At 41.3% G+C, this 140,524-nt stretch overlaps 6 protein-coding genes and 1 long non-coding RNA gene across 12 annotated transcripts in view; 4 read left to right on the top strand and 3 right to left on the bottom strand.

The window, feature by feature from the left end:
• neto2b (neuropilin (NRP) and tolloid (TLL)-like 2b) overlaps positions 1-1,106 on the bottom strand; it is a 7,083-nt gene extending 5,977 nt beyond the window's left edge. The window contains exon 1 of the mRNA XM_062421489.1: positions 992-1,106. Coding sequence (XP_062277473.1) covers positions 992-1,106 — 115 coding nt within the window. The remainder of the gene's footprint in view (positions 1-991) is intronic.
• Positions 1,107-11,595: 10,489 nt separating this feature from the next.
• On the top strand, positions 11,596-14,390 carry LOC133982199 (uncharacterized). Its single transcript, XM_062421146.1, has 2 exons — positions 11,596-11,668; positions 12,735-14,390. Exon 2 carries the CDS (start codon positions 12,742-12,744, stop codon positions 13,711-13,713), a length of 972 nt encoding a protein of 323 aa, XP_062277130.1. The 5' UTR covers positions 11,596-11,668; positions 12,735-12,741; the 3' UTR covers positions 13,714-14,390.
• Positions 14,391-16,309: 1,919 nt separating this feature from the next.
• terb1 (telomere repeat binding bouquet formation protein 1) lies at positions 16,310-27,129 on the bottom strand (the record flags this gene model as incomplete). Its single annotated transcript, XM_062421490.1, has 18 exons — positions 16,310-16,548; positions 16,652-16,807; positions 19,783-19,859; positions 21,005-21,076; positions 21,471-21,551; positions 22,596-22,832; positions 23,248-23,313; positions 23,682-23,991; positions 24,083-24,225; positions 24,414-24,539; positions 24,725-24,856; positions 24,952-25,104; positions 25,234-25,359; positions 25,681-25,799; positions 25,913-25,973; positions 26,142-26,273; positions 26,728-26,859; positions 27,015-27,129. Coding segments are annotated over 18 exons (2,271 nt in total), but the record flags the coding sequence as incomplete, so codon positions are not given.
• A 2,788-nt stretch (positions 27,130-29,917) lies between these two features.
• On the top strand, positions 29,918-37,086 carry pdp2 (putative pyruvate dehydrogenase phosphatase isoenzyme 2). Its single transcript, XM_062421407.1, has 9 exons — positions 29,918-29,981; positions 30,673-30,793; positions 30,907-31,122; positions 31,356-31,475; positions 31,594-31,880; positions 33,496-33,601; positions 33,688-33,924; positions 34,021-34,320; positions 34,505-37,086. Exons 2-9 carry the CDS (start codon positions 30,713-30,715, stop codon positions 34,778-34,780), a joined length of 1,623 nt encoding a protein of 540 aa, XP_062277391.1. The 5' UTR covers positions 29,918-29,981; positions 30,673-30,712; the 3' UTR covers positions 34,781-37,086.
• Positions 37,087-40,685: 3,599 nt separating this feature from the next.
• LOC133982353 (uncharacterized) lies at positions 40,686-42,169 on the top strand. The gene is made up of 2 exons (XR_009925327.1): positions 40,686-41,018; positions 41,704-42,169. It is a non-coding gene; the product is annotated as an uncharacterized LOC133982353 (long non-coding RNA).
• Positions 42,170-42,859: 690 nt separating this feature from the next.
• Positions 42,860-44,880, top strand: si:dkey-30c15.13 (uncharacterized protein LOC558731 homolog). Its single transcript, XM_062421137.1, has 7 exons — positions 42,860-43,016; positions 43,179-43,331; positions 43,419-43,529; positions 43,613-43,669; positions 43,748-43,858; positions 44,083-44,229; positions 44,515-44,880. The coding sequence occupies exons 2-7, from the start codon at positions 43,179-43,181 to the stop codon at positions 44,566-44,568; spliced, it is 633 nt and encodes a 210-aa protein (XP_062277121.1). The 5' UTR covers positions 42,860-43,016; the 3' UTR covers positions 44,569-44,880.
• A 1,535-nt stretch (positions 44,881-46,415) lies between these two features.
• Positions 46,416-108,438, bottom strand: frmd4a (FERM domain containing 4A). 6 transcript variants are annotated; one of them, XM_062420561.1, is made up of 25 exons: positions 108,036-108,438; positions 83,601-83,666; positions 77,607-77,701; positions 74,998-75,090; positions 70,668-70,752; positions 68,301-68,357; positions 67,567-67,589; positions 65,504-65,587; positions 65,311-65,376; positions 65,137-65,194; positions 64,834-64,920; positions 60,265-60,341; positions 59,212-59,350; positions 58,920-59,061; positions 57,036-57,169; positions 56,810-56,932; positions 55,171-55,402; positions 54,896-54,952; positions 54,556-54,793; positions 54,160-54,318; positions 53,507-53,845; positions 52,824-53,407; positions 51,090-51,192; positions 50,524-50,595; positions 49,889-50,027 (listed from the first exon to the last, which is right to left on the bottom strand). In XM_062420561.1, the coding sequence occupies exons 1-24, from the start codon at positions 108,126-108,128 to the stop codon at positions 50,526-50,528; spliced, it is 3,204 nt and encodes a 1,067-aa protein (XP_062276545.1). In that variant the 5' UTR covers positions 108,129-108,438; the 3' UTR covers positions 49,889-50,027; positions 50,524-50,525. The 6 variants fall into 6 exon arrangements, with proteins under 6 accessions (XP_062276546.1, XP_062276542.1, XP_062276543.1 ...); XM_062420560.1 differs by having other exon boundaries at positions 59,212-59,353; XM_062420562.1 differs by lacking the exon at positions 50,524-50,595 and having other exon boundaries at positions 46,416-50,027; positions 54,160-54,312.
• Positions 108,439-140,524: the final 32,086 nt, after the last annotated feature.

The raw sequence follows: 140,524 nt of genomic DNA on the forward strand, positions 1-140,524 counted from the left end.
TATAAACTCCCGTTAGTCTTGGCCAGCATCTCTCACTCTCTCAGACAAAGTGAAAGCCCCACATCATGCAAATATGGATGATCCCACTCACCTACAAGCATCCTCTCAGCTGGACTCCGTTTTCTGGGCTTTGATTTCAAACTTGACCAACTGTATCTCCTCACAACCGCCGCACATTGAAGTAAATTGTCCGGATTAACGCATGTTAGAACCCCTGATAAATAAAGTCCAACTTTCACCTTTTCATCCTAATCCCATTGGTCAAAATGAGAAAAGCTTCTGTGGGAAAAATGAGCAGTTGAACTTCTGATTCATCCTCACTCTTCTGTCAGGGAATTGAAAAGGGAAAAAAACAGTCAGATGAGCACAATTTTCCAGTGCAAGGACGATGTTCATGCAGAGCTCAAGCCCGCATCAGACAGACTCTTCCTCCTCATTAACGGATCAGTCTGCGGCTGCTCGCGGTTTTAAGATTGAGCTCAATTGGCGCGAGAAGGGGGAAGAGAGGATTGCGCATGTGCATCATCATAACATGAGTAATAAGAAGTAACACGATAATCCTATCATAGCATGTCTGGCATAATGATAAATTAAATTAGGAATTCTCTCTCTTTCACCCAAATTTAATTAGCTGATTGGGCAAGTGTCCAGAAGGCAACACACACACACACACACACACACACACACACACACACACACACACACACACACACACACACACACACACACACACACACACACACACATAATACAACACACGTGCCAAAACACTCATTGGGCATAAAGCAGTCAAAATATGGCATTTCTTTGCATTTCTATGCAGAGCAGAGAGCAGGGCACATCCAACTGTTATCTTTTCTTTGAAGGACCCATGCTGCCTTAAGTCTACATAAAAGCTGACGAGAGCTGTGGAAAGATGAAAATAGAAGCCAAGAGTTGGTGGGATCAGGATGTTCCTTTGATGTGTTTTGATGTGTTGGCTTTTACCAACAGAACATGTCACTGTGTCCACTGGCAGATTTGTGTCTCTTCAGCAGCTGTAATTGCTTTGCAGCCAAAGACATCCTCACTTTGACAGATGATGCCTGGGTGCAAATGAGCGACATATTCCTATATATTCATCCTTTATATATTCTTCTGTCTGTCTTTTGCACTCACACTTGCATGGGCAGGTGCCTCCATACCACAAAACAGCACTCCAAATTTCTCCAAAGCAAACTACCATTAAACAGTAAACAATTTCACATAACTTTAGGGTGATCATCAGATCTTCAGTACAATGAACAAATATTACTCTCTAAATTGCAGTTGTAGTGGAAGTAATAGTGATATGCTCAGTCTGGGTGCAAGGTCTGTATCAACACCAAAGTTACTTGTTATACAGCAGAACATACCCTGCCATGTTTTATTATTACATATTTTATAATTGGATTCGTATTTTTGATGTTTGGACATGTAAGCAGCATTTTAACGTTGTATCTAGTGGACGTGAAGCTAATGTTAATTAGTTTATATACCATCAGGCACTTGATAATCTTTCATATATTATGTAAAATCGTAGTATGACTCTGCTTAATAATCTGTAACTACAGTCATCAGATAACGGTAGTGAAATAAAAAGTACAACATTTGTGTCTGAGATGTAGTGGCAATATAGTACAAAGTAGCAGGAAGAAAAGCAAACACCCAAGTTAAGTATAACTGGTAAATGTAATTAGTTACTTTCCAACCATTTATAAGTGGTAGATTATTAGTGGTACCGTTAATACCTTTATTTCAGTGTGTGTAATTTATGTTGAAAAAATCTAACCTTTTGAGTTATTTTTCTTACAATGATGATGATCCACTTCCTTCCTTGCTTCTTTGTATTTCCTTTTCAACAAAAATAAATGATCCACAAGAAGAACGGCAGCCACAGAACTTCTTAACAGCCAGCAAACCACGAAAACTTCCTATCATAAAGCCCAGGGGCTATATTTTCAAAGTCTCCAGGGCCATCATTATTCAGTAATGACCAATGTTTCTTCTGCAGTAACAGCCCTCGGGGTGAATTAATTCAGCAGGAGATCAACACACTCACCCACACAATATATGCACAATCATAAAGTTGCATCATCTGGGCCCGTGTTTAATGTGACACTATTTCCTTGTGATTGATTATAGAGTGAAAGTGTTGTTTCAGAGATGCATGAATCATTTATTTTCTGCGGTAGGTTCAATTTAGAAGGCTGTTACACCGTCTCATCCTGATCCGTGTGACATTTGAACTGCAGCAAGAAAGTGCAAGTGACTGCTAGCCTCTACGAATGCCAGCTGTTACGCTCATGAACAGATGTCACAGTTGGCTATCCTCTCTATGTCCGTCTGTCTGTCACTCAGTCTCTCAGTCACTCGTAAGCCCTCCTGCAAACTGAGAAACTCATACACGTACACCTTTGTTTACCACACATCAAAGGCATTCAAATCTGCATCTGTTGCTATGGTAACTCAGCCGGTGTCTTGCCTGCTTCTTCTGAGGCAATCGGAGACCTAGAAAGCAGAGGTTTTAGGGGGTTTGACAGAGACGGGGATCAAAGTGGAACAAAAGACAAAATCACCCAAGACTGTCTACCTGTGCTGCTGCTCCCACTGCTGCTTCTACAAGAGGCAACGCGTTTGTGTTATTCTAACCCTATTCCAAAGGAAATAATTTTTTTCTTTGAATCCCCTGTGAGTTACCGTAATGCTGGGAAAGCTGCTGCAACACAGAGGTGTCCTTGAAGTTTTCTATTTGCTTCCACTATGCATATTATTGCAGTCCTAATAATCTTTCCTATAGAAAATGTTTTGCGAAAATCAGTTTTCAATATGCTGCATGTATGCAGACTCTATAACAAATATTGAACAAGCTGATACAAAGAGGTATTTAGTCTATGATATGAATGCAGTGTTCCAAAGAGACTGATGACACTTTGATGTACGTGAAAACTATTTTGCTGTTTTGTTTATACTCAGTCAAATGCAAGTGAAGCTTTATAGGAACCAAACATCATTTCTTTTGGCAAAACAATCTCGTCTCAACTTGATCAAAATTTACGGAACAGCTACTGACCTTGGGGTGAAATTGTTTCAACAAAAGCTATTTTTAAGGTCAAGACTGAACCTTCAGAAAGCCCAGGAGTGAAAATAAAACTGTCACATTTAGTTCAAAAGGAATCAAGTAGTAGTATTTTCCTTTTTTAACTCATGAAAAACGTGCATGCATGTGTAATTCAACTGTGGCTGTACTCCATTGTTTTTTGGTGTGTGATTCTATTATGTTCTTTGCCTTTGTAGCAATAGTAAAGATGCATGGTGACTTCTATGATTGCACCAAAAACCAACTGCCTCTCCAAAATCTCCTACATAACTTAATCCTCATCATTCCTCCATCAGCTGTAGAATTTCATGCATTACATGTAAGGGAAGAGCTGTAATGTGAGGATAAACAGACATTTTCTTGTAATGTCACAACCTTTTTGGCAAAACGGATGCATAACCATCAAAACGAAGGCAGTGACAGAAATGTGGAAATAAAGGAGGATAATGGATCCTACAGTGTTCATTTGCAAGGCCAGGATTGTAATTAGCATTTTGATTGGAGTCTTAACCAGGCATGTGATTGCTCTTATTAGCATGTGCTAAAGGATGAAATTAACATCTTTAATTTGGCAGAGTCCACCTTTGAGTGAGCCAGGTGACACTGCTGGGTGAAATAATTATTTTCTCTCTTCATTCTTTCTGTACTGTTTTTATTTGTGCACATGCAGTGTACATGTGCTTGGCGTATCTTCTATTGAAAATCATTTTGTTTGTCTGAATAATGAGCTTTCAAGAAAAGGGTCGTCTTGAAGGTCAGGGATTACATAGCAGAGTACTTCATAGAGTTCAAAAGTGTTGAGAGGTCCCAGGGGCTCTCTAACTATATCTCCTACCATAGTAATGCACTATGTGGACTTCCTTTGAGTCTGTGCTGCTGTTGCTTGATGTGCTCGCTGCAGTAAAACACAACAGATTGATGAACTTAAAAGAAAAGCACTTTCATCAACTTCAGAGGAAAAGTCATTAAGATACCACCATGAGCCTCTAATTGGCAGGAAATCTCTGTGGATTTGGCCTATTACTGTTGATGAGGAATCACGACTTTAATTGGGTGGCACAAATTACTATGTCCCAGTGATTTCTCATTTACCATCATACTATTTTTTTTGTTTGTTTGTAGTTTTTAGTGTTTTCCACATGACAGATGGTATTACTTTTGCTTGCTCCACTGGAATTGAAATTATGTCACAACTGTAGATTATGTTACAACAAATCACCCTTATGGACAGTCGACTGTCCTAAATCCTACACTCTGATGACAAACTCATGGTTTTCTTGTGTAGCAATAAGTGTCTTTGCTTCAGTGTACCTACAGCATATATTAAATTGCCTTTCCATTCCTTTGTTGTTGTTTCTTACTGTAATATTCTATAATTATTTCTATTTTATACTAAAATTCAATCATCCCTGTGATTCCTTACATTATACTCAGCTTAAGGTTCAAAGCCAGACAACCCCAGGAGTCCCAGACTAAATATAAACACAAATATCCTATTCCTATCATGGAGCAGGAAGAGTGGACACTTAATTACATACTTATCTCTCCAATCTATATGACAACAGATCAAGATTTTACAAAGCTGTAAAAGAAAAGAAATTAAAATAAAAGACCTCCTTAGATAGAAGTCAGGAAATCCACTACAAATCATAAGAACAAACCAAAGCAAAAATCTGGTGTGGGATAATTTTGGTTTGCATATTAAATATACAATATTACATTATTATATATAATACAATTACTGACTACCTATTTCACTTTCACCCCAACCCTGTATGTCTTTACATATGTTATTTGTATCCCCTCTTCTCTGCTTTACAATTTCCATAATCTCTTTATGCTCATCCCAAACCTCCGTGGCATGTTGCATGCAGGCTTTCTGTATTAATTCACATATGGTTTGGTGTGTGTGTGTGTGTGTGTGTGTGTGTGTGTGTGTGTGTGTGTGTGTGTGTGTGTGTGTGTGTGTGTGTGTGTGTGTGTGTGTGTGGTGTCCACTTTAAATCCTCTTATATCATTTCTAGATATCTTATCAAAGTAATGCGACTCAAGCATTAATCCCATCGTCTACCTGAAGTCTTTTGCCTTTTGTAAGATCAAATCTAAACTGCATCCGAAAATGAAAATTATGATGGGAAAGGAACACTTCTTTCCCATTATTGAGGCTAAGTCATCTGGGAATTTATCCCTTGAAGCAGTTTTCCTCATTCTCAAAGATGTGAGGTAAGCCAAGAATAAGGAAAATCTCCACCATGACATAGAACCTATTTTAACATTTCTTTCTAACATTAATTGCCAGTTTAGATACTGACGCCATTTAAACCCATATTTATACTAAAAATTTAAAAAAATAAAATACAGTGCTTTACATTTCTGTTTGGGCTCAAGGACTACAATTCATATTGTCTTTGAACAAGGTTTTGGCGCTGGGAATAATTGGCTCTCATGTGTTTTGTAGTATCAAAGCCAAGTGAGAACTGAAAGACCACTTCAAGGTGGACTGACTTTCTCTTTTACCCAGGTGTCTGACTTTCTGTGGCCAACTCACAGTGATTTGTGGTTTGCATTTCCTGTTTCTACACAACAGAGAACAATAACATCACTGTCTGCGTCTGTGAACATGCAATAATGTGATCCTGGGTAATATGATGAGATGATGTTGTGTCTCTCTGAAACAGATAACATTATCCTTTTCATGACCAGCGGAATATCTTCTTTAAATTCAAACATTCTGTTCATCCTAAATCTTGCTCTCTTGCACCATATGGCCAATCACGACGAGCGTTTCTGGGACGAATGACCAATGGTAATAACCCTTACACAAAGCAGGGTTAAGCCGAGGAAGACAACTAGAAGATTAGTCTGGTTCTCACCAATTAGGCCCTTCAGAACAACATGTGAATAGGAAGCTGTGGATAACAAGAGAGGGTGTGGATTACATTAGGTGAAACGTCCACTCAACATATATCACTTTAAATCCTCAACTATGAATCAAACATGTCCTATTAAAAATGAAAGAATAAAGTTTTTTTTATTCTGACTTCAACATCAAATCCATGTTAACCAAAACTACAGTACTAATGCTTTCATGTCAGTTGGTTTAGCAAACATTTTGGCCGTGTTTGACCCACAAATTCAATGACAAGCTTTAGAAAACAGAAATCTTCTTAGCACAGCCTGATCTGTGGATGTGGCAGCAAGCCTGGAGGAGGATGAGTCCACATTAAGTTATTCAAAGATGTTTTAATGGTTATATTATTTAATAAAGGTTTGAATTAAAGTGACAAAAGCTGATGAGTGATGAGTCATAAAAATATATATTTCATATTTTGGTTTATAGAAGCAAATAATATAAAATGGCTGTTGTTGTCATTCAAATATAACACATATATGATGCAACATTGCAAGATAATTGTCTGAGAGCTTGATATTACACTAAAGGTGTCTGTTTTTACTGGAACCGGTGGTCCAGTAATTAACAAACTGGTAGAAAATGCTGTGGAATGACAAAATGCATGTCTGGAGACATCTGTTTTCAAAAGTAATAATATAGTGAGAGATTTTGAGGATTTTTTTCATTTGACACCCGTTCAGTCTTCTGATTACTTCCTAAAATGCAACAGGCTTGAGAGCTTTAGGGGAAATGACATTGTGCGTGCATCTGGCTGTTAACATGTTCTTTGCCTTGAGATTTTTTTTCACAGTCTTTAATTTAGTCAAATATACAAAGCTGGCCGTTGCAATCAAGGCCTAAGCACTTGTAGGAAGGGGCTTTAGAAACATAATTAAATGGCCTGAGTGAAAGCATACAGCTTTGGATACAGAGTGAGAGATAGTAAGAGTCTGATACATGGTTGTTTTGAACATCAATGACTGAAAGAGGGTGATAAAATGATAGAAAGACAGATGAAAAGAGGGAACAGTGAGAAAAAATGTGTCATGCGACTAGACTAGCAGGGATTATTCACTGTTGTCTAGTAAGAATAAAGCACACAGGGCTGGAAGTCAGTGTCTCACTATATCAACTCATACAGAGGATGTGTTTCAGCAATTAAGGAAAGGTCTAACCAAACTATTATTGTCTGTCCACAGCATGAAGAATAGGAGTAAAAGCAGAGTTGATGATAAACCAGATCTTGACCTTTTCAGTAAATGTTGCTTTATATGCAAGAGATTCAACAAAGCAAGCAATCAAAATATGTGAAGAAAAGCAAGAAATATCAAAATGTCTACTCCTTCCTGTTACTCTAAGGAAGAGTAGCAGGAAGAATACAGGAAGAGTAGTGAATGTGGATGATATGAGACAACAGACAGTCCAGGGTGAGAGATGTGATTTTGGCTGATCAGACTTTGCAACACAGTTTTAATTTCACCACACAACACTGATTAATTCTGTACTCTGTAGTCTCTCTCTCTCTCTCTCTCTCTCTCTCTCTCTCTCTCTCTCTCTCTCTCTCTCTCTCTCTCTCTCTCTCTCTCTCTCTCTCTCTCTCTCTCTCTCTCTCTGTGTGTGTGTGTGTGTGTGTGTCTTTATGTAAGTGTGTCATTATGTCTCACTTCATGCTGTCTGTCTGTGTTTCATGAATCACAAACTCATCCCAACTTCAAAAATGTTGCCGATCATAAAATAAAGTTCATATGTTAATTAAAGATAGGCTCATTTAAATATTGTACTTTTTACATAAGAGCAGTAATTATTAGTTACTTTACATATTCTTCTATATATGCATCTATATCATGGTGTTACCTTCACCAGCTATTATACTAAATTGCAGCATCAATAATACCAAAATTATTATCAAGATAAAATCATTTTAATACAATATAGTAATATAATTCTGTGTATTTTTACTTTTGTTTTTTACTTTATTGATATTAAATATGTAGACCACCTATATCAAATTTTGAATGCAGAACTTATACTTGCAACTGACTACATTTTAATATTTATACTTTAACTTTACTTTCTTCACTTACCTCACAGAACTGGCACAATGTAAAATTAGTTTTAAAGTGCAGATTTTTGAAATAGAAAAAGAAGAGGACGAATGTGGTTTTACTCCTCAAATGTCAAAAAATAAAATACTTTTGCTAAAATATGGGCTGCTTGTACCTTATTATTATTATTATTATTATTATTATGCAATACACTGTTTGTCCACTAAACGGCACTAAAGAGCACTCACCCATGGTCATATGACTGCAACAAACCTATAACCCACCTCTGGTGTTCATGCATGCCATCCGTTGTTTGTGTGTGAAGTAAACTGCAGCTAATTGTGGACAATATAACTATAATGTAGACTTATAGACACGTGTGTACACCTACCACGTGCAAATAAAGCTAGCATGTCAGAGAGGCACCGCGCGCTGCCGTCATGGATGTCTAAGAAACAGGAAACAGAGAAACAAAAGGAGCCGCTGAAGAGCCGCAGAAAGAGGAACGCTGCAAGGTAGCCCACGTTAGAAAGAAAAGTCTGGATTTTATGCTTAATTTAAAGTTTATTAAGTTACCAAGGTTCGCACTTGTATGTTTTCAGGGCTGTTTTCTACTGTATGAACGAGAAAGAGCTGACAGAAGCTGCTGTTTCATATCTGACCAATCGTGCCTGCGAGGATCATGTGACTCTCCATACTAGCCAACAGGTGGCGCTGTTTGCTCTCTTTTCTAACCTTTGAAATGTTCCCATACTGATAAAACTACTTTGAAAGACCCAGCTATTGATGTTACTGACATACTTGGGTCAATACAGAAATTAAATGATACATCTGAAAAATGCAAACAAATATCTAAAAATGTAATGTTAATGTATCATGGGAACATCTAAATACATCTAGATATTAGTGGAAACTTTTGACATCTACATGTATATTTAAAACATCTTGTACACTTTAGTGGTATCTAGCAGAACAGACTTGGCAGAAATGGAATATGATGTTTATAAGTATGTTAGTGTATAATCCCTGAAAATAGGAATCACTTTGTATTGTGTATCTACATCTGGTCCTCTTCCACAGAGCCCACCATGTTATACTGCCATGTTTACTACATTAGCCCAGAACGGACAAACAAAACACTGGCAGTAGAATCCCCGCTAGATGCCACTGAATCCTACACACTGGTCCTTAAAGTATACTTTAATAATAACATCTCACATTTTCCATAGGATCTACGAAAATGCATGTTATTCCTTGTAGCAGTGATCATAACTTGAGTCCTGTCCCCACAGGTTGAAGATAAGACAGGAGACACAACTGTGAAGATGAGGGTGAAAACTGCCGCTTCAAAGACGATTGCAGAGCCGGTGATGGAAGCTTTAGAGGAGGAGTCGTTAGACTGCGTCGATGCTCAGGAGATGACATATGTTTCGGAAACAGACTTGGACATCACAGAGGTGCAAACTGTGCCGTACACTGAGATCCCTCAGCACCAGGGGTCTGAGGGTCAGAGGTCAGAACCAGTTCAGGATCACAGTGGTCCTGTGAATGCTGGACTGCAGGCTGAGAAAGGAGAGACACAAGCACAGACACCTGAAGATGCAGTAGAGGACGATTCCCTTCGGCTTGTGCGGGAAATTTTTTTCACCTAATAATCGAATCTGTTGAATGCCACTGAAATGTTTGCATTTAGCCCTGCAACATTTTTGCACCCAAGGGAACGTTTTATCTTAAAAGGAACTGATGCACAATTTAAGAATTCACATAACAATCAAAGCAATACTAGCTGCAAATCGGAGAACCAAGCCTTTAATTTGAGATGTCTCTGTGATTTGTGATGTGCTGATGCACTGAAATGAGGCGTATGTTCTGGTTTATGTGCAAGTGATGGCATCTAAACCACATTTTGGTGGGACAACTCCATTTAACATGTTACCAAGTGGTATCACAAAGTCTGCGGCCCATTCAGTTACATCTTTTACATCCCACTGTATCACAAATGAAGCAGTTTCTGTTTGATTAAACTGTGCTAGGACACTGAGCTAACATTACATATTTAAAATGTAGTAAATTCCCCTTACACAGTTAATACAGTGTTTTGTGGTCAGACGGATTATATTTGTTCATATGAATGTTTGAGCGGAAGTAATCCAGGACACTTTTGAGGTTGAGTTTAGTAAGTAAAAGCTGATTATTTTGCACTGAATCTGACGCTGCCATTAGTTGTGGTAGTGTTACAGCCTACATCATCACAGAGGTTTGGTGGTTTAACCAGAAGACCAAAATTCAAGCTCATGTGTAGGCAATCACTTTGCTCGCTGAAGTTTTAATGAGCAATTGAGTGGGGTCAGTGAAGCAGCTTCAGGTTAAATCCTTACACTGATATTAATCTGTAAGATCATAGAATATACTCTAATATTTAATTTACTCTGAAGTTATGTTCACTGGACATTGTAGTGAACTTTTGTCACTTTATTTAAAAAGATTGAAGTAGTACTTATTTTTGTGTGCATTCTTTTAATATATCCAAAAAAATAAAATAAATGTTTGTCCTTGAACAAGCAGCATAAAACTGATTGTGTGAACTCCAGCTGTCAGCAATAACTTCCAGCTTTGTACACAGTTTTATTCTCATAAGCACCTGTACACCAGCTGTGCATATTAGAGAAAGCAGGCCATATTTCTGTTTTTTAAGGAGATATTTATTTACTTGGCTGCCACTTTCACAAACCAGTTTGTCTAGATTTAGAGAACACTTGTGCAAAAGCAGATTCAGTTTGTTCCAGCCGATTTAACAACAGAAAGGTACACTAAAATAGAGTCTTATGTAATAATTCTTTGCTTTGACTACTGTTAAGTGAAAACATCTAAATAAAACGTAACAACATTGTTTAGACCCATCGATTCCCAGTCAGAAAATAACCTCCTCCCTTACACAGGCAACAGTGCTGCTGTGATGGCCAGCTGAACCTCTTCACCCACACAGATGTAGAATGAGAGGGACGTGTCTTCCAAGCCTTTCATTGACGAAATTGCCAATATATTCTGTATTTCTGCTTGAAATTCATTCACTTCTGAGTATAGTCATCAAGAATAATCCTTTAATAGTAAGGTTGTCAACTGCTCAACATAACATACTTGTGCTTCATCAATATATCACAGATTTAATATTCAACCAATAGTGGTTGAACATGTTTAAATTATGCACTGATCAACTCTTAAATCACTTGCTTTAAGTGTTTAGTGACCGTTTCAAACAAATTCAGTCATTTCCAAGATGACAATTATTGATCATTTAAAAGCTGCAGTGATGTCAAGTTTGGTTGAATAAAGCAAATCCTAGTTTAATTATGTGTTGTCTCATTTTTTTGTTAACTGAGAGGCAAACAAAGAGACGCAGTCTATTGGGTCCAGGAAGTACAGTTGTCTGGGGTTTAGTGCACGGCGCCGCACATGAACGCGCTCGACGCGCAGCAGCGTCTCCCGCAGAGCTGTGCTCGGCTGCTGCACGCTGCCACACACTGCCACAGACACTTTGACGTGCGGACTTCTCCAGGTCGGGACAGTCTTTAACCGTATCTACTTTCACTGCAACGCAAAAAGTTTCAAAAGGTTGGTAACACATTGGTTCCTGTTATCTATATAAAACTGCAAGTTATAACCTGTGTTGTTTTTACTTCTGTGCACTTTGGACAGTTTTAACAGTTTGTTCAGCACGAGAGGGAGGCGGGGTCCTCTGCTCTGAGTTTCTTTGTTCGATTTGCTTTGACCAGCAATTAATAGTAATTAGCACACTGACACTGTTTAATTTCATTCTAATTGGGTTATTTCTCATGTGATTGTGGGAAAATGCGTCGGGACAGCATGAGATGTGAGTATGTAGAGCGGTGGCAGTCAAGACAAACACAACTGGACTAAGGTGTGGTAGTTTTAGAGTATAATTAGAAAAACAAATACTACAACAACAAAAGGAACCACAAAATATAATTTTCCTTTCAGAAGGGTGTTCTGTCAAGTATTAAGGCTAAGTGGTAGACGCTTTTCCAGTGCGCATGTCTAAACTCTTTATTTGATTTCTCAGGAAATTGAGACATAACAGCGGAATGCAATCCAAAGCAAGCAACCAAACAAATTATTTAATTAATATTTGAGCTCCCGAGAAACATAAACTGTACCGAGACGCTCATCTCCCGAGTCTGTACACACACACACTGTAGCACATGCAGTCCGGGATGAGCTCAAGAGTACACAGTGTACCAAAACACTCAAGCTTGAATATTTTTGGTCAACCAGTTTGGTAAATCTTGAGGACTCAAATAATGTTTCTTTATGTAGCATTTATTGTTACTGTTACCTTGAACATTGCATATTCATGAATTTGGAAGAAAAGCACAATGTGCAATAACTGCAGCAAGAGGAAATTTGTGTAATGTTGAGCTGAGATTACTTAAGTTCACTTTTAACCACTTTTTAACCACTAGAATAGATTTTGCTAAAGTAATATTATAGTAGTATAGTATATATAATAAAATATAGTAATATAATTTAAAATATTCATCTGACATTTGTGTAATCATCCAGATTCAGGAATTTATTTTGAAAATGCAGTTTGATCCCCAGTGAGTAACCTTTCTAAATGTGCAGGCTTTTTTTCTTCTCATTTTGAACTTCTGTACAGGTTTATCATGGGAAACAGGTTCAGCAGAAGGCGGGATGTCCCACTCAACAGTGCTGAAACTGCTGCCACTGCACAGGAGGCTGCAGAGAAGCCAGCGACTACACAACCAGAAGACTCTGGGATGACAGCAACTCAGGAGGCTGTTCAGACAGAAAATCTAGATGTGGTGGTGGGCCAGCCAACTACACCAGTGGCATGTTTACCCACTGAAGAATGTGTGGCAGAGTATAAAGAGGCAGAGGCTCCAGCTGCCCCATCCCCACTGAATGATGCAGAGCCAGAGCCTGAGGCAAAGGAAACCCCAGCCCCAGTTCAACCAGAGCCTCTGGTCTCAGTCAGCACACCCTCACCTCCAGAACCAGAGCCGGTTGCAGAACAACCACCTGTTGCAGAAGCTCAGCTTGCTACAGAACCAGCCCCAGAACCTGTTCAAGAACCAAAGCCAACCTCAAATCCTGAAGCAGGTGTCGAAGCTGTCCCCGAGCCAACCTCAGAGCCAGAACCAGCTCCAGCTGTGACTCTGGAGCAGGAGACAGACCTGCTTACCCAAGAGTCTCTTCCTGAGCTAGTGATATGTCCACCTGCTTTGGTCGACTTGGGTGCCCCTGATGTCACTCCCCAACTTATCGACACTCCTCCAACCCCAGCTCCCATCCCCATTTCAGTCAATACAGATGAGCTCTCAGACATCCCAGCAAGTGAGGAATTCCAAGATGGTACTGAGGCTACTGTGATTTCCACTCTTGAGCCAGAAAAGTCTGAAGAAACATCAGAATCTCTGGAAATGCCGATGGAGGCGGAGGCTGCAGGGAACTTGGAGCAGATTGTGAGTGATGTCAACGAAGAAAGTGTTAGTGGACTCCTAAAGCACTTAGAGCTGACAGGAAATGACCTTGTCACTGACCTCATTCACAGTGATGTCAAGATCCCAGATGACACTCCCATCGTAGACATAAGCACCTCCGCTGAGCTGATGTGAACCCATGGAAGAGGATTCAGAAGTGAATGGATTTTTTTCTGTGAAACGCCCTAAACCCCTTACATGAACGACCTGCGAACATGTCTCCCCCCCCCCCCCCCCTCAACTTCAGTGGCCTTATAAAGGCAACGCTTTGTTTTTGTTCATCTTCATATATTTTTTGGTGGTGCCAAATGAACTCTGGAACAAATTGCTGTCTTGTCAATTTCCACAAAACTACATAGTGATACATTTCTGATTTTTGATACTTATATGCACTCAGTAAGTGTGAGGGTAGGGAGCACAGGGGCTACGAGTGCATTGTTGGACAACGGAGATCTTCCTCATGCAAATTCACCAAACAGAAATTTCTTTAAGAGAAACATACCATTTTAAAAGCCCATACAGAAAAACTGAAGTGTGAAATTTTTAAATGTTCATAATGATCATGAGCAAAGGGGAGAGTCAAAGCTTTTTAAAAATGGATATGTGAGTGTACAGTTAATGCAAAAAGACAGGCAAGGGACAGTAGCAATGCATCTAAAGATGGAGACAGGACATGATTAACACTAGAGCAGGGCAAGTGTCCACTGAACATGTATGTCTCATCATACTCATGTTTGGATTTTACAATATTCCTCTAACAGAAGCAGAGGATCATTTTGATTAGTGGCTTGCTTGTGAAAATAAAAAATATTTCACACGTTATGGTTATGCTGTTTGTTTTGTCTTTTTAACCAGAATAAACATTAGTTAGCATGTGTTGAAGTGTTTTGAAATGTAAATGGGGAAACAGAGATAAGATCAAGATTACAAGTTGGCGTGCTCCTTAACATTTGCTGTGAAACCACAAAGTTACAGATACCATCCCATTTCTTTGAATCTAGATTTGATTAAACTGGCATAAAAATAAATGCAAACCGTGGGTCTGCTAAATGCACACATTAGAGCAATTTGAGCTTTCTCCATTGCAAATCATTTTAAACAACATACCAGACCATGTATGAGACACAGTGTGCATACATGGAAATGATATTCCATGTATGCGAAACACAGCACAGATCATGTAAGAGAGACAGTGCCTTCTCATAGTCTCGTGGGAGAGAGGACGAGAGGGGAGGGGGGAGAGACGAGGCCACATTCTTTCCAGAGGAAGGAGGTTTTCGGGGGGCCTGGGTCAAAAGTCTTCAGTGTGACTATGTTTCAGTCCATGAGAAATCTGCTCCTCACATGCCTCTCCCACCACACACTCCCTGCCCTCACTGCATTGCTATCCTAACATATTGACAATCATAGTCAGTGGATTGGTATGAGAGGCCACTTATGCCTGCCTAAAACTGAACAATTACTATTAACTTTGCCAATTTGACAGGAATACCACCCAATGAAGGGAAGGCTATTCTGCGATGTAATGAAGATGTACAATTGCTCCATTTAACTAGATTTTTCCCCAAAAAAGAGACAATAATCTGTGTCAGAGGATGACTGTGGTGCACCACATGTCTTTTTCCAGTTCCATAATCCATAATCCCATTTAGGTTTGCATCCAGAAAACATTTTGTCTCGTTCAGCCACACCTAACTTTAACAGCCTACGCCTCAGGGCATGGCAAACGGGTAAGTCCCATGGTTTTGGCAACACAGAGATGAGTCCCCCTGGAGTGGGAGAGGCACTCTTTAGACAGTGATCTCAGTCAAACTAGCCTTTGGTCCAGCATACAGTTAGAAGACCGAACTGCTTCATGATGCACATCGAGAATAGATAAGCAGCATGATTTGCACTATTTGTGATTCCTGTCATACCAGAGGCTTTCAGCTCAATAAACAAGACTGCTGGACTTGAGTCCCTCCTCTCCTTGTTGATTTCCTGTCTCTCTATGAACTCTGATGGTCAAAGCAAAAAAACTAAGACAAAAAAACTTTGTGTTTGCTTCTGTGACACCCGTGTGTCAAGGAAGTAACACAAGGGGGGCAGGGATTGTGCATTGTATGCCTTTGTTAGATACTGATAATAGAAAGAGCAACAGAGGGCCCAGCTGGACACAGACTAGGGATGATGCAGTTTGTGGTCTGCGTCTCTGTACATCTCACTTAATGTTTTAGCACATAACTGCTGAACCGGATGTTGCTTCTTCAGAGATTCTTTGGTTAAAGTCACATCTGTTTATACAGGCAAAGCCAGTTTTCAAATGTTTGCAAAGTTTCTAGTATCATCAAAATTGGTGTGCAACAGATTTGATCTGGACTAAGAGAGTGATACAGAATCTTTATAAATGGTTGAGGCTGAGTGCTTTTACTACCATCATTCATTGCAGTGAAATTTGTCAGAAGTACATGTCACAAAAGCAAAACAAATCTGGCAGAATTCATCTTATCACAACTCCAAATATTTTCTGATTTAATCTCCCACAAACATAGTCCCAAGTGGCACTCCCTCCTATGAACAGTGACATTAACTACAATTGTTGTTTGTAGCTAGATCTAAAAAAGTAGAAAATCATATATGTCTGTTTAAAAGTACATGCACAGAGAAGATACCAACACAGAAAGTCAAACCTGTTTTAAGATAGAACAAAAGCAAACAGTAACTGCCAAAAGGACTTATAAGTGCTGCAGAACTATTTTTTAAGACACAGCAAACGTTGTACAAAGGAGTGAATATAAAATAAATACTAAGACTATGACATATTATATGTAAGTTTATGTAATGAATGCTGCATTGGATTAATTAACTATCAATGCAGTGTGGAACTGGGTAGAACGAAGGCCTTTTAGATCATCAAAGCTGTTCATTTATCAGTGGTCCAGGATCTCTGGACCAGGATTATGCACAGCCAGCATCCTGGTCATTAGCTTTCTAGAGGCAAAAAATAAGATGTCAGTCAGACATTTAATTTCAATACAATTTGACAGTCATCATGAGAAAACAACTACCTTATTTCAAGATTTTCTCTTATTACCATGTGCCGCTTGTATTTCTTGGCCAGGTCAACATTGGTGCGTCCAGGGTGGAAGGGGTATGACCACAAGATAGAGTTCCAGGAGAAGCCATATTTCTTCACACCGGACAGCAGGTGATGCAGCTCCTCACGGCTGAAGTCTTTCCGTTTCCTTCGCTAACAACAGTAAGAAGGTAGCAGATTGGACAGTCAGTCAACTTGGTTAGAGAGTTTGCTTAATGGGAGAAACAACAAGTGCATGATGGATGCATGCTGGATATAACTAGAGTACTTGTTCCCACTCTTCTGTGTACAAGCTATCTGACTGCTGCATGACTTGTGCTGAATAACACTCACCAATAAACACAAATGCCACATAGCCAAGTTACTAAGGATCTGCCTATTCCCCCCCCCCCAAGTAAGGACAAGAAAGAATTTTAAAACTGCATACAAGTTTTACAGAGCTGATTCAATCTTGATAGGAAAATGTGTTTGCAAAACATCCACTTTTCATTTAGTTATTCTTGTTCAAAACCATCTACTGCATAGGTCATCTACTGTCATTACATGTACTATTTGTGTGAATGTTAATAGACCATACTGGTGGTTCTGTACATTTAAGCCCATTACCTACAAGTTACATTAAAAGTGCAGTGTGTATGATTTAGTGCAATCTATTCAGTTGGTTGCAATACCCCTCCCGAAAAATAAACCTGAAAGGCCCTTTTTTCTATTTCTTTTTCACTTTTTTCATATTTTTTCTCAAGGTCTCATCGCACGTAACAAAAACACAATGATTTTTAGTTTCAAGTCATTCTACACTAATTAAAACAATGTATATATATGAATATTATATTCAATTTCTTCCAAGTCCGTTCTGCTAGATGCCACTCAATTCTACACACGTAACCTTTAATTAGGGCCCGAGCGGCGACTGCAAGTAGCCTGGCGAAAGCCCTATTGAAATTGTAATGTTTATTATTATTATTATTATTATTATTATTATTATTATTATTATTATTCCGACATTTCGTGCCCCAATTTCGCCCCTTTCCCAAATGCGAAAATGCTTATACTTTTGCACGGACGTCCGGCCTCATCCGAAATTCGATATTTTTGGGTGGTCGCACATGGTCGACGCAGAATGGCGGAATAGCGCCCCCTACAAAGTCCAAAAATGCCCATAGGGAATTTTGCTAACTTTGTCCTATGCTCACAAAATTCGGTACACATATGTATTATACCCACATATGCAAAAAAGCCTCTTGACCTCATGACCTCAACCCAACAGGAAGTCGGCCATTTTGGTTTTGATTTTTCCCGCCTAAAATTAACTCCTCCCACAGCGTTCGCCCGATCAAGTTCAAATTAAGTACGCAACATCTCCAGACCTAGCTGAGCTTAACTTGTGCTCTGCGCATCCGTAGGTCAAAGGGCGTGTCTGCCAGGGCTCAACTAACTTTGGCGTGCTCGCCATGTACATACGAGTGGCTCTCACGTCCACATACTTCATCCAATCAGCTTCAAACTTGCTGGACATGATGATGGCTCCGCCCTGAACGTCCCGATATATTAACTTCCCACGTAACTCATAGCGCCCCCCGGTGGTAACAGGAAGTTAACTAAGATTCATTAAAATTACATACTTTGCCCCATCAACTTCATTCAGAACCAGTTGGTGAAGCTACATTATGAAGACCATCAATTCCTCGCCATGAAAATACGTTTGGCTTTTTGATGGCTTTATTGAACTCGTATCATCATGAAAATTGGTACACAGGTCCAGGGTGCCGACCTCAACGTCTCCATTCGCTCATAGGCGATCTCACTCGTGTCGCCCCCTAGTGGAAACAGGAAGTGCCATATTTTACATCATCATTGTGCGATTTCCACAAAACTTCACATGTGTAATCACTGTCCCACCCTGAACGCAACCGCTTGTGTTTTGTTACACTCTACTGCCCCCTGGTGGATGAACCATCAACCTCTCATAACTCCTTCATGCTTTGTCCAATTCAATCCAAACTTCACATGACTGATGAGTGGCCGCCCTGAACACACCAGACCACACCAGACCACACCAGACCATATGTGTAACTACCTGTGACTGCCCCCTACTGGATGAACGAAACATTGCATTTTTGGCCTCCTTCCAGGTTTTTCTCACTTTCTGCTTCACGCCACAGCCCCGCCATGCCTCAGGCCCCGCGGTGGCATGGGTGAGCGAGGGCCCGCCATCGCCGCTTGCGGCTTTAATTACTTCTAATAATTCTAAAAGGCATGTCAAATAGTTTTAAAATTGATTTTTCAACATCAAAGCAGCAATTGGTTTCAATTAATTTCATTACACTAAGAAAATCAACTTTAAATATGATGTCATGTCATCTAATTTATGTAGTTACATTACTGCTGCATGGTTCAGCTGCTGCACTTTTTCTTTTTCTTTTTATATATTCCAGCTATTGTATTCAAGGACACTCTGAAAACTCAGCTGCTAACCAGCAACTTTTTATAATGCAAGACATTTTAAGACATTCATGTTGTTTTCAGTTCCTGCATAAAGAAATAAATGCTACCAGTTGTTCATTGTAAGAGATTATCTCAAGCCAAGTTTAGTTCACTGTTATATTGCATTGAAAAAAACAAGAAAAAACACTATAATTCTTGAACTTTTTATACCTTAGGTAACGGCTGCATTTGTACTAGCTTGAGGAGATGCAGCACCAAAAACCTACAGCATGTATCAAAAAGCTGTAATTGTATGGCATCCATAGCTCACAAATTATTTTCAAGTTTTGTAAATATATGATCCCACATTCAAATATCTTTTCATTGTGACTTCATTGTTGCTGGGATTTCATAATTTTGCATCAGTGTCAGTGTTTGCAAAGTGCACAGGCACTGATAAGAGGAAGCAGAACTAAATGATTTTCAGAAATTGGGTAATTTGAAACTCATTCTACAGGAACTGATACTCAAATGTCATCGCTACTTATTTTACATTTCCTCCCTTTACTCCTCAAATATTTTTTTAACTCGTTAATGAGCTGCAGTATAGTTTCATAGCATTAATAACCTGTAGGAAAACCTTGCAGGCAATGTAAACATCCATTGATACTTTTTTGACAGAAGACATTATTTCATACTCTTACACTGGAACAAGACTCTCTGCTAGCTTTTAGCTGATCATCTTGTACATGATGTCCATCATTTCTCCCTCGTTTTCTTTCTGTATTTAAAAGAGGATAACAGTCTGAGTTTCTGTGTGACTGTGAAAAATACAGACAGAGGTTTTACATCTCATTCTGTTACCCAAACAGACATCAGCTGACCTCAGATTAAATATACAGTAAGTGAGAGTGAGAAATGTATTCCTCATTAAAGTTAAATTACATCACCTGTCACTGCTAATGCAGCTGCTGTACAAATAAAAAGAACAGAAAGAGAAGAATGACTGATGAAGCAAAGAGGAAGCAAGTCAATAAAATAAAAGGGTCAGCTTTACAGAGGGAAGAAGAAACGAAAACGAAAAAACATCTGTACTGGGCAGAGAAAGAATGAAAATGTCAACAGTGCAGTGGAAGAAAAAATATAGATTGTGGACTTTGAATATTTCACACAAAGCGAGCACTGGAAAATACATTTGGCTGAGAAAAATAAAGACAGAGTAATCTCTCCATGACAGCACATAAAGAAGGTTGATGCTGGACTTCACTGCACAACTGTGCTGTAACACCACTACAGTTTTTTAGGCTACAAAATAGGCAACATTAATCAGAAGAGAAAAAGGAGGTAGATGGCAAATACTACAACATACATATACATTGTGTGTATGTATGTGTGTGTGTGTGTGTGTGTGTGTGTGTGTGTGTGTGCGTGCGTGTGTGTGTATATCTGTAACAAATAGTACATGTACTATAGTGTATGTAATGTAAGTACAGAAAATGCTAAATAACAACATGGAACAGAGTAAAATGTTCTTCCTTTCAACAACGTCACTGCTGTAGCACAAAAGCATTGGTACACACCCTTTCAATCTTTCTCTCTCACTCTCACTCTCACACACACAAACACACACACACTGTGTTACACAGAGTGTGAAACAGCTTAATACAGCTGTGCTGCTCTGAACCAGCTCTGGCCTGCACTGTGAGAACACTGGCGGCAGTTCAACATTCCTTCTGTTCTTTGGTTTGTCTGCTGCCAAGAGCACACTGCCGAGGACAGCTCCCACCACAGGCTCTCAATAATGACATTCTCACACACACACACACACACACACACACACACACACACACACACACACACACACACACACACACACACACACACACACACACTTAAAAGTAATCTACTGTAAATAAGCATATCTACCTTGAGGCGAATGAGGCCTTTTCGGGGGAGCCAAATATCGACCTGAGAGGAGAAGTGATGGTAGCAAGGCTGCTGAATATGCCAAATACGAAAGACAACATCACTAAATGATATGTCGCTGCTGTAACTTTACACACATACCAAATGTCTCCGTTTTAGCTCCTATGCGCAGTGGAGTCAAAGTTATGCCTGTGGTAGTTGGAAGTAAAAGACACCAGAATTACACATTGAGAAATATTGTCAGTATGACAGCACACAGACAGAATTACCATTTAAATCTTGTTTTCAGGAACCCCCTTTTATAATATCACCAGTGATACGGAAAAGACTTGGCTTGCATTGTAATAAAATACAGCATTGCATAATATTGCTTTACGATTTACTGTCGTGTTGTTATGTATAGGCAGACTCATTCTCACTGTCATTTAAAATAAAATTGTGATAAAAAACTGCATAAACACTTTACCTTTGTACTTTTTCCAGTGGTGTACTGGCTGGGAGTTCTTGGCTTGCCCTGTGTCTTTACGCAAGGGAGTCAGACAGGCCTCTTTTACAACAGAGAACAAATCAGAAGTCAAAGACAATACTGTGTATTTCTTACTCAGGTTATTAGAGCAATGAATTTGAAGTAACAGATAATGAAAATAAAATTGTTTTTTTCCATAAAAACTGTTTGGATCAACAGCAACATGCATGACACACATGTACTATCTTAAACTTCTCTCATATCACTACAGAGGATTTTGCATTTATATTGACTGGCAATTTAGTGATGCAAGATTGAGTTCAATCAATCAATCAATCAATATATACTTTATTGTCCCTGAAGGGAAATTTGTCTTGGACTCTGAGTGCTGAGACAGCTGCCGCCATAGTTAAACAGAACAAAGAAAGTAAAAATAAAAGTAAAGTTGCAGGAGTTTACAAATGCAACCTTCAAACGCTTGTTAATCACCATAGGTCATAACACCTATGACATAGCACACAGTGAGTCTTTAATGTAGCCCACACCCTAGTTTAATTATTTGCAAACTACATCTTCCTGCCAATTGCAGTACAGTATACATGCTGCAGTGACTGGTTAGCTATTGCTAGGTTATAGTGAGCCTAGAAACAAAATGTAAAACTTTGAACATATATGTTGCTATTCCTGTATCCACTTTATTTGGTGAGTCCCCAAACCCCTCAGTAGTCTCTTACAGCGATACATAAGGCATTGCAAAATGAGTGAAAATGGGTTAACCAATGTATGACACCCTGCTGATAAAAAGTTTTGAATAATGTATTGTTGTCTTAATACAACATAAAGAGGGCATACATAGAAGCTGACCTGCAGTGACCGGTCAAGTGACACCTGTGCTATGTACAGTAAACCTAATGGTTTTTCTGGGCCTTTTTCTTTGGAAATGGCTTTACTTGGTTTGTTAGTTGTTTTGATATGATATTGAGGTGTGAGTCCATAATCCTGTCAATGCTTTATAAGACTATTGGTATGGCTTGAATGTACTCTTTGACTAATCAGATTGAAAGGCTGGACCTACACCTGTAGATACATTAGAATTTAGTAATTTCAAACACTAAAGCTTAGTACCCCTCCAGTTTTCCCTGCTCCTCTGTGGCTCTGCAGCTGACACTCTCTTAGGTTTTGGGTCTGTCAGCTCTACAGCGTTGTCCTGGTTCTCTCCCCTGAAGAGAAGGTTGCAGTGATGAGTCCTGAAGCGCTCTGTGGCCTCTTGAAGGACCGTGTGCATGTCACAACTGTGATGGCAGGTGCTTAGGAGTGTCGCAAAAGTGCTACTGGTCACCTCTTCAAAAGGTAACACGCAACCTTAAAGGAGAGAAAGAAGACGATTAACTGCATTGAATTAACTTATGAAAACCCACTGATGGCTTTAAACCAATCTAATTAAATGATCCATTAAAGTTTATAAATATAAATACAATCATAATTGTTTGAGTGGCAAAAAAAACTAAATGGGCCAACTTTGGTATAACTCTGGAGCTGTTTTGGAACAAGGGATTAAAACATTTACTATGTTCTCCTTGGAAAATAATTACGGACAAAAGAAGTAACCAAGATTCTCTGGACCCAAACAATCACCAAAGCCAACAGCAAAGAATTCTGGTTTATTTTTCATATTAACTTAATTTCAAATAAAGTTGGAAAGGAGTCACTTCTGTGCTTGTTTGGGCATGTAACACAAAATGAAAAGCATTTCACTGAGGTGGTGGTGTTTACCTACCTGCACAACGAACATGACTGAATGAGTGTTCCTCCACCACTTGACTCATGTCACTGTCCGCTAACTCTGAACATAAAAACATGTAACCTGAGTAAACATGGGTGAAACCACACATCTGCTAAATGCAAAAATTAAAAGCAAAGTCAGTGGTGCTCATAACAGTCTGCTAAAAGCATGAAGCTGTGTCTCTTGCTGCTCTTACTCTCAGTGCCTTTAATTTCTTTTGGTACATTGTGCCTCAGTGGTGCTGGGAGCTTAAATAGTTGACTAATGAAAAAACAAAACAAAAATGAATTATGAAAGCCATCATTTCATTTAAGCTTATCTAAAAAACAAGTAATCAACACTGAAGACCTCTAGTTACCTGTCTGCTGTATGTGACTCTCTGCCTCCCTCTAGTGATCGTACATGGGAAGACTTTAGGGCTCCAGTACCCTTGCACACTGTGCACCTCACATCCCCTCCACTGGTTTCAGCCTTCTCTTCTTGAGCACTTAAATTGGAGCTGATGTTCCTTATTTCACTGTAATTGTCTTTCTTTATCAAGTTTCTGAAAGTTTCAAGTTTAATGTTGTTGTCACCTCCTGGCCCTACATACTTAAGACTGCTGCTCTCTGTACATGCTGTGGGGGCAGTTTTAAACCTCTCCACATGCTGCAGAGTTAGAGGCAAGGCTGGAAGATGAGATGGTTGCTCTAATCTTTCAGTTGAAGTTAGTAAGTCTGTGTCTTCCTGCTCATCCTCCTAAAAAATAAACATAAGCACAATGCAAAAACTAAGTCACAATGCTATGTGCTGATAGGTTCTCAGTCATTTGTGTAACTGCATGTCTCACCTTTGCCTGTCTCTTTTCTAGCAGGTCAATCCTGCGCAGTAACTCTCTGGCTGAGCTCCTGAAGCCTTCCATGTTTGTAAGGGGTTCGACATTGTCAAACTCTCTTTGTCTCGATATCAGAGAAGGCTCTCCCAAGGACATGGCTTCACAGACACAGACAACAGAAATGACGACAGCTCCATACTACACTACTACTATATACCCATGACTAATTCATCATTAATTATCTATTTTGAGGTACTGTAGCTCATGATGATGGGCCAGAATGTATCTAAGTATTGATGTGTTCATGTATTTGCATTATGATAGTGACAACAGTGCTTTGACTTACTGGCCTGTTTGCAGGTCTGTAATATGAATGTGGCAGCCTTCCTAACCTCCTCATTTGTGTCTTCTGTGAGTAAAGTTATGATGAGTGGCAGACCTCCACACTGCACCAACTGGGATTGGTGCTCTTCTGCAAACAAGAAAATACATGCAGTTATGAGAAATGCTTGGATTATAAAAGATGAAGATATAATCTCAGGGACAGAAGACTGCTGAATTACAGCAGCACATGAAACTATGTAGTAAGTGCTTAAAAAGTAAAGTGGGAAACAACAGTAGAAGAAAAAATCTGATATAAACATAGTGCAGTCTTACGTGAGGCCTCTGTGCAGTGGCCTAAGGTGAGCAAAACTGAGGGCCTGTCCTCAGGGTCAAGGTTTGGGCTAGCCAGCAGGGAGAAGAGGTGGGAAACCACACTATACTGAGCCAAACCTGAAGCAAGAGTGGCTACAAAGAATAGATTGCGAATAGAGAGACAGTTTAGTTGTTTAAGTGAACGGTTAATGCGCATGTGTGGCTGTGTTTGTGAGTGCAATACACACAGTTATCGGTGATGCATGCTGAAAGAGTCTTGCATATTGTGACAGAAAGTTGGCAAGACAACAAACTTGTCTCTGTCCCAGAAGCTAGACGAACCAGTACAAGAGTGAGAGTTTCCAAACCCCCGTAGGCAGAAAAACTCTCCTGAACACAGGCTGCAAAAAAACAAGTTGGAAAACGAGTTGAGAATTAAATAAACTGCCTTTCAGTGTAATTTTAGATCATTTAAATAAAACATTGAAAATCATAAGTTTGGCACAAGCAATTACACTTTTTAAACTTACAGTTGTTGGCAACTGTCATTGCTATGAAGGAGCATATGGGTTGAAAAATCTCGGTGCGGGGCAGAGAAATCTGAAGCCAGGTTTGTATTATGGGAAAAGCTGCAACACAGATACGCTGACCCTCCTCTGGAATACAAAAGAAAGACATAAGCAAAACCTTTTTTTACCTGTTTTTCCAGATATACACACACATATACATACAGTATATATATATATAAAATACTGTATTCTTTTATTCAACCCGAAAGTTGTTTTCAGAATGGTATGATCCCAAGTACAAAGTAGGGGTTTCACAACGCAATTTTTTTTTTTACTAATAACCAGGTATCCCCAAGTATCTGTTGGCCAGAGAGAGAGACAGAATATACAGTATTGAGCTGTGTGAATACTGCAGTACTGCAAAGCTTAATTGCTTGGTACAAGGCATAGATACATCAATGTCATTACCATTCTGAGGGTTGTTGACACTTCCACAGAGAGCACTACACACAGATGCCCAGAGTTGGTAGGTTTGAGTAGCATTAGCTGCTCTCAATGTAGCCTCTGTAGAGAGGGGAAAAGTGGTCCTGCAAAAGTATATACTATTAAACTCAGACGTACGTGCTTACATAAGCGAGTTTTTTTTTTTTTAAATCAAAGAGCTCTGCAGAGCCAACACTGGCTTAACATTGCAAAATACCTAAAGAGGTCCAGCAAAATGTCCAGGCAGCCGGTATTTTGGGCTAAAGTCTGTCCTGCTTCTGCAATAGCACAAAGACACAAGGACCACAAAAGTCTGAATCACAAAAGCAAGGTTACACAAAAAACAAAAATAGAAAATGTCATGTAAAGTGACAAAAGCATGCATATAAATTGGACAGCTGATCCTCTAGCTTTAACTCATGTCAGTGGAAGAGCTTTGATCTTACTATTGTTTGCTACCAACACAGACAGCAAATAGACAGAAACTCGCTTCCGTGTCAGTGGTGTGTCCTCTTTCATAAGCCAACCAGCAACTTCGACAAACGTCTCCTTCCTGCACAGAGAATGTTTGCAGTACACTACCAGAAAGAACAAAAGAAAATATGTTAAATATGTAAAACTGTTATTCACCTTAAATTAAATTGCATTTCCATTGTAGTGAAACTATTAACAAATGATTGCACACAGGTTTGTTTTACACGTATCAAGCGAAAAACATGTGCCCCCTCTCAGTTCAAAGACAGCATCCTTTGAAGCCACACTTCACACCTAAATATTTCAAAACAGGTTGACGAAGCTGCCATATGTTTGTCCTTTGCAGCATTTAGTATCCCTATCTATTTATAGTGGCCAAGCTTATACTTGTACTCAGTCTAACCAAACGCAATTTAAATTGTGATCTATGTAAGACTGGACATGTCTCATTTTGGGAAAGGTGCAAATTAATCTTGGCTCATTCACTACACAACTTCTCAAACTGCAGCCTTTGAATACGTTCTGTGTATTGTATCAGGTACACATCATCACACCTACCATTAGCTTCAGCTAAAGTGCCAAGTGTAAAGAGTGCAGTCTCCTTAACGTCTGAATGAACAATGTTGGATTTGGAGAGGTTATACACAAACGTCACGCCTCCCATTTCTCTCAGCAGGTCTGCATTATCCTCTGAAATAATGAAAATTGAATGTGAAAAAATCAAGTCAATGTACTATACTGAATAAGAATGACTATGGAGCTACACTATAGGATGATTCGCGTTTATAGGAGATGGTTATGGGCGGGGACATGGTAAGCCTTTGCCACTGATGGTTAACCATTACCTCTCTTTTCACAGATTGAGTGAATGGTGAGAAGGGCTTGCTTCTGCAGATCAGGGCATTTCATCTGAAACTTCAGGCACTCAAGCAGCAAACTGAGATCTGTTCTTATGTCTGAAAGCAGAATGTATTTAAATCAATAACTTCCTTCCAAATATAAACAACATAAGTAAAAAGTAAGTATCAGTATTACTTACTGTTACGGCTGCTGGTGCTAACTACCGTTTTATCCATTTCACTCTCGTAATGACTCAGTGAAAACTCACTTGGTCTAGGTTACAGTCTGGCTAACTTAATATTATAACATCTCTTGTACCCCACATTTAGCTAATCTAGCAGGATAGTTTTCTAATATCCTAAAGACTGCTATTTTCCCGCTGACTATAAAAATTAGTTAAATATGTAATGTTAATGTTAGCTAGCTTAGCTTAACTGCTCTTTCAAAATACTTTTCGTCAAGTTAGTTTCCGAACAGGAGTGCCTCCCACCTCTCACTGACTCTACAAATGTTCCCTAACAAGATTAGCTGACATTAGCCACTGCAGTTTGTAACTGAGGTCAAGTAAGCCGTCTTTGGCGAAAACCTGGTCAAGCCAGCCGCCACATGGATTTTGATGCGCGTTTTTCGGGTCGTTTTGGTAAAATTTAAACTACTTATGGAAGACAGTAAAAGTAATGGATAGTATTTGTTCAAGTGGTTTACAAGTAATGTCCAGCAGAATAATTTACTGATGGACTTATTATAGTTCTCTATGAATGGCTAATTACTTGTAGAATTAATTATTATATAAAAATGATTGTTCGAAGTACTGATTAGTGATAGTATTTGAAGTAAGCACCCGCAACACATGTACCGTAACAAAACTAAAACGCGCATCTACATCTTGACATTTAATAACCTGAAGTTTATTACACGGGACCGTTGCTGTTGGAAAGTCGGCGCGTTACCATAGAAACAAAGCCGTTGCTGCGTTCAAATCACACTGGGTGACTGGGAAAGCATATATAGGTAAATAGCAATTTGTTGATTGTGTTTTTTTAAGAGTAGACAACTGGCTCACTACATTTGTAAATAATTTTCATACATTTAAATTATCTCCCACTTTTCTTCCTTCTCCCAAAACCGGCGGGACACTGTCATGTAATGTCACACCTCAAGAGGGGCACGCTGTTATTTCTTTTAAAATTATTCATAAATGATTATTATTTTATCAATTGTATTTTACTTTGGAAGAATGTTTGCTCTCAGTCTATCCTGCTTAAAAAATAAACTTAAAAAGAGATTCAAAAGACACATTGATGTGAGTTGTCGTTTTTGTTACGAATGTCCAGAAACTATTTATTTTGGCATAATGGCATTGCCCATTTGTGAAGATATTCTGGCAAAACCTTTTTTTATTGTTGAAAATATTGATGAAAGTTTTAATTTACTTTGGAAGAATGTATTGTTTGGTCTCGTGAAAAATTACAGACAGAAATATAATTTGTACATGATACATCTTATTATTATAATGGCCAAATTCCATATCTATAAACTTACATTTACAGTTAAAAAAAACGTGCTTTATTGCATTTAGCAACGAGATCAAACAATACATTAATTCAATTCAATCCTCCCTAATCCCAAAAACTGTAACAGGTCCGTGTATCATTCGTTCTTTTGATATTCATTTGAGGATCCAAAATTTAAAAAAAAATAAAATGTCTTGTTGAATGTGATACAAAAAATGGAATTTACGCTTTGTTTTTCAGACTTTTGAAATTAGGCTCCGGTCAAATAAGGAAAATTAACAAAAACGGTACCGAATTTGTTTTTTATATTCAAATGTTCCAATTTCCGTGGCCCGGAAATAATTTATTGACATGTTCGGATGAGAACGGGCGCATGCACAGACTCACATTGAACTTAAAAGTTTGCAGGGACGTTTGTTGACGTCCCACTGCGTGGCAATCCCAAAGACTGTTAAAATGAATTAAAGAGAGCTTGAGTTTATGGCAGTTTGTAACGCACTTCTCTCCACAGATAGGCTGAATGTGTGCGCGTAATAATGTTCAGAGCTGGGCAGCGTTTCATCAGAGGCTTTCCCTGAGAACAGCACCGTGAAGAATTTTCACCTGCAATCTGTTCCGTTTTATGGATCTACCCACAAAAGATTTTGCGCTAATCTGCAGCTGAGAGCAACACGCAGATGGCTGTATGTCACAGCTGGCTGCAACTTCATACAGCAGCTGAAATGATAACTAGGCTACATATCCAAACTGAGAAAGAGGCTGTGCGCATTAGGCACTCGGTACAGCAGTAGTAACTTCATTAACACCGGATCGATCAGGATCTGACGGTGATTAATATTCAATGTTCTGCTGCACATCTACAATGATCAGCTGTTACACATAGACTCAGGTTTATACGTGGGTTGAGAACAGCTGAGATGACTGAATGGTTCACAAGGGCTTTCCACATGTCCGAGACCATCGCAGCAGGTTTACAAACAGGCCAAGAAGAAGACAATGAATAACTTCCGGGCCACGGAAATTGGAAAAATTAAATATCAAAAACAAATTCGTCCCTGAGGCCGTTTTGTTAATTTTCCTTATTTGACCTGAGACTAAAAAGTCCGAGAAACAAAGTGTAAGTTCCTTTTTATATCACATTCTTAAACAAATAATGAAATAAGACTTTTTTTTAATTTTTTTTATTTTGGATCCTCAAACGAAATCAAATAAAAATCCAATGACCAAAACATACCCTTTTTTGTCAGTTAAAATTCAGCAGAATACACTATACTCTCTTGTACACTGGGTGGCGGTGTGCACTTTAAAGTTGTCTAAATAGAGAGAAGAAGAAGAAGAATACACTATACTCTCTTGTACACTGGGTGGCGGTATGCACTTTAAAGTTATTTTAGGAGAGAGAAGAAGAAGATATCGCTTCATCCCTTATATTCATGATTCATTCGTACTTCCATTAAGGTTGTATGCATGTGTTTTGTGTCATCTGGGTTCAACATACTTAAGCTCTTTGTCGGTCTGTGTGTTAATATTTAGCTCGGATTTATATTTTTGTGTAACGTTGGTGATTAACATGTTTGTGAAACTACGCAGCTAGCAAGCTAAACGCAACGTAGCTAGTCAGCTAACTAATGTCATCTAACACCACATAAATTACAAATAAATATCGCTTAGTATTGGCTTATACCATGTTTATTATAATGGTAAGCTGGCAGTCAGCCAGCTGACACTAGTAATTTGACAAACTGCACTTTTAATGTTCATAGTGTGCAAGATCAGGTAGCACAGTTGAGTTGAAATTAATAATATATATATACTTTTACTTCACTTCAAATCTGTGCAATAGCAATATCAAACTCCGTTATATTATCACTCAATACCAATATTACTCTTTTACACAATTTTACGATTATTTTATTATATTTGTATTACTAGTTTTTTATTGCTGTTGTACTTATTTATTGTTCTTTATTCTTTTATATTGGCGCTCTTCATTTTTACTGTCCACTTTGCAGCAGCAATAATGCCAATTTCCCCATCATGGGACTAATAAAGGAATATATTATCTTAGCACGTGATTGAATAGCAAGTGTTTTTATAAGAGTCGTGCTGGTATTATAACTGTCACTTCATTTTCTTCCCCTCTGCATAGATATCGGGGTTATTGAGTTGCTCAGCACACTGCCCCTGAAATGTCTGGGCGTTTGTACGCCAGCATCCTCCAAAGAGCTTCAAGCTACACACAGACACTTTCTTCCAGTGCCCAACTCCAGGTTCATCTCCTGATTGTCTTTTCTGCTTAATCCAGACTATTATATTTTTATATTCTGCAGTATTTGTTTTCAGGCAAATCCTAATGTAGTTATAACTCATTTTGTTCTTGCAGTATTCCCATCTGGTAGTATCTCACCCTTTTCAACTGCGACCAGCCCAGCATTGTCACTTCTCATCCTGGGGAACCACCAGAACAGACCAGAGGTGCTGCAGGGGTGAGGAGTCAGGAACTCGATCTCAAAGCGGACGACATCTCTCAACTCGCCAGGATCTAGACTTCCAACTCGGCCAAGTTCAGATCAACAGCATTCTGCGATCTAATGAGCAGGTAATGTATACCACTTTGTCCTTCTTTGGTTTGATATTAAAATAAACAGTAAGCAAAGCATATTTTAAGGTGTATTGTATCTTATAAATCTGATTTTCGTTTAGTATAACCTTGCAGGGTCTACAGAATGTGCTGCAGACCAAGTTGGGCTTGGTTGTTGGCCAGGGGGAAATGCTGGTTACTAGTTGAACAATAGCTGGCTACTACTAAGCATGTTTTCATCTGTGTCTCAGTCTGTGAGTGTGCCAGAGTTTGATGGCAGGGGACTCAGTGCTGTGAGAAAGTTTGAGAGCAACCAACTAGCTGCCAACACTCCTAATGAGGATCGTCGTAGTGCAGCCACCTGCCTACAGGTAAGCATCCTATCTTCTCTCCCTATTTTTCCACCTTACTTCTCGATGTCTCCCTTCCTGTAAAATAAATGTCCTTCTTTTTTTTTTCCAATCCCCAACACACCCGTCACATAAAAAGTCAAAGGGCATGCTCTTTGGAGTGTTTGACGGACATGGGGGCTGGGCGTGTGCCCAGGCTGTTAGTGAGCGGTTACTGTACTACACTGCAATTGCAATGATGCCAAAGCAGGGCCTGGAGGAGCTTGAGATGTGCATGGAGCATGGCAGACCTGTTCCTCCCATCTTGCAGTGGTACAAACACCATGCAGACTTTAACTATCGGGACTCTGCTTCACTCTACATTGACCACCTCAGAGTCTTCTGGCAGGATTTACTGGACAGTGAGGAACATGACGAAGGCATGTGGTATGTACAAAAATATGTGTATTTCTGGCAGACTTAACCAAGTTCTTTGAGTTGTGTTTTTAAAATTCTGAAGAATTTCATCTGGTCTTGTTTTTTTGTTTTTTTCTTATCGTTATTTTCCTTATGTCCTTGCTAGGGATATGCATGAGCCCATTTTTTCATGGTCGACTAGTCGGCGGGTATAGTCGACGACTAATCGAATAGTCGCTGCATGCCGACATTCACAGGGCTGAATAGATGATGCGTCAAAAAAATAACTTTCAATATTCATAATAAACAACAAGCTTTAGGTGATCGTATATATATTTATTTACCCTTCATTTCTTCACAGAAACATGAATTAAGCGAACGTGCTAATAAGCGGTAACACAGAGCTATAGGAACGCTTTGCTCTCACACGCGCTGCATTTATAGTCACACAATTACACACGCAGTCACTCTCTAGTGCACGCTCTTGCTCGTTTACTCCAGATTCCGGGAGATTATGTCTCATTTGCGGGTGTCAGGGAGCCGCTATCAATATGCGGAAGACTCCCGGAACTTCCGGGAGAGTTGGGATGTCTGATGTTGGTGACATTGTCGTGACAATTGCCGGTACTATCTCTGTTAATCCCCATTCATTTATTGCCTCCGTCAAGAAGTTTGCTTCGGTTGCCATGTTGTTGTTGTTTGGTCGAGTGCAGCCTCCAACCCTAACGCCAATCAATCAAAGGTGTTGCTCACTGCGCCCCCACTGGTCAGGGGCTTGAATCGATTCAGAGGATTTAAAATATATTGCAATGCATTGATGAATCGATATTTTCGTAATAATTCGAGTTAAATATGTTTTTTATATAGAAACAACAGCATGTCCACATGTGAAGGTAGGAGACAGAGTCTGTTTACCAGAACACCTGCTGCAGAAAAAACCCTCTTGGCGTGGACAGAGGTGGCACGGGTGGCAACTCTCGATTAAAGTTTTTCAATGGAAAAGAAACAAAAAACAAATAAACGAACACAGCGCAAATGTCGACTTTAATCCTCAGGAACGACTAATCGATTCGGTTTTAATGACCCATCCCTAGTCCTTGCATGTTCACATACATTATAGCAAATTATATAAATGTGAACTGTAACCTAAACTGGTCTTAAGGTAATTGTATTGTATGTAAGGTAACACATATTTTTCAGAAGACATGACGTCAGAATAAAATAGAATAAAACCTCTTTAAAAACAAACCAAAAAATAACCATAACCTTGCTCTCACATATCATTTAACTTCTTATGCTTTTTCAAAGCAGTGAAGCAGGCTGCTGTCAACTTAAAATCAAAGTTGCTGAATGTCTCTGAACAATATTGAATGCCCTTAAGTCTTGTGACTTTACTATTCTATTTGATTTGATTCTGCACACTCATTAAAAAAATATTTTTTAAAATAGAACGGTGTTAACATTTAATCTTAACCTATTTTAATACAATCCAAACTGTGCTTAGAGGGAATTATTTTCACCGGATATCATAACCGAAGAGATAAATATGTCAGACTTTAACAGATTTTCCGGTTATATCAGAATTTACTTATGTAAATAACACATTTTTATTTTACATCCCTCTTTCATTTACCTTCTATTTTAGTCCTCCGGATGCCCTGGACCGTGCTTTTAAACGGCTTGATGCTGATATCTCCTTGGAGGCTCAAGTCCCCCTTTCCAATGACCTGATGAAAAGCACAGCCATCCAGGTGATAATGTCAACCTTCCTTTACTGCTGCTATGGTGTCTTTATACAATACTGTATGTTGATACACATGCATCATTATCTCTTCAGGTTGCGTTTGCCGGTTGCACAGCCTGTGTGGCTCATATTGGCACAGATGGGATCCATATGGCCAATGCTGGCGACTGCCGAGCGGTGCTGGGGGTGCAGGAGGAGGACGGCTCTTGGAGTGCTCTGCCCCTTTCCAAGGATCACAACACACTGAACCAGGCTGAGGTGGAGCGGATCATAGCCCAGCACCCACCCTCAGAGAGAGACACAGTGATCACAGACGAGAGACTTCTTGGGGTGAGATGAGTTCATTGCATAATTCTTAGCAGGCACTGTAAAATGGATACATGTAGAAAATAAGTCACTTGTTCTATCATTGTTTTGTGCCGTCAGGTTTTGATGCCATTGCGTGCGTTTGGAGATGTGAGATTCAAGTGGAGCCGTGAATTGCAGCAGAGCATTTTAAACAGCCTGGAATCTGGAGTGGACCTCGACTCTCTTAACCTGTATCACTACACTCTGCCTAACTATCTTACTCCACCCTACCTTGACGTGGCACCAGATATAACGTATCACAAGCTGAGACCTAAAGACCGCTTTCTGATCCTCGGCACTGATGGGTTGTGGGATGAATTAAGGAGTGAGGATGCTGTACGACTTGTTGGAGAGCACCTTAGTGGGATTCACCTACAGGTTTGTCTGTTGAGGGAAACTGAAATATATTGTTATTCCTTTGTCAGTACACATCTTTTATACAGACCAGACCTCAGTTTCTTCTGTTTTTATCTAATAAACCTCAAGTGTTAACAATAAAGTGGTGCTTTCTAGATATCACATTTGATGTTTAAAACTCCTGTTGTCCTTTGTTTTTCCCCAGGCTCCAGTATCACCATCTGAGAAGCAGCTGAAACTGGGTCAGATGCATGAAGTCTTGCAGAAACGCAGAGCCCGTGCCTCTCCTGTTCGAGACACCAATGCTGCCACACACCTCATCAGACATGCTCTTGGCACAGGGGAGTATGGAGAACTGTGTCAGGAGAGACTGGCGTCTATGCTCGCTCTGCCAGAGGACCTGGCTCGAATGTACAGAGACGATATCACAGCTACTGTGGTGTATCTGAACTCTGACCTGGCCAAACCTCACTATAGCTAACAAAAGCTTATTCACAACTAGGGATGCAGCGATTAAGTGATTTCACTATTAACTGCGCTTTAAAACGTCAGAGTTTTGTAACGGTAAAGGCTCAGCTATTCCAAGTGTTTTTATTCTCACTCTCAGAAAGGGACATTATGCAATGTTCACTAGACAGTTATGTGCATAGTTACAACTGGCAGACTACCTGATGCACCAGCTTAAAATACCATGCTACAACACATTTATTTATGCAAAGTTACAAATGTTTTCATGAGAGTGACTAGCTAGTTAGCAGCTAGTTAGCTAAAGGAGACGAGAAGTGTTCTGGCAGTGGCTGAGGGACTCAACATTGAAGCGTTATGTTCACCAAAACGCTTTAAATCATCAGTGTGCAAGTACTTTGGATACATAAAGAATGGCCAGGGGCTTGTTCAAGATGACAGTCGAATTTGTAAAATTTGCCAAAGAAAAGTCCCTGCTAAAGGATCCAACATCTCAAACCCTACACTGCCATATTTGTACTATACTGCTCAAGTGAAGGAAATACACTATGTAATAGCTAACTAAGAAAATAATTATATTTGTGGCAAGTTACTTAATAAAACACTGAGTTGGCAGGGACTTAAATATAAATGTGTCACTTTCAATCAACAAAGTAGTGGTGAGTTAAGAGTTGAGCTTTCAGTAAAGGGTTGAAACGACAGGGAAATGATCGAGGCAATTTTTCTTGAATCAAAGCTTAATTTAATTCATTTCATTCGCATTATATAACATGCTCTGCTTGTGTTTTACATGGATGGTTATTACTGACGCCCATGCGTCACTCGCTACGTCGCGATTGACACAGAGAGTTATAACTGGAAAGTGCTTGCAGCATCTAGTCGGGGGCGACACGGGGCCATCGGTTTTCTATCGCTTATTTGCACGTCATGTCTTCTTTTTATAATGTCACCGTCTGGATCATGAACCTTGTTGTTCTAGTTAGTGAACTAGCAGCTTCAACCTGCTGAGATCTCACAGTCAGAAGTGGGAGATGAAGAGAAGAGCAGGGAGGTTGACCTCTGGTCTCTACACTTAAAGCCTGAGGCAGGAGGAGCAGGGGAATCTAGTGCACTTCATTTGTACGGTAGCTTAATGATGCAAAAATTCAAATCAGCCAAACTAAAAGTATGTAAGTTCATATATTTGTTTCAGAAGGTACTGAAGTGAAATGCACTAAATGGGTTTAATTTTAATTTTATAAAGGAATGCCCAGGAATAAAACCCAATTGAAATTAATGGCATGCCATTTTGGTGAGGGTTCATTTCTAAACAGTGCAATGCTCCTTTTCCTGCTTTGTTGCAATCATTTACATCCATACATACATTTTAAAAAATCACAACATAAAGAAACAACATTTCCTCAGGCCGCATCTAAAATTTGATTAATTATTAACATAGATTATTTAAAATGCATTTAAAAAAGGCATGGATAACAGTTTATAATAAAAACACTTAAGTTCATTACCTACATTAGTTATATTTTCCCCTGGGGGATCAATACAGTTCATCTTAATTTTCTATTTATGATAATAATTTTATTAAGTATATTTTATGTATTAGAAATCAACTAAAGTGATTACTACAACATCCAATCATAGTTCATTTTTTCATGGTTTACTTATTTTTATTTTTCTTATTCACTTTTAGCCTAAGACTACCTCTGCTACTGCTGCAGTATTCATCTGTAGTATTGTGAAATAAAAACAGATTATAATCGCATCATCTAAATCAATAATCGTTGCATCCCTATTCACAATGCTGGACAGCAGTTCTGTCCAGATCATAGTCAACATCTCTTCCAGTAGCTGTTTTCTGGATATTTTTACAGACATTTGGTGATTATTAAAACCTGTTACAACAAATTTACACTTATTTGTAAATGAAAGGACAGTTTTCAGTATTGCACTTTGTACCGGCTTTTTTATTATTAATTTCACTTCATACAGGTCATATATTCATAATTGTAGGATTTATCAGATTATATGAAGAAGTGGTCTCACTACCAGCAAAAGAGCACATGGTGCAGTGTATTCCTGAGCTGCATGTTAAAAGTGAAATTCATGCACAAGTTGCACACATTCAGTTTGTTCTTTGTCTGCATTTTTGTTTTCATTTTTCTTGCAATATCACATTCATCTGTGGCATCTTTTTCTGTTTACTTAGCAGATTATTTTACTCATGTACACTGTGAAGTATTATTTTAATGTCATGTAAATGTGCTGTCTTTTTTGTGATCATAACATATTTAAACTGGCACTTCACTCACTGGAATAAAGATGCAATTTAACTACAGAGAGGTTATTTTCTTTTGCTCATGTGTTGTAAATTGTGTGTTGGATCAAAAAGTGATTTTAATACACAGATTAGTTGCAACTTTTTAAGACGACTTAGTAAGAAAAGACAATAACATTGAATTTGGCCAAGAGTGTCTGACGCTGTGACGTGGGTCTAAAGCTGTGTGGGAAACAGAGTTTTCAAAATAAACTGGTGTAACTTGTAGTTGCTGAGGGTCATGAGAGCCAATTTGATCCTCAAATGTTGTGTAAACAGTTGGGCGATCCTCAGGGAAATTTTTTTGCCCATTACCGTCTAATTATCTTGTAAACAATTCCAGTGAAGATAATGAATTTTTAAAACAAATTTGATATGTTTCATCTGCATGTCTTTCAGTGTCACCTCTGCCCCCCCCCCAACTCTTCACTGACAAAATAACAACTACTCAGCATCAGTAGTAGTAGTAGTGTAGAGCAGAGTGGAGACACATACTAACTGTAGCTGCAGGCCGTTTAAGAGCAATTACTCATAGAACATGAGTCTGGAAGATGAAGCATTAAAAATCACACAAACTGAGGAACACTGAAGGTGAAAAACTCAACAGGAACATGTGGTAAATGCCAAAAACTTGGCAAACCAGAAAGAAGCAGAAGATCCAGTCTAGAGTGTCAGTCCATTGACAGTAGAGGATAACTCTGTCAGTTTGATTTTTCTTTATTTCTTTTGTGGTGGTACAACTTATTCATTCCTCCACAGTTAGAGAACAATCCTCATTGCTCAGCCAGGAAACAGTATTTGTCTTAGTATAGTGTATTTTTTTCTTCTTAAAAGCATTAGGTGTATGTCTGAAACCCAGTGCAATATACCACACAGTTAAATATTATTTACACTTCAATATGATACAACCGATGTTTGTTCTTCAGTGTTTGGCTGCTCAGGCTGCAGCAGGGATCCAGCCTCACTGCTTAAACAACAAAACCAACTGCTCAAACGCTGAAATCCTAAGAAGCAAACATCTTGAGGTAAATTTAGAAGTCATTTTGTAAGCCTGCTTTATTGATTTAATTTCAAGTAAATATCTGTATTGTCATGACTTATAGATGGGACTCCAGCAGCTCCCTGCTGTTGAGTTTCAACGTGTGTCTGGCAGTTTGAAACGGATGAAGACGGAGTGGGTTATTCCACCTGTTAATTTTCCAGAAAATACCAGGGGTCCTTTTCCAACACTCATAGTGAAGGTAAATACAGCAGTAATAAACAGATGAAAATGGTCTTGATACATTTGTACTAAATGTATTTGATTCCAGCGAGTCAAATATCTTCATTATTGCACTTTAGATTAAATCAAGCAAAGATGAACAGGTGGCAATAATCTACAAGATCACCGGACCGGGGGTGCCCCCTGAGGGTGTTTTTACTGTCGAGCAATGATCTGGAGTGTTGCATGTGACCAAGCCACTGGAAAAGGAGAAAACAGCCAAATACAGCGTAAGTAAAACAAAGAATAATCTCACTTTTGACAGATAATCCCTGTCTCAATCCTTATGCACCATTCAGTTTTATTGGAATACTGTATGTGTGGTGTTTGTTGCTACTGTTGTTGCTGAGAAGAAGGAGGAGGTCAGAGAAGGAGGTAAATGGTAAATGGAGGTAAATACATTTTTACTGGGGTGGCCGAGATGGGACACAAAGCTAGTGCGGGCTGGCCATGGCATAGCGAAGTTTAATACGTATACGTACGCAGCCAACTGCGGTTCGAATCCCTGTCCTTTGCTGCATGTCACATCCCCTCTCTCTCTCCCATGATTTCCTGCCTCGTCACTGTCAAATAAAGGTGTTTATGCTGGTAAAAAAATATATTCTTTAAAAAGTCATTTTTTAAATTCCATTTCCACCTATCACAGTCCTCAAGTATATCTGGTTATTTTAACATGTCTATTTTTAATCAGTAATTATGTTCAGAATAGGGTACACATTTTCTAAGAGCCATTTCTTTGTAGTGGATTAAAGTCCTCATCTCTTCACAAGTTAGATTAGAGTAGTCATCAGCTCCTTTGACCTGTATTGTTACCTGTGTTTGCTTTACTAAATATATATATATATTTTTTTTACACTCACACAATCATACATATGTACATACATACATACGTGTGTGTGTATTTATGTATTATGCACATTTTATTATTGTTCTTCTGTGTTTTACAACCTTTTTAACTATTGTTCTGGTGTAGTGATGTTTCAGACTGTTGTAATTGTATAAGTGGAGTGACAAACAACTTGAATGTGAGCCTACATGGTAAATTCAAACTATCCAAGCATGACTTACCATCCTGTGCAGGGGGAGCTGGCTGCTCTTCATCACTACTGCTGTAGTGCTGCTGACTTGACTGGGCCTTTTCACTGCTGCTTGTAGAAGCTGTGGCTGGCTCTGATTCTTTTCTTTTTTGAAGAAGAAGCTCTTAATATCTCTGCTTCTCTTCATATTCTCTTAATATCCCTGGGGGAAATGTAATTCAATCACTCAATCAGTCAATTCACTTTGAAGTAATAGCTATAACTACAAACGCCAAGCAGGATCATTGTCAGATTGGGTTAGTATCAGTGTGCAAAAATACAGGTGTTCGTGGGGCTCTGGAACCCCTTAAATAACCGCTTTGACTCCATTAAAATGTCAAAAAGAAAGGAGGTGTCAACAATGTGCCTAATTATGTCTATTTATAGGATCTACAAAGTTATATTTTTACATAACTACCACTCTTCCCACTCACTTTTAATAACACAATTAACAGATATTGCATCTCAAGCATTTGTGGCATTTGAATGGAACAAATAAATAAGTCACAGCTTGTTCTGTTATAGCTACTTAAATCTAGACTGTCACACTATATTTCACACACTGGTTGGCCAAAAATATAACATTAGCTCTATTGAACACACACATCTGCAAAAAACACCCTCAGTCTTCAGTCCAGAAAACATCGTTTCATATTTCATGGCAGTATCCAAATAACAATTAAAAAAACAAAACGCTAACGTTAAATGCTTAACTTGGTTGGCAGGCTGCTAAGTTAGCTAGTGTAGTGTAGTTCGTCTTTTAGCTGCTACTTAGTGCTGGATAAAGTTTTCCTACACATTCAGAGGGAAATACGATATAACTAAACATTAAATTACCATACCTCTCAATCAAGTCTTTATCGTTGTTGCATTGTTGACGTTGTCACTGTGACCGTCCTCCTGTTTCACGGACCAGCAGCAGGTGCAGCGCGCTCATCTCATTGGTCAACTGACCTGCATGGCCAAACGTCCGCTGAGCAGAAATCAGTTCTCACAGCCTCAGTACGACCATTACTGTGTTAGTTAAAAATGTAAAACTGGCCCTAAATCAGTTGATCAGCTGTCATCATTGATTGACAGCATTTCTCTTGTTTCTTGTGTCGACGAACTTGACCAACTACCTATCAGATCTGGGGTGGCCACAGGGGTGGCCAATGAGCTTTCAGGGGTGGCCCCGGCCACCCCAGCCCACCCCCAGAATCGCCTTTGACTTATATCGCGCCTTTCTAGTCTTTTCGACCACTCAAAGCGCTTTACACTACAACTCATTCACCCCATTCACACACATTCATACACTGATGGCAGGCAGCTACCACGCAGGGTGCCAACCTGCACATCAGGAGGAAGCTAACCATTCACTCGCATTCATACACCGTTGGCACAGCAACGGGAGCAATTAGGGGTTAAGTCTTGCCCAAAGACACATCGACATGTAGACTGGAGGAGCCGGGAATCGAACCTTCCAATTGGAGGACGACCGCTCTACCTCCTGAGCCACAGCCGCCCCTCTTCTTGAAGATGAACCCAGAGACAACATCTTCTATTACAATGAGGAGGGAGGAGGTGAAGACGAGCAGAAGGGGGTAGAGAGGAGTAGAGATTTAGGGTAATAGACGTAAAATTGTGACATTGTGACATTATGACAACAGGACATCTCTGCTGACAGTCTATGTTGTTTGCTTAAATTGATTTATAGAAGTAGTCTATCTGTCTACACAGGACAGGGATTGAAGTTGTACAATCCTCGCTTTGTTTTACCTGGACTAATTTGACCTCCTATAGGATTTTTTTTTTAAATGCCATGAATGCAAAAGGCCAGAAGTTACTCAACAAGTTACTTACTGTGATTCATAGCAAGGCAGTGGATTAAATTATTTAACAATGTGGGAATTGATTGGTTGGCGATACTGTGTTAGCGATGCATTAAGAATCAGATAAGACAGAAGACAGGGAGGGCAAATCAGGTGAAACACACACAGACGCACGCACTAGCACGCACGCACACACGCAAGCACACACGCACACAAGCACACACACACACACACACACACACACACACACACACACACACACACACACACACACACACACACACATACAGCTGACATGCTGTGGTAATGATTACATTAGATTACCCTGATTACTCTGAAACTTAAACCCAATGAGTAATGCGAAAAGAGACACATTTTTATGATGTTACTCATATAATAATACTTATTTTATATCATATTTGTGTTAGTGTTTGAAATGGTTCATTTTTTAAATCTTTTTATTTATGTATTTATTTGCAGGAATATGACCTGAGTCAACTCCACAGTGGGCTGGATAACCATCCTGCGGTGTAACATGACATTTATAAATTAGCCAAATTTCTGTCTATCTTCCCACAGTTTTGTATGACCTCTTTCTGCTGTGCTTTCTGTTTTTTCAGACTTGGTAGTCGTCATATTTAATTGTATATGTGTCCAAAGCTTACTTTGTGATTGTTTCCATGATGTAATAATAGTATTGCTCATCTTTCCTGCCAAAATGTAATTGCATAAATAAAAGTATACATCATTCTCTCAGTAATGATATTAAGCAACAACTTCAGTCACATAGGTTACTGGAATTCTCAGTTATGCCTAATTCAAAGCTGATTCACATAAATGTTACAGTGGACAGTATGTGGAAAAGTGATTGTTTGGTGTGTAGGTTGCTGGCTGTGCAAATGAGACATTCAATTACAACTGAGAATAAAGGCTACTCTTTCCTTGATCAGCATATAATGTGGAGTTCCTCAAAGCTCAATCTTAGGTCATGTCCTTTTTTCCTATTTGTATTCTCTTACTTGGTCATATTATCTGTAAGTACAGTATCTCTTTCTATTGCTATATAAATAAGATGAGACAAAGATATGATATTCTGTACAGTTTACTGTATCTTTGACAGTCACAGGACTCTGAAGGAATTTCAAAATTATATAAAATACTGGTTGTCACAAGCAGTGTTGCTGTTTAATATGTTTAACATGGTTTTGTAACTGTTTGCTTTTGTTCGTTATATTTTATAATGGGGTTTTTCTTTCATTTATTTTTATTGTCATTTTACATACTTATAAAAGAGTGTGTTAAGGCTGTGTTTCACAAATTAAGTTTGTTTCTCTTGGTAAACTCAATGAAGTTGTGTCATTTTTATATAAACTTTGTGTTTTGGGTCTCATTCCATACAAATGATGGTGTGATGAAGTGTTATGTTTAAAAGATATGGCTTTAGAGAGAGAGAAAGTGAGATTGGGTTATAGAACTAGGAAAGAAAATATAATCTGAACCCAGCTCAAAAATGAAACCAGTGCTCAAATGACATGGTACGCCTTGTCTACAAGCTGATAAGATCTTTTAGTTGTGACCAACATTGTCCATGAATCACTTACTTCAGAGTGGACTTAAACCTTTCACTATCAACCAACTCATGCAAACTTTGACCCCACTGAACTGACTGCACTAAAGAATGACAGCAGCAGTGAGACTGATCTCTAATGTTTTTTATTTTAGTTACATGACATTTTCTTTTGATATGAGGGCCTGTGGATAAATAAGTTAAATCTTTACAACCTGTGGGGAAGGTAAGCAACAAAACTGACATACAGTAGAATAAAATCAAGTATGAAATCTGAGTCAAAGTTATGTGTGTTTGACTGATTTCCACGCAGGAGTAATATATGGATGAGGCTTTTTCAACATCTGGTTTGTTTTCCTACAAGTTACCTTGTTGTCTTTTTCAACAGATGACGGAGAATATGTTTCAGGAGGGTCTATATCAGGTGTATTTTAAGGAGACCCACCCACTGACCACGGCTACCAATAATAAAGCCCTATGCAATGTGAGGATTCATCGTTGGTTCGGCACTGTGGTTAACACCAGACTTTTAGTCACTGGGGTGAGATTCTGCTTTGTTGCATTTGTTCAAACTGTTTGTCGCTTTTTTTTTTGTCTGCCTGGCATCTTACCATATGTTTTCCCTCAGGTGGGGCAGATCCTCAGTGCCTTAGCTTGCATACTAACCACAGTCACTCATGCATGTGTGAGCTACAACTGCGCTGTCTCTATGACAACACCTGTGTGGTCAAGCCTATTTGTGAGTCCATATCAGTAATAGTACAAATCTTTCAGTCATCTCAGGTGTCAAAGTCTGGGTTATAACTGTTTGTTTTGTTACAGTATGTGGCTGCTGGGTGTCTGACAATAGAGGTTCAGAGAAAAGCTAATAAATTAAAGGTAAATGGTTTATGTATTAGTTTCTAATGCAACATTTTTGCTTACATCAGCAACTAATTATGCATTAATTTTGAACAGATCATCACGCTGGTTAGTCTGAACCTCTTTAGTCTACTGTTTGGATTCTCTGCTATTCTGGCCATCAGCCTAATTTCTCAACAACCAGCTGCACTAAACACAAACCAACAGGTAATTCTTCATTTTTATAAATTATATTTACATTAATTTATAAAATAGATATATAATAAAGAGATTCTTTTCTCAAAGGATCCACCCGTATGTACAGACAGTACATTTGTAAGTATTATGAAAAGCTTTATTCAGTGTCTAGTTTTGTATAGTGAATGTGTGCCATAAATTAATACTTTCTTAGCTGTGTGTGAACTGTCCTCCTATTGACTCCTTACCACTAGCGTGCCGGTTCAATTGTTGCGAAGGGGACCTCCATAGCATTCACTGCACTGTGTTTGCTGCTCTCAGTCTACACACTCTTCCTGTCCTGGAGAGGCCTGCGTCGCTACAGTTCTCCCCATATTCAAGCATACAGCCGCATCTCACAGGTAAATATGGCAGGATAGGGGGGTGAACTCAAGTTCACTGTGAACTTGAGTGTTTTGGGCATTTCCATTTCAAAAGATTTCTGGTTTGTATAGTCAGGAATACAGTTAACTGTGTTAGCTGATTTTGGGTGATGATGGATGTTGAAATGTTTTGTGGGGTCTTGCTCTTTAATCACACTTCCAGTGAAATAAATCAGAAATGCCACAATTACATAACATGACATTCAGTGTAATTTGTTGGATTTAATGAGATATGAATGTTTTCTTGCTCTGTTTTCGGCACAGGATCCAGATGACACCAATGAGCCTCTGCTGGAACAGGTGGAATATAGTCTGTGAACCTTAACAACCTGAAATATCCATTTAGAGTCACTGTACTGTATATATCAATTAAAAAATACTTGCGGCCTGGAGTAGAGCCACTCGATGCACTCCTATTTTTGTAAAGTCAGTTACTGTTATTGACCAATGTCTGTATCAACTATTTAAAAAAATCTTTAGGATATCACATGACAAGTGACTCAGTATCACTTCCCCTTTAGGATTCTCAAAAAACTTGAAATTCACTTACTCACACATAATGAAGAAGTATGTCAGCAAATTTTTGTGGTTGATTGTTATATTCTGTTCATTTGACATATTAAAAGTAAACCATTAACAGCGTGGTAATAAACGGTTTCCTTTTTTCCTGCAGTACTGCTCTGTGGTCAACAGTAGATGGTAGCATTTCTTGTGTTTTTTTATGTTGTAGTTCATTCTGAAACCGATCAATCCCCAGTGTTCATGAAACAATAGAGGATTGAATTGTTTCACTTCAGATGCCAAATATAAACATTGTCAGGAGCAGGGAGGCCTCTTATTGTGTGAGAACACGCAAAATTATTGGCAAGTGTGATTTCATGTTCTCTTTTAGTAAGCACACATAGATCTCTTCAATTCTTGTACAGATCCTAATTTTCAGAGCAGATACTTTCATTTAACTAAGTGAACATGTCTACTACCCTTACCTTGGACTAAACCTAATTCTAACCTTGAGTCTAAAACTAAGTCCTGGCCCTAAAACTATCACTTGATGGACCAAACAAAATGTCCTAATGTTGAAAAAATGTCTTCATTCTCAAGGTTTAAAACCAGGCCCCAAGGAGACAGACGTCCAAGAGTGCACTGAATACACATACGGTGAAGGGTGTGGTGTGTATGAGTATTTAAATGATGGAGGATTTCATTAAAAATATAAAGCAAGGTCATACACCACCCCTTAAGCAGGCACACACACACACACACACACACACACACACACACACACACACACACACACACACACACACACACACAAACATGCACAAGTGTAAAAGAAAAAAATCACAGAGGAGTGAGTTTCTCACGGCATGTCTGGCTAACAGCTTCCAGCTGTTGCCTGGTTGGGAGAGCTGCTATGGGAACACAGTGAGTACAAAGACTAACATGTGATTCATTAGTAAACGGACACAGAAGGAGAATGAAAGAAAGCAGGATGACAAGGTTGGGTGTCCTCACAGAAACTGACAACTGATTGCTCTGGTAGAAACCTCTTTTCTATGTGGTAAAGCATCACAATTACTGTGTGTGTGGCTGTGTTCGAAGCCTGTGAAGCTAGTATTTCATGATATATGAGTGTTAAGTTTTAGTAGCTAAGCCCACATCTCCTGCCAGTACACTTGAATGATTCCATGCTGCATTTGCACAATAAGGGAATGTTCAGTTGGCAGCTAACCATATGAAATACAAAATGTATGAAAAAAATAACCTCCTTAAGTGCTTACAGTATGTGCAGCTGTTTAGTGTCTGCAGTTGGTGATGAGTAATATCTTTAATGTTTGGAGTGTATCTTCCTTTTGATTCCACAGGAAATCCACTTCTTCCTTCTTGAGGGGGAGGGGATAAGAGGGAAGTGACTGAGGTCTGGATGTGATGACAAGAGAGTGAGTGTGTCGGAGGAGTGGAAGTGGTGACTACATGCGGGGACTCCCTTTGATAAGGTTGACTGATACGCAGACCTTTCAGCACAATGAAGTGGTGGCATTTGAAGTGAGACACTTGGGAGTGAATACATGACAATTTTTTGTTTTAAAGACAATAGAAAAATAAAAAGACAAAGGCATAATCTTGAGAACATTCATCAATAATTTATTTTTCTTAATCTCAAGATCCACCACAGCATCTCAGGAAAATTCATCATCAGTTTCCAACAACACAGTTTTGAAAAATGTAAAGTTACTATACAAATTTTTTAATAGAAAAAAGAATAAATTAACTGTGGAATTCAGTTTTTTTAATCGAATCCACATTTTTTCTACAACACGTTTAATGTATTGTTACAGTTGAACAAAACTGATAAAATCAAGTTACATGCTCTATTGTCTGGTAGGGGACTGTTTTACAATTAAACTGTCTGTTAAAATAAGCTTCATTTTGCACATCTGGTATTGAATCTATTGATAACCATGAAGAGATGTCTAGATCCTACGTGACAAAGCAGTAACTGGTCATTCTGTAGCACCTGAAGGGGTTGTTACAATGTCAGAACTACAAAACAAACAAAACAATACTGGTTCATATAAAATGGAACATTGTTAAAACAATGAATGTGAATGTCAAAAACCCCACAAAACCACAGTGCCCCGCCGTACATACAGGAAAAGACTGATAAAAGAGTTAGTTCATTTCTCTTGGAGTATTACAAAAACCTCATACACGTCTATGGACGAGAAAATATGGTGTGTTTGGAACTACACAGGGAGGGGATGTCACACTTCATCACATTGGGCTCAGAGGTCAGAAATTTCCATAAGGTCACAAAATGGGACTTTCTGGGAGCAGGGTAACACTATGGACCGAGACATACTAATGTCATAGTTATGCTGAGTTATGTCTTTGGGGTTTTTATTTGTCACTGGATCGGCAGGTCATGCACGAGATTGTGTCTTTAGCACACAGACTATGAGCAAAGACTTTAAGAGAGCAAAGCAAAGTCAAACTTGTACTCTAGTAGGTGACTTGAACACACTATGAGATGGGAGCCAGGGAGCTCCAATCCTGGGTAAAGATTTCTTAAATTTGACTGTGCATGGTTGGATAACTCTTGGCCAGCCAGCCATGCAGGGAGTGGTCTAAACCTTCATACTAAAATTGTCTTAAAAAGTGGCTGATTAGGGCAACTTAAGTCAGTGTATAAAGGGAACACTTTAGAGGATAGGGTAGTTTGCGTACCAGTCCTCCAGTGCCACACAATCATGGTACACCACTTATCCAGACATGATGCTGCTATGAGACTGAACAAAAACATGTCCATTAGTCTCTAACAATGAGATGTGGAGCCTGACATGATATGAGTAAAGTTAACATCTGATGAATTCAGATTTTGTGCAACAAATAAACAGTGATAAACATGAATTCTTAAGTTAGGTGAAGATGAAGGAAAATAGATTTTGCCAAAACATGCAGAGTTCTGCCTCCTTCATACAAAACCAGGTGTGCTTTTCTAACCCTGTTCTGAACATTTGATTGTTGATTGGGGTGTGTGAGAGAAATTCTCTCCATTTTAGAATGTATAAGACATTTTTTCTCTGTTTCAGCTATGGCTTCTTGTCTTTCCTGACAGTTGGGTAGTAATTATTGTCAAGTTGAAATCCATCAGTTTCCATATACTACAAAAAGAGCGCTAACCTATGACACCTTGTTTGTGGTTTTACTTGTGTTTGTCTAGCTAGCCTTTATGCAATTTCATAAAACCCATCATTAAACTATTGAGAGCAGTAAATGAGATCATATGAAGTGTAGGTCCAGCCCTCACAGACACGGTTAATGTTGTGCTTTAAGAACAAAGTACGTCTGAATGATTCCTTCCACCCATGATGCCAAATTATAGGGTCTGTGGACTGTCTTATGGCTACTCTGCTTTGCTGCTGTTTTATACAATGGCTGTAGACGGCGAGGACTTAGAGGTGTCTGTAGCTTGATGAAGTGGCTTTTTCAGTGCTGAATTACAGTATAAATGTGAAGCACCTACATGTTTGGCACGGATAAATTTGTGTGTGCCTGTAAATACAAGTGTTAGGACTTTCACTGTGTGTGTGTGTGTGTGTGTGTGTGTGTGTGTGTGTGTGTGTGTGTATGTGTGTCTGTGTGTATGTATGTGTGTCTGTGTGTGGTCTGGCCAACACTGAGTAAAGTGTTCAGTCTGGATACTCCTGAAATACTAGACAGATGGACAGGGAGACAAGAAATCAGACAGTTAAAAGGGACTGATAGTTACTCAGCATGGGGAGAACTATTACAGAGGTGCGGACAGAGCAGGACAAGGAGAAATATTCCTGACAGAAAAGACAATTTACTATAGACTGAATGGCTTCAATGTCGAACTATAATTGACGCCAACAGCAAATCATGTTTTACTTTCAGGTGAAAAAAAATGAAGTGGTAAAAGCTGAGCTTCTTGTTCCAATATCATAATTACAGCCAAAATGAAATTTTGCAGTAATTGTGACTGGATGTGGCCATGTTAACGTTCACCCCAAGCCCCCCTACACCTGCTCAGGCAGGCTATGCCTCACAATCCACAATGTGGCCAACAGAAACTGTTGTGGATAAAGAAATTCTGTAAAGACCAAAGACATTAAATTAACATGAATGATGAAGTCACTGAAGTAAGCTTAGTGCCAAACCCACTAACCACAACTCTAAATTGTTCCTGTGACGCACTAATGATCCTTTACTCCAAGCATCACAAGGCAGAGAACATGGAAAAATGTCTACTTCTATTCACTCTGTAGATTCAAACCAGTTCATACGCTTTTACAATGTTTGTTATTGCTATAGTCCTCGCCGATATCCCAGATAGTGTCCCATCCTGATATTGTCCCTGTGATTTCCCTCGTATACAGTTGACTGACAGGGACACCAGCCCGGGGAACCTGGTGTGACCAGTCAATCCAGTAGTTGTCTTTGGTTGTGGGTTAAACTGAGATGAGGAATTTGTCATCTAAATATTTGTTGATCCAGATTTTTTGAAAAGTCTGTGTCATTTTCTCTCTTTTTAAAAAAAAATAAATATGCAGGGAGAAATAAACAAATAACAAGATGGGAGTAATGAAATCCAACACAGTTTAGTTGGACATGGAAATTGTTTTTTAAACTGGTGGCTCAAATCCAGCAGGTATCCTCTGATTGGGTGCAATGCACTGGATATAATAAGGTTGGGGACCAAAGGTGAGATTAGAAACAGGTCTTGGAATGGCCGACGTTGGGATGGTTGAGTTTGAGTTGTATGTTTAATATATTTCTGTGCTCTCTCTCCCCGTCACCTTCTCCACCATGTCCAGTTGCGTGTGTGCTGAGGGTGAGTAAAGAAGGGGCTCTGTGGTGCTGCAAGGCAACAGTTCAACAGCTGAGGTGGCATCTCTCAGTCCGTCCTGTGAAAACAGCCCTTGTCAGAGCCCAGCGAGTGTGTCCCTGTCCAGCTTAACTGTGATAGAAGGAGAGTAATAAAGATGTGGTGGGATGGATAGAGGGCAGGACTCAGGAGGAGGGAGGCTCATGTCCAGTCAGGGCAGGGTTTTTTGTAGGGCCTTATGGATGAGGTTGTTGGTTGTCAATGGGTAGTAGTGAGGGACAGTGGAAAGGGCAATGGGACTTTTCTGGGCCCTATAGGAAGGTCTTAGACCAGGGTTCCAGGTTTGGCCTTGTCGTGTCCGTACCACTGCACATCTGCCAGCTCTGAACACAAGGGGCTGTTGAGAAAACAGCTGTCACTGAAAGACCTGAGGAAGACAGGAGACCAGGATCAGTCTGAAAAAGGTACATTTATTCCAAATACTAACATCTATATGATTTCAAGTATTGATCTGCTGATAAGATTTTTTTTTGTTAAAGAATGCTCTCTGTTACAACACATACAGCACAAGGTGAAGTATTTTCATTAGTAAAACCCTCTGTAGGGAATGAGCCACAGTGAAGCCTCACAGTCAGAACACGGAGCAGAGCACATGCAGAGATCAGATACAGATACGGCCAGAGAGGGAATACATGACAGATACCTCCACCATCAACGAGCAAGAAATTATCAACCTTCCCATTGTCATCCCCCCACAGATGTACGTAAATATCTTGCATGTAAATTTGGCACATTGGCTGTCGCATTATATTTTTGCTACCAGGATTTTTTTCTTCTAAAATCTATGTTATGCTGCTGCTGTGTTTTCCCAACAGTTGCACTCTATGTTTAGACCACAGAGAGGCCGAGACCACAGACAGTACCTCTATGCATCAGAGCCGGGCTGAGGGGGAGACTGACAGACGTCCTCAGTAGGAGAGCTGTCTGCTGTGCCTCTAAACCAGGAGAGAGGACACACACACACACACACACACAAGGAAAGGAGGGTTAGTACAGAAAGAGAGAGTAACGTGAAGGAGGTGACAAAATTAGGGTGTGAGAAAATTTTCCGTAAGGATAAGGTGAGAGGAAGAAGAGTGAGGAAACAAGGAACAAAGATGCGGTGAGTTAAACATTAAGATAACAAACAGTAAAATAGGATGAAAAGTCAGGATGAAGATATAATTTGAGTACGAAGAAGGTTTAAAAATAACCCAAAACCACATAAAATCATCCTCTAGGATTAGTTCCACAGTGAAGAAGAACATCAGCCGACACAGATCCAACAGACAGTGAAAGCCTGTGAGCGTGTTACAGTTAGGTTTGGACAAAGATGGACAGGAAAACAGCTGAGGAACCAAGATGCAGTTTGTCCTGAATCAATGTAAATTCATAACCGGCTTCAGAGTTCCTGTCACCCTGTTGCGCTGTGTATTTGTGTGTCTCTTACCCGCTCTGCCAGTTGAGGATGTGCTGTGGGCTACAGGGGGGTGTGGGTGTGGCTGCGTGTTCACTGGAGGGCGTCATACTCCTCTGGCTGTGAGGGGATGCAGCTACGGGGAAAACGGACTGTTAGAGTTACTGAATGAGATACAACATGTGCAGCATGATACAAAAGAGAGACCAAGTAAATAAATGTACACATACAGAGAACAGAGCAAACACATAATAGAAACACAGCAGAGGACACAACAAAGTGAGGAGCAAAGGAATTTCAACTATGCTTCACATATTAGGTTAGGGGGATGTGGCCTTAGTGTCACGGACCATTTGCCTGCCACACAACAGTCACATGCTCCTATAATACACAAGCTTCAGTGGCACAGTAGGCAGAGTGTCAGTCTCATAATCTACAGGTCATGAGTTCAAGCCTCACATCAGACAGTGTCTTTTCCTAGGTATAGGGTGTGTATATATATGTATGCATAAAACTGAAAATACGAAATCAAAATTAAATCTAAAAAGCTCTGTTTGTCTATAGCCCATAGTAAAATAACCAGTCTACCCATTTACGTTATATAGAGACGGGCAAGGGTGAACACCAACATTTACTGAGGAAATGCAGTTTGTCTTTTATTTACATTTTTAAATCAACTTAAAATATAATACAATTTAATAATAAATGCTGAATGACCCTACTGACGTTTTGTTTTTGCTGTTATTGTATCAACCTTTAAAAATACACAAATACAGGTGTAGCTTATGCCTCGTTGGCGCGGTAGGCAGCGCGTCATTCTCATAATCTGAAGGTCGTGAGTTTGAGCCTCACACGGGGCACAACACGGGGCACAACTACAACTACAACTTTGAATCCAAATGTCCAGATATCCACAGACTCACAAAACAACCAGATTTTAATTTTAATGTGAAGGTTTAGTGACATACGATATTGATTTACACAGATTTTGCATAAGCCAGGATTGACATGTTATAGCAGCAGAGATGGGCAAGGGTTGATTTTCACCCAAATAATGAAAGTTCAGTTTGATATATAATGGTCAAAGTCTGAGAGTTCACTTACAAGTCCAGAATGTGGACAGCTGGATTTTGCCATATTCTCTTGTTAATTAGAAATTAACTAATTAAAAATTAAATTTAAATGTTGAATTACTCAGTGAGTTTTCCCAGTTATTGTTAGGAGCTCTGAACACACATAATATTACTAAACCATAAGCTTTGTTGGTGCAGTAGACAGAATATCTGTCACATAATTTAAAGCTTGTGGATTTGACCCTCACATGAGTCAGTAGATTCTGCCAGTTTACATTATTTGATCTTGCAAAGCCTCACACAGTGCAGTATATTTTTCCTGACCAAATCTCTGTTGTTTATTGTAAATGTTAAATTGATTTTGAATTGATTTCAGATTTAAAACAACTGCTGAATCATTATTACAATTCAGTTACTAGTCTTTTCCATTATAGTTCGAGAGCCACTGAAGCCACAAAAAAAAACAGATCATCACAGGCCTCGTTGGCGCAGTATGCAGTGTGTCAGTCTCATAATCTGAAGGTTGTGAGTTCGAGCCTCACACGGGGCAATGTGTTTTTTTTATTGGGACAGTTATTATTAAAACCTCTGAAAAGCTAAATAAACAGGGATATACTTTAATCCAGAACACAGGACTTGCTCTTAATCTTTACTCAGATGAGAATGGGTTCAAAGTTAACTGATGAAGACTCACCTGGTGAGCCCTTGGCGAGTGTTCCTACCCGACTCCCCCGACCATGTCCCAGAGTGCCTTGCTGTGACCCTGTCTCAGAGGAAGTCGATCCTGAATGTGAGTGACTTCTTTCCTTCAGGCTCCCTGACGACCTCTGGTACCAGCATCGCAACTCTTCAGACACAGCTGCCCTCCCCCCTCCTCCGCCTCCACCACCCTCTCGCCCCAATGACGGAGTCCGTACGATCTGGGAGCGGGACGGCGTGAGTCGACCGCTCCCTTCTCCTCCTTCCTCTCCTCCCCAGGCCTCCTTGTACAGTCCCCCGGCCGTGTAGGAGCTAGAGGTCTTGAACTGGGCCTTCACGCTGTAGTGGCCCTCCTGATCGCTCTCCAGGCTTCGCACCACCACCGGGTTGGGGCTGCCCTCCACGTACAGTGGGTACTCTTTGATGCGGTACTGGGAGGAGGGTTGGCTCTGGCTGTGGAGGTAGACTCCATGGTGTCCTCCTCCTATCCCACCTCCACCAGAGCCTCCACCAGAGCCGTTCTTAGCAGCCAGGTTTGGCATGGAGCCAGAGTTAGAGGACCCCAGATGACCTGCAGACCTGGAAATAGAACACATGCATCAACCTTATAGGACTGTTTATTTCTAAACAGAGTTATTACAAAATAAGAAGTGCCTTTTCTTGCCCCTCCACCCTTACCTGTGCCTTTGCCTCTGCCTCTGCCTCGCTTTGGAAGGTGAGTCCTCTCCCAGGGTAGAGTAGTTGGGATTGCTGCCAGGGGCCAGGGGTCCACCAGAGGGGTAGTAATGCTCTGAGCTGCTCTGGCTGGTGCAGGATGAGCAGTCATCCAATGGGTCAGAGCCATTGGAGCTACGTGTTGGGCCCAAGAAGAAGTCAGGGCTGCCCAGTGTGCCCAGGGTGTGTGGGTGTGTGTCGGCATCTGACACCAACAGTTTGCCCTGAGACTCAAGGCTAGAGCTGCGGTTCCTAAAGTGCTGAGCGAGACTGTGCAGACGTGTGGGACTGATGTCCACTGACCTGAAAAATGTTGAATGAGAAGGGCTGAGCTTGAAGAGATCTTCAGTATAAATGGAACTGTAAATCTAATAGCCAAGGGCCCAAGTGATTTTTTATACAAGACAAAACCTACTTGCACTTAGTTTAGATAATGCAAAAAGAGAGAAAGATTGAGGAAACACAGAAGAGGAAGCCCTTTTAGCCCATTCCAGTGGTCATGTACATAGAACCAGAAGTGGGAGCTATTACTGAACATTTCCTCAGCTAATCTGTGATGTTTGCCAAAGTAACACAAGTCTTGAATAACAAGTAAACAACTGATTATAAAGACTGACCTAGTGGAATGTACGTAATGTGGGGTCCTTGTCCTCAGGTCTGGGGTCGACGGCATGCTGGACTGAGAACTCCAGTGAGGAAGGCTCCTGATGGGGCTGTTCTGCAGAGAGTTACTCCCCCCTGCTTCAGCACTGCCGGAGCTTGGGAAACGCCTGTGACTTGACAGAGAGGCAAGTAAGAGCATTATTTAAAATAAATATGATTATTTATACTCCTTTCACATAGGCAATCTATGTATGATGTGCTGTTGATTTTAGTTGTAGAGTTAGATGAATTAGATGAATTTCACTTGAGATGACTAAACAATATTTTAAATGCAAATGTAGTTGTTTAGGTTGTGGGCAGCCTCACACATATACTACACTAAATAATACTTCAGACAAACTCCCTCATACCTGGAGTGAGAGGAGCGTTTCTTGATTTTTTCATAGGGCTCATCCAGTGATGATTCGCTCCACATTTTGGGTTTAATGGGCGATTTATCATAGTCAGAGCGTGTGTAGTGCAGGTGTCTCAGGCCATCCAGGGACTGCGGTGGAGGAGGCCGACTGTGAGATGGTGGCCGAGGGGGGAGGCCCTTGTGAGGTGATCCCACTGGGGAGAAGGTGGGAGTACCTGTAACTTGAGGATCATCTGGAACCAAGAAATGATTGGATTAATTAACACTCTTTGAGTCATTTAATTACCTTTTTATTATGAGGGAGCAGAGTTAATTAAGAAGTTAATATGACTCACCATCATCCAAGACCAGTGCATCAGACAGTGAACTGTCTTCAGAGCCAATATTGGCCTCTATAGGACAAACAAATGGTATAATTACAAAATATTGTTAAAGTTTCAGACTGTCAAAAAGCAACTAATTTGGAACTTGTCAGCTTTACTAGCCAATATGTGGATTTCTATTACTCCTCTAAACAGCATCTGTATGTGGACTCAAACTACAGTTCAAAGAAATAGAGATATGAGGACAAATTGATTTTCCTGTAGCAGTGGTTGGAGTATACTGGTACCTTCAATGATAAGTGACGCCCTCTGCGTAGGCTTCTTGCCAGATCGGACCCGGTACTCATTGATAGAGTTTTCAATTTCCTGGAGCTTCTTCAGTGCGTTCAGATAAGAAGTCTTCCTCTGTTTCTTCAGCTTCTTACTGCTCACATGAGGATCGCTGGCAAGACGCCTGGCTGCTTCCGTAATCTGGGACTGAATGGCAAACTCCCTCTCCAAACGCTCCAGCTCCTCTTCCTGAGATAAGCACACACACACAAACATAAGAGCAAATTCGAAGCAGCACAAGCACAGAAATACCGGCTTTGCTCGCAGTTTTAGAAACAAATACCTACACGTGCAATCCAAAAACAACAAGTGTTTCTTTTGCAGACACATATTCACACTGTAACTCTCCCATGCAACGTATTTGGACAAAGCCTTGCCAGAGAAAACACACTGCGGAAGTCATTTATCTGTGTTGCAGGCAGCTTCACATTTTCTCACCACTGAATATTCTCTATTGAGACACACTGCCCCCCAATAATAACAGCTCTCCATCAATCCATCCTCTCCTCCTTTACATTTCTCTAGGGATGTCTTAAACTTGGTACAAGTTTATTGCATAATATGTGTTTACTGCGCTGTGAAATGTGTATGTGTACACTGCAAAATATAGTATTGCTACTATTATGGTATCGTATAAACTTGTGACTGTGATTATAGACAAGGAAATAAACACATGTCAATCCTGTGACACACACTGTGACAGCCTGCTTGTAATGTGGGCATTCATATATGTGAGAACACACATGATTTCACTTCCCTCTGGAGGGACACAGTCATGATGTATTCACTTGGGTTGACATCTTACTGGGCTACCTCAGTTCTGAGGAATTCCTCTCACTCACAGTTCCTTCACACTACTGCTCAAGGGGCTTCTGTTTCTTTGTGTGAATGAGTTTGAGGAGTTGAGTATAGATTAAGAAACAACTTTCTGCTTGCAAGGCAGTTTAGTGATATTGTGTCCCTGCCTGGATCCTTTTCAAAGCATGCAACCTCAGCAGCACACATCCACATGCGCATGCTTGCACACATACAGGCGCACACACAATCCTACTATCACCACTTCCTGTGGTGAAAATGCTGCCAGACTATTTTTAGAAGTTCTGCTGCTCTGGAAAATCTACCCGTGGCACAAAAAGACAGCAAAAGAAAGATGCAGGACTACTTTCAGAAGGTCCAAGAGGTCTCAGACTGTCTTTTCAGTGTTTCTTTTGCTTACCTAACAAATGAGTATGGCTCAGTTAACTTCTATCAATCATTATCCCATACCATAATGTGGGTATCACAGATGAGGTTTTAAACACTTTATCCTGAACAACCTTTGATCTGTACTGTATGACATAACGACCTTTTAAACACAAATTTTGATCTATAATCTGTTAATAAATGAATCATTAACATTACAGCTGGCTTAGGGTGGATTTACACTATTAATAGACATGAATTGCACTCTGTATGCTGATTACTGCAGCACAGTACCAGACGCAGGTACTCGTTGTATTGTGTATTTATTTCAAACAGTGAAACCACCAGATAACCTTGTGTTTCTATTTCATTGGACAAAGTGCAACGGTGGAGAACTGAGAGCTGGGGCTTCACCTCTCCCTTTGGAAGAATTTTCTGCTCGTCCAGTTTAAATGCGGTACCAATTTTCCTTCTCACTGTGGGTGGTTCCTCTCCTGGATCAAGTGGATATTCCTTGGGAAGTTTTCCTGTCAGCTCCTAGACAAGATTAAAAAGGACAATGGTAAATACAGATAAAAAAGAAGAGCAAGAAAGCACTGTGGTTTTCAAAACTTTTTGCCAAATCTGTGTTTTCTCATACCGCTTCTCTGATACAGATGCTCTTGAGTTCCTCTAGTCTCTGTCTTAGTGTTTCTTCCAGAGCATCCTGCCTGGCCCTCAGTGCTGCCAGCATGTCCTTCTTTGCTGTCTGGGAGCTGTCTGATTCCTGAGAGCCTGGAGGGTCCAGACAACACACAAAGTAAAGAGTCAGGAGCATGTCAGTTTGTGAATGTTTGGAGTCTGGGGTCTTGTTCTTTTGAGGCAGACCGCAGAGGAGAGGGTGAGATTGTGCGTGCACCTGCATGCCTCACAGGATGTTTACAGGGAAGTGAATGGAACGTTTCGATAAGGAAACTGAGTATTAGTGGTGTGTTTGTGTGAGCGTTTCAAGGAAGGGGCAGTTTAGGACAAAGTGTGTGACGCACAATCTCCAAGACCATGAGATGGTGCCAGTCTTGTTTGCAACACGCCTCGTTGAAAACAACACATGCACTTCCCCCCACACACACTTTATGTTGCTCTCTGTTGCACTCTCAGTGGCCTTATGTGTACTCAAACATAGCAACAACAAAAATCAAACCACTTATTTCACTTAACTTTTTATGTTTCTGAACTTTTAGTTTTGAAGGTACACAAAGCATTACTAACCAACTGATCTTACTGCTAAAACACATTCAAATAAGCTGATGTTAAATCTCCACATTTCTGTAGGGGGAAGGGTTTCAAACATCTAGATGTTAGTATAGCCTCACTCATTCAAGGATCATAGATATGTTATCACATTATCAACAGCATATTTATGTTGCTGGACAAAGATGGCCTCCAATCAGCAGTGGATCATGACCACAATGACACAACAACAAGAAGACAAGTGATAAGACAGACAGATAAGACAGAGACACTCTGTTTGATATGTGGTGGAACTAGAGGAGAACAGGGAGGGGAGAAAAGACAGAGATAAAGGGAAAGGAGAGGGGAGATATGTGTATCTATGTTGAGAAAAGGGAGTTAGAGGAAGTAACGGATCAGATCTGGAGTATTAGCTGCAGAGCAATGAAAATTAGGAGAGCATGCAGGACATTTTTGCTGGAAGGCATTCCTGGTTCCTAACAACAGTAATTGATTCAGTAAGGTGAAATATACATAAATAGCTGACCCCACAGTCATGCACAGACACACATTCTTTCTCTCTTCAAAGGCCTTCAAATAACTCTTAAATGATGTTGGCTTGGTCTAGTGCATGTTATTTTATAAGGGAATAACGAAGCAGTAGATAACAAGGTTTCAGTACCTAAGCTTCTCCTGAATCTAATTTAATCTACTCCATTTTCTAGCATGCAACAAACTTTACATGGCTGGGTTTAAAAGGGCAGTTTCCTCTCCATTCTAATTTTGGTTCGTGTAAAAATCTTACTGTCAAACTCATTATTTGTTAAACACAGATAAGCATTGTTTTAAATGCTGTGGTAAACTTGTAAACTGACCTATTGCCCTTTTCATTCTATCACCCACTAAATTTAGAGGCACTAGCCTCTGGAGGATGAGTCTGTGTGACATGGAGGCTGGGTGGGAGTTGTGTTCTATACATGCATAAAGACAGTGGGTGTGGTGCAAGTACAGTATGTGTGTGAGAACATTCAGCACAGAATCAATGGCCTCTCTCCAGAAGCAGCTGTTTCTGTCTGTCCAGTTGTCAATGAACCCCCCCCTGCCGCCATCACCACACATGCAAACACAAAGACTAATGCACACACATATCAATCTTTCTCTCTTCCGGTCATAGTCTCTCTTTTTTCTCTCCCTAAAACACACCCTCTCTTACACACACACACACACACACACACACACACACACACACACACACACACACACACACACACACACACACACACACACACACACACACACACACACGCATACTGACCTGAGGAGAGCAGACTACCACTGCTGCCACTGATAATCTTGCCCTTGCTGCCCATGTTGGCCAGTTTGGAGGTCTTCAGTGTTCCTGTTTCTGTAAGGTCTATTGCGATCTCACTCAAACTCCGTGCTGCATGGATCTTCGACTGGACACACAAAAATGGAAAAGTGTTTGTCAAAGCACATCATTACTGTTGTTGACCATGAATGCTGAGTTTCTATTTAGTATCTCGTACATTTCTAATCATGTCTGTAGTAAGTCAGTTTTAAGTGTGTCTGTGGTGGGACTGACTGACCTTGCTCTGTTTGCGGTCCAGGTAGAACTGGTGTTGGCTGATGGCCATGGCCCAGATGGACTTGATGAGGGCAGGACAGGCGTACCAGGTATGCACAGCAATGCCGCTGTGACCAAACGTCCTTCTTGTCACAGACGCCCTACAGTAGGAGCGGACACAAGGCCTCCTTATATACACTGAATACAAAATATATCTACACATTTACACCAGTGAAAACACTCCCACCACCACTTCTGCTGTTAATAAAATTACTACTGCAGCTGCCACAAAGGAGAAGTATTAAAGTCTTGAGAAAGCAAGGATGATGAGATATTTTTGCAAAGCCACACACGATGTTCCCCAATGTTTACTCATCCTTATTTAAACACACATCTGTAGCTGAGCAACAGACCAGCTCACCCTAATGACAGCTTCCTTTAAAGAAAACACCACTGCTCCCTGTTTCACCCTGTCTGTCTCTTTTTCTCCCACTGCCTCCCTCCCTTGGTCTGTAGAATAACACTCCACGTATATAGCTATGTTAAATAAACACAAGAGAGGTCACTTCCTCCGCAAAACAGCTATCACATAGTCATCTATCCTCATGTGGTCAACTATCCAGAGTTTATCCTGTGCATGTGGCTGCACAAGTGTGCTAATAATCAGCCTATCAATCTGTTTCAGGCTCCAAGGGGAGATCCCCAATATCTTGCTCTATTGCCAAGACAAATGCTGCAACCATTACTGAATTAGATTCCAATCTCTCTTTTCCTGAACTATACTATATGTGGCTTGAATCTTAACACCATTTGCATATGGCTCAGGGGTAATGTACAGTAAAAGCTACTGGAAGGTGTCCATAACTTAGAGAAAATGATATCATTTCCAAAAATTAGCTGGAGAGAATTCAACAGTAATAACATTAAATCCCAAGGGTTATGATAAATTAATCAACTAACCAATGATTTATTCAATATAGTCCCTCTATCACCTTTATCTAAATCACCTCAAATCTGCTTCCAGAAAAGCATTGTAGTAAGTTGACACAAACATAAATTTGTGATATAAATTTACCTCCTGGGGTCATGAACTTCCACTGAAAACTTCTTCTCTCTGAAGTAGAGGTTCTCCAGCTGACGCCATTGGAACACCTGAGGTTTAGGAGAAACAAAACTCTTCAGGGCTGCTCACAGAAAAACACGCTTCACACTAAATCCACACAGCCTTGAGCAAAAACCTCTCTTCTCTTCTCTGTATGTTCCAATTTGTTTTGAAAGGAAACGCAATGGATAAGGAGGACAAGAAAAAAAAAGGAAGGAGAAGCCGATGAAGAGGAGGAGTTGGCAATAGAGGAGGAGAAGGAGGTGGTGGCAGAGCAGAGACCCTGGTCTGAAGCTCTGTGATCAGGTCCAGACCAGGCAGTCTCGTCCACAGCGGATCCCTGCACTAGATGACCTCACGCTGGAGAGACAGTGTGAGAGGGAGGAGGCTTTCTTTCCTCTGTGCAGCTTTTCTTTTTTTCCTTCTCTCCCCTTCTTTTCCGTCCCCTTTATGAACCATCAGCTCCTCTTTAAATGAACCCAAAGCCAGCTGGGCGAGAAAGCTTCCCCCAAGATGTACTCCAAATCATGTGTGTATCTTAAATCCTCCCAAGCGCAGGGGAACAGAACGTTTCTGAGTTGGTGGGTGTTCACCAGCTGTAGGCATGTGTGTGTATGTGTGTTGGCTGGGGAGAAAGTGTGTAAAGTTAAGATTCCTCCTCTCCTGTAGCTTTGCTAGGAGGGTTGAGGAGGGAGGGGGCATTTATGCCTCCCCTTCTCCTGACCCCTCCTCCCTCCCACAGGGACTATGCTTCCTGCTCTGCGCTCTGCGGTTGGGAGGTGTGTGTGAGTATGTGTGTGTAAAAGTGGGGTCAGGGGAGGAGTGATGAAGGGGGAAAGAAGCTTTCTGTGGCCCCAGCAATTGAAGTGCCATTGCTTTGTTTAGTCAGACCTCTGTGCGCACACACACACACACACTCAAAACTCTGAGTCTGTTTCTTGTTATAGAAAGAGTAGAGTGTGGGCTATATTTTAGAGCTGCAACACGAGAGGGCCTGCATCTATCAGCTGGAGCAGACATGAAAACACACACACCCACACACAACCCTCTGACCTACTACTATTAAGGAAAGTAAGACTAAGATGCAAGAACTAACAAACAGGAGAAAAGAAACAATGTATAAGACCCAGCTATGACAGGATGAGGGAGGAAAAGAGCAGAAAGGGAGCGGAGGGAGGAACAGGTCACAGCCCAGGAATTTTAACAGCCTGGGAAAACAATGGACAGAGGGATGAGAGGAAGGAAAGGGTAAGAGGGGGAGAAAAATTATGTAAACACATCCTAATGTATGCATGTATGTACTGTATGTGTGTGTATGCGTGTGTGTGTGTGCAGCAGGATGAGGAAAGAAACTTTGCACTCTTATCAAAACTCTTGCTGTACCGTACAATTTCAATGAAATTTGAAGTGCTAATGTTGCATGGTGCTAAATATAGCGGGCAGTGTAGATAATGAGTGTGTGTGTGTGTGTGTGTGTGTGTTGGCTACATATGGGCCAGAGCTGTGGAGATAAGAGAGGTGTTTGTAACTGTGTTTAGGCACGAGACCACTAAGGCTGTCCTCAGCATCAGCAGGCCAGAACTGATGGAGTTTTCAAAGTAGACTTTGATGTTTCAGGATAAGTTCTACGTGTGCAAGCAGTAGTCAACGAGGTGCAATGAAGCTGCTCTCAAGTTTAAAGTTAGATATTTTTGTTGTGATTTCAAAGAGTGCTCCAGTTACATAATCCCATTGTATTAATCAAAGCTTGGTAGTCTTTGTGACAGACTGAATGGCAGGAATATCTCATAAAACATGCTGACAGATTATTTTCTTGGGAAGTCAGTCAAAGCCAGACAGTGCTTCTGTAATTAGGCTTGTGAGTTGTGTATGTACGTGTGCATCTGCTATAAATCCTCTTCTTTTGACCGTAAAACACAATGGCACAATCACACACAAGCAGAGGAAGTGACTGGTGATTATTCATACACAACTGGGTGCTCATGTGCACAGAACCACGTCCGTCACATAATAATGTCTGTACACCCGAGCTCACATCCATTACAGATGAAAATGTCAAATCTGATAGAGTGTAAAGGCCTTTCTTCAGTGTAGCGGACTCCCTGGAGGTTACAGGAAGAATAGAAAGTTTAAATAGCACAGGCTGCTGTAACTGTAGTGAAGCCAGGTATTATTCTTTTCTAGGAGTGGGCCTAGGAATCTCAAAGACTATTATTTCATCCACATGGGTTGGGTTCTGGTGTGCAACCCCACATCCACCCGTTGTCATGGAGATGCAGATAAACTCTGGGGGCACTTCCTGTTGTTTGTGTTTTGGCTGTGGTGATTTGGAGGGGTGACATTTCTGGAAAGACTAATCAGAACAGGCTGTATATGCGCATTAGCTCTAAATGAAACACAGACAGAAGCTGACTACACTGATTGGATGTGTAGTCTTGTTCCCCTGCAGAACAATGTATTCATATGCAGTGAAATGTATGTGAGATGACATTAAATTATCATCATACTTTGCTGTGTTTGACTGAAACATCTTCAACCACTGAACCATCAGCTTTTTCACTGGCTTGAAAGAGGCTTTTCTATGTCAGCCTTAAGTCAGTCAGTGAGGTAGTCAATCAACACACTGAACCTATAATCTCTGTCTAAATGAGTCAGAACAGACTAACGAGGCACTAGTACGGTGTGTGGTTCAGTTGTAAACCCTGGGTTGTGAGTACTCTGTGTGTCTGCATGTGGTCTGCGGTGAGCAAAGGGGGGGGGAATATTTTAACTTCCCCAAATAAAGATGCAGGGTGTGGTAGATGGTCTGCATTTAGAGACAACGGGATCTCCCCTCATAAAAAGACTAACTAATTAGACACAACTGCCTTCATACACACACATACACACACACCTATTATCCAGCACAACTTGAAGTCACTTAGTCTTTGATTTTTAATTAATAGAGATTGTATTTAAAACATTAACAATCTGTGAAAAAAATGGTTATTGTGTTCTTCCACCGGGTCACTCAGTCACAGTTCTGTAAACTTCAGCAGTGACAAACTAGTCATCACAGTGTGAGTCAGTGGTTACTGGTACTGAACTGTCTGGCTGATATGGCTGATTAAAATAAAGATAACTGGCGTTACTAACATAACATCCCTTTCTCTCTTTTTTTAGTGAGAAGCATGAGACTATGTAGTCTAAGGAGCTTGAGATTCGTGGACTGCATGTCTTGTTATGCAACATCACAATAATGACTAAATCAACAATGACATTTACGTGGTGAGGAGGCCGAGTCTAATTCTTTTGCTGCTTCGCTGTGTGTGTTTATATGTGCTTGTGTGTGGGAGGGGGGTGCGAGGGAGAAAGAAAGGGATAGAGCAAGAAACAGAAATTGAGGGAGAGATTGAAAGAAAGAGAGGGGTTCAGTACTGAAGCTTAACGGACCGATGACTCACACTGACTGTTACTATCGCAGCTGAATGCTTGATAAGTTGCTTGTGTTTGAATGCTATTAACTGTTTCTTCCCTCTGTTTCTCTCTAAAATCCCTTCTCCTTTCTTGTGGCATTTACCTCAGACAAAGCTATGAATTACTTAATGTCATTCTGTCATTCAAGATCTGTACATTGTATGTAGTTAAAAAAACAAAAACAACATGATTTGTAGCCTTTTAGAGGCTTGGTCTTGTGTTGTTTGGTCATGTAACACCTAGGCAGCCACAAGATTAAGTGAAGGTGGTGACAGTCATTTAGACTGGAATGTATGAATCAAGACAGCCACACACACACACACACACACACACACACACACACACACACACACACACACACACACACACACACACACACACACACACACACACACACAGAGCACAACATTAGTGGCAAACAGGAAAGCTGTGGCAGATAGGAAGTAGTCATCAGGATGGTGAGTTCAGAGTTCCTGTGTGTGGGTGTGTGCATTCCTTGGTGTGTGTGTGCGTTTACGAGCACCAGAGTACCGTCCGTGTGCCTTAGTGGTCAGTCAACATGCAAGGATGCTGTTAACCTCATTAATACCGTGTGAGACAAGGCTGAATGCCAGAGATCAAGCCCTAAACATGATGACGGGGTCAGAGGTGAGGTAAGAAAGGATTTCACAGGCAACCCTCTGGATACACTACACTGATTTGGTGGGGGGGCATTCACAGAGAGACTGAAAAAAAGCAGGACAGGATGTAAAACATTCCAAAACTCAATGTCTCGAGACAGTAGTATTGTTAACATTCTTCCCAAACAATAATCTGACTCACTGAATGGAAAAAATGGACAGTGGTGACCATGAAAACAGACAAAAAAAGATAAAAAACATTGAAAAATAAATAGTACACTAAAGAAGAATAGCGTGTTCACAGGGGGGTGACAAATCACTACCGTTTGCAGTTTTGTGAATTATGCCAATTGCAGCTTTTTCTTATTGACTTCATATATCTAGCTTTAGTGAGAGAGGGATTGTGGGCTGTGCAGACGACAGTTAGGTTTGTGGTGGAGAGAGATCAGAGGGAGCATTGTCTCACCTTCCTGGGCTTGACTTTGTCCTGGTGGTCATACTGGAAGATACCTTTATAGCTCAGGCCAAGCCACCAAGGAATCCCCTGCTTGTCCTAAAACAAAATAAAAAAATACCTCAGGAAAAGTTGTGCATGTAGGTGGGATTGACAGAAAGAGAGAGAGAAAGAAAGAAAGAGAGACTGAGACACAGATAGAAAGACAAGTACAAATAGCTTTAAGCTCCACTATATCTCCAAATCCCAAACTGGTCCAGAAATGCATGTGGTGCGTGTGTGTGAAAAGAAAAAAGCAGAGTAGTAAAACTGTACCTTTACAGCATAATAATGTACTCCATATGTGGGCAGAGACTCCACAATGCTCATATAACTGTGAGGAGCAGAAAGACACATTTTATAGAGAACAAAGCCATCCAATATATAGAGAGAGATAGAACACAGCCAACTAAAGAGTGGACAAACATTACCAGATACACTAACACTTACTTTACAATAGCTTGCCCTCTGGACTGCCCACTGAGCTTCTTGTAATGCTCTATGACCCGGTCTTCACTGTGGAAGAGTGGAAATCACAGAATGAAAGAAAGAGTAGTGACATTTACACATTGACACATTGTCAGGAAAAGAAGAAGAGGACAGTCTGAGCAGTGTTCTGGTGTTTGTAAGTAAAGTCTCTCACCAGTAGGCCAGGGATGGGTGCTCCTTTAGGGCCTGGGTAGGCAGAGCAGGCAGTTTTTTCAGGTCAGACCTGGTTGCATCATTACTGGGAGGGAAAAACCACAAGACATGATTAAAACCACTTGCAAGAACCACCATTCTCCTTTGTAGGCCCAACAGTTTCACTGAATAACTGTCTAAGCAATACCACTGAACTTTAGAGAGAGGAACTATTGTAACATTAAGCTCAATGAGTTACAGCAAAACTGAAATTTTCCCACAACGGTCTTAGAAATCGAATATTAAGTTTGGAAAAAGGGGGAAAGGAACCACATTTAGTCAAGAGAGAAAAATGAAAGCTGATGTCTTAAATGCTTTACATTTCAGAGACAGAGTGCTAGCACTGAACATGCAGAGACACTGACAGTAAGAGACAGAAGACCAAGAGACAGAAACAAAAATCTGTAATATGAGAGATAAAAGGAGATAAAAACAGAGATGGGAAAGGAAAAGATAAAGACAAAGACAAAGACAAAGAATAAATGAGAACAGGGGAACCATGGAGGAGCAGGAGAGATTCTGTTTTCAGACCTCCAGTGGCAAAAGGTCTTAATATCTCATCCTAATCCCCTAGCCTCTCTACCGCCTCTGCCAAGCCCCCCAGAGGATTGGGGAAAGCCCTGGAAACATGACAACCTATGAGCTAAAGCCCTGGAAGAGATCCCATGCAGTCTACCCCGCTGTTCTTCAATGTGTGAAAACAGCTGTAATGTCTGGATTGGCTGATCAACATATCCAAGAAACCAAGTCTTCTTCAGGTGTGTGTGGTTATGTCCACAGCTTTTGCACTGCACATGTTTAAAGGGAGGACAGGAATTTTAAGATGAGTGTTCCACGGCACTGTGAAATCATTAAATCATGAATTCAATATTAAAATGTTCTTTTTTTAATTGCTGTAAATGATTCTAGAGTATCAGCTAGTTTCCAGTGCGGTGTTTCAAGGGCATTCATTTACATTTGGCAAAGGACATTTTAAAACTTACTGCTATATTGTTAACTTAACTTTAGAAGATATATATCTCAAGAGGTGAGTGGCAGTAAAATTAGTCATTTTAATGAGTATTTCTTGAGGAGCAGCAGTGAGAGATAAAGTGAAACTTTATATGAAGAGGGGAGCACAGTGTATGGTTACAAGGGCAGGGTCTCCAGAGCTTTTAGGGTGGGAGGTGTGTGTGTGTGTGTAGGAGGAAGGGGTAAGGAAAGGGGGAGGAGAGTGAAAGGAATGTCTCCAGAGTGTGTAACATTCCAGCCCTCTGCAGGATATTCTGTTTATTTACTCCTTTCACTGGTGGAAATGAGGTCAGAGGTAGTGGCTGCTGTAGTCTGTTATCTGTGCTACAACAAAGGATGAGTGGATGAGGGATGGCATACATTTAGGCCAACATCACACAGATGTACATCTGAAGTACCACATGTGGGGCGTAGCTCACGTAAAACACGTACTTGACTGTAAAACTCCATAGCTGCAGAGTTTAGCTTATAGAAGTTTAAAGAATGATACCTATTCTGATATTTATGAACTGGACTTGTCAATAACCAACATTTTTTAAACATTAGATATATTTACACTTGATGGTGAGCTTTTTTAAATGCATATTTCCCCTGGTTTTCTGGAAATGTTTTAAAATAATCTGCCATATATTAGAAAACTGTCATCTCACCTGCTGTCTCTGATCACACACACAACACAAATAAATGTGATTTATCCTTTTCTAATGCACAGACTGAAATGAGTGAATCAAAGTGGAGAAAGAGTTCTAGGAACCAAGCTGTCAGTGATACACCTTGATGATCAGGGGAGCAGAAGAGCAGACAGACCACTGATAACATCTCTATGTGCCTCTGTGTGTGCTCCTCTCCACTAAATCAACATATCACCTGTTCTAAAAAATCCATGATTTTAGTTGAAGATTAGGTTTATCATTCATGTCATAATTACATTGATTTTGCTCAAAGTATCAGTGTGTACCTTTTTACATCACATATAATCATACATATCAATCGTTAAGTTACTAGTGTGCTTACCTGGTGAAATCTCCTTTAGCCTCCTGTAGGACAGAAAAGGGAAAAGAAAAGTAGAGAGAAGAAAGGACATATCAATGTAGGAATATGTGAATGCTGAGCAGTGACCATACAGATGTGTGTTTATGTTGTGTTTGCACAAGAAAGATTAACACAAAAGAAACATTAAACCTCCATCTGGAGTGAAACCTCTGAAGGCCTACCTAGCAGATATCTGATACTGTATATCTGCACCTGCACACAGACACACACACACACAGACAGACAAACCACTCAGCCCAGTCTATGTGTAACATGACCTTGCAGCATCACGGTTAATGGACTGGCCTACTCTGAGAAAGGGAAAGAAAGATAGAGAGAAGAGTAGGAGAGAGAATGCTGGAGTTGAGCTCTGTGTTGTATTAGTACTGACTGACTGCACCTAGAACTAAGCTAGGAGCCAAGACTTTTTCTACCAACAGAGAGAGTTGAGGTTTTTAGGGTTTTAAACTCCATTGCAGATTACTGACAGTTTGATGGCTGTATTAGATAATGTGAGTTTAATCATCGACAATTATGACTGCAGTAGATAATGTGAGTTTAATCATCGTCAATTAGGATCAAAGGCTGGAAGAGAACTGTTTCATTGCCCTGGAGTAACTAGTCTGTTTGGATCCATGTGCTAAATATGGTGGAGAACAGATAACCACACAGACGTCCGTACCCAAACCAACACACGCAAAAACACTGTATCTTACTTGTAGAATAAAGGAAGCCAATTCGAAGACAACATCACTGTCCACTTCAATAAGCTCCTGCAAGAGAAAAGAGAAAAGTGGATATGGGCTATGAATGACACATTCTCCTATGGCTGGCCTCAAGTAAATAACACACACACTGTGCTGATGTTGGGAGTTACAGTGGACCTGCCTCTGATAGTCATCCATTTCACCAAGAAATGTTGGTAAGTCCTTTCATCTCCCTGCTCTCCCCCTCCGTTTTTCCTCTCTCCATTCTCTAATTTCAGTTCAGAGATTAGCAAGGCATACAAGATGGGGGTTGGGAGAGGAGATCTAGGGGTTGGGAACAGGCATGGATGCTCTGGTTACTGATTACTCAGAACATTTCCCAATGTTCCTAACTTCAGGATGAAGGGATTTGGGAAAAGATAGAGAAATGACAGAAAAAAGGGGAGATAGAGAGGGAAGGAGACATGGAGATTTTGGGATGTATTACGTTGTCTGCTTCTTTAAAAACATAATAATTAGTGCTGGGCAATGATCATGTGCATCATCATCATGGCAATGAGGGGGAGAAGGATGAGGGTTGGTGGGCAGTGAGTAGTGGGTCAAGTATGCCAGGAATGTTCCCTTTACGATCCACCTCTTAATTGGTGGGAAGATCAGACAGCCGGGATGAAACACTAGACAGAACAAACCCACCCTGGATGTACCACCCAGTGTGGCTACTAATCGTCACACACTGCATGTTTTTGTACTGTATGTGTTCCCACAGCACAGCGGAAAAGGTTTCTCACTACTTTAACAAAAAATGACTGCAGGAGGTTAACATATAACATGACCTACTACGCTATCTACAGTGCATGGGCAGCATGTTTGCCCAAATAAATGTGTACTAGATTGTGATGTTTCTTCAATCAAATTTTACAGAGATAGCAGTGGGAGCAAACCTGAGACCGTCTGTTTGTGGGACAGTCTCTCCCTCACTGCCTGGTTACACAGTGACCACAATTTAAGTTTCAATGTCTAGCTAATGGATATAACAGTAAGGCAGATGCTTGCATCTTTGGTTTGAACTGCAATCATTTTGTACAATTAAGTTTACATATTATTTTGATTTGCACATTCTTCATATACTTTTGTATTTGACATCATTGAGGAAAGGCACCCATTAATACCACTTGCAAACAGAAACCTGTTTATGATGCACCAAACCTGTTTATGATGCACCAGTCTGAATGTGCATTCAATGTGAGCACTTTTCAATTTCGTTGTACTGGTGACAATGACAATAAAGCTCTATCTATCTATCAACAATGTTTTGACCCAATCAAAACCTGATACCGTGATGATACACTATACATTTCTATATTCACATTAGATAGATTTGGCCCACATAACAATAACTACCACTGTCTGTTCAAAAATGTAACTGATGTGAAATCATCATCATCTGCTACATAGTTTTGAATGGGACATTTGTGCCCCCTTCTGGACACCACAAATAACTGCTTGACATGTGTGTCACTAAACTATACACTAAGCAGGATACATTTAATTACAGGTGTGGCAGGCAAGTAATTTCAAAAGAAATAAGTTGGCTGGAGGCTGGAGGACGTAAAGAGTACTAGGCAGAATGGGAACAATTTGACTGAATCTGCCCTTGCTTTAAACAAACATACAAACGCCCTTGAGCAAGGAAACCAATCCCCAATGGAGGTGCTCAGTATCCAAGATGACTGATGCCTCTAGAAACAGAGTGACTGGCTGCTCTGTATGACTGAAATCACATATGAGTTGGCTCTCTTTGAATGAAATGTTCAGCAGTTGTACAATACAGATCTGTCAGTTGTTATTCCACGTGAGTTTGCTTGTTTGTTTGTTTTTGCCTTTGGACTTTTTTTTTTTAGGTCAGTGTCTAATTAAACACATCACAATTACAACATCCATTTACACAGCTGAAATCAATGTGCTTCAACACTGACAGATGGCAGTAAATGTGTCACATCATTCGCTAGTTTCTGGATTGTGGTGGAGTACATAACATTATGGGTAACAGCTGATACAAATGGCTCACATTTTATGCTTCATCAAATCAGTGTGGAGCACCGAAGTGCAAAGTGGGCCTCTTGTGGCAGCACTTCATTTAGAACCAAAACAGCAGCTAATGAAGTGACCTGCTTCTATCAATATACAGTTGTGTACTCCGCATAACTCCAACATGAAATAAACCCACTGGACACCTCCTTTATTGGCAAAATATGTTCAAAGCCAGAGAAAAACTACACCCAAATCTGTAAAGCATTCCAGAAGAAATACATCATTTCCTTATCTAAAGACAACAGTGTCAGAAATATGCATTATGGCAACAACATTTTAGTTTACCTTGTAGATGATAGACTTGGCATTAAGAAAAAACAGCTCAATGGTGGCATTGTCCTTCAGGTAGGATATGCTCTCTATGTAGAACCTGAAAACACAAAGGAAAATGCATCAACACAGCTGCTACAGCATCAAGGACATTAGGCCACCTTGAATAGTTTAAAGAGGTTTCGCATATATTACTTTAGAAAAATTACACACAAATGACACATGATAACAGAGTCAACATGCATGCTGTGGAAATGTATGCTGAGATGACAGATATTATGTAATGACTAAAGTGACCAGAGGGGGGCACACCATACCAAAGGCTGACCCCATACCAACATCCTTTCACTTTCTCCTAAACCAACTCCCTCTCTCTCTCTCTCAACACTGGCTGGCAAAAATCCATTATTAGTTTTTGAGTGTGCACACATTCCACAATCTGAATGAGCACATGAACACACACACAAGTAGGAATAGCTATCTTAGTGCAGACATTCATTCACATAATGCATTCCCTAGTCCCTAACCTTAACCTTAACAATCACAACTAAATAACAGACCCAAACCCTTACCCTAAACTGAACCTAGAACCATTTCTAACCTTGACCCTAAAACCAAGTTTGAATGCTCAAACAGCCCTTTGAAAGTGTGTCAGGGAGTGACGACCGGCCAAGATGTCTTCACTTTCCTAAAATGTCCTCACTTCCCAGGTCCAAAACTCAAATAGGTTCTCAGAATGATAGCCATACAAGTACAACACACACACACACACACACACACACACACACACACACACACACACACACACACACACACACACACACACACACACACACACACACACACACACACACACACACACACACACACACACACACACACACACTCGGATTGAATGTGCACATGATGCACTTCACACATTGTCTGCCTCTCTGCATCATCAGCAGTGTGTAGTGATTCCACATGCACATACAGTACTGACACACACACACACACACACACACACACACACACACACACACACACACACGCTGCCACATACTGGAGAGAGAAGCACAGTAACCCACTTCTGGCAGAGCAGTGAGCAGGGAACCAACATAATAATGCAGTCTAAATTTAGCTCATGAATGCATGCAGTGCCAGAGGGAAGCTACTATGGTACGCAAGGAAGCTACTCATTGTTTGCTCGTCTGTACATCAAAAAGATCCTATATAGTACACATGCTCTCACAACTCTTTCCCCAAACCCCCGATATAGGCTAATGTGCATAAAACGTGAACAGTACGGTCACTCCCACTCACATCCATACAAATTAAAAAAAAAAAAATCTGTATATGACTTCATATATCCCTGCAAGTGTGTATGATGTGACCTGAGCACCTATGAACACACGTGAATGAATGTGTCGATGTGGGTGTGTATGAGTATGTGTACTGTAGATATTGAGCGAGAGGGATTGTAGGAGGATCAATATTGGAGGGCTTAAATCGTGTTACCCATTGAGCTGCAAGAGAGAATGAGAGGAGCCTAGTCAATATTCAGTGTGAACATTTAATTAAAGTCACACTCTTGATGAGACATAGACGCATTGCCAGCGCAGCAGCAAGCATGCAGAAAGGCACCCACTGATCAGCGGGGGGGTGGGGGTGCAGGGGGTAGACATCTGCCAAGCATTTATTGGGAACACACATCACACCACACATGCATGCTAATACATGACATGCATGCACCTACACAAAAAAACACTCACGCACCCACACAAAAACATCTAATGAAAACATTATGCTCAGATTGATAATGAATTCAGGCCTGACATTTGGGCTGATTGTTGTTCCATTATGGTCCGAAATCTGTGTATGTGTGCCCTATGTTTGTGTGTGTGTTTGTTTGGGTCGGGAGGGGGGGGGTTTCGTCAGTGTGACATTTGGAGAGACTGAAGGAGAAAAGGGGCGAAATTAAACCTCAAAATGGGGTTGGAGTTCACAGTGTGACAGCACCACCACCACATCTTCAAACACCTATTAGTCTTTATAAATAGTAGGGCTTGAACAACGCATCAACGCAAATGATTATGTTGATTATGTAAATATGTCGATTTGAATGGAACGTGTCCATGTGTTGCACTGTTTACATTCAACTGAAATTATGGTGGCTCCTGCTCCCGGGCATGCTGAAAATGTGGCTTTATCCAAAAAAACTCAGCCTTATTGTCAATGGTGTGGGAATACTTTAAACAGAGACCTAATAAAATGCTACTCTACATGCTTTGTAAAACTGAAATGACCTACAACAGCAGCATAACTGCTTCTTTGACCTCACAACGACAAGCAAGCAGCATAAATATTTGGACTACTACACTGAGTTTTATCTGACTGTTGGTTGGTAGCCAGTACCTGGGAGTGGTCGTTGCGTCCCCATTTGTTGTGTTTCAGACATGAACTCAACGAAAACTCCATAGAGCAGATGCTAATGACTAGTTTGCAGTTACATTGTAAGTCAGTGTAAGCAACCATTTGCAGATAAATACTACAAGAGCATTTCTGATTACAATCAGCATGAGCCATTCAAGTAAATCATACGCCACACTGGTTATTAATGGAAGAATATAGTAACAACACCTTTCCTAATAAGGCCTATACTACATAAATCTTAACTTTTGTGATGAATAATAAGGTAGAAGTTAAAGTTTGAAATGGTTCCTTCTTTCATAGATTTACTGTTAAAATATGTCATTAATTTAATATAATAATTGTCTTTTTGTGTCTCAGGAAGAGGAAAAGCTGTGTGCAAGATTTTTTAAATAAACATGATGTCACTTTGCACACACCCTAAATGCTGGGTAATTTTTATTTGTAAAATAAGTATTTTTATGAGAAAATACTTAAATATTAACATAAGAAGTTGTGGTTATTATTAATTGGTAAGTTAATCAATCTATTAATTGACTAATTAGAAAATAATCAACATATTAATCAATAAAAAAGTAATCGTTAGTTGCAGCCTTGGTAACACAGTGGCCCTCACTTTGGCCAGACACACATATACACAGTTGTTTAATATGGTTGTATAACTGGCCTCCAGTAAAGAGATTGTCATCAATTTGATTCAGCTGAAATATTGAAGATGGCCAAAACAGCAGTAATAACAATGAAATGTACTTACCATATTAAGATAGTATCACTGATGCTGGACAATCATATCATTGTTCACTAAATATGGTTAACAATACGTCTATGTGCTAAGAATATGATTTTGCTATACAGTCACCTCATTGTATCATTACTTGAGTTGAGTCCTGTCGTAAATGTCAACCTGGAAATGACTATTAAGTGTCATTGTTTAGCTGAGCTGATGTGCGTCACGTTGCTATGTATGTTGCTAACCAAATCTCAGTCTCTGGGGTGTATATGACATCACTGAGATATGTTGGGAACAGAGAGCATCAGTGGACCCAAAACAAAGCTGGCTTGGCTTTCCCATCTGTGCTCTCTCTAAGGGTGCGTGTGTATGCCTGCATGCGTGAGTTTGATATGGGAGCTGTGCATTGTCATTTGTGGCTACAAAAGATCAGACATTCTCTTCTCAGGTACACACACACACACACACACACACACACACACACACACACACACACACACACACAACTTGCGTGCATACTTCATATTTCTGTCAAATATACATGCATGAATCATAGCTTGTGTGTGAGTCAGGGGTGTTTTTATACATGAGTGGGGCCATTGTATGTGCACGACAAAGGGCTGAGAGAGGAGTTTGGGATGGGAGGGTTATTTCATAATCCTGTCTAACAGGTCATAGTAAGGTGATTTTAACTGAAAAGCTGAGACGTTAATACAGCACCAGCAATAAGAGAACACTGTTAGGGCATGTACTTCATCATAGGTTAAGTCAAATACCACAATATTTTTTGCCCTGTTTAGCATTGCATTGACTAATGAACCTTTTACAAATTTGTCTGCAAGACTTCCCTCCTTATGGAAAAGCATTCTGCATCTTGTTTGGAGTACGACCCTCTGTGGTCGCTGTAAAGCTATTTGATAGGATTTGTATGCAGTACATACTGATGAGGTCTATGAGGCTCATGATTGGCTGAGAGGCCCAATGGCAGGAGTTAAACACTGGGGTCAAAACAATTTCATAGGGGCCTATCATACCTAACCTGGTTAATCTTTTCTTATTACCACATGAATGCATATGCACACACAAACACACAGACACTCTCTCCATCATTCTTTATCACACATTTCACATTCAAACACCATCTTCAATCAGGGACAATGGTATATACAAGTGTGGTGATTAAGTTGATTAAGTTGAAAGACTCACCTGACACAGAAGTAGAGGACAATGGGACCGGACTTCTTGGGGAACTCATGTTCTAAGACCCTGCGGTCCAGCTGCAGCCAGCTGAAATGGCCCCTTATGAGACAAAACAGACAAGCGATCAACACTCCTAATAAGATGTTTGAGCAAAGAATCAGAAAACCACAAATCATACACCAAAACCTTAGCACTGCTAGTGGCCTCCTCATGAAATGCCTCCCCATTTATCTTTTCCTGTTACCATTCATTCCCCTCTGTATTTCCCCTACTCTCCCTCTGACCTTGCTTTTCTCTCTCCCTCTCCAACTGAGAGAACAACTGCATAAACAGGTTGTCACCCTGGTAACCCTGCATGGTCTCCTCAGCAACTGAGCAACATCTCTCTCTGACTCTCCCTCCTCCTGTCTCTGTCTCTCAGTCTTTCTCGCTCTTTTCGCCCCATGGTCTCTTTGACTACTAAGCGGTCAGAGATGAGGCGTCTGCTCTCCCCAGGCACACATAACAAATCTACACATCATAGATTTAGGCCTGGGGGGACTAAGATTGTATGGCTGATGTTGCTTTACTATACTGGCATGGGCTACAGTTTGTGTCACAGTCGTGTAAATGCCATAGAGCAGAGGCTTGACATCAGTAAGTGCATGAGATAAAACAAAAGACAGACACAAAGGCCATGGCGATGTTTGCCTGTATGTAAATCATTTGTATGTTTGCATGACTGGATCTGGACTATCATGCTGTGGTGCTTCTCTCTTTCTAGGTCACCAAACACAATACAACTAATTTGAATGTCATTTTTGCATTTCAAGCAAAGTTCTAATAGAAAGCCTTCTGGCACACAGAGACTTATGATCTTTTGCGAGCCCAGAGCAAGACAATCAAAACCTCATTGTCACATCAAAACCCTTTATAACCAGAGATCTTACATCTGTTCATGGTTCAGTGTGACATTCATGATGGTCATGATTATGTCATTTGGACCAGAATAAAGGCAGCTATGATTGAGACAATCTCTTTATATTTGTGACATAAAGAGAAGTGAAAAAATCGAAATAAAGCTAAATCTAGTACCCATTTCAACACTAAAAAACAAAACACACTTATGCGTATAACAGTTCACAAAAAGCCACATTTTACTGCTAGATTTCAGGAATTATCTTTAAAACTCAAACCATGTACTAGAGAATTCATTATGCTTCTGTACATGCTGCAGCACCATGCTAATGTTAGCTCTGGGCGCTATTTGTCTTTTTAACAGTTTTTTTTGGTGATTTCTTCCTTCATACTGGAAGAGTCACTTGATCTTGGGTGTTCAATAAAAGTTGGTTCATACAATAAACAAACATTTGTTTGCTCAATTTAGAAGTAAAATATACAAAAATACAAAAAACAGGTGTACTGACAGTGACAATACATTTTGAAAGCAACAATATCTACCTTACAAAACAGAAAGCAGCAATAAACTGGAAGTCATTAGGCCTTTTAAGGGTAAATGGAAGACCAACCTGCTACAACAAATAACGCTTAATACTTGGCAGATTATCTTCATCGCAAGTTTTGCCACCTCTGTCTTTTAATCTTCTATGTCTTCAACTTTTGTTCCGCTGTGCTCACCTTTCATGCTCTCATGGTGTCATTATCATTTGTTACAGCAACACAACCAAGCAGTTCTGTGTATTTACAAAACCGACGAAATACATACACATGTGCACATACATTTCACTCTAATGGTGTTTTATTTCAGGTTATTGGCATTGATAAACATGATGCACCTGAACTTTTAGACAGCTGGTCTATTATTACCTTATAGTATAATATCTCCTACATGTTGCTTTAACAACAACATTAATAGAAATATTCATAGATTTAAAACAAGGATGACCAATAGGTATACCAGGATATTTAGAAATTCCAAAGGTATTATTTTCAATAATGTCAAAAATACAGAATCCGAGTAAACCTGGAGTTGACAGGGAGCATTTGAAGGCAGCATGTAATCCCCCATCCGACCACAATGTGGGTTGCAATGGCAGAGTGGCTCTGTCCGCATTTCCGCTTGAAAATATGAGTTATTCGTGTCTCGTTATGTTTGTGGTGAATAAAACTCGCTGGACTTTTCTTTTCTTTTGTTTGAGCTGATATTCATCTTGTGGCCTTCAGTAACCTGACATTTATTCAGCTTTTTCTCAGCTGGTATACTGTATGAATGGGTAGGATACAGTGTTATTTATTTTCTCTCTGTTTTGCGTTGTACCTCTACCTCTACCTAAGCAGCCATATATGTACATTATATGTATTTTCTGCGTAGCTGCGGGTTTGTGAGTCAGGTCGGGTTTAGGTAGTGCGGATTGGCTTTCATAAGGGTGCGGGTATTTAAAAAATCCTGATCTGCACATCACTACTAGACACTACTGTATCACACATGCTATAATGACTCCTTTCGCCAGCAGCTTAGCTTCTATGTTTTTGTTTTTTTTAACTACAAATACTGTCATCTTACCGTATACCACCAGTAAAATATCAGGAAGATATGAAGATATGAAAGTACAGATACAGCCCAAGCCTAATGACCAATTACTATGTAGTTCTCATACTATTTGAGTACTACTTACGTTTCATCTGTATATGCGATTCCAAAGTACTCCTTCTCCTTGAGGTTGAAATGAGAGGCCACCAGGTCCAGTAAGTCCTTAGCCATCAACTTGGGCTGCAAAGAGAGAGGAACATTAGTTTTGTTCTCATTAAGGCTGTATTTATCACTTTCTGTGTTATGTTAGCAGTTTATGCACACTGCAGTTTCACTGGAACAAGTAAATGTGATAGTGTTGTATGTTAATGTATTCTATCAGGTATTGATTTACTGCAATGACTAAGCATTTTGATAAACATGGGGGAAAAGTGGAAAAGAGTGAGAGAGGAAGAGATAAATGAGAGAGAGAGAGCGAAAAAGATGGATGGAGTGTGTGGATGTTGCTGACAGTGCAGGTGCCCTGCCCTTCCCCTCCCTCTCAATCTCCTTTCTGCCTCTGACCCACACCTCTACTGCAGAGTCATGCCTCTGGGCTGAACCACTGTATTGCAGGCAGAGGGCTGCAGCTAACACCAGAGCTCGCTAGCTAGTTCATACACGCAAAACTGTCAAAGTCACATTTTATGTGATGACAACCTCCATTCATCACATCGCTCAGAGCATGCAGCGCATCTTAAAGCGAAGCTGAGGCTAGGGACTGCTGCCATATGCTGCTGGTTTGTGACATCCTGAGCAACAGCACGCCCCACCCTGAGGTTAACCATGGGTGTGCCTCACTGCCTACATACCCTGTTTCATCACACAAATACACACAAATATGCATGATGCACATGTGTGTGCACAAGCACAAATCCCAACATGTAAGCAGCCCCCTCACAACATACAGGAGGAATATATCATCTGATCCGTGTACATGTAAGACAAACACACAGACACACATGATTCACAGATATAGTGCCATAGGGTGACAATTCTTAACAATCTCCCCCTAAGGTCTCGTACTATCTACTCGCAGCACAGCTACAACTTCAGGGAGAGAAGCTACTCAGAGCTATTTAAAGAGAAGGTGATGATGTCATGCACACACACACACATCTCCGATGACCTAGATCTCATATAAGAGCGACGCCTACAGTGATTTTTGCTACACAAAAAGGCTCTGGAGAGAATAGAAGCGACAGAGAAAGCTTGAGGAGAAGCTAATATATAGGCTGATGCGTCACATTTATATATCAGAGGATGACATTAAATAGAGAACAACTGGACTATTGTACTAGCTTATTCTGTCTTTGTCCCTTTGACGTAATCCAATCCTATTGTATTGTTGAATTTTTTCACATGCTACTATGTTAAGCACTATTAAGGTTACCATTAAAACAAAACTTTCAGATGTATATTTTTTTCCCAGTGTCTAAAAATTATAAACTCACCGCTCTCTTAGCAAAGAATGAGACTGAACATGCTAAATCTGTAGTCTTTCTACGGCTACATTAAGTTTAAAATTAAACATGCAATGATTTAGATTAGAGATCTAAAGAAAGGAAAAATAAGGACCTTGTTTAAATCCTGATATGCGTGACTCTGACAAAAATTAGTAGCTCCATCCACACTGGCTCTGTTGTGTCTCCAAACAGGCAGAGCAGCCTTTCACAAGAGCAACACAAAGCCTCTTTGAAGTGCTCAAAATATTTCAGATGTGGAAATTTTAGGTCTGGAACCAGACTATCGTTATAGTATTAGCAGTAATACATGTTTAGGTTCATTGTGAGACACATACAATGATGGTCTCTCATTACCACAAAGCAGTCTACTGCCTTGGCAACAATATCAATTAGACAACATTTATGCTACCACAGCAGAACAAACACTGAGCTAGGGACACGTGGACACACACAGTGAACAGTTGGAAGGATGAAGTAGAGATAAAAACGAGTGCCAGGTACACTATCAAACAATAAAACTAGAAGTGTGTGATGAAGATGAAAAGGAACAGAAAGAGTCCTGTCAGGTTAGGCGGGTAGAGTGTCTTGCCTCTACATTGGATTGAATATATAGGCTGCACTAGATACTATAATTAAGTTTGGTTCCCTTTTCAAGTGATTACTTACCCGTGCCACACATATCCTCACATCCTGACAATACAGCTTATCTGCAAAATGGCAGATACCTAACGGATATTTAATAATGTTTGGGAGATACCTACTGCGATACAGGCAGTGAATGACAGGTAATATTGTAAGTGATATGGCACACGAAACACAGACACACAAATGCACGCACTCACGCACTCTCTCTCACACACACACACACACACACACACACACACACACACACACACACACACACACACACACACACACACACACACACACACACACACACACACACACACACACACACACACACTACACTATGGAGCCATCTATCAGACAGTAAAGCTCTGCTAGCTTAGACAGCATTAGTACTAATAGACATTTAGCCTGTGCCTCCTCAGCAACACAGGTAATTAACAGCATAAGAATTACAGGGATAAGCAAGTGAGGAGGACAATGTTGGACTGGGATGAGGGTTGGGATGAGGGTTGGGATGAGGAGGGGGGGGGTGTAAACCCAATTAATGGCAATGTTACAGATCAATTTATTTTTATTTCCCAGTGATGATCTCAGAATATTTTTTTTACAAAGCTAGCTTCAAGCATCCTCACCACTGTCACCATATTCAAGTTTCCAATGTATCAGCTAGCTAGTACATACTTTATTAGACTAATAAATAACTATTTACTCACAAAGCTTTTACTGCACTTAAAGTAAGATAACAAGTTTAATTGTTGTCAACTTCAGTAACATTGTCTTCATGTTATCTGTTTATCCTCCGCTTCGCTCCGTGTGTGTGGAGGGGCTGAGAAGGCCAGAGAGCAGAGGAGAGGAGAGAAACTAACATGATCGTAAATGCTAGAAAAACGCAGTAGAGACTCTCACACTGAGTTGAAATTAATTAGGGAAATAACATAGATAAAATATTTTGTTTCTTGTGTGGGAGTGTCTGTCTGCGTCAACAGTTTTCAAGGCAACAACACAGAGGTTGACTCATTTCAGAACAGCGCAGAGGCTCCAAAGAGCAAATGATTATTGATTTCCAAATGAACGGATATGTGGCGATATGTTAAAAAAAGATTATTTCGGACTGGCAGGGGTTTTCATTACATTAATGGGGGAAAACACTGGAGGAGATACTAATGCAGACCCACAAGTGACAAACGCACAACAGTAGTTCAGCAGTGACGCAGTTGACTGGCTGGCAGGCAGCCAATCATGGACCAATCTCAGCAAACAGCTAGTCAGGCCCTTGGCGCCTTCAGAACTGTTCAGATTTATGGGACGCTAACTGAATTATCAGTGGCAGTCCAAGGATGGATTGGAAAAGGCTTTTAACCACACACTCCACATTAATTCTATTCACTTTCACAATAGTAAAAATCTGATTTTAATGTCTTATCCAGGTATTTTGTATACAGAGTGATAATTCATATCATCTTACCATCTTAAAATCATAAACTATCCTATAAACATCAAAACTTTGGAAAACAATAGGGAGGAGCAACACTGTTACACAACTTGACCTCAATACTCCATTTGCTGCCCATTAGAATACACCATTTTAGCCTTACGGAGTGATAGCCATGTGGTTGACATCTCTTTTCACTCAGTGGTGTATTTGGTGGTAAGCTTCCATCTTTACAACCTGGTCAATAGTTGTGTTGGCCTCTTGGCACATAGTTCCCTGCCAATGAAGCGCTGCTCCATAAACAAACCACAGAGGACTCACTATCAAAGGTAAGAGGAAGGGGATGAGGAAGAGGAAAATAAATGAACTGCACTTCTGGGATTAAACAGCTGGTCAATGTTACAAGCCAGTGACAGAAATGAGATCCAACCTTTCAGACTCTAGCTGGCTGGTGCGCTTGGTGTGGCAACAGGAACTTAAATGAAAACCTCAACAAGACAGGCTCAACCACAGTGCTGTTAAACGATCGGTGAAGACATGAAATAGCTCCAGTTGAGTGTGTAAAACTGGAGTGGTGCCTTATCAATTAAAAAATAAACAACTATTTGTACTACTTACTCATGACTTCATTCATTCCTTCAAGAAATCCCTTTTTGGAAATGATGGAATGAATGGTTTGACTGCTTCTTAGTTCAGCAGAAAACTAAGAATAACATTGTAATTCTCTGTGGTCTCACTAACGACTCACTGGCCTATTGAACATCTGCTCAGTGGACAGAAAAGATGACAGAGAGCGAGAGAAAAAGAAGGAGACACAGCAGTATCCTGATTTATATGACAGTGGTGGTTTGTTAATATCATCTCCTCTTCCGGCATTTTGTCACCCTTTCTCCCTTGCTAATACCATTGCCAAAATGTAAAAAATTCCATTTGCTAACACTGTGTATACAATGTGATAAACAGAACAATCAATCATCACTACTCTTCAAGTTCTTGTAAAACTATTTACATGAATCAATCACCTTTAGCTTCACAATCCAAGCTAAAGTAACTAAATATGAACTATCTTGTAGAATACACTAACATTGCTGACATGTGTTTCTCCAGCTATCTTCTTGTTGATTTCCTTGTTATTTCCTTTCCTTTATGATAGGAGGAGAGGATGAATGGATGAGGATAACAGGAGCTGCTGCTGTTGTATTTGGAGATAAAGAGGCAGGTAAAGAGAACAAGCGCAAAATGGCTGAGAGAGAAAAGAAGATATAGAGTTTTAAGAGTGGAAAGTGAGAAGAGATGGGAAGTGGGAGTAGAAGAAGTACCAATTTGAAAGAGAGGATCAGTTCTGGCAGAGTAATCAAATCAGAAAGTCAGCAGACCTATCCTTGGCTCTCCCCTCCATTTTCTCCTCTCTATTCCCATCTCTTCAGTGTCATCTCCTGTCTCTCCATTTAGGGCTTTCCTGAGCTCTCATCTCACTTTTCTTTCAACCTGCTGACTTTCTGCGCCAATCTTTCTATTCTGCCCTTGCTCCTTTTCTCTTTATTCAGGGGCAATTACCTTCTTTTGTCTTTCCCTCTTTCTAGTGGAAACTGGGTAACAGTTAGACCCGATTTAGGAGGAACGGAAAGAGCTTCAAATAAAAATACCTCAGTCCATGTGACCAAACCATAAGAGAGCCAAAGGCATGACAAATGTGAATGTCATCAACAATCAATAAAGAAGGTTAAGGTAGAAAGAGAGCCATAAACAAGTGCCCCAACAAAAGTTACTGTGTAGAAAGGGCTGCAAAATGCATCAAAAAAGAAAAAAGAAAACACTATCTGATGTAGCCTAATACCGGCTTTGAAAATAAATCCTCTCCTGTAAAATGTTAAATCCTGATTTTACAAGACGTGTTTACCTGGAGTAAAGCAGACCAGAGCAGATCTAGTAGCAAACAGCTTGCTCAAAACAGTATGGGCATTAGAGTAAATGGCAAAAGACAGAGAGAAGGGTTTGTTGATGAGGGTTCTGCTGCTGTCTTTGGTCATTACTGCAGAAAAAGGCCTGCTGGGAGGATGACAGACTGAAAAGTGGGAAGAGTGGATGCGTTGTTTTTCCAAGAAATTTGGAGGATAAGATGCAGCATTGTCAATTACACATTGAATGATAGACAGAACAATAGCCAGACAGACAGTTTTGGCGGTGGGTCTGGGCTTGATTACTGAGGCATTCTGGGAGGGCAGGAGAGATAGGGGGGGAGGGGGAAGAAAGATCAGTGGAGCATGAATTTAGGGTTTCTGTTTAGGACATCATTAGTACTGAACTCAGTGTCAGTATGCATAGCTTCTACAGACAGAAAAAAACAGGACAGGGCCCCGTCTGTGTGTGTCTGTGTGTGCGTAGAGATCAGGTGAGCGCCAAGAAAGAGCAAAGTCACCCACTGCTGACCACATTTCGCTTGGTCAGCAGTAATTGAGTCCCTCAGGGCGGCAGACATCACCTCTCCCTCGCTCTAAGGAAAGGAGTCTGCAAAGGCAGTAGAAGAAAGAAAGATGGAGGAGGAGAAAAAGAAGAAGAAGAAGAGACTCACCTGCACAAGGAGCTCCAATTTCCTGTCGTCCAGGAGATGGACCTGACATCGCCTCCCCTCTGTCATCTGAGAAACAGAAAAAAACAAAAAACAAAGGATGTTTGTTAATATTCTTACTCAATTAATATTATATATTTTAATATAATTTTAATACATGGCTATAGGTTGTAGGTAGATTTTGCATGGGTATCCACAACTTATTAACCAACTTATTTTTCTATCAAATCCAACAAGACCATGATGCGTCACCACATATATTAGTATGTGAGCCATGTGCTATGAGTGAGCAAATGTGTGTAGTGTCTGACTGAAGCTCTCCTTTGTCTTAACAAGGTTAGCTGAGCTTACTGGACACAATGGGCCAATAGAGACAACGTCCTGCTCTCTTCCTCGCAGACATTTTTGGCATTCCTCTTTGAGCAGGAAAGCCATTATCCATTGGTGGACTATAGTGACCACAATGAGTGAAGCTGCCTAATGACATTGTTCACTCAAGAGTTTGTCAGTCTTGTTGATACAATGTTTGCTGGATAGAGCTGCAAAAATACTGATAATATCCGTCTGCCAAATTCAGGTGTAAACACTGAAGCAGGTGCAATTGATGGGACAGTCAACTTTGTGAGGCCAAACAATCCACATGATAGGCTAAGCCAAGTCAATTTGTTCCAAACCTGTCTGAAAGTTTGCTGCAGCACAATGAAATTCTAAGGAATTGAAACTTCACCAGAGAAATGAAGCCAGACATTTCAAGACAGAGGTACAAACTGTGCCAAAGTGTTCAGTGTGTAAGTCCATGTTTGTGTGTGTGTGTGTGTGTGTGTGTGTGTGTATCCTGGGGTTTTCAGCACATGTGGAGTTTCTCTTCAATTTAACAGGAAGCGTGGACCCTGAGGAACACAAACACCCTCTGGCTCCTCCCACACTTCCCTCACATCTGGGAGAAGGGGAGGGGGAGCAGAGGGAAGGGGGTGATGTGTGCGTGTATGTGTGTGGGTGTGTGGAGGGGTGGGGTTAGGAAATGTTGGAGAAGAAGGAGAGTGGGGGAGAATCATCATCATTGTCAAGCATTCAATGAAAACTCCTTGCAAAACATAGATGCCATAAACATGAGCACAAGCATAACCGGTTTGTAACCCTTAGCCACAAGGATCATATTGGCCACCTGAGGCTGTTGCAATGTGGTAAGGGTGTGTCCACGACGTGAGTGTTACATATACCTATACTTTCTCACCACCCGTGCCAGCTTGCATTGAAGTGGCAGGTTGGAGGTGAGAGTTTAGCAAAGAGCTGAAGACACCAGAGAAAGATAGGGAGAGCAGTGGCAGGGCTGTGTCTCTCTCTGCTGAATGACTTATGGTGTTTTTGAGTGTTTTGAGTGTATGTGTGTGTGGCTTTTATACACTTTGAAGGGTTCGGGTTTACCCTCCCACTCGCCATTGATCTCCTGTGGTTTGAGGGTTTAGATTGGGTGCACCTGTGCACACAGTGAGCGACACATATACACACACACACACACACACACACACACACACACACTCACCCTACCATTTTCCAACGTTGCCTTTTGTTTTCATCTGCAACCCCTCTGCCTTGGAGTTACCTTTCTTCTTCAAAACCTTCCATGTTTCAAGTGATTTTATTTATTACACGAGTAATGGGTAGTAGCTCAGTTATTCATCACTAGATTACCAAGTAATCCTGCAACACCCATGTCATCTCGATCAAACGTTGGTGCAAGACTATAATATTTTCAAAAAAACATCTTACACACATCTTATCTGCTCTACACTGCAATGCAGACAGTATACACTCACACACATACACACACTCTCACTGGCTCATTGCTTGAGGCACCTGGGAATAGTACAAACCTTAACATCAAGGTAACACATCACTGCCTGGAGGCTAAAAATAGACAGCTCAATCTGGCAGGGACAGACACTTATTGGTTTTAGTCATAAAATTCACTTTGTGGTATTGGACACATGCTACTGAGTTTCTATCCACCATGAAACCAAATGTCATAAAGTTTCTATGAATAGCTTGCTGTCATTAAATACGACTGAAAAAAGGGGCATATTTCAACTTAATGTATTGTTGCTGCACTGTGAGACTGTTTAGCCAGAGCATGCACACTATCTACAGAGAGATTAATCTTTCTTTCTCTGCACATGTCTCTGACCTCTGATGTATGTTGTAAACATTACATGACAATGTACCTGATAGAGACATGAGACAAAGCACACGTTGTACTAAGTAACCAACATAACCTTATCCTGGTGTGTGATTCATTTAGGCTATGTGATCCACTAGCATTTCTGACCCATTACTAGTCAGATTTGAATTGGCCAACCTACATCTTCAGGTCTGACTCACTGGCAACAAACGGTCAAATTTAAAAGACAGAGAGAGAGAGAGATAGAGATGAAAATGAAGAATGAAAGCCTAGTCTTTTGTATAAAAGCTATTCTGCTCACAGTGTTTCATTATTTCGCTGAAAGTGACACCAGATTACAGAGGCGCACACAGACAAGACAGCTGACAGTGATGCTTGGCCAGCGCATGAGACAGCAGCGCTATCATTATAGTTAGTTGTTACCTTAAAAGCAAACGCTCCTTGCGAGGCTCCTACACAAAAACCGGCTCCAGGAGGGAGAGAGAAGAAAAGAAGAATCCCGAATTATTAATCCCAGAAAGAAACGAGTCGTGTCACCGCCAGAAAATCATCAAAAAACACCCCTTTTCCCGGCCGGCCTAGGGGAGGAGGCACATCAGCATCCATGTTAGTGACCATTAGTTAACGTTAGTTACAAGCGACGCAGCTCGGTGTGTACTCCCGGTATCTTTAACGTTACGGCGCCGTTATATCTCACACGCTCGCCATTCAAGCTAAGGATACATCTAGGAGCTAATTAACGGCGACCTCACAGCGTTTTCCAATGCTTTGCTTCCTTCTCATCCCTCCTTCCAAAAGGAAACAGCTTCTCACGGGGCTAGTCCCAGTCGACCGACCCCCCCTCCCCTCTCGCTACCGGCACCGTGCACAAACGGTGTGAACGTGCGGATAGCAGGAGAACGTACCACCGGTCAGCAACCGGGGGGGACGACCGGAAGAAAACGGCTCACGATGTAACGTATTCAGGACTGTCCTCACTTGCCAGCTATGTTTCTCTCTGTCATCCGAGTTGCTTCGAAAAACACGAGAATAATGGAGGCAAGATGTGGGGGCGGGGAGAGGAGGAGATGAGGGGAAATTTTCTGCAGCGGCTCACAGCCATGAAAAACTGCAGACCTCTCACTCTCTCTGCTCTCTCTCTCTCTCTCTTTCTCTCTCTCTCACTCTCTCTATGTGTGTGTGTGTGTGTGTGTGTGTGTGTGTGTGTATGTGTATGTGTGTTTACAAACCCAAACACACATTTATGTCTGCTCTGCACAGCACACCAATACTCCAATACCAAACATGTGATAAATAATGATGATCAGTGACCAGTATACCTACTATCTGTTATCAGCTGTAATTCAAAGACTGCACTTATTTGTAGGGGAAGGCTAAAAGCCCTTGAACGACACTATCCTCATATGACTTTGATAAGAGCTATAGTCTACATTTATAGCCCATACCAGGGGTATTTTGATCAAGATTTAGCAACAGTTAGATGGTTACATATTCTGCAAATAAACAATATAAAGAGATGCAGTTGGATCTTTACTTCCCTTGGTTTGGTCTCTCTCTCTCTCTCTCTCTCTCTCTCCCTCTCTCCCTCTCTCTCTCTCTCTCTCTCTCTCTCTCTCTCTCTCTCTCTCTCTCTCTCTCTCTCTCTCTCTCTCTCTCTCCCTTCAGATTGTCACTTCCTGTCTGCCTTAAACACAAATCTCCTTGCTCAGGTTTGCCTTGCTTGAATTATTTCTGGCTTTCAGTCCGCTGCAGCCGTTAGACTGTCTTTCTTCTTTTTTTGCATGACCTAAATTGGGCACTTGTGTTCACCTTACACTGCTGGAGCAGCAGCCGTTGAAACCACAAGCTGCTAACATAACAAAAATCAGTCCAGTTTTTTTTGGTACCATAAATAGATACTAATGTGTGGTGTGACGGCAGGGCTAAGCCTATACCTACTGTCAATAAAGTCTCTGAATGATTTGGCAAGTGTAGGCTAGTCTGTTTTCTATTATTGTATTACAACATGAGTAATCCTCATGTTATGGAAACAGTGTGAGGCCACATGTAGCACATGTACAGTTTGCCTACATGTATTACACTTTCAGGAAAATTCATCTGAGATGTCGGCATCATAGGGATACTTGACCATTTGTCATTTGAATATTAACACAGCTCATCTGGGAAGTAGCTTCACTAAACCCTCTGTCATGAATACAGTCCGCCTGAGCCAAATGCAGATGCACCACATTTGAACTACGACAGTAAGGCAATGCATAATCTTAAATTTGCAGAACTCACCAGAAATGCTCTCTTCCCAGACATTAAGCAACACAAAGATGCAGTTAAATTTAATGTGTTTGGCTTGAATAGCTGCCACCATAGCTTATGCTGCGAGCCTAAGATTCAGCTTAGTTTGCTGAATGTAGAAGGTCACATGAAAAATAAGGAGGTGTATCCTTTCCCTTTTCCTGCTGAATTTTTCTGTTTCTGGATATTTTTGGCCTGTCCCAGACACCGGAAACTGGCCTGTCCAACTTAAACATCTCCAGATGACTCTTTCTTTGGCTCTAATACACAAACCCGTCCCTCCTTCTCTTTCTCCGGTCAAATACATATCTGTCTTTATTGGTTGCTTCCTCAGTTTGCTATCACAAGGGCCCTGTTGTTTGACCAATACAGGATGGGTGGGTGGGTGGGTGGGTGGGGGTGGGGGGGACTGACATAGACAGAAGAGCAGAGCAGAAAAAATATTGTAGAAGGAAGATAAGGAAGATCCTGAACACTTGAACTACAAGAGTGACAAGAGGGCTGATTGAAAGAATAAGACAGAGAGGAAAAGGAAGGAAGATAGGAAGCAAAGCAGGAAGGAACAATAACAAACAGCTGTGATTTAGTAGATCGCTCTGCTCATTGCTCAAGCCCTTTAACTTTAATGCACGTTAACCTTTCAGCAACCTACAAAGAGTGTTTCCAAAAAGGTGAAAAACACTTGTAGGTGTGACACATCTGGGCCCTGACAGGGCCTTGTAATGGAGCCAGTGGGCTTCTATTCTGGGCTGAGGTGTGGTCGTAATGAGGTGCTGATCTGGTGTGTTTCTATGGGATAGGAGTCTAAAGGGGAAAGATCTGGATGGACGAGGTGGGCTTACCGGCGGTGGGTATTAAGAGTCAGGTTTTAGGGTCGAGCAGGGGAACAAGGTTGATGGTCTGTGCTGGAGAAGGTAACCTATATTGGTGGAATGTGATATAAACAGCACTGAATGTTAATTGAAGCAAGATGATGAATCTCTTTAACCTGGACTCTATGACGCTGCGGTAGGCAGCCTAGACTGACACGCATGCTCCGTGCTCTCACCCTCCATCTGACTTCGTCTGCGTCTTCCCCATATTTATGGAGACTAAACAAACACACACTCTTAAACATGTCACTTTGAGCGCAAGCATGGTCTGACACAGGCAGTCCTTTGATGATTTATGATGCTGAGATCATTATAGCTGAATTGGCTTTATGACTCGTCTTCAGTTTTAATGTAACAGTGTCTGTATATGGTGCAGATTAGATTACAACACAAGATTCAGCTAAACATACTGCAGCTCTCAATACTCTAGTTACAGTTCAATGGCTTATTGAAAACCTGATGAAAAATAAATAATAAAAATCAGGGCCAGATCCCGTCTTCTTCTCCATCTATTTCTGCATGTAGAGTGAAAGTGAGCAGGGAGGGTCATGGAAAGGGAGTTAGGAATGTCTAGAGAAACGACTGACCGGGAGAGATCTGTTGTTTGTTCAAGTGTGTGTGTGTGTGTGTATGCGTGTATTTTTGTGTGTGTCTGGCAACTCCACCCTCCTGCCCGTGAGTGACTTTGGGACTGAAATGTGGTTCCAGTTAGGGCGTTTTTTAAAATCAGAAACACACTGGCACTTCAAACAAACTGCAGATATTTCTGTAGCCAACTCTTCTTTGTTCTCATTTGACTACAAAGCTCCATTCCCAGACTTTACCAGAACCTTTTCTCTTTTTTTCTTCTTCCAGGAGATGTTTTCTCACATTATTTCTAAAATTATAACTTTGACTAAAACTGAAAGATGGAGATGCTTATGAATTCTAAATACCACATACTGTAGGCCCCGTCTTTCTGGTGAAAGTGCTGTAAGGTGTTTTAGTATGCACAATGAAGACATCAAATATCATACTTTACAGCACATTCTGCATGGTTCAAATTTTAGTTGTGCTGAATTCACACAAATCCAATCTCTGCCTTTGAATCTAAAGTTTAACTTTGCTGCCATATGCACCCAGAGGGAATCTTCATGCATCAATCCCCAGTGAATTGTAAAGATACAGACATCATGATGAAAAGTCGCCGAAGAGGAGCAAAAGTTGCCTTTTTACATTTTACATATTCACCCTTTTCCCTATATCTTCTTATATTTAAATGGGTATGCATGTAACAGCAGTGGCAACAAGGCTTGTGCAGAATATTACTTTTTTGTATTGCTACAGTAAATTTCAATGTGCCTTGTAGTCAAAACACTTAACAACCTCACCTTGCTCTTGGTACATTCCTGCTAGTCTGAAATTCTTTTCCTCGCTCTTGTTGTTGTTTGGTACTACAAGGTCACATTCTCTAATTGTGCTGCTTTCTTCATCCTAAAGTTGTCTTTTTTTAATGCCTATCATAACTATGTAATTAAATTGTATTGTAAATTGAATCACTTACTTAGCTGACAACTATAGTAACACATCAGTGCAAATGTCTGAGCGACTAATTTCATGTCCACATCATCCTTCTTTTTACTTCCATTGTTTCCTTTCTTTTGCTCCCTTTATGCACAACATCCTCTTTTTTTCACTGTTCTTTTCTGTCACTTACACTGACTATGTGGCGGAAAAAAACTGGGTCACATAGATGTACAAATATGCACTATGTATTCATATAGGGCCTGAAGTTATATTTAATACACAAAGCTCTAAAACAGGACTGCAGCAAATTACTCCCTTGATGGCATCTGGGCAAATGAAAGCCTTCCATGGGTGCAGTGCGATGATACTGCGCCACAGTGTGTCAGTATGAGAGCAAGTCACCACTTGCCACTTTGGTTAATGTGCAACAATTAGAATGTACTTGATGCTAACCCAGTTTTTATCATGCTTTTTGTATGAGATGAGCTGTATTCAGAAAAAAGATGATTCCATTTTTCACCCTCTTTTACTTCACTTATTCTGGTTAGCTTTGCCCTTTACTGACACGGGTTAGACATTCCTTGAATTCCAGTCCAAAGGGAGCACTTGGTTGATAAAGCAGTTGTGTGTGCCTGTCTATGTGTGTAACTCTGCCATATTGTACATCTGTACTGTACTGTACATGTTCTGTGTTTCGGATGAAATGTATCTGAGGTGATTCAGTAATTAAAATAGCTTCTGAGGAAAGACAGAGGGCACAGCGATACGGAGCAAGAGGGGGAGCTCGTACACTGACAGAGAAGAGCAGAGAGGTCTGTGATAAATTGGTACGTGTGATGCCATGTCTTCAGGACTTTTATCTCAATGAAACACAGTCTTAGTGATCATGGGGGTTGATATGCAAGGATCTGAGTTGTCAGTGTGTACGTGTGTGTGCGTGTATATGCGTGCGTGCGTGTGTGTTTGAGACTCATTCACAGGGGAAGGATCTTTTACCCCTACACCTTCTCTCTTCATTTATAATTTACATTGCGAGAAATCACTGTAGACCCGAGTCACCCTGTGTTCACTGATGCTACCGGCAATGCATGCAGAGAGACGGTGTGACGTACTATCTGGTATACACTATACAGTATGTGCGCTTTCTTGTAGTCTGCCTGTAAACTCACTGAACCTTGTTGATTGATGAATCTGCTGGTTTTTCTGTCTCTCTTACAGTTTCTCATAAACACATAAACAAACACACGGACAGTGCTTGTGGCCTACACTCAAGGGCACTTTGGACTGCAGAGAGGTTGAACTCTAGTGGCCTCTTTCCCCTGTCCTGTGACTGGGTAGAATACCAAACACTCTAATCTTTTAGCATGCTGAATATTAAACAGCCCTGTCTGCGATATCCTGTGTATTTGTGTGTGTGTGTGTGTGTGTGTGTGTGTGTGTGTGTGTGTGTGTGTGTGTGTGTGTGTGTGTGTGTGTGTGTGTGTGTGTGTGTGTGTGTGTGTGTATGTGTGCCACAGTACTAATGTATTCTACTGGCCTATTAAACATGTACCCTGAGACACAACAGCAGGAGAGAGGAGAAAAGGTTTTGGTTAAAAAGCGCCCAAATCCTCTCTGTTCTTTTTTTGCTAATTCTGCCCTTGTGTATTGTGTGTGTGTGTGTGTGTGTGTGTGTGTGTGTGTGTGTGTGTGTGTGTGTGTGTTTGTGTGTCCTTCAGGGTCCCCAAAGACTCTCCAGGCTAATTAGGGAGACAGCCAGAGAACGACATCATTCAAGACACCGTCCTTTACAGGAGCTTGGCGAGCTCCCATCCACATAAAAACTCTTAAGGTTTAAGTACTTTTTTAACTGAGTGGCACTGGCACAACCTGCACTGTCACACATACACACACATGCAGACACATATACACAAGCACATACACATAAATGTTTGACCAGCTTCACTCCCCTCACTCTCCAACCTAAGACGCAAACAAAAGTTGTCATGACAACTTTCTAGGAGATCTAGCTGTCTCCGCCATGCAAACTCAGGCAGAAATGTAGGGCACTAAGAGGAGGGAGCAGTGTAAGCCAGAGCTAAGACACTATAACAGGCAAGGGTATGACCCCAGGATATATACATAAAGTAAAAAGGCTTGCAATAAAGATTTTCCCTCACAAACGGATTAATTCCAGCTGATAACAGTATCGTGATCCCTGGATGGCAGAGATGAGGGAATCCTTCACTCTACAAAGTCAAGAGATACTCGTAAATTTACAAAGACAGACGCCTATACAACCCTCCTCACCACCTTCTCATCATAACTCCCACAGCTAACCCTCAAGACATAATGATGTAACAGGGTTTAAGGACAGGTATATAGAAAAAGAGAAACAAAAATTCACGCTTCCACTGTGAAGGCAGCTAGGCAGGGAATTCACAGGGGGGGAAGGGGCTGAAAAGGGTAAAGCAGTCAGGTGGGACAGAAAGTGCGAATACACTGGAGATGAAGTGAGCAGACAAATACGAGGAAACATGATAAACAAAACAGAAGCAATGGAGAGATAAGGGGAGACAGTGTGATCAGGCTGCAGCTGCAGACCTTTCTTTCATCTCCCCCCAGGATCTGGTCTGAAGCATTCTAATGAAAAATAGAGAGGAGTGAAAGAGAGCTATATGTCGCTCCGCAGGCTCTGTCCTGCAGCCTGTCTGTCCTCTGAGCCAGGGTAATGAAAAATGACCCAGCTCATCTGCAGGGAGAGCCCTTTGGCAAGTATGTGTGGTCTGTGTGTGTGTGTGTGTGTGTGTGTGTGTGTGTGTGTGTGTGTGTGTGTGTGTGTGTGTGTGCAACTTTACTTGTCCAAAGGGAATCCCGTCATTGAAAAGGTATTGAATGTCCTCCATTTGGCTATTTCGCCTCCGGGAGAGCCAGAATCTGATGGAAAGCTTTTGCTTGATAAATAAAAACACCTGATCAATCATGTGCACCCAGTTACACATGAGAACTGGGTTCATTTTTTAGCTTTAGTGTTTGTATTATTTGTTAAAACCATGTTCTGTGTGTTGTTGGCCTTTAAAATTATTTTTTCTTTTTAAATCAGGCAACATAGAGTTGTTTAGTTTAATGCAAGCAGGCACACATTGTGTTGTTGTGTGTGTGTAGTCAATTTATACATAATTTAGTCTACAGGTGTACACACTTGAGAGAGACAGAGAAATTTGAAGCAGATGCAGTATTAAAGGCCATATGAATGGATGAGAGACAACATGGAGTGCCCTGGTTTAACTCTCTCTAAATTATGACTCATAGGACTTATTAAGGATAGTATAGTGCCTCCAAAAAGGACTATGGGAAAGTCCACCTTATCTGGATGTGTGTTCATCATATTTGCGACTCCCATTCAGCATTAATGTGACTGATACAGTATGTTGTGCTGTGTCTACAAAGTGTCTTTGTTTGTCATTGTGGTCAGATTTAGGCTCTGAATATTTTACTTCAGCTAAATGATGATATTTCTTTTCTTCTTTAAAGCAACATACGCACAAAACTTTAAACCTTTGTTCGGTAAATACATGTGGACACACTGATAGAGGATATAATATGCATACAAACAGAGGATCTAAGAGTCCCTGAGAGGGATTTCCTCAGATATTCACCAGATTCCCCTGGTAATCCTCCAGGATTACCATTCTATACTGATGCCCTAACCTCTGAACTTAAAACATTATAAACCCTTATATCCCCATCACTAATGCTACAGTTAAACCTATCCCTTCACTCAATAGAGGAGGACCACTTCCAAAAAACCTTATATGACGTCCGCTTTGGCCACTCAGTTGTGGCTCTGGCCACGACTCAGACACACTTAGAGGATTTAGAGGGATACTAGCCAGATTTATCAAGCAGGCCGTTCAACCTTGGCACAATAAAACACCAGCCACATCATACAACCCATGTGTTTTTATCATGTTTAACATGTGGATAGCCTCCAACATGGCAACTGATATCTGGGAAATTGATGATATTTTACAACTACTCTTATGTGAAATCAACTAGAATATGATTTTTTGTGTGTCATGGAACAATAACAGGTGATTTATCTTGTAGTATTGGTGCAAAGCCAAAGTTGAACCTGTTCTCAATGTATCTAATACTTCGACTTAACTCTGAGAATCAGATTAGTCCATAGGATGACTGTATGGTACCCATGTGAGCCTTTGGGCATGTAAGAATCCAAACGCCTGTAATTAATCAAGTGAGCGGCCATTCTATCATGTAGTGTGTCACATTCTCACTTTAGCAGAGAAATGAGATCCTGGCATGACTAAGAAGCTTATGGTGCCCAGTAACTAGTGTAAATGACACACATGGCACATGGACGTGGAAAGGGAGGAGGGGTGTCATGCTTTAGATGTTTAACATGGAAGACTGCAAATTGCCAAGAGACTCATCCAACACATTCATGTCATCAAAATATTAATGACAGATACAATTTTGATGGTGATTTATGATTCATGGAGTCACGACCAAGTTGAAGAATTTAAATTTGTTTCTCATGGTTGAACTGTGATTCTCTACAGGACCTTTTCTCTTAATTTCAGACACCAAAAAGCACTCCCTCCCTTCTTCCCTTCCTCTCTGTTTCACACACATTTACACTCACACACTGGTATTTGATAGACCTGGGAATGGAGCAGTGGAAATGTTTTCCAGACGAACTATGCAAATAAGACCCTCTCCCCAGGGAGACACTGTAAACGGCTTCAACCACCAACAGAATCTACAGAGGGGTGTTTGTGTGAGTCTGTGTGCCTATGCAGGGATATCAAACACAAACATGCCTCTGGCTAGTTGCAAACAAATTAGAGAATTACAAAAAAAAAATAAACAAAGCACTGGAAAAATTTGAAACAGAAACAATGTCCGCTCTGGCCCTCAACCCCTCCTGAATCGCCAAACTTCAATTCGGTTCTGGGAAAAGATTTTCTCACATACAGATCCTGACTTTGGCAATGAGAACAAAGATGGATGCCAGACCGGGATAAGGATCAAAATTCTTCAGTAGGAAGTCACAAGTTCAGCTTCAACCTCTATCCAATAATGACTTGGCTGGAAAACAGGGGGGGAAAAAAGGAATCAGGCTGGGAATTAGTGAGGACACGCAGATTTCCCATTCTGGATATTTGCCTGCTTGTCATGAGTCTATTTATTGACATCTGATTCTGTGGAGTATGAGAACAAATGGATGAAAAATTGAACATGAGAGTCCGGGAGACTTAACAAACTGAACTGCACACTATTGTGTCCTTCTGGCAAACACATTCGACTCCACTTCCAAGAAATCCACTTGCTTTGAAAACACCATGATTTGACTAAGCGCCCGCAGTTTATCACACTGCATACAAAAGAAGTAACAGAACTGACACCAAACTCCTAGACAGAGGGAGGATTGTGTGTCTTGGTTATTTTAGGGTTATGCTGCAGTGTCTCTGCTTCCTATCATACAGGAATGGGACTCGTCAGTGGGAAAGGAACATGATCAGTGACAGAGCTATTCTCACAGGAAACAGGACCAGATGAGTTCAGTGGGAGTAAACTGGCCTGGATTTCATTCCTAAATATGATGCAGTACGAGACTCTAAGCTAACAGAGCAGTGAACTATAATGACTAAGTATGACAGATGTGACATTTTGCAAGATTTTAAATATGTATGAAACTTTTCAGTTGAATTGTGTTGCTAGGAAACAACACAGATCTAAGTTTGTTTGCCGTGTCAGAGAATCAGCTTCCTGTCAGCTGCTGTTATTAGGAAAACACTATAACAGGAAATAAACCCAGTCTATTTATGATGTTTATCTTGTCAAGTCTGAAATCATCTACAGGGATGCTCAACACGCTGAGGATGAGTTTTGCTTCACAACATGTCACTTCACATTTAGCACAAAATGAAGCCTTGTTGCAACTCTAGAGAGTTGTGGGACAGCAGTGATTACAGGTAAACTCTTTCAACTCAGGGGAAGTCCAAACACCTGTGTTTGCTATAGTCATTACACCTGCCTCTTCCTCAGGATATCCTGCCACTGAGATGGGGTGGGATGTTATGGGGGGAGGTTCGCAAGGAGAAAAATGAGAAGCAGAAAGATATCATGTGCACAGCTGAAATCAATGTGAATGGAAAGCAACATGAGAAATGAGAAACAATTACCCAGAGACACTGTCTAACACAGCACAACAGAGCACTGCCCATGTACGCCTGTCGGTGCTAACCCTATTTAAAGGGTCACACCACCAGAGGAAAATGTGTGACTGGAGGCTGTTGAGTCAATATTACTCAGCCCGATGCATGAAAGTGTGAACACGTGGCTGCGTTCTCTCACGAGAGAAATAACAGCACCTCTGCATGAACAAAAATTTCACAAATGCCGGTTACTGTAAAGCTACAGCTCAAACACACAGTGTGCTGCTTCACAGAGCACGCAAAGCACCTTTCGTGTAAAATTATCACCATGACATATGTGTCACACACTGGAGCACTGTAGAATATCTGGGCTGGTGTCCTGATTGAGTATCTAGGACTGCTGGTGACTGGATGGTGACTCATCCAGTCAGAGTTGAAAGGAGAATAGAGAGAGTTAAATAAGAAATGAAGAAGTCATTTAAGTAAGGGGGATAAAACGAAAATAGAATTTCAGAGAGGAAAAACAGACATGGGGGAGCAGATTTAAGTTAGAGAAGTGGAGCGGAGACAAATTTAGAGTGTAGAAAGTAAACAGCTTGATTCAGTATGAAGACACAGTTAAAGTTTTCCCGCTCTTTATCAGTATTAATCTCTCTCTCCATTGTGTGTGTGCCAGTTGTGTGAGGCTGGGTATCTCATTAACAGTAATAGAGGAAGCAGGGCAGAGAGGCAGTGCAGTGAGCCAGGGATATCCCCATCCTGCAGCCTGACACACTGACGCCTCCTTCCCTGCCTCTGTAACTCCCATCACTATTAACTGCTCCACCTTGGATGGTACCACTACATCGGGCCCGGGGGGAGATATTTGTTTGTGGCCCTCAAAGCCCTTTTCAGAGGAAGTTTGGGGAAATGCCAAACGACCTCTGTTTGAGAGGTGTTAGGGTGGACTCTTTCAGACGTTTGTGCTTCTTCAAACCAGCAGGGGGTGTTAAGGATGGGTTTGTTTTGGAGAGGCCTGGTGTAGTATTTCAGTTTCCTCTGATTGTGTTGCTCTCCCTCAGGATGCTTAAACTTAGGAGCCACATGAAAACACGATTGAAGACAAACGCTAGAACAACAATCCAGCTTATTTGCCTCTTGAGAATAAAAAGGGGATTTGGACAAAAAGACAGGAAAAGACATTGTGTGTTTGTGTGTGTGTGTGTGTGTGTGTGTGTGTGTGTGTGTGTGTGTGTGTGTGTGTGTGTGTGTGTGTGTGTGTGTGTGTGTGTGTGTGTGTGTGTGTGTGTAAGAGAGGGTGTGTTTTAGGGATAGAAAAAAGAGAGACTTTTTGCCATCTCACAACAGGCCTGATGAATCTCTCTCTGTGAGCTGTGAGCTTGTTGGGTTTGTTCTGGTAGTGCCAGCTGCATACAGGGCAGGTGAGACGCCCGAGGAATACTAATTGCTCAATGAAAGCCCTGAGCACTGATTCAGATATAGTGCAGCGAATACTGATCTACCATTTTGCTGAATCACAGCTAGACAAACACAAGGCACCAAAGACACAGTCGCTTTTCCTAAAACAAGTCAAAAAAATCAAACCAGTGAAACAGCTCTTTTTCAAACAGACGAAAATATTTAGCGCATTAAAAATCACCAGGGAGTTTGATTAAATATGCAAAGCGATAGAGGCACAGTGCCTATATGTGCTTTTGTGTTGAAGCGTCCCCTTTTCGCCAATGGCCTCCTTACCAGCACCTTAATAATGACCCTGGCAACAGAACTTCCTGTAAAGGCTCTGTATCCGGAGCACAACAACAACAAAAGAACTGTGCAGGTGCAAAAACATAAAACGAAGCAGCTTTTTCAGCCCAACAGATACATCACATGAACCTAAGCAATATGTTATAAAACTGTGTCAACTTGTGTGTCCCATTTCACTACCAGGATCACTGCCACAGCACCTAACCCAGTTCTGTCCTCCATGCTTAATGAAACAAATCAGTCATGTTTAACCCTGCCCCTGGTCCAAGAACGTACCTGGTCTATAGGACATAATCAGTTCACTCTGTGCCTCTCATTCAGTCCCAAGACTTACATAACATAAGTGTGTTACCATTCATTTATAGCTATTGTCATATGCTGGATATCATTCTCCACAGGTGGCACCACATGTACACAGACAATAGGTGGCTGCTGATTTATTCCCTATAACTATCTTTTAGCAGATGTAAATTAATTTAGATTAAATTGTCAATAAATACCCAGTGCAAGGGTGTCTGATTGATGTTTTGTGAGGTGCAGCCTACCTGGTACAGCGGTCTTGAAACACACCTGTGCGTGTGCAATAGATGCAGGGGACCAGGGAGGTTCCTGGCATGCACACGAAGGCGTCGGAGGGCTGTGGAGGTGAGAGTCCACAGAAGACCCTGCCGAGTACAGACCGCATCATCTAGACCTAACAAGACTGCCTCCATTACTGCACCAACAAGTTGAGATGTTTGCGAATGAGATATCCACAGGTATCACATTCGTAAACCTTTATATGCACATCTGAGCCATTACAGGTAAAATCCACAGAGGCCCAGGTAATGAGAAGGGATGATTAGCCTTTATTGTCCTCTTGATTCATCTCTAGAGGTAAGCCAAGCAGCCCTGTGGCTTTCTCCGCTGCTGTCCTGCCTCTGACCTTCTCTGTCCTCTCGGTCTCTCTGGGGTTCAGTAGTCTGATGCCTTCTTCAAGGTCAAACCCTGTGAGTCTTTCTGTCCCCGTCCCACGCAGCTTGTGGTCCCTCCTGACTCGTTCTCGCTCTGTCTCTTCTTCTTCTTCCTCCTCCTCCTCTCTTGCTCGCTCTTTTCTTCTCAATGAAGCAATGCACCCTCTGTCCACTGGTCGCCACAAACACAAACATTCCCACTAAGGAAATGCAGCCAGTCTCTTAGTCTCGCTCTCTGGTAGTTGTTTTTAAAGCGATATGCACTCTCATACTGCAGCTCACATGGTGAGACACCAGTCCAGAGCCAGAGAGAGGGACAGATGAAAGCACTCACTCTCTCTTTCACTGTCTCACTTTTCAAAGAGGGAGGGATGCACTTTCTCAGACACCTGGACAGACTAAACACTGTCTGTATGCATGTCGGTCTGAATCTATGAAGAACACACACTCACACTTGGACATATACATACACAACAATTCATACAGTATGTACACACACCAAATTAGTCATTGGATAGTATAACACTGACATATTACTTTCCATTAACAGCACTGGGATTTTAGCCAGAATGCTTTTAAAAAAGGAGACAATTTTCCTCTGAGCCAGTTTTCCCAGGATGGAGTATTCTGACCTGACCTACAGGAATTCTTGGGTAAAAAAGAAAAATACCAGACCGCCTGCTACTCCAACACAACATCCTTGCACTGAATGTGCAAAGTATGTAAATGTATTTGAGATAAAAATCCCAGTGAAGCTTATCTTACATTTGCTTATAAACACCCATTTGCAACAATGGCCACATGGAGGCAATACAACCCCCACATACAAGCTGTGCCAAACTTACAGTGCCAGTGAGTTTACCCTTGTGATAAACTCTTGGCTTAACAGTATTTTTAAAGAAGATACAGCATACATGATAAATGTTTTCTGTGTTTTTTGTGGTAAGAATAGTCAACTAATCCTGAGATCAAATAAAGTCACTGAACACCTTTTCTACCTCTTATAGACCTGTCTTTGTCTCCTGGATCAAACAGGATTTCTTACATGTCAATTTAAATATTTAAGAAAGGGGAAAAAGCCTAAATGCTCGATAGTTTTACAGAGCTGAACATGTTCAGATTTTCTGCTTTCCTTTCACTTTCCCCAGAAAGCTTTGATCAATATAGGATTCAATAACCTTGTGCAGTACAGTAATTCTCTGCCTTTCTACCAAAGCCAATCTGACTGTGGCCTTTCTGAGCCCACTTTGATTCATAGTAGAGTTATCGATAAAAGGGGTCACTCCTGCTCACTGCTGAGTTGGTCTGGTTTTTTAAAAGATTTTTATGTTTTTTTGCCATTATTTATATAGTAACTGGCATAAAGGCCGACAGGAAACAGGGAGAGAGAGAGGAAGGGGAATGACCTGCAGCATAGGTCTCTGGCCGGATTCGAAGCTGCCCTTATGTGGCGTGCGCTCTAACCACTCGACCACCAGGGCGCTCTGAGTTGGTGTTTGTGTGCAAAGAAAATGCTGTATGATGCACAGACCATTTGTTTGCTATTAATAAAGTACAACACCTTACAGTAGTCATGATATTTTGTATTTTTAGCCTTTCAACAATCTGAAAACACCAGTTATTAATGCTTTAAGAGTGGATTCACCTTCATATTTCCTCAATTTCTCCAGTGAGTGCTACTTTCCACCCTCACAGTGGTGTCTTGAGAAACCCATGAGGAATGTGTGGCATTCCTACAGTGTGAATTTTCTAAAATGAATCAGGGGTTGGCTGTGGATGTTCAACTCTCAGCCACTGTAATTTATGAGGGGTGTAAATATTTGTTATGGTAGAGCAGGGAGGTTAGGTACAACAATGCACCGTTCCCATGATTCCATGTGTGTAATGTCCCGCTGAATCCTGGGAAAGGTCATGTAGGCCCTGTGATGTAAACAGTCAGCACCACAGTGACAGCTGGCTGGCTCGTAATAAGACAGAAAGGAGAAAAAAATGTTTGGGATTTTCCAATCAGCCTTGTCACAGACAGATGGAATTAACAGACAAACTATGAGATAATTATTTCATTCTTTATGCACATATTAATGATGATAAATAAACCTCACTTCTTAAACTGCTGTCCTGACATACTCATGAAATCAGGAGTGAACTGCCACTTTTTCCTCTACACCTCCTCATCTCAGTACTTTCTTCCATCCTCTTACTTTCCCTGTCTCCATCCCTTCTTCTCTCTCCCTCCATCTTTTAACTCTCCCACATATCACTCTCTATCTCTCAGTCTTCCCCATGCTCTCTGATCTTCACTCAGGCGTGTTATACTAGAGTACAAGCAAGTCAGATAGATAGAGAGAGATAGGGAGAGAGAAGGGGGGGAGAGAGGGAGAGCAGTGGAGGGAAATGGGTCACAGACACTATAAATTCACAGGAACATTCTCAGCTGAGGCACTCTGGTGCACAAATTCACTGAAACAGTTGTGTACGAGAGGGCAGAAAGTACATGTGACACGCAGGAAATGTTGCTCAGACTCATACACCTCTTCTCTTCTTTTACTACAATATTTATGCAATGATAAACCTGGTGACTGGACTTTTGCAGGCTTAAATTTCTTATAGAGTCATTTTCAACAGACACACACACACCACTGTCTGCATGATGGAGATTATAAGTGACATAGGTGTATAGACCCGGTCTGAAATTCAATTCTGATCAGTCTAGTTTAATGTGATTGTGTTAGAGGTGTGAGCAAGAAAATCAATAACATAACGTAATGTGGCTCAAGAGAGGGATGAAAGCAGGGAAGTCCTAATGTGTGTGTGTGTGTGTGTGTGTTTGTATATGTGTAGGAGTTTATATACATGCCATGAGCTTTGGTTTCCCCGCTGACATGTGTGCTTGGAATAATTAATGTAAAAATGTAGTTTATTGTGTGTGAGTTCAGTGAAAGCCCCCATGATGACACAAAAACCTTTGAAGTATCGGGACTTGTTATAGTCTTTTAAGTATAGAAGTTGACCTAGTTCATGTGTTACATGCTGTAATATGCTTTACACACACGTGCAGTGAACATTCACATTCACACACACACACACACACACAAATACACTCCCGAGCTAATCATTCTCTCCACTTTGCCTGGCAGATAAATATTAATGAGGATTACTATGTTACTGCGGTACACCCACGGGAAAACAAGAGACTGGAACCGCACCTCTCTCAATCTCTCTCTCTCTTTCTTTCTTTCTAACCCTTTCCCACTCTTTTTCTCTGTCACTCATGCACGCCCACACATACGCCCACACCCACACCCACACACACACACACACACACACACACACAAACTATCTTCAAGAAAGTCTTTACCATATTTTGAAGATTTTACAATACATATTTTTTCTCATTTTCTCCCCAACTCTGCTTTCTATTTCTCTTTTCCTGTCATAGCATGATTCACACACACACACACACACACACGCACATGCACACGCACACACACACACACACGCACGCACACACACACACACACACACACACACACACACACACACACACAACCATGAATAAAAGCCCTTCATATGAGTGAGTCACAGTGCCTCCATTCTCTCTTTGAGTCGTGTTATCTCTGCCTAACAAAGGGCACAGATTGTACTGGGATATTTAAGGAACATTTCGGGGGTCTCCACATCCTGTTTTGGGGGGGAAGATGGAATTTAAGACTCTTTCCCATCAACCCACACTCTTCTTTTCTCTTTTTCTCTGCTCTGTCTCTTCTTCTGTTTTTTTATGTCTGTGTGTGATTAACATGATTCCACACAGACATTTCTTAGAATAGAGGAGCAGAGATAATGAAGAAATCATTCTGAGCTCTGCATGAAGGTGGCAGAGCATGGAAGCGCACGCACGCACGCACACACACACGCACACACACACGCACACACACACACACACACACACACACACACACACACACACACACACACACACACACACACACACACACACACACACACACACACACACACACACACACACACACACACACACACACACATTCATCTACTGGGGATGTTTTGGCAGAGGACAGAGGAGTCCACTCTCACCATAGCTACCCTGCTAGCAAACTGTCTCCATAGAGAAAACACATTATCAGCAGCTCACTGCCTTCAGCCTTCACTCACAGTCAATAGGCGATCATCTCTTCATTGTTTGCTCATGCTCTGTTCTACAGATTTACTTTGAACTCATATACGCAGCTGTGCCGTTTGTCTATAGGTCTGCGGGTTGATTTTGGACAAGGAATAAAAGACAGGGGGAAAAAATCATAGTGGAGAGTGATGAAAGAGACAGGGTAGAGAGGAGGGTGGGAGTCTCCCCTGTGCTCCCCCCTCTCCCTCCCTTGCTCAAAAACATTCTTCCTCCAGAGCTGCCTTGGGGAGAAAAGGGGGGTCCCTTTTCATGCCGAATAGGGTGTGGTGCAAGAGGGGCCTTCAGGAGCCTAGAAGTCTATAGTTCTAACTATTCCCACATCTTTCTTTCTTTCCTACCCTCTTTCCCCTTTCTTTGTCTCTTTAATTGGACTGACTGACCACAGCGTTCTCACCTACAGTATAGTCCTGGGGGCAGGACGAGCTTCCTGGGAATCAATAATGTAGCGAGGCAAAGCAGAACCCTTGGGGCAAAAACTCAATGCTCTAAACTGCATTTTGCTAATAGCTAGATGAACAAAAAATTAAACAGAAACTTATTTCTTTGGTTTCACATATGCATTTCTGTGTTATCCAATTTCAAAGTTGCTTAAATGAATCCTGACACTAATGTCTGCACAATTAGATTAGTTTGATGATAATGGGGCATTGTATCAGCCTGACCCCACTGAATGCCAGAGTCCAGTGCTGACCTTCTCTATGATTGGTGCACGCAAGATGTTAAAGGTAATGAGCATCGATTAGTATTCCCGCCTCACCACTCGACTGGCTTTCAGGCCTATAGTGGTAAATTACAGTCATGCTATTGTCTGTTTGCATTCCTACTCTGCTCATGAATGTGTGTTTTGAATATGTCTGCCAGCCCGTGTGAACTTCTTTTCTTCGACAGTGATCCGCCCCCTCCCACCTTTACCCTTCGCTCCCCTGTGGTGCAACCGACAACAACATGTTTCCTCGGAGAGCAATTTACCCTCCGAAAATCACAAATGTGTTGCGTCTGTTTTGAAACCCCCTGTCCTCACACAGACACAGATAAACACACATATGTCTCGCACTTTCTCGCCCCCTCACCTTCCCTTTGTTTGTTTGTTTTTGTCCTTAATTTCACAGAAAAGGGCTGAGCAGCTTAACATGATAGCTGAATAACAAAGGCAGAAGATAATCCTAATTCAGGCTGCTCATGGAGGTAATCTTAATGGAAAACATCCCCTAAAAAAACTCTATACTGTAAACAGCCAAAGTTTGACTAGGATTATCTATAAACCACTCTATGCTCATAATGATATACTCCTTTCATGTCTTGTCACTTTAATTTTCTCTAAACTGTTATGTAATGAAGCAAACGTGTTAATGTATACAAGGTATTCAAGAGAGACATAATAAGGAGTGACGCATGTCAAGTCTTGAAATGAAGGCCTGATTTTAGATCCATGATAACGAGGAGGAGGAGGAGGAGAAAATGAAGTAAAGAAAACTAGGTGATTCAGAGAGAAAAAGATGAGTATCAAGTTGGTCTCCTCCTCTATTGTTCTGCAGTTAACGAGGCACGTCTTGTTCAGAAGTGTCATTGCTGCTGACCATGAACAAAGATGGCTATGTTCCCTCTGTAGATATTACTCATTTAAGTGTGACAGAAACCCACATTCATCAGAAACCACGGAAAAAGATGTGATACAATTCATCTGCATTAGTAAGTGACAGGGCACAGATGAGAAAGTGGTACATCTCCTCCACTCTGCAATCTGGGAGGCGAAAAGCAATCTGGGGGAACCATATTTAAAATATGGTGTCAACTAGTTATTGAGTGTTAATGGGTTGGGGTTTTGTTTTGTTTTGAGGTAAGCCTTTATCCAGTGGTGAAGAGCACCCACTATCCTCTCCATGTTCACTGGTAAATGCTGAAGGACACAAAAGCTCTTCTTCCAAGTATGCAAAATGCTTTTAACTGGATCTAAGCTCCCAGGAATAAACATCTGCATTGCAACATTCCTCTCAGTCAGCTGCGTGTAGATATAGATTCTCTGTAACATTTTATTTCTATATGCTGTTACTCATCTGTGCAGCTCATTCAGTTACATAAGGCAGGATTATAACGCTGAGTTATCTAACATGACAAGTCAGAGCAGGACAAAGCTGCAGCTGTGTATAGAAGTGAAAGTATTTCGGTGGATCAGTAAGGACACGGGAAGGTAGATTCATAACACAACAGACAGTATAAGGAGTGCCTGGGTTAGATGGCTGAGCTTTGTTCACCTGCCATCACTGAAGAAACAAATCAGACAGTCTGATGATTTCAAAAACCTCTTTATCAATCTCTTGAACAGACTGTTCTGCTCATGTGGTGAAAGATAACTAGTTTGAAAATCGGGTGCATTCTTAAACATTTATGCACACATTCAGTCATTTTTCCAACAAGTATGTAAATCACAACAAGCCTCTTCAGACTGCTTGCACACAGCTGGCTCCAAGAAGGATTGGAGACAGAGAAAGAGAATGCAATCAGGGGATGGAGACCTCCCTCCGCTCCTGTGTGAGAAAATCAGCTTTTCTCCATTAATTAAGGTGATTTGAGTGACTGTGTGTGTGTGTGTGTGTGTGTGTGTGTGTGTGTGTGTGTGTGTGTGTGTGTGTGTGTGTGTGTGTGTGTGTGTGTGTGTGTGTGTGTGTGTGTGTGTTTCAGCCAATCAAGCAGTAGCAATTACTTTTCTAAAAATGACAGTTTCCCTAAATCAAGCACTACAATGACATCCAGATTCTGTCAGACCACAGTTTACCAGCCACTGTAGAAATACAGTTATTTTTTATTATTGATGAATCTGCAGATTATTTTCTCTATTAACTGTTTGGTCTATAAAACATAGTAGAGCGACAAAATCAAAATAACCTAGAGCACGTCTCACTTTGGCTGACCAACAGTCCAACACCCAAAAATATTCAATTTATCATAATGTAAGACCAAGACAAGGAGCGAATTCCCACATTTGGAACCGTCACGTTTGGACTTTTTGGAAGATTACTGACATGATTAATTGATTACTTTTCTTTTCATCACCTAATCTATTTATCGACCAATCATTGCAACTCTACTTTGGATTGTACCTGAAACCAGCAGAACAAATTCTAACATATACTGTCTGAGACTCCAGTTCCTCTCAAGTCTCTCACTTCAGTGCAACCTGACTATAAAAGCTTTCTTTTGCAAAGAAACCAGGTTGTGTTTTATGTATTTCTGTGTAAGGAGATGTAAAAGGTTATAGTTGTTATTTTACCGTTAGTGAAATGAAGTAGGGCTTATTAAAGTGAAAGCTGTTTTCATCCAATATAGCCACACCGTGTAATTTATGATAGCATGTGCGTAGCATGTGTGTGTTTGTGTGCATGACAATATCCTCTGTGTACACGTCCAATCAAAGAGAGAACTACAAAGAGGCCAGCGATTCTCGGAAAAGCTGGTGGCATTTGGAAGGCAGATTCGCTCAAAGAGGCATGTTAATGAAACTGAAGTCACATCACATCAATTGGAAAGACAGAGGGTTTCAAAAGGGAGATGTAAATTCAATGCAATATGATCCTATAAGCACCTCATGATTTTTGGGATAGTAGTTTGGTAGAACTGTAAGCCCAGCTCGCTCATCACCTGCACACACTCTCTACTTAAGTCTGATTCATTTAATACCAGAGCATTTACAACATAAAAGAGAGCTGAATCACAGAATGAATGCAGCGGGGAATCACACAAACACACACACACACACACACACACACACACAAATATGCTCACAGCTGCAAACTTGCGTGCTGCTTTCTGTTCACACACACATACACACATGCAGCTTTCTCGTGCTGTAAACAACTTTGCTCAAGAGCAAAAGAGGTGAATCACCTGGCAGGTTCCAGCCTGTCTTTACTACTGACATGAAGGTCAACTCTGAAACCCACATTCCACGTCTAAGCTTAGCTGGAAACTATTATCTTCAGAGCTCAGCCTACACCCACCAGATTTACACAAACACATAAACACTGAAGCTTTTGATGACACTGACAGGAGCCAGCACAAGAAATAAAGCTGCAAGGCAAGGCTAACGTGTGGCTTTGCTTGATGAAAGGAAACTAACTCATGTCTCGACTCAGTTCAATTGCGCCGACAGTGACAGGCAAACAAGCTGCACTCAAAGGCAGAACTCCCACCGTGAGACTTCCCTACAACCTTGAAAAACTGAGGACGGCAGTGGAATACATTAGCAGTGACAGAGACAGACTGAACAGTGGACGGATTGACAGACTCGGACTGACAGGAGGACAAACACAGAGAAGTATTGTCCACTGTAGAGATTAAAAGCTTTGCTCTTGACTTGCCTTCCACTGACTCCAATCTAATACTGTCCCCTGGATTAGCCAAGAACCTTTTTAAATCCTGTTTACACACACATACACACATAACAGCACAGAGAGACATGGTCACATAGTGGTGCCAAAGTGGGACAAGAGGAGAGAAAGTAGGGAAGAGGAATTAAGTGAAGCTTGTGTCTTACCCTCTCTCCACTATTCCTCCGTAGAGTCCCTACCGGCAGCTTAAGCATCAGCCGGCGGGTTCTCCCGGGTGTCACCGCTCCCTGGACCACCATAGTACGCTCCAGAGTCGTGTGTGTGTCCGTGGGTGTGTGAGCATGTGTGCGAGTGTGTGAGGTGGGTGTCCTCCCCGTCCCGTCCAGCCTGGCAGCCGGATTTCACGCGAGCTCACGCGTGGGTGTGTATGAGAACAGGAATGTGTGATGTTAACGGTGTGTGTGTGTGTGTAGTAGGAGCCCCACGCTGGTCCTATGTTCCTCTTTCTGCCTGTATTTCCCTCTGTGTTAAAGCACTTCCCATTCTGCTCCGCTCCACTCTGCCGCTCACAGGGTTGAATGAGTGTGTGAGAGTCTGTGTGTGAGAGGGAGCGCGCTTTGTCTCTCCTCTCTCTTCCCCAGCAGCTCTGGCAGCTCTGCACCCCCCACCTCCTCCTTTCTCTTCCTCACTTCCTTCAGTCGGGGGCTTAACCAGGTCACTGGATTAATGTGACGTTACGGCTGTTATTAGCATACGCACTTGTGTCACGTGATTTAATAATAATTGTGTGTGAGCATATATACCCCCACCACAGACACACACACACACATACACACACACACACACACACACACACACACACACACACACACACACACACACACACACACACACACACACACACACACACACACACAGCTCTTACAGGGGATCACGTGGGGAACCTCAAAAGGAATATGGGATGTTTTGCCATCTGGTTGGGAGATTATCTTCGAAATCCCACATCCAGCTTTCTCTCTCTGCACTGTCTGGACTAGGACACAAAGGGGGAAAATACACACCATATGAACACACACAAACATGCATCGTTTCAGTTATTATTCACATGCATTCAGATGTTTACAATACTAACTCTTGATTCATCAGAAAAGTGTTCAAATTAGCCAGATTTTGGCCGCCCACAAAGCTGTGACAGTGGCAGACCCTCGCAGAGATCTTTCATCACATTGGATGCAACCCCAGAGAATTGTGGCGGGCAGCAGCCCATTCAGCTGAGTCAGTCTTATATATCCACCACGGTGGTCTTTACATGTCCATTAAAGCTATTGGACTCAGGAGTTACAGCCCTGCCTAGTGACTTACTGTCATATTCTCGTCATCACTCACCGCTGAGCTCTGTTTGCCTTCTGCACATCGATACTCAACTGTCAGCTGATTAACTAAAGTGGATCAACACACATATGCATGCAAACCCATGTGCAGGCACACAGATGTCTGGTTTGCACATATATAACAGTATACACCTTGTGTGGGTTGCGTTGAAGGACTAGATTGTAACCAGTAAGATTTAGCTTTGTGATTGATATGATTTGATGCTGGGTCACTGAGTATGAAATCAGATTAAAACCACCAGTTAAAATGAGCAAACCCTTCCATCCCTCCATATCATTTCTTTATGTGACCCCCCCCCCACGAAGGCTTTAGTGACATGATACTATATGTCACACGTATACAGTCTCTCACACACATACTATGTTAAAGCCCTAAATACAGGAGAAAGTCATCTGCAGTGGTAATCCCCAGTAAGCATTATTTATTCAATACCCTGGCCCACATCAGTGTGTGAGTGACTGTGGCCTACATGAGAAATATCAGAGGGCTATTTATAAATTTAGCTCCAGAGTGCAGACATCCAGGTCTTGAGGATGACAAACTGGAGGAATTGAGAAAAACAAACTCAAAAGACACAACACATTTGTCTCTCTTTTGCGTCACGAATGGTTAGATGTGTTGTGTGATGTTAATTCAGTTTGTGATGACAGAGATTAACTGCCACTGCTGATTCAGGAGACATAACCTCGCTGCTTTCATAGGGATCACATATGACACCTTAACGGGGAGACGACAATACACTCTCCTAATTGAACGGTTTAAGATTGGTTTTGTATTTGTTTGTTCTCTTCTGCAGCTGCATAAACCCCTCCTCCTTTAAAAAACATTTCTTCAAATCCAGTGAGGTGATAAGCCTCTTTTTCTTACTCATCTTGACAGGAGGAAAATAAGTGAAAACAAAATGTTACTATTCTTGCTGCCTTGGGCTACATGCACAATGACCCATTTCAGTCAACAAACATGTGAAAAAATAAAAAAGCAAAATGGTATTTGCACTTGGTAATAAAACATATATGAAATACAAATCTGCATTCACAATAAGACATTAAACTACAAATATCAGGTAAAAAGCTGGGAGATTCTGACACGCCTCGGTGTACCAGATCTTTTCATGCCAGCTGGCCTCAAAATGAACTATCAGCTATTAATACATTTCCCAAAAAAAATCTGCAAAGGAACGACAAAGAAGAAAAATAAAACAAGAAAAGAAAGAGGGAGGATCACTAGAGATGCTAATGGAAGAGGTGCAAACAAAGCGCCTGGACTGTCTGGGTTTTATTTTTACTGTGTGCGTATGTGTTTGTGTGTGGTGTGTGTGTGTGTGTGTGTGTGTGTGTGTGTGTGTGTGTGTGTGTGTGTGTGTGCCTAGTCTTTGTTCGTAGTTGTGATAATAACAAGCAATGGTTCTCAATTGTAGAATCCAGTCTTTCTTATGCATTAATTTACCCTGATAACCCAGCCAGTCTCTGCCCACGGCTGTCTGACTCATCCCTATGGTCCTGCTTCTCACTGTGTTTCTCTGTGTGTGTGTGTGTGGGTGGGTGAGTGTGTTTATAGAAATGCCCTCTAGCTGGACCCCCTCCCATTGAGAGCGGGGAGGGAGGAGGTTGAATGTTTATGTTTCAAGACAACTTACAAAGGGTTGAGTTACAGCACCATTGCTCAGAAAACTCGGTCATCTAGCCTCAATAATACCACCCTGATAGCAGAATTCAATTAGTTTTTAACTGTGTAAGCGAATGCAAGTGTTGTCTCCATTTATCTCATGAGAGTGAGATGAGCAGAAAGCAGGGTCTCTCACCCTTCATCAGGCCAGAACCAATCATAGGGACTTCTCCACAAGGGCGAATCCACTTCTATTATCAACCCCTCAGCAGTGTCTCTGTAAGAGGGCCTGGGAAACACTATTACATGCTCTGAAAGGTAACAGCCAGTGAGATTTTGAGGAAATGGGGACATTAGGTACGTGACTCATTGTGGAAACTGGGGCATATTTGTATTTCGGAGGAGATTTGGTGGAACACGGACAGGTTGTCCTGGTCAAACTGCGTCGCTCAGTGCAACATCTGCTCGACCCGCTGTGAGGTGACTGCGCGTGGGTGTATCTGCTTATTTGTCTCTCAGTATGATTAACATTGCAACCATGGGCAGCAAAGAATGTAGGTAGACTGAACAATCACCCAATCATGCCACCTTTGAATGTGCTCTGTTTACAACCTTGACAAGGTGTGTAGACATTGCTTTGAAAAAAAAACCTGTATCTTTGTCTAAGTGCAGTCCACATACACTGCCATTTTACAGTCATCTATGCCTTAATGGAATTAGAATATATCATTCCAATGGGCCAATCAGCAGTCTATTATGAGAGCAGCGGGCAGACTTGAATGGGCGCTGAATGTGCAATTTGCCCCAGTGAATAGCCAACGAGGCTTCTGAATAATTCACCCAAGCCTGCTGGAAAGGCTCCATGTGTGCTTCGCCAGCTGACATCAGAATCTATCTGTATGTGATCGAAATGGATGGATGAATGATAATAGCTTATTAGTTTATGGTTTATTATGTGCACATAAAAATTGGATCAAGTTCAAGATAATTGTCTTTCCTCTATATATTTGGGTGATTCTGCAGCCAGACCAAAGATTAATGAGCCAAGGAAATGAGATTCATCTGAAGTCTGACTATATTATTCAAATTTGATTCATACTATGGAGGGAATTAATGTATCCCCAGAAATTTGGAAAATGAATCTATATGTTGGAATCCTGACACCCATACACATCATTTTAGGGAAAGGTTGGCAATTTTATACTTTCCTAATTGCCAACAAATCCCATGGAAAGATCCAAACCACCAATGAATTTAACCTGCTAACAAGAGGTCAGTTTTTAAATAATGAAAATGACATAAATGAGCCACAACATAGCACTGGGTGACTTGTTTTTTTCCAGTGAAAGTGGGCAAAAGAGCCAGAACGATAAATGTGAATTAAGCGTCCGTTTGAGCAACATTTGCTGAAATTTCAGCTGTTGGAAATGACTATAACAAGAAGACATATATGTGTGACTTGTATTTAAATATTTACGCCTTAAGTAAGAATGAATGGAGCCCAGTGCTACAGAGCAGGTAGGGGAGTCAAAAAATATTGAGCGCTGGACTCATATTTTTTGCTTTTGGTCTTTTCATGGACAATAAAAAACTACAGAAAAATGTGAACCTAATCCTTTAACAAGAAATAACAGGACGAGCAGGGTCCTGTTGTTCTCTCCAAAGTTACATCTTGGTCCTGAAAAGACATGACACACCGGCCTTATAACGATCAATACCATGACCAGATTAATTCAGACTGGACTACAATTGTTTGGTGGAGATTAAGGCAGAACAAGAGAGAGAAAGAGAGAGAATAGGAATGAGAGAGAGAGAGAGAGAGAGAGAGAGAGAGAGAGAGAGAGAGAGGAGGGGGGTCATCTTGCTATAATTGAACAATTTTGTCACTGGGCAAAGGACACACCCATTACATAACAGAATGACCGCACATAATACACCCAGTCAATAGTCTCTATCTGAATCAACGCATCTACAGTGGCACAGTGAAAAAATAATAGTACACTGGAGAATAGATTGCGTACACACGCATATTGTAAAACACTGTGATACAATTCCTATTGTGGAGAGAGAACAAGCTCTTCGTATCAGTGCGTCACAGTGTTTGTGCTCCTGGCAGGAAGACTGAATGCTCTCAGAGACCACAACCCCTTTGTGGCAGACCAGCTCTCCCAAAGATATGAACTAGTGCTTTATGGCTGCTGGAAAGAGTGGTGCAAACAATCCCATCCAGCTGAGGTCCTCCTCTGTGAGAGCTGACAGAGTAAGACGAGGGGGATGGAGCAGAAAACAAGGGAAGGGAAGAAGAGGAGTTAGAGAGGGAATGATTGGTTGTGCCTCCAGGCCTGCATTACATGTAGGGATATGGGGGGGAGAGGACTAAAGGCGGGTGCGGTAGGGGGTGGGGGGTGTTGTTGGGGTGCATGAGGAGGAGATTCAATTAAACTACACAAGGATTGAATGCATTTTTAATCACAGCGCTTCCTTTCCTGACGTGACTGTCAGCCCTTTGTACAAGACTGCGAGGCATCCTCTGAATAAGGAACTGCCACCCCTCTGTGTCCGCCCCCTCACAGCTCGCACATCACCAGCAGACCAGCAACACAATACACAGCAGCTTTGGCAGGAGCTGATATGATGCTGTTAACTGACATTTTACAGCCAGAAAAAAAAATCCAATCAGCACATACAGATCATGTCACTATATTTCTCATGTCAAAAGGTCTTGTCACTGTGTCTGCGGCAGTGTTGCTATGTACATTGCTATATGAATGAGACCTCTGTGTCACAAATGTCATGGAAAGTAAGCTACAGTAGCGGACATGATTGCTGTTTTTCCTCTTTAAAATGAATAGACAGTCTTTTGTCTTTTGAACGACATTCAATCACTTCTTCTGGCTTTGCTATCTTCAAAATTTCCTGACTTTTGCAGCAAAGTCAAGTGCTGACTTCTGTACTCTCTCACTAGATATTTGAATTTTGAGCTGGCAGGCATGACTTTGCAACCAAGTCATGTGCAGTGAGGAGCTTTAAATCTGTGTTAGAGGCCTTGAATGCAGAAGAAATAAAAGTGTTGACCTGAAAACTACACAGTCTACAAAATGACTCCTCCGCTTCGACTGTAGCTCCCTGCGAGCAATCAAGGCAACAAAATAGTGACCTCCTTTTTCTTGTAGTAAAAGAGGCTGTAAAGGAAGTTCATTCCCTCAGATCCTCTTGGCTTTCTTGAATCATTCATATGTGCTGCTGTGCTAATGAAAATAGCTGTGCGCCCTTGACTGTGGCTGCTCCATTTCTGTTCCAAGCCAATGAACAGCACAGATAGGGCTTCTCTACTAGTTACTCTACTTCATTATTCTAATGACTCTTAATATTTCTAATGACCTCTGTCTCTGCGTACAGCTGAGTTAATTCACAAGACATACACTTACATGTATGTTGACTCACAGTTTCATTGATTCACTCTACTCTGACATTCAGTATAAAACTGACTGTCTGATGCCTGACACACATCTACTGCTGGTAAGCCTTCTCATAAAAGTGTTTAATACCCAACGCATTTATTTGATGGTTCACTGAAATAGGCCTCATCTTAGTTCATGTGTGCAAGTCTTAACATTCATGTGTGTCTGCGTATGTGTGTTAGTGTGTGTGTGTGTGTGTGTGTGTGTGTGTGTGGGTGCGCGTGTGTGTGTGACATACACTACCATATGTGCACACAGTAAGCAACCAGGCTGGAAAAGGGTGCGGGTGATTTGAATATTTCTCATTTAAGTATGCAAAGTGGCCAGATAACCCTCTGTTTTCCAGCCCATACCAGCAATTATAGAAATAAATAAATAAACAGTGTAATTAGGATGCTGAGAGGAAATGTAGAGGAAGCAGGCGTTTTCCTGACTCCCACTTTTTTTTTCATCCCACATGCAGTACAAGAATAATCCAAATCCTGTTCAGGCCATAAACACTAATCTTTATTGCTCAAGTCATAAATCATCTATTGGGTATATGAAAATGTCCAAATCTCCAAAATAGGTTGATAGTCAAGCGTCAAATCTCTGCATATATGAGTTACATCGATGCCCTGCAGCAGTGGAATTGAGTGCTGACAGTGTTCACTGGAAGAACAGTGTATATCTCAGGAAAGGACAGATTACTTTATAACAGATTACTCCCATTGAGAGATGCCTGTGCCTGTAAACAATGTTAAAGGGAAACAGAAGCTTAATGACCAAACTCATTACACCAGCAAGTATATCAAACCAGGGATTCTGATGTCGTATTTACAGTGTGTGTGTGTGTGTCAGTGTGTGTGTGGGTGTGTGTGTTGATGAGGAGGAAGCAGGCAGTGTGTTTGTGTATCGTTGTGTGTGTGTGAATGCTTTGTAAACCACAGGGGCCCAAGTAATCTACCTCTAACCAAGCGTTACGGGCAATAGAAACCTGACTATCACATCCATCACATTTTCCTTCTCTTTTCTCCTTTCATCCCTCATTTCCTTATTCTCAATCCTTACTTCCTGTACTTGGAGATTTCATTCATTCCTAATCAAAAGATTTATGGCTATCTGCAGATAAATATGAAAGCTGCAGACCACAAAAAGCATAAGAAAATTCACTACATAGATTTAATACTTGGATGAAAGCTCCTCACTTGCTGAGTTAACAGTCCCAAAGACTTAAGTCTTAACCAAGTGGGCTATTGAGCGGTGTTGAGTCATGTACGCCATGCAGTCCAGGTTAGATTCCTGGTCAGCCAGTTTATTCCCTAAATCCCCACAGTATCTGCCGTTTAATCAGCACGTTTTTTTTTTTTTCTTCTGTGCTAATTAATGAGAGAGCATCTGGAATGAGACGTGAACATATGTTGGCCTATGGTCTCCAACTGCAATTATGCACTGAAGAGGTCACCGATATGCATGCACAAAGAGAGGGGAGGAATGGTGATGTAAATGTTAGTTAAATGCAATTTAAGGCAGATACGGAAACTTACTGAGATTGAAAACAAAAATGGACAAAGGAAAGATTGGGAGGACTTACAAAAACATCCATCAGCATGTGCTCCAGGGTCACCTCTATGTCCTCGAGTCGAGCTGCAAGAGTCATCGTTCTGCCAATCCAAAAAGTGCCACCAAAGAGAATTTTGACAATGTTTTTCGACAAAAGTGAAGACTCTCAATCAAAATCTGGCTTCATGACCCTTTTCTCCACCATTCTTTTTTATGCTTGATCAAAGGATACTGACAGCTGACTCAAAGGAAGTAGTGAAGCCATGTCAGGTAGTTCTCCAACTTGTCAGTCCACATTAATTCGTTCACCCTGATTTTCCACACAAAACAACCAGTTCCAAATCTAATGAACAAACACGTCACTCCTCTAAATGTGGCGCCGAAAACCGCCTGGATTCCGATAAGCACTCCAACAAGTCTCGTCGGAGTTCTTTGAGCGCTCCGCTGAGCAACCTGTGTTTCCCAATGAGGATTTGTGACAACTAGAGCCTCATAGTTCCCCTCTCCAAATTTGAGTTATGATCGGCAGGAGAGATGAAGACACTGACAACTCCCTGGCAGAGGGCGGGCAGAGAGGGTGGATCTCATAGTTACTGCTAGGATGAACAGAGCAGGAAGAGAGGAGGAGGAAGCATAGGACTTGATGGGGCGCAAATGGTCAGAGAAGCGACTAATTTATGATTAATTCATGCATCTGTTTCTTTTTTTCATATATTTCTATCTCACATTCTCTAAGTTGTTTGAACAGAATATTTCCTCCCTCTTTTCCCCTTTCTCTCTCTCTTTTTCTCCATGCCCTTTCAGGTCCATTTCCACAGTGGACTTCTTTGTGTGGAGGGAGAGCCTGGGGCAACTGATGCCCAGTTCTGGGTGCTCTTGACTGGGGTCATCCTCTCTCACACTGGGCCTCTCATCAATGGCCCTTTGTGGGGGCCTCATTAAGGGCTGGCCCTGGATACTGAGGCTCCCATGGACACACAGGGAAAACAACAGCGGTATGGCCTGGATCTATGACTGGAAGCTTATGTAACAGTGACGGAAAGGGGGTTTAGGGTTGTTGTAGAGGACAGGGCATGTAGGGTAGAGGGCTGATTTGGAAGGAGAGGGGTGGGAGGGAGGATAATGGTGCATGGCAGAGGGTGCAATGATTCCGTGAGGGAGGAAGGAAAGCATAAGAAGGGAAACAGAGGAACGAAGGATGTCACTGGGACGCTTAGTGAATGGAAGGGGGTTGTTTTAGTTTTTCTGGCCAGCGCTGGTGGAATGTATCCCCCATTCTCCCTCAGTGTGTAACAAGACGTGGTTATAGACAGAAAGAAACAGAGAGACTGAGTCAGACAGAGGGGGGGGTAAAAGGGAGGAAGTGAGTTAAGCTGGGCTGGACCAACAAACAGGATATGACTATATAAAGTAATGAGCTGTAAGTAGTGAGACACTGATTACATTTACATACACACAATAAACTTACTCAATGTTACTGAGCGAAATCAAGTAACCACAGGAAGTCGGGAAAATTAACACAGCAGTAATGTAGTTCAGTGATTCCAATCCCCTCAGGGGGGCGCCAAAGATCCACTGGGGGTAATAATAATAATGATAATAATGCATTTTATTTAAAGGCGCCTTTCAAAGCACTCAAGGACACCTTACAAGGCACAAAAACACGACAACAGTACATCAAACCATAAAAATCAGGTAAATTTTAGTGCAAAGATAAAGAAATAAATATGAATGTGACTATAAAGTGCATCAGTGCAACAAATAAGCAAGAACATGATTGCATAGTTAGTGTGAGACAGAGTATGCCACTCTGAATAAGTGAGTTTTCAGGCGGGATTTAAAGGTGGAAACAGGAGAGTTCGGGAGGGTGTGTAGATGTGAATAAGTTCCGAGAGATATGATGGTGCCAGGTTATGAAGGATCTTGTAAGTGAGGAGTAGAATCTTAAAGTCAATGCAGGATTTGATAGGGAGCCAATGAAGTTGCTGCAGGGCAGGAGATGATTGCATAGTTAGTGTGAGACAGAGTATGCCACTCTGAATAAGTGCGTTTTCAGGCGGGATTTAAAGGTGGAAACAGAGTCCGAAGTGCAAATGTCTGGTGGGAGAGAGTTCCAAAGGCGGGGGGCAGATCGGCTGAAAACTCTTGACCCCATGGTAGTTATGTTGGCAGATGGGGCAAAGAGCTGGTTGGCGGAGGAGGATCCGAGAGTTCGGGAGGGTGTGTAGATGTGAATAAGTTCCGAGAGATATGATGGTGCCAGGTTATGAAGGATCTTGTAAGTGAGGAGTAGAATCTTAAAGTCAATGCGGGATTTGATAGGGAGCCAATGAAGTTGCTGCAGGGGAAAGGAGTGATGTGTTCAATAGAGGCGGTCCTGGTAATGATACGGGCGGCCGCGTTCTGTACCAGCTAGAGTTTGTGAAGAGATTTCCGTGGAAGACCAAAGAGGAGAGCGTTACAGTAGTCCAGACGGGATGTGATCAGGGTGTTTACCAGGATAGCGGTGCAGGTTGGTGAAAGTGAGGGACGGAGACGGTTGATGTTCCGTAGATGGAAGTAGGCAGTCCGAGTAACGTTATTGAAGTGGGCTTCGAAAGATAATGTGCTGTCCAGGATAACACCCAGGCTCTTTACCTGATGCGATGTAGGAACAGTGGAATTGTCAATGGACATGGAGAAAGTGTTGAGTGTTGCTAGGGTAGATCTGGTACCAATGAGGAGGACCTCAGTTTTTTCGCCGTTGAGTTTAAGAAAGTTGAGTGAGAGCCATGATTTAATTTCCAGTAAGCAATCCGATAGGGCGATGGGTGGCAGAGTGGAAGAAGGCTTAGTGGAAAGATAGAGTTGGGTATCATCAGCGTAACAATGGAATTGAATGTCAAATTTCCTGAGAATATGACCAAGAGGTAGAGGATAAATAATGAACAGGAGGGGGCCAAGGACAGAGCCCTGGGGAACACCACTAGAGACTGGGGAGGAGCCGGATCTCAGGTTCTTAAGTTGAACAAACTGTGTGCGGCCAGAGAGATATGATCGGAACCAGGCCAGAGGGATGATTCCAATGGAGGATAACCTTTCCAGGAGGATTTCATGGGAGACAGTGTCAAAAGCTGCGCTCAGGTCGAGGAGAACCAGAATGGAGAGAAGTCCAGAGTCAGATGCCATCAGGAGGTCATTGGTGATTTTCACTAGTGCTGTCTCGGTGCTGTGAAGGGGACGGAAGCCAGACTGAAATTGTTCGTAGAGTTTATTGTCGGATAGGTGGGTGTGGAGCTGGGATGCAACAGTTCTTTCCAGAATTTTGGAGAGGAATGGCAGGTTTGAGATGGGTCGGAAGTTGTTCATATCATTCGGATCAGTGCCAGGTTTCTTGAGTGTTGGTGTTATTGCAGCAGTCTTTAGTGATGCTGGGACAACACCAGAGGTCAGTGAGGAATGAATGATGTCGGTTATTAACGCGGATAGGGCAGGCAGGCAGATTTTTACCAGGTGGGTAGGTAGGGGGTCTAACTGGCAGGTAGATGGCTTGGATTTATGAATGAGACCAGTTATTTCAGAGACAGTTGGCAGTGTAAAGCTGGCGAGCGGAGAGCTGAAGGACGAAGTAGGCCAAGAGTGCGGAGAGGATGCAGAGTTATTTGAAGCAGTCAGTGTCTGGTGGGTATTCTCAATTTTGGCATTGAAGAAGGTCATGAAGGCATCACACTTTGCGACTGTGAGTAAGTGAGATGGCAGAGCGTCAGGAGGTTTCAGAAGCCTTCAGAAGGTTGCGAAGCCCTCTTGATTTTAAGGGGTGTAATAATTTTAATGTGTTAAATACATATAGCGAGGATAACGGCTTGTGTAACGTGAACATCCCTCCTGCAGTATACACAGAGGATAGGTAGCAACGTAAACAGGGAGCTGATGGAGAAACGGGAAGCGACAGGGAGAAGACTTCAGGTCTGCGCAATAGAGCAGCAGAGAGACTAACAACATTGGAGAGTTGACACAAGTAAAGTCGTTACATTGCTGCTAGTGCAATAAGAGCTTCATGAGTAAAAAGCCAAGAAGAATCATTTATTATTTTTTTTTTATCAGTGCAATCATTAAATAGGTCATAAATGTATTTCTAAAAAAGGTGTAAAAAGCATTTCAACCATTTAGATTTGAATTTTGGAGCTAGGCTTCACAAACTGTGTTTCAAGATTTCTGTGTTGAGGGTTTAGTGGGCGGGTCTGTGATTGGCATAACCCGCCCCTGCTTCTGTAGAGGTATAAATACATTCAGCGCACACTATTACTACAACAGTCTCCAGTTAGCCAGTTAGCTGCCGACCTAGGAGCCGAGTTAGCCGGCGAGCTAGCAGCAGAAAGCTCTCAGAAGTAGCGTCCATGTTTCTGGTAGAGGTGGTGACTTTGATTGACAGGTGACACTTGATAGGGGGCGGAGTTTCAGCGAACTCGACGGGCACTCCCACAGCGTTTGGGAGTAAAGAGGTTGATTTTTACACAACTTTGAAGCATAATTTCATATATTTGGTGATTTTCTTTAATCATTCAAATTTGGCAGGGTGGTTAACAACACACTTTTCTGTGGTATGTCAAACTCAGAACATATATTTATTCTTACTTTACACGGACTAGTGTGATTTGTGCAACAACGAAATTCATGATAGATCATAATGTGAAACAGAAAAATGACAATGGGAATGGTCACTGATCTCAGAGCTGCTGTTGAAACACAAGAGCCAGTAACTGGGAAAACTGCCACTCCTTGCCTTTGATGTTTAATTCTGTCACAGAAATAACGTAATATATATACTCAACTAAAATGTATTTATAAACTACATTTAAAATGGGGTTTAAAAAGAGGCAGTATATCCAATTCTGCATCCAGTCTCTCTGGGATAACATCTGCTATCATCAAAGTTTACAATGATAAAAATATGGGTCTCTCAAGAAAAAGGTTGGGAACCACTGATGTAGTTAATGTAATGTCAGCATTTACATGCAACTGGTCAGTAGTTACATTTCTTTGATAACCCTGGTAATAGTTTGGTATCAGCACTGGTCCTGTGGCTTATTTTTCTGCCAGATCATTTGGATCGACAGCTCAGTCTGCAGTGAGGGATCCTCAGTTTTCCTTCTATGAAAATGTGTCTACATTCGACAAAACAGTTTAATGCTGAACTATAGGCCAAGCTAATGACTGATTTAGACATCTAGAAGCTGTCCTTTTTTTTACTGTCAGACTGTAAATTACATTACTTTGGATACAACAAAGCATATCTTAACATTTCCTGGAAAAACAGTGATACTATCATTACCTGAAGTCTGTATCATGCACATGCTCTCTTGTAAATTTTCCTCTTAAGAGACCTGGTCAAGTATATGCATGGGAAAGAACGTTTTTCAGTAGAAATTTGGCTGTTTTAAGGTTTCCAAGTTACAGCAAAAACCCATCTCACTCTCTTGATTTGTCTCTAGCTTTCTTATTTTCACCTGCTACTTCAGTCTTTTCTGTTCCATCCAGTCTTGCTTTATTTCTCTCATCCATACTCCATCCCTCTCAATCTTATCTCTCCTTGCTGTCATCCTCCTTTCCTCTTCCGAAGCCACACAGACCCAGAGAGACAATGACCTTTGCCCGCTGACCTCTCTTGGGTGTGCGGACTACAGGATCAGCTGCTCATCTGTCCACACATAAACTCAGGAGCATTGGGGTGTGACAGAGTCTTATTGCGCAGTCTGGACTCCATGCACTGACTCTCTCTCACACACACACACACACACACACACACACACACACACACACACACACACACACATACACACACACACACACACACACACACACACACACATACACACACACACACACACACAATAATACACACCACTGGGTGTTGAAAGACAGAGTGCAGAGATCCATCAGTCTTTTGTTGCCCTCAGGAGGCTTGCCTGTCTTCCTGAAGTTGCTCCTAATGCTGCCTGCTGTGAATATGTAACACCCCGCCATTATTAACTAAGAAATATCCTTCTAATTCTCATCTGCATGCCGCTCATGCATTATAAATACCCTCAAGTGAGGGGAAGATGGACAGTATATGGCCTCTAAGAGTTGTGAAGCAGGTGGCATGTGGAGCTTGAATGGAGCTAGGAGTGTAGCGACAGAGAGTATCAGGACCGACACTGATCAGTGAAGAGCTTAGTCTCCAGCAGAGAGGTGACACAGGACAGCATGTCCCAGTGTGATTCCTTCTTTGCAAGGCAAGGGTTAAAACCCAGATTTATGTGTATAATCCAGTGTGTGTGATAGTAAGTGAAGGTAGTGGAATGAATAGTTAGTTGACACACAGAATATCATCTCAAAGGTACACTCACATGTACTTAAAAATGCACATATTAGTGTAAATTACACAAAAGAGGGGTTTTGAACAGCCAAGCTGCTGTTTATTTAAATATACAGGGATCCCCTGGGAATCCTCTTTCACACTGACTCATGTATATGACTGTACACACAGATTTAAAGTATGACTGAATGAAACAAGACTGTTATCTATGTTTATAAACATATAAAAGCATAATGAAATGGCAAAGATTTTGACAAATAATTACTCAGCGATATTTTAAAAATGAGCTACATTTAAACAACCCAAACTAACCAAAACTTCACTACATTTCACAGTACCTGTAAATGAAACATGCTCAGGCAGTCTAAGTCTGATGTATTTTTCCATCTTTCTCCAACGCCGCTATCTTCTTGAAAGTCGACTGTCCCAGTTATCCAGAAAGCATTCAGAACGCCAGATTGTCGGTCCCTACAGCAGCTCAGACTGTGCATCACAAAACTGAACTTAACAAGCGTCTCTTATCCTGATTCATACTAAATGCTTTAAAGACACCTTTGCTCTTTAATTTTTCTCTAATTTTGAGCAGAAGTACAGAGTTTGTGTTTGTGTGTGTGTCTAATAGATCATGACGTCCACCTGGCATGGAAATTAGGGATATGTGCTAATCAAACTGGGCAATCTTCCAAGTGGTTTGAGGCTTGCACACACACTCAAACGCTCTAAAATAGTATCTAGACAGTTGACATGTTGATAAAGCCTCTTAAGCAACTGTTAGCAGCTAACAGTCTAAATGGTTTACTGCCAGTCTTATACACTGGACAAGTAGGTGTTAAAGTCTGCAGGGAATGCAGCACGCTGCACCTCATCTGCTCACATGTCTGGTCAAATGACTGCAAAGGGTGTCATTGATTCAACGTACGTCATGCTTTGAGTTATTAACTGCCTCAAATAATTTCTTTTAAAAATATCTTCACAATGTATGTCTGTTTCTTTATTCTAATATTTTTACCCGTCTCCATTTATGTCTTTTTTTTGTCAGCCTTGAGCGCTGAAGGACAGCAGGTGAAGATGAAAGGGATTCTGCTAAGTCACTCTCTGCAGCTCTTTTAGTAATCTGAATTTTCGCTGTGTCATTCCACACCCCAAATCTGTCATTCCACATTACAGTGATTGCCTCTCTGTTTTTCGTGTGTCTTTGTGGGTACTGGTGTGTGTGTGTGTGTGTGTGTGTGTGTGTGAGAGAGAGGGGAGAGGCAGGTGCACTCAACTTTCTTATGTAATTCTTGCTGCAGGGAAAGTCACCTTGGATTTTTACAGAAAGACACATTCATGACTAACAAGTGCAAAAGTACGTTTAACAAGAAATGACATTTGAATATAGCATTGAATATCTGATACACAGGGGAATCAAGAGGCATTCACAACCAAACATAAACACCTGCCACCTTCTCCCACCTTTTCTAACTTGGTCAGAGCTTTTGTCTCTTTCTTCCCTGTCCTACATACAAGCCTCTCAGCACAGAGTGAGTGTGTTTCTGAGAGGCACTGAGCAGACAGAATGCGACAGAAGCATATTTTAGAGGCTGGTTGTATGAAGGCGATGAATTGAGTCACGCTCCTGCATTTTCTGCCCCAGTAAACTTAGCCCACTTTACCCAGTGCAGAGGAGGCTTCCCAGCCTACATCATGTACAGAAATAGACACAGCTAGACGCGTACATATCTACCGTTAGTGGCCGAGTGGGTAAGAAAACATTGTTTCCTCAACACCAATTTAACAATTAACATTCTAGTAAGCAGGCGTGCTTGTCTGCCGGCAACTCCGCACAACTTTTGTGAATTACTCTAGCATGCAAACAGCTCACTCACATCTACTTAGGATCAAGACGTGCACGTAAGTCTGTATCCCCAAAGTCCACACACGATTAGGAATGTGATTTGTAGCAGCATAAGCATTAAATGTTTGATGATACGGCTACATATTTAATCTTTACATGCCAGATCATGAGGGGAAATGGGTTATACATGATTCTACTCCCAAGGGGGAAAACTGGGATACTGGGAAAAAGGAGAAACATAGGTTAACACATTTTGTGTGTGTGTGTATGAATGTCTTTGTGTTTTACTAATGTTGACAGAGAATCCATTGTGGATCACTGTCCTATATTCTGATAATAAAGATATAAATGGGTGCTTATACTTGATTAATCAATGAATCCTCTAGACTATAAAATGCCAAAAAACTGGAAACGAATTTCCCCAAACCAAAAACCAAAAACTTATTTTTCCAATAAATGCAAAGATATTCAATACACACTGATACCAAACAACATATCCACACATTTGAGAAGCTTTGAGCAGTGAATATTTGGCATTTTGAAATGAAAGTTTTCTTGTATTCTTTACAAGCTTGCCAAACATTTTTCATTCCTCAGACCTTCGCCTTGGACTCATTTGTCTACATGCAGGATGCAGCTGTGCTTATAACCCTTGTAAACCTCTCAGCCCCTCATAACTACACAGCTCTCCTTCTTTATAGACAATGAATCATTATGATTCGTCAGGCATGCAAACCACATACTAACAAAGTATGAGCGCAAACAAAACGCAAAGTACAAAGAGGATGCACCTGTGCACACTATCCCACACACACATGCACACTCATAGTTGTACTTCCTTGTTCTTCTAATGAGCCAACATGACCTACTCATTCTATAAGCCTCAACACACATGCACGTTCTCCCAGGAGCAAAGTAAACCCAAGCCAGACTTTTGTTAGCTCCACCTCTTGCTGCAGGCATGGGACTAATCTGCTTGTTACTGTACAGATGGGCCCCCACACCTCTGACAGGTGCACAGGCTCCACCACTGCCATACAAACCAATGCGGAGCACTGGCCAAACAACACAGGCAGATTGTCTTTGTTAACGTGGAGAAGAGGAAGAGGAGGAGGAGAGCCCCTGGGCTTCAGGGAGAGAGAGAGAGAGACGTAATTTGAGGAGATCATCTTTACCTCCTGACATTACTCGAGGCCATCGCTCTCATCCCATAGGAATGTAAAAGGTATGATCACAGCTTCAGTGTGTGTGCATGTGTTTATGGTTTTACATTTGATAGGTTATAATGATCAGTTATATGTTTTTAGGACAAACATTTAGATTTAATTTGTGTCATATCTGTTGTATCTGTCTCTGTCTCGCTCTATATGTCTTGGACAAATGGATGGAATCGATCCAGAGAGGGAGTGGGGTGACAGAGTGGGGCCAGACTGACCCCATGGGGTCAGGGCCTTCATCGGGGGTCCCCTGCTAGACAGACCAGTCACCCCACCTACCCCCTTCTCTCGCCTTTGTCCTTGCTACACCTCCTCGCCTCCGCCGCAGTCTGAAAAAAAGATGACAGGCAGGGCTTGATCAGTCCCAGGTTTCACTCCAAACCGAGGTCCTGTCCCTTGGTATTTACCACTTATTTACATTCAGCTCCCATTATCTCCATGGGAACAGGGGAGCTGCTGGAGTTACAAAAGGAAAGGGAAGCGGGAAATCGTAGAAGATTGGGCGCATGAAGTACTAGGGGGAGGATTTATTAGGGTGGGAGCATTGGGGGGTAAATCCTATGTAATTGCCCCTCCAGTAGACAGCAGGGGGAATGGGATGGCCACTCTGTCACTGACAAGACTCATAATTATTAATCAAGTGCAGCCTTTAACATATGCTTTCCTCCTTAAATCTCTTTGTCCCTTGCTGTCCTCCCCTTTTTCCATCTCATAATTTTTTCTCTTTCTTGGTTTCACTTGCTATCCTCTTTCTCTTTGTCTTGTCATTCATCGTCTCTGTCTTGGACGGCAGGAGGAGCAGGATGAGGTCATTAATTATAAACATAACAGCTCCCTGGTCACCACACACTCTCCACTCTCCTTCCACCTGGTCCCTTCCATGAGCACTCGTCTCTGAGAAAGCTGTGATGACGGATGAGAGGAACTGTGAAGTTGCCCAATAAAGGTGGCTGTTTATTGGGGCCAAACAGCCAGCATTCACACAGAGCAGCAGAACAGCAGACGACTGTTCGTTAGAGCTGAAGGTCCCTGCTTATTGGCTCCATACATCAGACAGGACAAGGCAAGCAAGAGGCCAGTTGCATCTGAATCTTAAGCAATGTTAGGAACTTTTCTCCACCGGCGCTGACCTTCTTGATGCTCACTGACTAATGTGAAGAGATTCTTCTAACCAGCACTTTATTGGAGGAGCTACAGGACACCACTTTAAACACACCTACTCTTTGGTAGATGCTACTGAGCTGGACATTCAAGTGCTGAGGCTCATGATTTAGGGAAGCCTTGGGCAAGGCAAAGGGAATCCCATCACACAGCGCACTCTGGTGGTGAGAGTGTGAAACACAGCTCACTGGTGAAAGGCTATGAGGAAGAGGTGCACGAAATAACAAAAAACAGCACATGAAAGTAGATACAAGGAAAAGTAAACACAATTTCAGTTTTTAAAAAGTGCCCAAAATATTACCTATACAGATTACCCATACTGATAATGATTACCTGTGCAGTGATCATAAAAAAGCCAGCATATTGCAAAAACAGAAATTAACAAACAAGGACACTTACCAGCTAAGTTGCAACACATCACATCACAGAATTGTATTAGTTCCTCAGGGAAACAACATTCAAGGCCAGTATACAAATATTCACCCAGCCAACTACACCTGATTCAGGACTTGTAGGACAACACTCAGTGTGAGATTGATAGTGTGCTTAATGAAAAGAGTCTGCTTCTTTATTATCTACTTCATATTTATGTATTATTTGGCACTTCCTTAGACCTGCCAAGCCTGTACGAGTGTCGACATGTAGCTTTAAGTATAGTACATGTGAGAAAAACAAGCTCCAGCTACAAGCATTGAAAACAAGTCTTGAGAAATTATCTGATCTGTGTGAAAGTCAAGTCAATGTCAGCACATAAAAATATTGACATTTGTAGAACTGTAATATGTGATAGAAGGAAAATGCATAAGTACACTTTGCACAGCATATAATGCATGAAGCATGTAAAAAAGTGTTGAATGTCAATGTTTAGAAATGCAGTTGTTGTGTTGACATCTGCACATATGTCATTGTAGACATAGCAAACTAAAGCAGTCATTTCCCAAATGAAAACAGAAACCTACACTGACTATATAAACATGCATATTTCAAATCAGGTGTGTTAGACTACTACAGAGTATGCAGCAAACAACAACAGCTGTTGCCGAAAACCAGACACATCCACACACAAACACCTCTAGACACGTATTAATGGCCTTAACTGCGATGGCAGATGCTCACATCTGTTTGGAATAAAACTCACATGAGAGTACAGGCACGCACACATTCGCACACAGGGGTGAGTTATAAATCTGACACACGTCACGTTTAATTGTTCTAACAAGCGGTAATGAGAGCATCGAGGGTCAGCAAGACACTTTAGGATGATGTAAGTATTCCTTTGGGGGGGACGAATGAGCATCAATCTGGCAACCTTGATTTCATATTTGGGTTTAATTCAGTGTAATGGCAGCTGTCTACACATGGGAGAAGGGTGGTAATAGAGTACCTGGCAACCACTGCACAGCGTTTGTAACTAAAGACCTAGATTGGATAAACACACAGCACTACCTCCGGTGCACTTTGACAATAGAGCAAGACAAAGGGAAGAAAAACTTGAGCTTCAAATGATAGAAAATCAAAGGTTTGACTCCCTACTGTACTAACTGAAATCTAGCTAAATAAAATGATTGTGAACACCATCATCCTTTTGGGGAAAATATTTATTTTTAAGACCCAAACAAAAACACTTCTGAATTTGGCTTTTTTTAGAAATAAAGTGCGATGCCAATTTCTTTTGGAAAAAATTATCGCATCCAATCAAGACAAGATAGAAATGCATAACAAAAAATGGGAAAAACTTACTTTTGAATGAAGGTATACTAAGTAGTTACTGTTGATATAATTTTAGTAGTTTCACATCCTTTTTTTTTTTGTTTTTTTTGTTGTTGTTGTTGTTGTGTTTTGTGTGTTTGTCTTCTGTCTGTTTGTGTATTGGTCAGTGTATTGTCGGTTTATACATTGTATATGCCTGTTCCCATTAAAAAAAAAAAATAAAAATTACCCTCAGATGTCAGACACTGGGGTGTCTGGTGGCCTGGTGGTTGAGACACATACCTTGTAGCCGCTGATTAAATTACAGCCTTTATTGCTTGTCATAAAAAAAAAATAAAAATAAATAAATAAAATGACCCCCTATGTGGGCACACATCCTATTTAGAAGCAACCCCCAGGTGACCACCCATCATTAAAAGTGTGCTCCTCACTGCTGCATTTCCCTGAAAAGAACCGATCACTAAAGCCGGATGGGATTGCTAAACTGCCTTTGGTGTCATGGACTATTTCTTCAGAAAATCAAGACTAAAGATTCACCTCCCCCTCTGAGTATAATGTGCCACTCTGAACAGATTTATTCCTTCTTCATCCTGGCATCTTCACCATCAGCATCTCTCATTCTATCGCCCCCTTTTTCCTATCCATCCATTCATCTATCCATCCATTCTTCCAGTCGCTCTGAGCCTGGTATCCTCAGCCTTGCAGTGACAAGCCAACATCAATACAGCTGTCTGGTGGCAGCATATGGGTCCATATGTGGATGTTATGGAGCATGCAAATTGACCAGTGTGCACATCTGTATTTATGTAGGGGAAAGTGTTCGATGGCTTTGTCTCCTTGAGCAGTCATCTTTGTAAATCATGGATTAGACATTAGCATTAGAGCATAAAAATTGCAAATGTGAAATCTGTGCATGCTATTTGCATTGAAGACTTTTTAAACTGAAATGATTGCACTCTGAAAGAACAATTGAACTAGGGCAAAAATGAAATATTTTTTAAAAAGATCTGCAAAATTATAAAGTGTAAACAGCCTCCTCCGACACAGTAAGGTCATAATATATGTGAAGGTCCATGTGATCAACCCTAAATAGGTGCCCCAGCCAACCAGCAGTATTCACCAATGGCTTCCTACTTGCTACTTTGCCAATTATGCTCAAAGGAGCACCGAGCACAGAAGCCAGAAACACCACAGCCAGGGATTAAACTTGTCCCTGTGGCAGTAGTTGGGGAGTGTTTTTCCTTTTCAACACCTGGCGCTCCAGGGTGCGTTTGAAACTGTATAGAGCCAGTATCTCTCACTGAATGTGAATAGGTCAGAGCTGGAACAGCACAGTTGCTGTTGGAGACCAGCAGTGAGTATTACATGTTGTTTTATGAGTGCATTTTTCTGCTGATACAGATGCACTTAGCACCTTAGAGGTTCACAATACATGCTGCTCTGTTCCCTTACCTACAACCGTGCACCTCTCCTGCTTTCTCCCCTCAGGACAGAGTTGACACCAGTCCAGTTCGTGGTCAGCCAATCACATTTGAGGAAACCTGCTACTGACTGCTGCCAGCTTCCTCTCTGCTCATGTAAAAAGGTCACAGTTCAGAGCCCAGGGGAAGACGTATGGGGATGGAGGCAGGATGGCTTAAAAGAGGGGAGAAATGGGCTAGAAATGGTGGGTCTCTGGTGGGGGCAAGGTGAAAATGGTGGAATAAAGAGTGGAGGAAGTGCTTAAGCACATGTGACTGAGTGAGATAAGAGAATAATGAGCGATGGGGGTGAGGGGAAGAAGGACACTCCTATTTCCAGTGTATGCATCTGTATATGTGTATGCGTAAAATAGTCTGTGCTACTTGGACCTACTGATAGAGTGATGTATGATACCTGTTCAACGCAGGGTCACACTTTGTAGCAGGGGTGACACTACTAATCGGCTGCTCGTTCATCAAAGGTGTGTGTGTGTGTGCGTACGCTAGTGATTACATTCCAATATAGGAAAGTGTAATTGCCATTCTGATTCTCTAAAGTCTAAAAGCAGTAAGGGGTGTGATCTCATGGGACTATCCATTCTGTGCAATTACACAGACACAGTTAATATACATAATAGGACTGCTGGAGGCTCCTCAATCTAAAGTGCATGGTTTTAACACTGACACACAGATTCAAATGCATTTAATTCAAGTATGGCTTCACTGTGAAATTTTCATTACAATACTCTGAGTCTTCTTGTATCTTCTACCTATCTTTTTGGACACTTCACTAATTTCCCCTCCCATCTTTCAATTGCCTTTCTTGGAAATAATTTCAAAAAATGCCTGTAGACTGATGGCAGCCAATGAAGTGGAAAATCTGCACCCTGTGTTTCCATGACAACACCTAACGTTAAGTGCATCGCCTGTTTGCTTCTTCGGCTGCTTGACTGCACCCTTGATTGATCTCATCGTTCGGGTCTCTTCAAGGGGACAAGAGCACATTTGACATGCTTGACACAGCAGGGCACGTTCACACGCACAGACGCACGATCAGAGATGGCGCATGTGCCTCATCTTCAAACACGGAGAGTGGAGATGTGAGGCGGAGGGGAAAGAGCTCTAAACAGGGAACTGTGGGAGGATCTTGTTCTATCTACAAGGTATCCCACTGATCTCACACGGCAACAGCTCTGCTTGTCTTTATCTCTGTCTGCCTCTTTGTATGTCATCAATGCATAGATTTATGTCCCAATGGACACGTCTCTTACGTCACCTTTAACATTTTCCTTGTACTTAAGCTAATAAAGCTCAGGCAGATTGTTGGCAATGATTTGTTTGGTAATATTTGTACACAGGTACAGGTAACATCAATTTCAGCTAATGATTACAGTAGTTACTCAAACCAAATAATTAAATTAATAATATTATTTATATCTTATTTATATATTTTTTAGCTCAAAAAGACACATGATGAAAGAAAAATATGAAATGAATTTATTTTTAGTTTACATTACATCACATTGGATGTATAGACAACATGTTAAACTATTCTCCTATTCCTAATGAAGATTGTCATTGACAGTGCACATGGTAGTGTACTAGGATGACAGCTGGGAGATGGGGCGCCATGTCCAATAAGTGTGTGTATGTGTGTGTTTGTTTGCATATGCCCCATGTGGTTCCAGCCACCAGACATCCCCCTCTCTGCTTATTACTTTGGCCTTTAAATGCTGCCAACCAACCTGCTGTGCGTTTAGTGTGTGTGTTTGTGTGTGTGTGTGTGTGTGTGTGTGTGTGTGTGTGTGTGTGTGTGTGTGTGTGTGTGTGTGTCTGAGTGTGTGTGTGGTTCACCAAAGGCAGTTCCACCTTGTCCTGCAAATCCAAACCCCACCAGCCCTGCCTTTCTCTCCTAATTATTTTCACCCAAGCAGCGAGGCGGTTGGCTTCAGGGATGTGGGTCTGGTCACTTCCCTTTTGGCTGCGTTGTCCTCTCCTCCATGCCACCCTGACCTTAACCATCCTGACAGCCGCCTGCCTGCTAATGAACCAGGTGGATGAATGGGTGGAGGGGGCAAAGGAAAGAAAAGAGAAGGGGCAATGGGGGGAGGGAGGGGGGGGGGGGGGGGGGTGATCCACGCAGATGTCAAGTTGCAGAGTTTGTGGTGATTTGCATGTACTGATATGTTTCACAGGAACTAATGCAACAAGTCAGGAGAAAAGGAGAAGCATATATGTGTGTGTGTATTGTTTAGAGTGGTCATCCCTTAATAGAATAAATATGTGTTTGTGGGTTTGTGTGTCCAAGGCCTAGATCATTTCTGTAATGGCTCCATCTGTCACAGGCAGCACAATATACACATACATACACACACACATACATACACACACACACACGTATGAGCTGTGAGAGGAAGAGGAAGGAGGCAAGAAACGAGTGCTGTGACAATTTGCCAAAAGTGAGAGCAAGTGAGCACGTCCAGGACAGGAGTTAGAGAGTGATGTATACATGAGAGAGGAAGAGCAGAGTGTTTGTGATTAGACTGATAGCACATTGACAGGGTTAATCTCTTGATAACTACTCCCTATTGATCCACAACACACAGAAGAAGTTGACTGGAGACCTCACATGCACACACACACACACACACACACACACACACACACACACACACACACACACACACACACACACACACACACACACACACACACACACACACACACACACACACACACACACACACACACACACACACACAGTAATGTGGGTACAAGACTTGCTTTAGAACAGCACACACTTTCATGAGAGGAAGATTTCTATGAAGCTAGAGCTCCTTGTTCCACTAACCTACATGCATATATTACATACAACTGGGGATACCAACAGGGAACTTGATCTTTCCCTTTTAGAGTCAGTGTGTGTGTCTATCTATCTAGGCCTATGTGGATCTGTCCTTCCCTCCAGTCTTTGCAATGAAAAGACAAGAAGAGTGTCCGAGAGAGAGTGGATAATGTCTGAGTGAGTCCGTAATGTCCTGACTGAAATAACTGCAACATTTGAAAGACATAAAGAGAGTCAATGCAACAATGAGCAACGTTTAACGACACTGAAGATAATAAATTGGCTACTTCTTTCAGATTCCCTCTGGATTATTTTGCTCGCTATATTCATACTCTCTGTGTTTGCGTTGAACTGCTTTTCTGTTGTATGTAAGTACAAAACGCAACACAGACACATAATACTCACTGATGCCTATTTTATTTCATTTTGCTGCTTCACTGCCCATTACTGTCTCCCTAAATAAAGAAACAGAACGGAAGAGCGATATAGAGCACAGCGGAGAAACAATAGAAGCTGGAGTGAGGTAGAGGAAAGGGGGCTTTGTGGTGGTACCAGCACAACTCATATAAAGTCCACTAGATAGCCTACACAGCTATCTCAGCACAATTTTCCCATATTAGCGAGCTGGGGGATTTAGAATGATTTGGCTGGTTCTTAGGGGCTATTGCTATTCTTTGTCTGTTATCTTGGGGTTGAAGTCACCTTTTGTGCATCCCTGAGGTAAGAACTTCAGGCATAGTTCCCTACAAAGACAAAAAGAAATGGATTTTTCCTTCTTTTTTCTCTTTTGACATGAGAAAGGGTTTGGTTTGATATGAGCAAATAAATCATATCATATTACCTATACACAGGTATCACTGGCGTACTGCCAACACTTCAATGCAGAGGATAATATTTGAAGATTTTTCCCCCCCAAATTTACCACACATCCAACCCTGCTCTGTGGCTGCGAGTGCACACTGCTCCACTTCCCCACAGAAACACCACTCCACTTCCAATGTGAAGACACATTTTGTATATCAGGGGCTTGTTTCCCTCCTTTTCTTTCTCATCTTTGCTGCTGGATACAAGTAAACAGAGAGATACGTTAAAAAAAAAAAAATTAAATCACATATCAAAGTCGCTGTTTTCACTAGATTCTTCCTTTTATCTCTGAGGGTGAGAAAAAAGCACATTAAAGTGAGATTATGCAGTGTAAACTTTGAGAGACTCCTGCACTGGCTCATCATGCTGTGATTCATTCATGTAAACCAACTAAAGTGACTTTGATGACACAACTGAGATACACACGTTGACTTTGGGGCATGTGAAGCTCAATGTGGCTGATGAAGATAAATGCAAAAGTCATCTAGTCACTGAAAATGATTCCCACAGCTCTCGGGCAAATCTGGCCAGGGTGGCAGACAGCACAGATATAGCAGGCTTGATTCCATGCCATATCTTTGAAGCCAAGTCTATCTCTAAACAGCCCGCTAACACTCCTCTTTGGATTAGTTCACGGGCCAATCTGCAAATACCAATTACAGCGCTCATATTAACTGCCAGAGACACAGCGAGGGGCAGACAGACAGACAGACAGATGGGCAGGTGGGCAGACAAAAAAGACAGAGGAGAGAGAAAAGAGAAAGGCACTCTTTGGCTTAAATGCAAAAAGTGTGTGGAGCTGACTGCACAAGGGCAAAGAAAAAAGGGATCAAAATGACGATGAAATGAAGAGAAGAACAAGGGCGAGTTGTAAAGGTGAGGGAGGAGAGGTGAGCAGATGGGTGTACTCGTGTGTGACAGCACCATCAGGTCCTCCCAGTGACTTAAACCTTTCATCATCCTTACAAGACAATACTGGTATGGGGGGTCACTATATAGTTTTCAGCCATGCCTATGGAAATGATAAATAAGACTATAAAATATGTAAGACTGGTGGAGGCTGCATCTAAATTTTTGGCTGTGTAGGTCTGTACCAACTGGTGATAAAACAGGGAGGAGGAAGGGAGGGAGTAACATATTAGAGAGCACCAGGTTGCTGAAGCATCTCTGTCCTCTGGAAGCAGAAAGAAGATACAGTATAAAATATAGAGTTAAAAATATTTCTAAGATGCAAATCTTGTTATATTAGTTGCTGTATTTTATGCTACTCTTGTTCTTGTGATGGGTACCTGTAAGAAACTATCACAAAATCACTCTTGTCTCCTCTGCTCTTCTTCCAAAACTGCAATCATGCCTTCATGAATATGAATAAAAACCCTCACAGCTAACTCATCCTCTCTTACACACACACACACACACACACACACACACACACACACACACACACACACACACACACACACACACACACACACACACACACACACACACACACACACACACACACACACACACACACACACACACTAACTCTCACTATAAAATATCTCAAACATAAAATCCTGACCGGAATAAACAGGTTTTCATCTCATGTATCAACCGGGAGGGAGACACCACTAAGAGTCCATTACCATCCACACAATCGTGCTGGATGTCACATGCAGGCACATGGCTACAGACAAATAACATAGTGTGTTCTGACACAAACACACAGGCGCACACATAATTATATTCTTTCATTAGCCTTCTCTGTGTGGTAAAGATGCAGACAGATGCTGTGGGTCTAAGCACAGTGTTCTTTGAGACATCAATCTAAATGCACCCATGTGATACAAAGATATCCAACACAGAAGGTCATGTATAACAAGAACAATAGTGAATCGCCACTTTCAGACATCCAATTCACTGTACACAGTGCAGCCAGTTCCTTCCTTGCACCTCTTTCTCCACGCCTTCTCTTTCTATCCTAAATCAAAAACCCAGTGGTTTGTACTGATGGGAGATAGGCACCACTCTGAAACACTGAGTCATTCTTTCAAAGCAACCCCTTGTTAATGTGGGCGCACACACACACACACACACACACACACACACACACACACACACATACACACACACTGAAACTATTTAAATTTTCTGCAGAGCTGAAACATATTTATATACTATCTAAGCCCTCCGGTGTCTCCCACACTCCCCCAGCATTCTGCCTATCACCCCTAGCAACTCCAGCAGCTTGGAAACTTCTCAGCTCGAGTTCGAGCATCACCACGGTGACAGAGGCATGGACTGATTCATTTCAGCAGTCCAGCAGCTTTTAAGACATCTTATCTGCCTATAAGTGCCATTCCAGTGACGGATTCCTGTGGAGGAAACAGTAGTTGGGATACTTTGTAATCCCCATGGTAACCTACCCGCGTCCTCATTGGAGACAGCAGTCCCTCCATGACTGATTGGGTTGGTTTCGGTGGGCTTGGGTCCCCTCAGCTGTGTAAGTGTATTATCCCAGTCCGCAAATAGATCCTGTTAGAAACGCTGTCTCATCCTCAGAGCGAACATCTCCTCTACGACGGAGCTCCCTACCCACCCAGAGAGCCCAGCGCACTGACAGGAACACAGAGAGAGTCTGTGTGTGCCTGTGTGTGTGTGTGTGTGTGTGTGTGTGTGTGTGTGTGTGTGTGTGTGTGTATGTCTGTGACACACACACATACACACACATGCAGTCGGGAGCAGGAGGGGAGAGGGCAGTGCCAAACTCCTAATGCATCTCCTCCTTCCGCCGACCTGTCAGTGGGTGTGTAATCTTCCCCTACAAAACACTGTGGTTTCAGTGTGCAATGTCCAAGCAATCTCTCTCTCTCTCTCTCTCTGTCCCCTTCTCTCTCACTCTCCCTCACTGCCTCCGGCTACATTTGTTCCCTTCAATGTGGCAAATGATTGCAGGTCTTTTTTTTCATGGTACAGCTCTCCTGCTAGTACTCTGCTCACTCCCCCCTCTCTCTCTCTTCCTCTCCCTTCTCAGCTTCTCATAATGCTTCTTTTTCCATCCTCCTGCTCACTGTCAACTCCTTGTTCCCGCCCAAGCCCCAAGCTGGGGGTCAGACAAAATGTACATTTATAGTGTGTGTGTGTGTGTCTGTGTGTGTGTATGCGTGTGAGAGAGACGGAGAAAGAAAGAGAAGAAAGAGAAAGAAAGACAGAGAAAGAGAAGAGGGCACTCTCGGGCCACCATTGTCCCTCCAGACAATAGTGGCTTTAATCTCCTAGCAACCTGATCACCCTCTATTCTCTTAATAGACAAGGCATGAGTCACCCTCTCAAACACACAAATACACACAAACCATGTCCCTCCTCTCCAAACATACCCACGCTCACATGGTTACAGCTGCACGGTAACCAACTGTAATTATTCATAACTTGTGACAGGTCATCTGGCATATTGTAGACTATTCTGATGGCATACTTGTTGTTCAGTAAAGATTTCTGGCGTGTTCCATGTAATATAACTGCCATTAAAAACAAACCAGCACATGAAGGGCAATATGGATACCACTGGATACGCAAATTGGTGTGTGTGTTTGTGTTAAGTGTGTGTTAATAGTCTTCCTTTAAGTGGATGGAAGCACAGACAAATCATCACCTATGCTCCAGGCTGCATCTCGTTGTTGCCATGGCAACAATGTCTGTTAGAGTGGGAGCACAACGAAGCAGTGAGACCATAAAAAACGAAATAAATAAATAAAATCAGTGCATTCCCGTGCCTGTTGCCTTTCTCGGTCGCAGCAGTTAGATGTGACTATGTTGACAGGTTATGGTGTCATGCAGCCTGAACTGCATGACACCATAACAGCAAGTGAAGTGCACTCTCCCTCTGTCTCCCTTTCTCTATCAATTATTTTTAGCCTGGCTGCTCTGTATTGACCCACATAAGGTGGACAAAAAAAGCATAAAATTAATTAAACAATGACCACAATGGACATATTGCGAAGGGGCCCTCATTATTTTCTGTGCACGAGATTCCATAGTTTTATCCGTGCCATTATCAAGACAACATAATTAAATTAAAATAAAAAAGGTTCTGGTAATGTCTAGTACAGTGAGGTGAATTTTGATTCTTATCTTCTTGGGTTCTTATTGTAGATTGATTCACAAATGCCAAAAACTCTATTTTAGTAATAATTTTAGTTAATGATATTGTGTTGATAGAGTGAAAATGAAAAAATTCAACTGTGCACAGTGCACACGAGTTAGACATTTCATGTATTCCACAAGTCAACCAACCAAAACACTAGCACAACTATATAAAATTCAAACCACTGCTGGAGGTTGTTCAGAGCACTCTGAATTGAATCCTGACACCAAGAACTTAGACAGAACTACAACAATTAGCTTCATGAACAATGGTGGATCCACTGGTCACTGGATCACTTGTGAGCATTAAAGCAGCAGTTAAAAGAATGAATCCATACATTAAACTTAATCAAACCACATTCACTTATCTGTTGCTATTTTCCACAAAAAACATAAGTGGTTCTGATAATGATTTGCTGGTAAAGTGTGTGCATGTTAACATATATCTGAATCTCCACAGCTGGTGGTCAGTGGTCTGCTGATTGACTCGTGCTGACAAGCTGAAAATGTACGGAGACTGTTACACCGTCATATAACTATTGCACAGATGAAAAGGCACATATACTGGAACCTGCTGTCGCATAATAGCATTGATTGCAGGCTGGCCTGCATGACACAGACATCTTAGCACAATGATGTGTGGACGAGATCAATAACATTCAACCTGCAGGTGGCACGGCAACTGTGCAGCTAAGGCAGTGTCAAATTTACTTTTTAAAATGCAAACATTGATGTTGAATCAGCATGTCAAGACGTCCTCAAAAAATGTACAGAATGCTACTTAAAAAATTTGCATTTCTTCTCCTCAAATTGAAACACGGGAACTTGCCATTTTATTTCACACTCACACACACACACACACACACACACACACACACACACACACACACACACACACACACACACACACACACACACACACACACACACACACACACACACACACACAGCATTATAGTCACAAACATGAATGTATGCTAACAAGAAACGCTGTTCAGTATCCCACGAGGTTAAATTTGATTCAATATTCACAATCATAGAGGTAATTAACATCTAATTAAACTGAACCTCCATTAATAGGGTTCATAGTGTATTTCATTTAAACAGCACATTCAAACAGGACATTTCCCATAGGAGAACATTCTTTGGTCCACTTCACATCAGACAATTAACCACTTCACACGAAACATCGCCATTAGACCATATGATTGCATCACTGGATGCACCACATACTCACATACATACACACAAATATCACACACACACACACACACACACACACACACACACACATGTACAGGTGCACACCATATCAACGCCTAATTCTCTGACACACACTTATTGATGATGAAAAAATTGGATAAGTGCTACAGAGGTCTCTATAGGGAAGCAATGGGAAGAGCTCAAATCTCATTATTTAGCTGACCTCTGACCTTGGAGCCATCATGGACTCATAGTAGTGTCCTAAATGTAGAATTATAAATAAGCCTAGAGCACCTTTACTCCTCACAATTCCCAGAATGCCATTTCAGATTTTTCTCCACACCAATGCCTCATTTATTCCATGTCATATTGTCATTGCTCTGTTCTTATTGTAAGCTGAATATATATTACTACTTTAGCTTGGCTTACAGCATGTTTATGGGAAAGATGATGACTTCAGGAAGAGCAAAAACATTATTTTATGGTGAAGCAAGGTTGAAAATGTATTTTTTTTCACCAGGTTAGATGTGAATGTGTCTGAAAGTCTCAGTGACATGCTGCCCCATATATCACTATTGCACATTACTGCTGACAGCGAATGTTAACCTGTCAGCGAATCCCACATGTGCACACACCTCGTCCCTGCCCCCAACCCTTCCCAACCACCATTAAACCTGCACATAGCCATACATAAAGGAGAAAATGGGTGGATGGGATATAGGGGGTGATCACACAATCACAGGACAATACTGCACAGTGCAATGCACACTGCAATATACTGCACATTGCCCTTAAACCCATCCCCACCCCCCTGTCTCCCCATCCCCCTTCACCCATTCCCTCTCCTCCTCCTCCTCCTCCTCCACCTCCTCACGTCGCCACAGCTGGACCCAAAAATGAATCCCTTGTGAGTTTTTTCCATCACACATATGTGAAATGACACACCTTAGCCACAGTGTATTGATTTATCGCTTCGTAGTTTTTGTTTCTTCTTATCTTTTTTATTTTTGCTGCATTTAATTGTTGGTACAATACTATCTGGTGCACACAGCCAAATGCAAATGTTACTATAAAAACAGCAACAGTTGAACTGAGCACAGAGACAGAATCCCAAATGTGAACATAGTGAGTAATTTTCTCTGGCTGTTTGTGTTACTACTAGAGCTGCAATTACACTGTAAAAAGCAGACATCCAATGGGCTGAGGTAATTAGCTGCTGCTAAACAGACTGTAACTTCAAGGGGGAAACAAAGGAATTAATTGCAATGATTATCAATTAAACTACATCACAGCAAGAAAAGGAGCATTAGAGGTTCTCTTCTTTTCTGTTAGAGGCGCTCAAACTCCACACTTCAACCTGATGTCTCTTTGTCTTTTAATCCGTTGTCCCATCTGCCATTATGGCCGTTCCAATACTCTGCAGCTTGTTTCGCCAGACACAATTTTTTAGTTTATTTTGTTTTCTTTTTGATATTTAGTAGTGTAATCTTGTCTAGGGAATATGAATTTTTGTGCGCGTGGTTCAAAACAAGACTGGATCAATGTGAATGAAAAGCGTACCTGGTCCAACAACCCAGGTGACGAAATTGAATCAGAGCATTGTGGAGTGTTACAGTGAGGAAGAGAGGAAGAAAAAGGCAAAAGAGGGAAGTCATATTCATCGCTATTCACTGTCTGAGCCCAGGCGTCTGGCTGGGAAAAGAGGGACCCATAAGTCAATGTGCACCCTGTCACAGCATTACAGCTAAATCAATGCCACTAGAGAGGGAACTGCTGCTGACTCTCGTACGCCGGACTGGGACTTCTTCTCACAGACCAATAGCATTGACTCTGGAGGGAGTTGACAGACAAGATATGTGCCTGTTAACAATCACTGTCAATACTCTGGGTGGTCTGATGGAGAAGCAGATAGACTGGAACGTGCTGCTGCAGG

The sequence above is a fragment of the Scomber scombrus genome, chromosome 6 (assembly GCF_963691925.1).
Source record: "Scomber scombrus chromosome 6, fScoSco1.1, whole genome shotgun sequence".
Taxonomy (NCBI): Eukaryota; Metazoa; Chordata; class Actinopteri; order Scombriformes; family Scombridae; genus Scomber; species Scomber scombrus.

What these genes read in the sequence shown, in the direction of transcription:
- frmd4a (XM_062420557.1), bottom strand. Translation starts at nt 108,128, where the DNA reads ATGGTGGTCCAGGGAGCGGTGACACCCGGGAGAACCCGCCGGCTGATG. An exon ending in ATCGCATATACAGATGAAAC is followed by an intron (nt 75,091 to 77,606) that starts GTAAGTAGTACT and finishes TTGTCTCATAAG; the next exon opens with GGGCCATTTCAGCTGGCTGC. An exon ending in TGGACCGCAAACAGAGCAAG is followed by an intron (nt 59,062 to 59,211) that starts GTCAGTCAGTCC and finishes TTGTGTGTCCAG; the next exon opens with TCGAAGATCCATGCAGCACG.
- si:dkey-30c15.13 (XM_062421137.1), top strand. Translation starts at nt 43,179, where the DNA reads ATGACGGAGAATATGTTTCAGGAGGGTCTATATCAGGTGTATTTTAAG. An exon ending in CTGTGTGGTCAAGCCTATTT is followed by an intron (nt 43,530 to 43,612) that starts GTGAGTCCATAT and finishes GTTTTGTTACAG; the next exon opens with TATGTGGCTGCTGGGTGTCT. An exon ending in CACTAAACACAAACCAACAG is followed by an intron (nt 43,859 to 44,082) that starts GTAATTCTTCAT and finishes CCTTACCACTAG; the next exon opens with CGTGCCGGTTCAATTGTTGC.
- LOC133982199 (XM_062421146.1), top strand. Translation starts at nt 12,742, where the DNA reads ATGGGAAACAGGTTCAGCAGAAGGCGGGATGTCCCACTCAACAGTGCT.
- pdp2 (XM_062421407.1), top strand. Translation starts at nt 30,713, where the DNA reads ATGTCTGGGCGTTTGTACGCCAGCATCCTCCAAAGAGCTTCAAGCTAC. An exon ending in GTGCAGCCACCTGCCTACAG is followed by an intron (nt 31,476 to 31,593) that starts GTAAGCATCCTA and finishes TCACATAAAAAG; the next exon opens with TCAAAGGGCATGCTCTTTGG. An exon ending in CAGACGAGAGACTTCTTGGG is followed by an intron (nt 33,925 to 34,020) that starts GTGAGATGAGTT and finishes TTGTGCCGTCAG; the next exon opens with GTTTTGATGCCATTGCGTGC.